This window comes from Dendronephthya gigantea, unplaced genomic scaffold, assembly GCF_004324835.1.
Source record: "Dendronephthya gigantea isolate DGI-Jeju-01 unplaced genomic scaffold, DenGig_1.0 000024F, whole genome shotgun sequence".
In the NCBI taxonomy this organism is placed as follows: Eukaryota; Metazoa; Cnidaria; class Anthozoa; order Malacalcyonacea; family Nephtheidae; genus Dendronephthya; species Dendronephthya gigantea.
Genome location: NW_021163034.1, coordinates 1558631 through 1699512, shown reverse-complemented (window position 1 = coordinate 1699512; position 140882 = coordinate 1558631). Strand labels below are relative to the sequence as shown.

Genomic DNA, 140882 nt, shown 5'->3' with positions numbered 1-140882 from the left:
TGACAGGTAAATACTTCTTTGGCGAATTATTTACAAAAATACCGGCGCTTGCTAATCGTTTATTCAAGCCATGTCGAGTTAAAGGAGTGTTTTTGCTTGGGCTAAAACGAAGGCTGTCTTTACGAGGATAATGGGATTTCCCATCACCATGTTAACAACATAATATATTACTAAATTTTGAACTAGAATGAACTAGATCGAGTACACAAACTATGCGCACACTCGTTTAGTTTTGATCGAGCACACAGAACATGCGCGCAGTCGTTTAGCTTCCGATCGAGTACGCTTAGAAAGCGTACATTTACTAATATTTGATACAGTATGCATAATAAAACGTACTATTATTACACGTAAGGTCTCTATGCCTAACAGTCCTAACATCCTCATCTGATGTCAAGCACAATGGTCAATGAAGCAGGAAGTCGCGAATGAGCCGCTAAAGTTAGCACGAAGAGGCAGGAACTTGAATGAGCCCCTGAACGCCAAAAAGATGGTCGCAAATATTTACAATTTATACGATTTATTATATATTCTGGCGCCTAGATTTCCTAAAATATATCATGCTCTGTCTCGATGTGTAACTTAATACTCGTCTGCTGCGTTTCTAAATATATATATATATATATATATATATATATATATATATATATATATATATATATATATATATATATATATATATATATATATATATATATACAAGAGTACATATTATCGAAATAAGCGAACTTTGAGGCCAATTTCTGTAAAGGGCCGAACCCTTAAGTTTGATATCGCTAAGATAAGAAACGATATAGAGTAACTTGAGTATATCTGTATGATATAAATCTTAAAATATTCCGTATTAAAAATGTGTACTTACCCTTACATAATAACAACACCAATGTTAAAGCAATATGGTCACGCATGTCGAAATTCGTTTTAAGGAAGCTGTCAACAGTTAGCTTACAATCCCAGTAACCCTGAAGTAAAACGTTACTCAGTCCTGAAACAAAGCCCTCTTCGACTTCGTTGCTATTTTAGAATTTAGACTCTTCTGATTTCTGATCAGTTGCGCATGCGTCAATTTAGCTGCAATTTCCGCTCCGTGTGCGATAATTCCTACCCATCGTGGGATGTTCCTTTTTTGCGGTCAGTGCCGACATCTGGCTAAAATAAAAGGGAGGTAATTGGGGATCAATGAAATGTTTCAGGAAGAGGAAAGGTATGCCCCTCTCCTCCCCCCTGTATTGCCGATGCATAATTAAATAAATACAACAAAAGATATATAATTAATGAAAAAATTATACTCCTCTAAACCAATCGGTATCCAGTAATTTTATTATCCTAGCAATAAAAAACGTAACTGTACTTTTTTCGATCTATTGATGTCCAGTGATTTCAATATCCTAGTAATGAATCCATTTATAAGTACAAATAAATCCATCGTTATATTTTGAAAAGTACAAAAATCCTGGGTGCGACATTGATTGATTGATTGATTGATTGATTAAATCTTTAATTGTTATTATTATTGACATTGGAAAAAGTATGAACACCGAGCGAACACCGATTGAACACCGAGTAATTTGAATGCTCCTGTTAATTATTTAGGTAAATTTACATTTCTTTTATTGTGACTTTATACATAGTCAGATGCCTCGATTCGGCTTATTCGCTTTAAATCAAATCTCTCTTCTTTCATATTTGACCTCGGGCTTTCGAGAAAACAATGTACTCAATTACAATCTGCAATATCTTAAGCACTTTTGGATCAATACCAGCATTCGTCCAAATACAGACAATACTATTATGAATAGTAGGGTTGCCAACGGTACAACAACCAGGATATTTTCGATCGTATTGAAAACGTGGAGCAAACGAACATTGTCTGATAGCGATGAAAAATCTTCGCCATAATAAAGGCTTTTGATTAAAGTAAAACCACAAAGAACGGTCAAAACAGAAAGTGAAAATGATTCCATGGCATTGACACTGGGACGAGTGAAAGGTTTAATGTACATGTGAGATGCGAGAATAGCGACACAGAGTGTCAAAGTTAGCATCATTTTGAGTCGATTATCGTGAACGAATGTGAGCACAATTATAAGAACCAGCCTTCTGAATATCAAGTAACCTTCCCATGGAACAATAGAGTCAGGAAAGCATAGGAATGCTTTGCGATTTCTGAATGGACCAAGAAGAACCCGAAGAATGGCTTCGTTGTTATGGATCTTACAACCACTCTCGCATGTGGGCCTGTCATCGCGTATTTCCTCCTGGCAACAGCTGCGTCTGTGTTGACGTTGACGATGAACTTGATCTGGTAACTGCTCGATCGGACGACCTTCAGAAGAACTCTCAACGCAATAATCTTCACTAGCCTCTCTAGAACTTTCACTGGATTCCCTGGTGTCATTGCCAGCTCGCTTCTGCCAGCGATACTCCCTGAGTACCAAATAGATCCAGAAACAACAAAATGGCAACGGAAATATGCATGCGACGCAGAAGTGTGAAACGGAAATACCGATGATACTACGTAAGCAAGAAGAATATATTGAAATGTTTGGTAGCATTTTACATTCCCATCAAGAAACAGAACCTGGTTGTTTCCAACTTGTACGCAATGAAGAAGGGAGAGGCAGAGCTGTGTGGACGAGGTGTACATCAATAATGATATGTAGGTAAAAGCTGAAGCAATACGCGCCTTGAACGTCCATGATTGCCTTCCTTCTTCATTTGCTGCTATGTTCGCCATCTCGTTGTATCCAGAGATTTTGAAGAATTTTTGAAGATACAGAACAAGAACTGAGATGATGTTGTATTGTCAACAATCCTAACAGGAATTAACCAACAGAGTGCAGTATCGCAGCTTTCTGAACGGGTTAAAGACTTTGAAACGGGCAATTCAAAAGCGTCGTGTCGACCAAAACCATGTTCAAAATTCGTGCGATGACATCTACCAGATTTCCCATTATGTGGTTTCGTTTCTGCGATCCTACGGTACCTTGAAACAATCGTACCACTTGGTGGTAATAGAATACAACTTTTATCAGTCCACCGCGTCGATTCCTTTCATTCGTTGGGGTTCTAGCAGGAATTCGCCGCGAGGTGAAAATCTTTAAGCTGCTAAAAAGAATTTTCGACATAATCCTTTCGATCTCCTCGTGGTAAAGGAAGAAGATAAGGTAGAGGATCAATATAGCTAGTGCACTTGGGACGAATAAAGATACTGAGCATTTTGCGTTGGAAATACATGACGAGCTGAACAAACCATCGGACATTCCGCTGGCGCAATGACCGCAGAGCGTTCCAGTTCGGTTACCATAGCAACTATCATAGCTGACGCAATCCTTGGAATCGCAACAATATCCCGGCGGGCATTGCGCGAACTTAATTGAGGTGTTAGCTTTGAATCCCCAGAAATTTGGCCTCGCTTTGACGACAGCATCAAGACAGCTTCCCCTGCGCGGACAAGGCTTGCATTTAACGTTGTCGATTGCAGTAATCGTGAGTTGTGCTCTTTTCATTGCATACGTTTTCTGCGGACACTTCTCGCATTTTATGTAGATGTATGTACAATACAATTTGTTCCAATAATTTTTGCAGATTTTTTGCGATTGTAGTACATATCCTTGTGGGCATAGGACTTTGAAATTATTATGAAAAGCAACTACCTTTTTTCTAATTTCGTATGTTAGCGTACGTAGAAAAACGGTTTGGTCATTGTTCAAAGTGGCCATGTCAAATACGTTTGTGCCTGTGAAAGAGACCGATGTTCGTCCACTCGCGTAGAACTGGGATGCAAATGAACTGATTTGGTGGTTATTAAAATGACAGTAAGAGAAGATGACGACTGCGTCTTTAGAAACGGCAACGACTCCGGTAAACGGTTTTACCCCCCCCCTTTGTTGTCATGGAAAAGACATGGCGTCACTCGGAACCTTCCTTTCCTAAAAAATATCGCCGATAAAGGATTAAATGTGTTTAAATCGTTGAAATTTTGTGTGAAGGTAATGTTGCGCAGAAAGGCGGTTGGACTTTCTCTCGACTTACTGTTATTGAAGAAGGTACCGATCACTAAAGCACAACAATTATTCTTAAATACACTGCTTAGTATTTCTGCGATAAAGGGAGCGCGTGGGTTCGAGGTTACCGTGATTTCGACCGGTGACAAATTGTTCTCTACTTTAATATTCCTTAGCGATATATACGTTCTACTGCGTTCGTTTGGATTATGATCACTCATTAGTAACGGCGCAAAATCATACTTGTCTGTCTTTCCGTGGTGATTTAAAAAAGTTGAACTCCATATTGAAACGTTTATTATAACCGCATAGGGTCTTATACAAAATAGATTGGTTGGAATTGTAGTGCATTGGCCGTCAAAAACGCTTTGACGCACGAGCACTTCAAACGCTTGCGTGCGTTTCCGTTGCCCGTTGTAAATGGTTTGAAGCAAAATCGGATTTCTTTTAAAGACACTGCTAGTGATGTGCGCTGTGAGGCTAGAACATCGCAGAGAAACTGCGAAATCTGTTTTTTCGTGAAATACTGAATTGTTTATTTTAACATTGCAATTTGTAGAACTTTTACTGTGTATGCCTATTACGTTGTCTGTGAAGGTGGTATTTTCTATGATTACCTCAAATGCGGTGGCCTCGTCGCATTCCACAGCGTTATACGCAGAGTGTAAAACTAAATTGTAAAAGCCCACGTTAACTCCAGCTCTCTTTATAGCAAAAAGGGTACCACTCTTCTTATATCTAATTATCGGTGTTTCGTTTACCCCGTGAAAAGTAATCGAGCTTTTCAACTGGATGGAGCATGCCTTTGAATCAGTAGCATTTTTGCATTCCATATATGCATGGCCGTCCCTCCGCGTATCAATATAGATATCATCTCTTGATTAGAGATTCCACTGCACGTCGCACAGTGCGACATGCTGTAGTCCAGTTGCAGCAATCATTGAGATCAGTAGCAATAGTGTGCTGACTGACAAACCACGATTTCGAGAGAACGCAAACATTTGCTAGATAAATAGAACGTTGTGTGAGTGACAATTAAAGTGTTATACGCCGTACACTGCTTGTGGCGATTCACTTTTAGTGAACAAAACTTGTTCGTCCTCTCTAAACTAATAGTTTTTTGTTAACAGAGGTCAATCAGGCCATTCCATTCTGCCGTCATGATAGTTTAAAGAATGAGTCTCGACCGTTTGTCTTTGGTTTTATTTGAATTCGCACGGCCGAAATGCGATGTGTAACTAGGCCCTATTTTCTTAATTGTAATTACTCGGGCTACTTGTTGTAGACGAATCTGGGTTTCGCGGTTTCTTTCTTCTGTCGCAGGCTTAGTCTTCCGCGCGGACAGCGTATTTACAGTGTATCAATATAGCTTAGTCTCAGTGCAGTTTCGATCGCTTTCTTTTGAAATATTTGCAGTTAGTTAACTTACGATCTATTTCGCAACTTGTGAAGTGTTCGCATGTTTGACAGCGGTCAAGTTGAACTAATTGTCCAGTTTAACATGACATGTAATTATTTTTTTGACAAACTATTTTCTACAAGTGATAATATTTAACCCACTGTAAATTGCGAAGTTAATCAAAATCAATGTTTACATTTCGTTAAGAGTAAGGGCTTCGCGTAGCCCGGCCGTGGTGTAAACAAACGCGTTGTTGTCCGCACGATGCCAAAAGAATTTAAAAACGCTTAAAATGTTTTTAATTGTTAGATATATAAAGTGAAAAGAACAGTGGAAAATGTCGTATAAAACCAATACCCCATACAATAGGGAATATAAAATGATACGTGAAGATCCGGCTCCCTCACATGAAAATTTCCAAAGTAAGACTCGACCTCAATAACACTCATTTGATGCTAAAATATAGCAATATAAGTTGAGCATAACCCACAAGGCCTGAAACAAGTCTCGTTAATAATAATATGGAAACGATTTGATACGGTACGCACCGTTTGCATATACTTTTCATTTATCCGTCCATCCACGCGTTTTCAAACGTCGTCAAGAGAGTTCAGTCTTCCTCCGGGTAGGATTTCAAGTTTTGAAAAACTTCCTCAAAATTAATGACGTCACGTCACTCACATCTGTCACATTAATCGTGCAGCTTGGCATACTGTAATATTGTTTTTGTTCGTACATGTGATTAATTTGAGTGTTCAACTTTTAGTCTCTTTCACAAATCTTATTGAAAGTAAACCTTTCCTTACGGGTGGTACCCGGTTAGCCGCACAGTTTTTGCCACTCTGCCGTTTTCAGTTGGCGAAAACACCGGATACGTTTGAACGGAGACTGTAACCGTAAAATTATTTTTCATCAAATTCTTCCGGTATAGTGTGGATGAGGCTTATATCTCCTAAAATATATCATCCCCTGTCTCGATAAGTGACTTAATACTCGTGTGCTTCGTTTCTGCATACTTATATGAACAAGAGTCTATATCAAAATAAGCGAATTTTGAGGGCAATTTCTATAATCGGCCGAAGACTTTTGGCGTCGCTAAAATAAGAAACTATGTTAAAGTAATTTGAGTATATCTGTATGATATAAATCTTAAAATATTCAGCATTAAAAATGTGTACTAACCGTTACATAATAACAACACCAATGTTAAAGCAATACGGTCACGCATGTCAAAAGTTGGCTTACAATTCGAGTAACCTAAAGCAAAACGTTATTTTCCTGAAACAAAGCGCTCTTCGACGACTTCGTTTCTATTTTAGAGTTTAGACTCGTCTGACTTGGAGCACAGTTGAGAGATCAGTTGCGCATGCGCCAATTTAGCTGCAATTTCCGCCCCGTGTGCGATGAGTCCTGCCCGCTGTAGGATACATTCTTTTTTGCGGTCAGTGGCGGTACCAGGCTAAAATAAAAGGGAGCTAATTGGGGATCAATGAAATGTATCACGGGGGGGAAGTATGCTCTCTTTCCCCCTGTACTGCTGATGCATAATTAATTAATCAATTAATAATGGTAATTGAACGCGAAGAAGGAGTATGATTTGTAATCACAAGTTTGATTTCACACTTAAATTGCACGACACAAAGTGCAATTTCCACATTATTATTGTAATTCCTATCACATTGAATATAATCCTCTATCACATTGAAGATATACTCCAATTAACCCGGTTATCGAGCTCCGAAACGCATTGACATTGTTCTTTTATGAGTGGTTCTCTAATCAAGTAAACATTTACAATGAACATTAATATAAATTAACGACACCAAATAGTTATAAATACACTACACACTACAAATACTTATTATTTACACACTTACCAGATTGTTCGATCTAATCCTCACAAATTTCAATATTTACATGATTTAACGCACTAAATCCTATACTGTTGCTACTGATCCCGTTACTTTCTCTTTCGCCTTACTCATTGCCAGTCCCTTACCCGTTTCACCGGAAATGAAATGTAAATCAACTTATTAAATTTCAAATGTACTATAAACATATGGTAGCTACAATTACATTCATTTTGAAATCATACAAAAAATTAAACAAATTCAAAACCATTTATTGGCTGAAAGAACCGTAAACCTACTAATTCCCAAATCGCACTATTTTTGCAAGAAACACCATTGATTTCAAAATGAATATAAATCATTAGTTAATTGAATAAATACAAAAGATATATCATTGATGAAAAAATTGTACTCTTCTAAACAAATCGGCAACCAGTAATTTTATCATCTTAATAATCAAAAAAGGTAAATCGTTATAAAATTATTTTCAAACGTACAAAAATCCTGTGTGCGACATTAGAAAAAGTATGAACACTGATTGAACACCGAGTAATTTGAATGCTCCTGTTAATTATTCAGCTAAATTTATATTTCTTTTATTGTAACTTTATACATAATCAGATGTCGCAATTCGGCTTATTGGCTTTAAATCAAATCTCTCTTCTTTCATATTTGACCTCGAGCTTTCGAGAAAACAATGTACTCAATTACAATCTGCAATATCTTAAGCACTTTTGGATCAATACCAGCATTCGTCCAAATACAGACAATACTATTATGAGTAGTAGGGTTGCCAACGGAACAACAACCAGGATATTTTCGATCGTATTGAAGACGTCGAGCAAACGAACATTATCTGATAGCGATGAAAAATCTTCGCCATAATAAAGGCTTTTGATTAAAGTAAAACCACAAAGAACGGTCAAAACACAAAGTGAAAATGATTCCAAGGCATTGACACTGGGACGAGTGAAAGGTTTAATGTAAATGTGAGATGCGAGAATAGCGACACAGATTGTCAAAGTTAGCATCATTTTGACTCGATTATCGTGCACGAATGTGAGCACAATTATAAGAACCAGCCTTCTGAATATCAAGTAACCTTCCCATGGGAGAACAGAGTCAGGGAAACATAGGAATGCTTTGTGATTTCTGAATGGACCAAGAAGAACCCGAAGAATGGCTTCGTTGTTTTGGATCTTACAACCACTCTCGCTGCATGTGGGCCTGTCCTCGCGTATTTGCCCCTGGCAACCGTTGTTTGTGCGTTGACGTTGACAATGACCTTGATCTGGTAACTGCTGGATTGGACGATCTTCAGAAGAACTCTCAACGCAATAATCTTCACTAGCTTCTCTAAAACTTTCGCTGGATTCCCTGGTGTCATTGCCAGCTCGCTTCTGCCAGCGATACTCCCTGAGTACTAAATAGATCCAGAAACAACAAAATGGCAACGGGAATATGCATGCGACGCAGAATTGTGAAACGGAAATGCGATTTATTTTCAAAAGATACGCACCAAGGACAGGAACGAGACAAAACGGAAACACCGATGATACTACGTAGGCAAGAAGAATATATTGAAATGTTTGGTAGCATTTTACATTCCCATCAAGAAACAGAACCTGATTGTTTCCAACTGGTACGCAATGAAGAAGAGAAAGGCAGAGCTGGGTGGAAGAGGTGTACATTAATAATGATATGTAGGTAAAAGCTGAAGCAATACGCGCCTTGAACGTTGATGACTGCCTGGCTTCTTCATTTGCTGCTATGTTCGTCATCTCGTTGTATCCAGAGATTTTGAAGAATTTTTGAAGATACAGAACAAGAACTGAGATGATGTAAAGTATTGCCAACAATCCTAACAGGAAATAGCCAACAGAGTGCAGTATCGCAGCTTTCTGAACGGGTTGAAGACTTTGAAACGGACAATTCAAAAGCGTCGTGTCGACCAAAACCATATTCAAAATTCGTGCGATGAAATCTTTCAGATTTTCGATTACGTGGTTTCGTTTCTGTGATCCTACGGTGCCTTGAAGCAATCGTACCACTTGGTAGTAATAGAATACCACTTTGATCATTCCACCGCGTCGATTCCTTTCATTCGTTGGGGTTCTAGCAGGAATTCGCCGCGAGTTAAAAATCTTCAAGCTGCCAAAAAAAATTCTCGAAATGATCCTTTCGATCTCCTCGTGGTAAAGGAAAAAGATAAGGTAAAGAACCAATATGGCTAGTGCACTTGGGATGAATAAAGATACTGAGCATTTTGCATTGGAAATACATGACGAGCTGAACAAACCATCGGACATTCCGCTGGCGCAACGACCGCAGAGCGTTCCAGTTCGGTTACCATGGCAACTATCATAGCTGACGCAATCCTTGGAATCGCAGCAATATCCCGGCGGGCATTGCGCAAACTTAATCGAGGTGTTAGCTTTGTATCCCCAGAAATTTGGCCTCGCTTTGACGACGCCATTAAGACAGCTTCCCCCGCGAGGACAAGGCTTACAGGTGATGTTGTTGCTTGTATTAAACACGAATGCTGATTTGCTAATCGTATAGGTCTTTGGTGGACATTTCTCACAGGTTAAGTAAGCGTATGAACAATATATGCTGCGTATGTTATACTTGCAGGTCTTTTGAGAATGCAGCACATACCCTTGAGGACATAAAAGTTTAAATTCTCTTCTTAGAACAACTCCGGTGCTTCCATCAGATGGTATACGTAGAAAAACTACCTGTGCTGTATTCATTGCGGTGATGTTAAATATATTAATACCGTTGAAAGCCACCGAAGATCCCCCTTTTGCGAAAAACTGTGCTGCGGACGTTACAACTTGGCGGTTCTCAAAATAACAATCGTAAAAGTCGACCGTTGCTTCCGCAGAAACCGTTACGACTGCGGAAAACGGACTTTTGCTCGCCCTGTTGTCATGGAAATAGCTTGACGTCACTTGGTACCTTCCTTTGCCAAAAAATATTGCCGGCACAGAGTTGAATCTACCTAAACCATTGAAGTTTTGCGTGAATGTATTATTATTAAGAATGGTAGCTGGTTCTTTACTCCAGATTCTTTTTTCGAGGTTGAAGGATTCGAGGACTAAAGCTGCAGAATTGTTTCTAAATATACTGTTGGCTATTTCTACCTCAAAAGGAGCGTGCACGTTAGATATGACCTTGAGACTAATCGCTGGCAGTTTATTAAGGTTATTCTCCACTCTGACATTCCGTAACGATATATACGTCCCATTGCGTTGATTTTGATTATGGTCGCTAATTAACAATGATGAAAACGAATACAACCTTGTCATTCCGAAATGGTTCAAAAACGCCGAATTCCATATGGAAACATTTAATAAAACCGCGTATGGTATTATTGAAAACAGTTCTGTGAAAACTGTAGCGTACTCACCGTCGAAAACGCTTTGATGAACAAGAACTTCGACTGTCTGCGAGTGTTTGTGATGCTCATTGTATATAGTTTGAAGCTTAATTGGATTCCTTTTGAATACGCTGTCACTGATATGCGCTGTGAGGTTAGTACATCGCAGCAAAATTGCCCAATTCGATTTTCCTCGAAACATCGAATTGTGAACCCTAACTCCGCAGTTTGTCGAGCTTCCGCTGTGTACGCCTATAGAATAATCTGCGATAGTAGTGTTCTCTATAACTAAATCAAATGCGATTGCCTCGCCGCATTCTACGACGGTATTCGTGGATTGTAAAACTAAATTGTAAAAACCCACGTTAACTCCAGCCAAACTCTTGTTCTTTAGCGCAAAAAGGGTACAACTCCTCTTGCATCTAATAATCGGTGTTCCGTTTACCCCGTGAAAGAAAATCGACCGCTTCAACTGGATGGAGCATGCCTCTGGATCAGTAACATTTTCACATTCCATATAAGGTCGCCCTTGCGTGTGTTCGATATAGATTTCGTCTCCCTCATTACTGATTTCCACTGCGTGTCGCACGCTACGACATGCCGTAGTCCAGGAGAGGCAATCATTGAGATCAGTGGCAGTACTACGTTGACTTACAAATACAGGTTTCGAGAGCACGTACTCGTTTGCTAAATAGACAGAGCGGTGTAATAGTGTATGAGTTTTTAATACATTGCTTAATTGATCTCACTTAAGCTCAAGTTCTGTCGCGTTTGACTGTTCGTTTTTTAAACGAGAGAGATCAGAACTTGCGAAATATTTGCATCTTTACTTTGGAATTAAGAGCGGTTAGGTTGAACTAATTGGCAGGATTGTATCGAGAAGTCAAATTTCAAAAGAAACATGCATGCCATCCTTTTGCCAAATATTTGTCTGCAAGTGAAAATTGACCTAAAATTTAAAGTGCCCATGTCATAAAATTGGAATTTATATAATTAAAATCGCTGTGAAACATAAATTACGAAAAGAGTAATAACATTTGAAATTGAGTTTGTGTTCGCTGAGAAATAAAACGCTAAAGTTTAAAAAATTTTAAATTTTAACGGCAAAAGTTTTTCAAGTCTGCGAAGGTGGGAAACTGGTAACTAGTACGTCACAATAGGAACTCGCATTTTGCGCCTTTAGATAAATTATAATAGTATGTATTCCATTCGTATGTATTGACTATTCGAGTAAAGAGTAATAAGGACTAGGGGGTTAGGATTAGGGCTTTGGTTGTAAATAATAACGGTGGGTTAATCGCAATCCATACTCGCTATTTGTCTACATATTTTAATTGTTTTGTCTATGTGTTATTCATAATTGATGCTCAAGAAAATTTCTACATTAAGAACCATAGATGCTAGACTTAATCAGTCCCTAAATTTGATACATTTTGCAAATTCCGTGATGCGAACAAACGCTTTGGTCACATTTTGAACTGCTATATTTTCTCAATATGCTATATGTCTCCATATTGTCTCGATATATGTAAACTGACAGTGGTTTACTGTTTCTAAATAAATGTCGAAATATTTGTCTGCAAGAGAAAAGCGACCATAAATTCAAACAAATTCAAATCAATGTTTGTATCTCGAGTAAAAAGTAATAATGAGTGACCAGGGGCCGGTTGTATGAAAGCCGGATAGCGCTATCCATTGGATAGTGGTTTTTTCAATCGCTTTAAAATCGCCCGTTGTTTGCTATAACTTTGATTAAATCATAGTATTCCTAAATCGAGTATCCTCTTTAATAATCGCTGGTTCCAAAAATGAAATTTTATCGCTTTTCGAGCATTTTTAGAATGGTTGAAAAAATCACTATCCGGTGGATAGCGCTATCCGGCTTTCATACAACCGGCCCCAGGGCTTTGGTAGTTTGGGTTATTTTATAGTAACGGTGGGTTTATCGTAATCCTATAACTATAGTCCATACTCGCTATTTGTCTGAATATTTCTAAATTACAAACAATTGTCGGGCACAGAAATTGTAAAAACTTTCAGCACGCTGAAACAATGCTTCATGTAATCAGTCCCTAGATTTAATAAATTTTGCTAAGTCCGTGATGTTTGCCATATTTTGTCATGTCTGCTATATTTTCTCAATATGCTGTATGTCTCAGGGCTTGTTTACATGGAGCGAGTCATCCCGGCTAGGCGAGGTGAAAACTGCATAATTATAATGAAAGACAAATCAGGTTAAGCCTTTGATGTGACGCGCTTTTAACCTCGCCTACCCGAGATATTCTCGCTCCATGTAAACAGGCCCTCAATATTTAAACCGACACTGGTTGTTAACTGTGTTCCCAAATAAATATTTAAACTAGACTTTAGGACCAGAACTGGAGTTAAGGGATACCTAATCAGTCGATCTCGCAGTCGAGACATCGCTATGAGCAGAAGCGATATAGGGAATGATATAAATCTTAAAATATTTATGCATAATAAAGGTCGTACTTACCCTGACATAACAATAACACCACCGCTAAAGCAATACGGTCCAGCATGTCGAAATTAATGAACTTAAACTAAGGAGGCTTCTGACAGTTACCCGCGTATTTCAAGTATCACCGAAGCAAAGCGTTATTTCAAAGCATCCTGTAGTATCCTCTCTACTCGGATTTCACTGAGAAACTAGTTGCGCATGCGCTAATTTAGTCACAATTTCCGCTAGGATATGCGCCAGCGATAAAGAGTCTTGCTCGCTTGCCCAGAACTTGAATACGCGGAAAACATGGGAACGAGGATGATATACTACCAGATGATCTTAAAACTAAAACTTTAACTGGGACTTGTTATCAATTTCTCAAAATCAATCTCTGTGTCGAAAAAACTTATTCGAAACAAATTTATGTCAGAGCGTAGGCGGCCCAAAATCGCGCGAGAATTTTTCGGTAATTTGTCAATATGATATAGCAATGTACAATTACATTACATTATTTTGACAAATTACCGAAAAATGCTTATGGTTTCATAAAGAATAATAAAAAAATCGACTAAATACTTCAGTAAGGATTTCTTTTTCAACAACCCTTGATACCCTTCTGCGCGATGATTAACTAAGAAATTTTCTTTAATTTTTCATTTTTCTCAAATTTTCGTTTAATAAACTATTTGAAGTTCGCATACCATAACAACCTCCCTGTACAACGACAACAATTTTCTGCTGAAAACTAATGATAATATTTAGAAGAATATTGAAAATTTGATGTTACAAGTGTCACCACTTCATTAGCGACACGTCGAAGCCATAAAAATACTGATTTTAACTCTACTTATTTATGTACACATGCAATAATGTCTACGCCTGTATTCTAAGAGTAAACTCAAACTCACAGTGATAACACAACTTCTATGTCACACTCAATCATTGTGTGTGTGTACGTGTGAGTGAGCTTTTTACTGAAATATATAGGTGTTGATCATAGATGGGCACTGCATAATCTGGATGTTCTTTTCTATCTATTCAGCCATCTCTTTATTCCGCTTTCTTGTAAGTTTATACACACTCAAGGGTCTCGCCTTCGGCTGAAAGCCAACACTTTCTAGGATCACGCTTCTCTTCTCTGTATACTTGTCCTCGGACTATCGGGAAAACGATGTAATTAATTACTTTCTGCAATATCTTAAGCACTTTCGAAACAGTACCAATAACCTTCCCAACACAGACAATACTACTATGAGTAGTAGGATCGCCAACGGAGCAACCACCAGGATATTTTCGATCGTATTGAAGAGGTTGAGTAAAGCGACATTGTCTGAAAGCGATGAGAAATCCTCGCCATAATAAAGGCTTTTGATTAAAGTGAAACCACAAAAAACGGTCAAAACAGAAAGTGAAAGTGATTCAATGGCATTGACACTTGGAAGAGTGAAAGGTTTAATGTACATGTGAGATGCAAGAATAGCGACACAGAGTGTCAAAGTTAGCATCATTTTGAGTCGATTATCGTGCACGAATGTGAGCACAATTATAAGAACCAGCCTTCTGAATATCAAGTAACCTTCCCATGGAAGAACAGAGTCAGGGAAGCATAGGAATGCTTTGTGATTTCTGAATGGACCAAGAAGAACCCGAAGAATAGCTTCGTTGTTTTGGATCTTACAACCACTCTCGCATGTTGGCCTGTCCTCGCGTATTTGTCCCTGGCAACCGTTGTGTGTGTGTTGACGTTGACAATGAACTTGTTCTGGTAACTGCTGGATCGGACGATCTTCAGAAGAACTTTCAACGCAATAATCTTCACTAGCCTCTCTAAAATTTTCGCTTGGTTCCCTAGTGTCATTGCCAGCTCGTTTCTGCCAGCGATACTCTTTGAGTACCAAATAAATCCAAAAACAACAAAATGGCAACGGAAATATGCATGCGACGCAAAACTGGGCAACCGAAATACGATTCATTTTCAAAAGATACGCACCAAGGACAGGAACGAGACAAAACGGAAACACCGATGATACTACGTAGGCAAGAAGAATATATTGAAATGTTTGGTAGCATTTTACATTCCCATCAAGAAACAGAACCTGGTTGTTTCCAACTGGAACGCAATGAAGAAGGGAAAGGCAGAGCTGGGTGGAAGAGGCGTACATCAATAATGATATGTAGGTAAAAGCTGAAGCAATACGCGCCTTGAACGTCCATGAGTGTCTGGCTTCTTCACTTGCTGCTATGTTCCTCATCTCGTTGTATCCAGAGTTTAAGAATTTTCGAAGTCTCTGAACAAGAACAGTGATGATGTAAAGTATTGCCAACAATCCCAACAGAAAATAACCAACAGAGTGCAGTATCGCTGCCTTCTGAACGGGTTCAAGACTTTGAAACGGACAATTCAATAGCGCTGTGTCGACTAAAACCATGTTCAAAATTCGTGCGATGAAATCCTCCAGATTTCCGAATATACGATTTCGTTTCTGTGATCCTACGGTGCCTTGAATCAATCGTACCACTTGGTAGTAATAGAATACAACTTTGATCAGTCCGCCGCGTCTATTCCTTTCATTCGTTGGGGTTCTAGCAGGAATTCGCGGCGAGGTGAAAATCTTTAAGCTGCCAAAGAGATTTTTCGCGATAATCCTTTCAATCTCCACGTGATAAAGGAAGAAGATAAGGTAAAGAACCAATATGGCTAGTACACTTGGGATGAATAAAGAGACTGAGCATTTTGCATTGGAAATACATGACGAGCTGAACAAACCATCGGACATTCCGCTGGCGCAATGACCGCAGAGCGTTCCAGTTCGGTTACCATGGCAACTATCATAGCTGACGCAATCCTTGGAATCGCAGCAATATCCCGGCGGGCATTGCGCGAACTTGATCGAGGCGTTAGCTTTGTATCCCCAAAAATTTGGACTTGCTTTCACGACACCATCAAGACAGCTTCCCCCTCGAGGACAAGGCTTACAGGTGATATTGTTGTTAGCACTGATCGTGAATTGACCTCTTGTGATGGCATATGTCTTCGGCGGACACTTCTCGCAGGTTATATAAACATATGCACAATAAATCTTGCGTCCAGAATTGTTGCAGACCTTTTGAGAATGCAGTACGTATCCTTGTGGACATAGGATTTTGAAATTACCTTTTAAGACAATTCCTACTGCTCTCTGAAATGGTATACGTACAAAAATTGCTTGCCCTGTGTTCAAAGCAGTTATGTTGAATGTATTTTTACCCGTGAAAGAAACCGAAGATCCTCCTCTCGCATAAAACTGAGCTGCCGCCGAAATTATTTGACGGTTTTCAAAATAACAATCTAAGAATACCGCGTTTGAAAACTGGGAAACGGTGACGACTGCGGAGAACGGGTTTTTACCTGCCATGTTGTCATAGAAACGGCATGACGAAACTTGGTACTTTCCCGGCAGGAAAGAAATCGACGTGGCAAGTTTTATTGGGTCTATACCATGGTAATTTTGCATAAACGTATTGTTGTACAGAAAGACCGGAATTTTAGATAACGACCTATTTCGGTTGTACGGCACGGTTTGGACAACCAAAGCGCCAGAATTATTTCTGAATATACTGTTCATGATCTCGACCTTAAATGAAGCGTGTGGGCTGGATGAGACCACAACTTTAGCCGGTGAGAAATTGTTCTCCACGTTGACATCCCTTAACGCTATGTACGTTATCTCACGTTTGTCTGCATTACAGTCACTTATTAACAGCGAGTTTTTATCCTTCAATCCTCGATGATTCAAAAACGACGAACTCCAAATGGAAACGATTAATGAAACCGCGTAAGGACTTACAAAAAATAGCTCGCCCTCAAGTGTTCTGTATTGCCCGTCGAAAATGCTTTGACGAACAAGCACTTCGACTGTTTGTGAGCGTTTGTGATGTTCGTTGTAAGTAGTTCGAAGCAAAATTGGACTTCTCTTAAATACGCTGTTAGCTATGTGCGCTGTGAGGTTAGTGCATCGTAGCCAAATTGCCCAATTTGTTTCTCCCTGGAAAACTGAATTGTTTATTTTAACCCCGCAGTTTGTAGAACTTTTACTGTGCACGCTCATCAAGTTATCTGTGAAGGTGGTATTTTCTATGATTACCTCAAATGCGGTTGCCTCGTCGCATTCCACAGCGGTATTCGCAGAATGTAAAACTAAATTGTAAAAGCCCACGTTAACTCCAGCCAAACTCGTATTCTTTATTGCAAAAAGTGTATAACTTTTCTTGCAACTGATTATCGGTGTTCCGTTTACCCCGTGAAAAGAAATCGACCTCTTCAACTGGATGGAGCTTGCCTTTGCCTCGGTGGTATTTTCGCATTCCATATAAGGTCGTCTTAGCACGTGATTAATATAGATTTCATCTCCGTCATCCGAGATCTCCACTGCATGTCGCACGGAACGACATGACATAGTCCAGTTGCGGCAATCATTGAGATCAGTGGCAGTACCACTTTGACTTACAAACAAAAGTTTGGAGAGCACGTACTCGTTTGCTAAATAAATAGAACAACGTATGAGTGTCTTTACAATGGTGTTTACATGGATTCTTTCTGCTTGTTCTAAAAAAAGCAATTTTACTCAGCTCTCGGAAGGCGGGAAATGGCCCAAGCGTTCGGAACAGTCTTCTTAGTGTTTATTCCTGTATGGAAATGCATTAATAATAATAATTACCGACTAGAATTATAAATTGTAAGTGAAATGCTGCAAGTGAATACACGCAGTGCCTTTATCTTCCCCCAATCATTTCTTGGGCAGTCTTCAGGATTGTAATGGCAATATTGCGTGTCAAAAAACTTGATTGATCTTGGATGAAAGGCAACAATTAGGCATGGATGGACGTGTGCTTTTGAGCTCCTTGTTTTTGGCATGTATTTTCTTGCCTTCTGGACCTGATGTTGTTGGATTCGACCACTCGTTGTCTCGCGATGTTTCTGTATCGACAGATATGGTGTTTGGATGGAAGGACTGTGATATAAAGCTGGAATTTTTGAACTTGCTGGTCGACTTTTGCAAGCCGGTGCTTGATCATGCAAAGCGGAGTATTGCGCCATCGGTCAATTTTACTATGTTTGCCGGTTTGGGAACTGTCGTTTTTAACGGCAATTTGGTTGGTTGTGATAACTCATTGGAATATGTTTCTAATAAGCGATATTCTGGAAGAAAGCAACAAATACAGCGAATCTATGTCTTTTCCTTTGGTTTTACAACGGTGGTCAGCCAACCTAATCGTGCTCAGATTTGCATACTGTTAATTCGTAAACATTTGCATTTGCTCTATGGACTTAAGAAACGGAAGCTATCTAAATCTAAAGCCATGTACTATCCAAACTCTACTGCGACAAGAAGATTGTTATTACTATCTGGTGATGTTGAACAGAACCCTGGATGGGAAGGTCAATCTGAAACACAACAATTCGATCAACAATCAATAATGGTACACAAACGAAATCAGTCTGCCACTAACTTAAGCTCGAATTTAAGCATTCCTGTGCGTATTACCGAAAGAATGAATTTATATCGGCAATTGAATGTATCTCGTAGCCCAAACAATTGCATAAGCGTTGATATTAACAACAGTCTGCTGTCATCCAACAATTTTAAAAGCCTTAACTTTTGTCTTATAAATACTCGATCCCTTAATAACAAATCCGCTGAGTTTATAGATTTCATATGTGATCGTCAACCTGATATTGTCGCCTTAACTGAAACCTGGTTCCACGAACATGAAACTGCTGCTAGATCTCTTTGCACGCCTACAGGTTACAACCTTTTTGATCACCCACGACTCGGCCGACATGGTGGTGGTACTGGAGTACTGTTTAGGAATAATCTGACTGTCAACCGAGTATCTGCTGCAGAACGTCGATCGTTTGAATACTCTGAGTGGCATATAAAAGCAGGGACCAGACGTATTCGTTTAATCGTTGTTTACAGAATACCATACTCTGATATTCATCCCATATCTACCACAACATTTTTTGATGAGTTTTCCAAATTTCTTGAATCTGTGGTCCTCTGTACTGACTTACTTCTGATTACCGGTGACTTTAATATCCATGTTGATGTGACTGATGATGCTGATGCTGTTAAACTTCAGGAACTACTCGAGAGTACTGGTCTACAGCAACATGTCAATGTCCCAACTCATATCCATGGACATACTTTAGATCTTATCATAACAAGACTTTCCGAAAATATCATTGCTTCTCCACCTCGAAATGATCATTTGTTTTCGGATCACATGCCTGTTCATTGTAATCTTCTAGTCAACAAGCCTGACCTTAAGAGAATCAATATATCCTACAGGAAAATTAAATCCATCAATGTTGATGCCTTCCGTAACGATCTCTCTAATTCAGATCTCTGTAAAAACATGCTTTCGATGGAGCTCAATGATCTTGTTGACAGTTACAATGATACATTGTCCTCAACATTGGATCGACATGCACCTGTGAAATGCAAAACAGTTATAAAAAGACCGACCGTTCCCTGGTTTACCGAGGAAGTCAAGTTAGCGAAAAGAGCACGAAGGCGAGCAGAAAGGAAATGGCGGCGGACTAAACTGCATAGTGATTTCCTTCTATATAAATCAAAGAAAAATCAAGCTACATTTATAATGAAGCGTGCACGTAAAGAATACTACACTACCTTTATACATGAGAATAGCAGTGATCATCGTAAACTGTTCAAGTCTGCCAAATTTCTTTTTAATCAAGAAACTGATTTGCACTTTCCAGAATACAGTGATAGCACGGCTCTTGCAAATGACATAGGTGACTTCTTCGTCAAGAAAATCGAGTGCATTAGACAGGAACTTGATAGTGCAATTTATGACAATTTTACAACTCACCACTCTGATATTATCACCAACGAAATCATGCCTGATGTTCAACTGGACTCGTTCAAGGCATTAACTGAGGATAATGTTAGCCAGATTATCTCAAACTCGAGCAAAAAATCATGCTCCTTGGACCCCATGCCCACTTATCTTGTGGTCCATTGTTTGGATGTTCTTCTGCCGGTAATTACAAGACTGATAAACTTGTCTCTACAATCTGGATGTTTTCCTGAAAAGTGGAAACTGGCTAATGTCTGCCCGAGCTTAAAGAAGTTAAACACTGAGGTTATATTTGATAATCTTCGCCCGATCAGCAACCTCTCATTTGTGTCCAAACTCACGGAACGAGCTGCCTTCAATCAAACCCATGATCATCTTACCGCTCACCAACTTTATCCCAAAGCTCAATCCTCCTACCGCCAATATCATAGTACCGAAACTGCTCTTCTACGTGTAAAAAATGACATCCTGATGAATATGAATAAACAACATGTAACTCTTTTGGTGCTACTTGATCTGAGTGCAGCATTCGATACTGTTGACCATACCATCCTATTGGATCGACTCTACTCTAGTTTTGGAATTACAGGTCGTGTACTAGATTGGTTTAAATCATATCTTGAGAAAAGATCTCAACGTATTTGTATCAACGGTTGTGAATCTAGATCATTTGAAATGAGGTATGGTGTTCCGCAAGGGTCTTGTCTTGGTCCTTGTTTGTTTGTCATCTACGCAAGCAAACTGTTCACCATCATTGAAAACCATCTACCTGATGCCCATGCATTTGCAGATGACTCGCAATTATACATTTCATTTAAACCTGGATCCATGGTTGAAGAGTCTGCTGCCATTAAGGCAATGCAAGATTGCATTATGGACATCAGGAAATGGATGCTGGCAGATAAACTGAAACTGAACGATGACAAAACAGAGTTTATCATCATTGGAACAAAGCAACAGTTGGCAAAAGTTAGTGTAGATTCACTGCGCATTGGGAATGAGATGATCAAATCATCTTGTGTGGTAAAGAATCTTGGTTCCTGGTTCGATACGCAGCTGAAAATGGATGTGCACATCAATAAATCCTGCAGAGCAGCATTTTTCCATCTATGTAATATTAGACGTATCAGGAAGTTTCTCAGTTTTGATACGACACAAATTCTTGTTAACGCTTTCATTACGAGTCGATTGGACTACTGTAACAGCCTCCTGTATGGTCTGCCCGCCAACCAGATATGCAAGCTTCAACGAGTACAGAACTCCGCAGCAAGACTGATCTGTGATATTAATCGGTTTGATCACATCACCCCTGTGCTGTATAAATTACATTGGCTTCCTGTTAGATACAGAATTAACTTTAAAATATTACTCATCACTTATAAGGCCATTAACGGATTTGCTCCTGAATACATCTCTGAACTCATTAAATTGAAGGTTGCAACCAGATATAATTTACGATCATCAACTGCATTGTTGCTTGATATACCGAGAACAAAAACATTAAAGACGCTGGGAGACCGATCGTTTGAAGTAGCAGCACCTACGTTGTGGAACAGCCTCCCGGCTGAAATTCGTAATGCATGTAATATTTCTACGTTTAAGAAAATGCTTAAAACGCATTTTTTTATAAAAGCATTTTCCTCCATGTTATGACCAGAACAACTTTTATCTAGTTCTGATCTAGATTTATTGTATGACGTTTTGTAAATTAGTGTATATTTAAATTTTACCAGCAAATTTTTACGATACTATGTAATGCGCGAGTGAGCATCTATCTATGTAACACGCGCAATAGAAATTTTTTAAATTAAATTAAATTAAATTTATATTATGCCATAAACGTATAAAATATTATATCGAGGTTATGCTGATGAGAATTATTTCCCTTTCGACTAAACGTGATCTTGGCTGACGCAAGCAACGTACACATAAGTGTGCGAATATGAAGCATTACGCATTCGCGCAGGATGAAACCGCAGTACTATAGTACGTTTACTCAAAAAACTACCCTGACAAACAAAAATCGCTGAAATGGAGATGTACGTCAAGAATGTAGGCTTTAGAGGGGATTCCCACAGTCCCACTGATATGTCGCGTAATTGAATTTTCCTGTTCTGTAACTTCCGTTAGGCTGTTGGCTGTTCGCAGTTCGTTTTAAAACCGAGAGCGATCGGAATTTGCAAATTATATGTGCACGTTAACTATTCAATCGTGACTTGTGAGCGGTCAGGTTCAACTAATTCGCATGTTAGGTGTTGTGTAGTCAAAACTCAAAACAAACATGCATGGAATTTTTTGGCAAAATATTTGTCTGCAAGAGAAAAGCGACCGGAAGTTCAAACAAATTCAAATCAATGTTTATATCTGGAGTAAAAAGTAATAATGAGTGACCAGGGCTTTGGTAGTTTGGGTTATTTTATAGTAACGGTGGATTCATCGTAATCCTATAACTATAGTCCATACTCGCTACTTGTCTGAATATTTTATTGTTTTGTCTCTGTGTTATTTGATACTCACAAAATTTCTAAATTACAAACAATATTCGGGCACAGAAATTGTAACTGACTTTCAGCACGCTGAAACAATGCTTCATGTAATCAGTCCTTAAATTTAATAAATTTTACTGAGTTCGTGATGTTTGCCAACCTTGTACTCAGCCTTTGGTCTCATTTTGAACTGCTATATTTTCTCAATATGCTAGGCGAGGTGAAAACTGCATAATTATAATGAAAGACTAATCAGGTTAAGCCTTTGATGTGATGCGCTTTTAACCTCGCCTAGCCGAGATAACTCGCTCCATGTAAACAGGCCCTCAATATTTAAACCGACACTGGTTGTTAACTGTGTTCCTAAATAGATATTTGAACTAGAGTTTAGGACCAGAACTAGAGTTAAGGAATACCTAATCAGTCGATCTCGCAGTCGAGACATGCTATGAGCAGAAGCGATACAGGGAATGATATAAATCTTAAAATATTTAGGCACAACAAAGGTCGTACTTACCCTGACATAACAATAACACCACCGCTAAAGCAATACGGTCCAGCATGTCGAAATTAATGAACTTAAATTAAGGAGGCTTCTGACAGTTTATACCCGCGCATTTCAAGTATCACTGAAGCAAAGCGTTATTTCAAAGCATCCTGTAGTATCCTGTCTACTCGGATTTCACTGAGAAATTAGTTGCGCATGCGCTAATTTAGTCACAATTTCCGCTAGGATATGCGCCAGCGATAAAGAGTCTTGCTTGCTTGCCCGAAACTTGAATACGCGGAAAACATGGGAACGAGGATGGTATACTACCAGATGATCTTAAAACTAAAACTTTAACTGGGACTAGTTATCAATTTCTCAAAATCGATCTCTCTGTCGAAACAACTTATTCGAAACAAATTTATGTCAGAGCGTAGGCGGCCCAAAATTGCGCGAGAATTTTTCGGTAATATGTCAATATGATATAGTAATGTACAATTACATTACATTATTTTGACAAATTATCGAAAATGCTTATGGTTTCATAAAGAATAATAAAAAAATCGACTAAATACTTCAGAAAGGATTTCTTTTTCAACAATCCTTGTTACCCTTCTGCGCGATGATTAACTAAAAAATTTTCTTCAATTATTCAATTTTCTCAAATTTTCGTTTAATAAACTATTTGAAGTTCGCATACCATAACAACTTCCCTGTACAACGACAACAATTTTCTGCTGAAAACTAATGATAATATTTAGAAGAATATTGAAAATTTGATGTTACAAGTGTCACCACTTCATTAGCGACACGTCGAAGCCATGAAAATACTGATTTTAAATCTACTTATTTATGTACACATGCAATAATGTCTACGCCTGTATTCTAAGAGTAACCTCAAACTCACAGTGATAACAAACTTCTATGTCACACTCAATCAGTGTATGCGTGTACGTGTGAGTAAGCTTTTTGAATATACAGCCGTTGATCATAAATGTGCACTACATAATTTGGATAATCTTTTCCATCTATTCAGCCATCTCTTTATTCCGCTTTCTTGTAAGTTTACACACACTCAGGGGTCTCGCCTTCGGCTGTAAGCCAACACTTTCTAGCATCAAGCCTCTCTCCTCTGTATACTTGTCCTCGAACTATCGAGAAAACGATGTAATTAATTACTTTCTGCAATATCTTAAGCACTTTCGAATCAGTAACATTAACCTTCCCAACACAGACAATACTACTATGAGTAGTAGGATCGCCAACGGAGCAACAACCAGGATATTTTCGATCGTATTGAAGACGTTGAGTAAAGCGACATCGTCTGAAAGCGATGAGAAATCCTCGCCATAATAAAGGCTTTTTATTAAAGTGATACCACAAAAAACGGTCAAAACAGAAAGTGAAAGTGATTCAATGGCATTGACACTTGGACGAGTGAAAGGTTTAATGTATATGTGAGATGCAAGAATAGCGACACAGAGTGTCAAAGTTAGCATCATTTTGACTCGATTATCGTGAACGAATGTGAGCACAATTATAAGAACCAGCCTTCTGAATATCAAGTAACCTTCCCATGGGAGAACAGAGTCAGGGAAGCATAGGAATGCTTTGTGATTTCTGAATGGACCAAGAAGAACCCGAAGAATGGCTTCGTTGTTTTGGATCTTACAACCACTCTCGCTGCATGTGGGCCTGTCCTCGCGTATTTGTCCCTGGCAACCGTTGTTTGTGTGTTGACGTTGACAATGACCTTGATCTGGTAACTGCGGGATCGGACGATCTTCACAAGAACTTTCAACGCAATAATCTTCACTAGCCTCTCCAGAATTTTCGCTGGGTTCCCTAGTGTCATTGCCAGCTCGTTTCTGCCAGCGATACTCTTTGAGTACCAAATAAATCCAAACACAACAAAATGGCAACGGGAATATGCATGCGACGCAAAACTGGGCAACCGAAATACGATTCATTTTCAAAAGATACGCACCAAGGACAGAAACGAGACAAAACGGAAACACCGATGATACTACGTAAGCAAGAAGAATATATTGAAATGTTTGGTAGCATTTTACATTCCCATCAAGAAACAGTACCTGACTGTCTCCAACTGGTACGCAATGAAGAAGAGAAAGGCAGAGCTGGGTGGAAGAAGCGTACATCAATAATGATATGTAGGTAAAAGCTGAAGCAATACGCGCCTTGAACGTCCACGACTGCCTTGCTTCTTCATTTACTGCTATGTTCGTCATCTCGTTGTATCCAGAGATTTTGAAGAATTTTTGAAGTCTCTGAACAAGAACAATGATGATGTAAAGTATTCCCAACAATCCTAACAGAAAATAACCAACAGAGTGCAGTATCGCAGTTTTCTGAACGGGTTGAAGACTTTGAAACGGACAATTCAATAGCGTCGCGTCGACCAAAATCATGTTCAAAAGTCGTGCGATGAAATCTTCCAGTTTTCCGATTATATGATTTCGTTTCTGTGATCCTACGGTGCCTTGAAGCAATCGTACCACTTGGTAGTAATAGAACACCACCTTGATCAGTCCACCGCGTCGATTCCTTTCATTCGTTGGGGTTCTAGCAGGAATTCGCCGCGAGGTGAAAATCTTCAAGCTGCTAAAAAGAATTTTCGAGATAATCCTTTCAATCTCCTCGTGGTAAAGGAAGAAGATAAGGTAGAGGATCAATATGGCTAGTGCACTTGGGATGAATAAAGATACTGAGCATTTTGCATTGGAAATACATGACGAGCTGAACAAACCATCGGACATTCCGCTGGCGCAACCACCGCAGAGCGTCCCAGTTCGGTTACCATGGCAACTATCATAGCTGACGCAATCCTTAGAATTGCAGCAATATCCCGGCGGGCATTGCGCGAACTTGATCGAGGTGTTAGCTTTGTATCCCCAGAAATTTGGCCTCGCTTTGACGACACCATCAAGACAGCTTCCCCCGGAAGGACAAGATTTACATTGGATGTTGTTGCTTGTATTAAACACAAATGCTGATTTGTCAATCGTATAGGTCTTTGGTGGACATTTCTCACAGGTTAAGTAAGCGTATGAACAATATATGCTGCGTATGTTGTACTTGCAGGTCTTTTGAGAATGCAGCACATACCCTTGAGGGCATAAAAGTTTAAATTTTCTTCTTAGAACAACCCCGGTGCTTCCCTGAGATGGTATACGTAGAAAAACTACCTGTCCTGTATTCATTGCAGTGATATTGAAAATATTAATACCGTTGAAAGCCACCGAAGATCCCCCTTTTGCGAAAAACTGTGCTGCGGTCGTTACAACTTGGCGGTTCTCAAAATAACAATCATTAAAGTCGACCGTTGCTTCCGCAGAAACCGTTACGACTGCGTAAAACGGACTTTTGCTCGCCCTGTTGTCATGGAAATAGCTTGACGTCACTCGGTACCTTCCTCCGCCGAAATATATTGCCGGCACAGAGTTGAATCTGCCTAAACCATTGAAGTTTTGCGTGAATGTATTATTATTAAGAATGGTAGATGGTTCTTTTCTCCAGGTTCTTTTTTCAACGTTGAAAGATTTGAGGACTAAAGCTGCAGAATTGTTTCTAAATATACTGTTGACTATTTCCACTTCAAAAGGAGCGTGTACGTTAAATATGACCCAGAGACCAACCGCTGGCCGTTTATTAAGATTATTTTCCACTCTGACATTCCGTAACGATATATACGTCCCATTGCGTTCATTTGGATTTTGGTCGCTAATTAACAATGATGAAAACGAATACAACCTTGTCATTCCGAAATGGTTCAAAAACGCCGAATTCCATATGGAAATATTTAATAAAACCGCGTTTGGTATTATTGAAAACAGATCCGCAAAAACTGTAGCGTACTCACCGTCGAAAACGCTTTGATGAACAAGAACTTCGACTGTCTGCGAGTGTTTGTGATGCTCATTGTAAATAGTTTGAAGCTTAATTGGATTCTTTTTGAATACGCTGTCACTGATATGCGCTGTGAGGTTAGTACATCGCAGCAAAATTGCCTCGTCTGCCCTTCCAAGAAATGTCGAATTGTAAATCTTAATGTCGCAGTTTGTACAGTTGCCACTGTATACGCCGATTCGGTGATCTGTAAAGGTAGTATTTTCTATGATTATCTCAAATGCGATGGCCTCGTCGCATTCAATAACGACATTCGCGGATTTTAAAACTAAATTGTAAAAGCCCACGTTAACTCCAGCCAAACTCTTGTTCTTTAGCGCAAAAAGGGTACAACTCCTCTTGCATCTAATAATCGGTGTTCCGTTTACCCCGTGAAAGAAAATCGACCTCTTCAACTGGATGGAGCATGCCTCTGGATCAGTAACATTTTCACATTCCATATAAGGTCGTCCTTGCGCGTGTTCGATATAGATTTCGTCTCCCTCATTAGTGATTTCCACTGCGTGCCGCACGCTACGACATGCCGTAGTCCAGGAGAGGCAATCATTGAGATCAGTGGCAGTACTACGTTGACTTACAAATACAGGTTTCGAAAGCACGTACTCGTTTGCTAAATAGATAGAGCGGTGTAACAGTGTATGAGTTTTTGATACATTGCTCAATTGATATCGCTTAAGCTCGAGTTCTGTCGCATTAGGCTGTTCGTTTTTTAAACGAAAGAGACCAGAACTTGCGAAATATTTGCGTATTTACTTTGGAATTAAGAGCGCTTAGGTTAAACTAATTGTCAGGATTGTATTGAGAAGTCAAAATTCAAAAAAAAATGCATGCAATCTTTTGCGATATTTGCCTGCAAGTGAAAATTGACCTAAAATTTAAGCAAAAAAATTAAATGAATGTTTGTATTTCGAGTGAAAAGTAATAACGACTAAATAATAACGGTGGGTGGATCGCAATTCGCTATTTTTCTACATATTATAATTGTTTTGTCTATGTGTTATTTATGATTGACAGCCTACTCAAAACAATTTCTACATAAAGAACCATAGATGCTACACTTAATCAATCCTTAAATTTGATACATTTCATGATGTGAAAATACGCTTTCGTCACATTTTAAACTGCTATATTTTCTCAATATGTTATTGTCTCAAAATACAAACTGACACTGGTTTACTGTGTTTCTAAGTAAATATTTAAACTTATACAAGGGTTAAAGACCGGATAAACGTATACAATTTTATAGCGTGGTTATGCTGATGAGAATTCTCTATCTTTCGACTAAACGTGATTTTCGCTGACAAGCAACGTACACATAAGTGCGAATATGAAGCATTACGCATTCGCACAGGATGAAACCGCAGTACTATGGTACGTTTGCTCAAAAAACCACCCTGACAAAACAAAAATCGCTGATATCGAGATGTACGTCAAGAATGTAGGCTCTGGAGGATTGCCACTGATATGCCGCGTAATCGAATTTTCCTCTTCCTGCGTAATCGAAATTTCCTGTTTCCTGCAACTTCCGTTAAGCTGTTGATTGTTCGTTTCGAATTCGAATGCGATCGGAATTTGCGAACAATGCTTCATGACCCTAAATTTAGTAAATTTTGCTAAGTTCGTGATGTTTGCCAACCTCGTACTCAGCCTTTGGTCTCATTTTGAACTGCTATATTTTCTCAATATGCTAAACGTACCTTTTGAAATCGCATGTCGCAAGCTTGAACGCAAATGGTAGTATATCATTCCCGACTGTGGAATGGTAGTATATCATTCCCGACTGCGAGATCGACAAATTATAGATATTTCTCAACTCTAGTTCTGGTCTAAACTCTAGTTCAAATATTTATTTAGGAACACAGTTAACCAGTGTCGGTTTAAATATTGAGACATACAGCGTTTCAAAACGTACGTTTTGTCTCGCCCCCTGTCATGTTTGGATAATGAAATTGACATGTTTTGATAATGAAATTGACATGTTTTTTAAGTTCATACGGCATTTTTGATTCGCCAAGTTCATTTGGACTTCAAAAACATGTCAATTTCATTACCCAAACATGACTGAGGGCGTGACAAAACGTACATTTTGAAACGCTAACGTACATTTTGAAAAGTCAAACGTACGTTTTGGAACTTCAAACGTACGTTTTAAAATCGCACGTCGCATGCTTGAACGCAAATTGTAATAAATCTTAAAATATTTAGGCATAACAAAGGTCGTACTTACCCTGACATAACAATAACACCACCGTTAAAGCAATATGGTCCAGCATGTCGCGAAATTATTCAACTTAAATTAAGGAGGCTTCCGACAGTTACCCGGGCATTTCAAGTATCATGGCAAAGCGTCATTTCCCTGAGACAAAGTGCTCTTCGTTTCGACTCTAGATTCTGTCTACTCGGATTTCACTGGAAAATTAGTTGCGCATGCGCTAATGTAGTCACAATTTCCGCTAGAATATGCGCCATAAAGAGTCTTGCTCGCTTGCCCGGAACTTGAATACGTGGAAAACCTGGGAACGAGGATGGTACACTACCAGATGATCTTCCTCCCGATGGATCGCGGGCTCTGGTTTCGAGATTGGATGATCTTAAAACTGAAAATTTAACTGGGACTTGTTATAAATTTCTCAAAATCAATCTCTCTGTCGAAACAACTTGACTTTTTGGTTCTAATTTATGTCGTCAGAGCATAGGCGGCCCAAAATTGCGCGAGAAATTTTTCGGTATTTGTCAATATGATATAGCAATGTACAATTACATTACATTAATTTGACAAATTACCGAAAAATTTCTCGCGCAATTTTGGGCCGCCTATGGTCAGAGCTATAGTTCTTTTAAGGTTATGGTAAACATAATAACAAAATTTCGACAGCGGTTTCATTAAGAATAATAAAAAAATCGATTAAATACTGCAGAAAGGATTTCTATTTCAACAACCCTTGATACCCTTCTGCGCGATGATTAACTAAAAATCATTTTTTTCTTAAATTTTTCATTTTTCTCAAATTTTCGTCTAATAAACTATTTGAAGTTCGCATACCACAACAATTTCTCAATACAACGACAACAATTTTCTGCTGAAAACTAATGATATTATTTAGAGGAATATTGAAAATTAGATGTTACAAATGTCACCACTTCACATTAGCGACACGTCGAAGCTATAAAAATACTGATTTTAAATCTACTTATTTATGCGCACAATAATGTTTACGCCTGTATTCTAAGAGTAAACTCACAGTGATAGCAAAACTTCTATGTCACACTCAATCATTGTTTGTGTACGTTTGAGTGCATCAAATTTTTGAATATACAGGTGTTGATCATAAATGTGCACTGCATAATTTGGATGTTCTTTTCCATCTATTCAGCCATCTCTTTATTCTGCTTTCTTGTAAGTTTATACACACTTAGGGTCTCGCCTTCGGCTGTAACCCAACACTTAATTTCTAAGATAACGCCTCTTTCCTCTGTATACTTGTCCTCGGACTGTCGAGAAAACGATGTAATTAATTACTTCCTGCAATATCTAGAGCACTTTCGAATCAGTACCATTAACCTTCCCAACACAGATAATACTACTATGAGTAGTAGGATCGCCAACGGAGCAACAACAAGGATATTTTCTATCGTATTGAAGACGTTGAGTAAAGCGACATCGTCTGAAAGCGATGCGAAATCCTCGCCATAATAAAGGCTTTTGATTAAAGTGAAACCACAAAGAACAGTCAAAACAGAAAGTGAAAGTGATTCAATGGCATTGACACTTGGACGAGTGAAAGGTTTAATGTACGTGTGAGATGCGAGAATAATGACACAGAGTGTCAAAGTTAGCATCATTTTGAGTCGATTATCGTGCACGAATGTGAGCACAATTATAAGAACCAGCCTTCTGAATATCAAGTAACCTTCCCAAGGAAGAATAGAGTCAGGGAAGCATAGGAATGCTTTGTGATGTCTGAATGGACCAAGAAGAATTCGAAGAATGACTTCGTTGTTTTGGATCCTACAACCACTATCGCATGTCGGCCTGTCCTCGCGTATTTCCCCCTGGCAACAGCTGTGTCTGTGTTCACGTTGACAATGAACTGGGTCTAGTAACTGTTGGTTGGTTGGCTGATCTTCAGAAGGATTTTCAACGCAATAATCTTCACAAGCCTCTCCAAAATTTTTGCTGGATTCTCTATTGTCATTGCCAGCTCGCTTCTGCCAGCGATACTCCCTGAGTACCAAATAGATCCAAAAACAACAAAATGACAACGGGAATATGCATGCGATGCAGAATTGTGAAACAGAAATGCGATTTATTTTCAAAAGATACGCCCCAAGGACAGGCACGAGACAAAACGGAAACACCGATGATATTACGTAGGCAAGAAGAATATATTGAAATGTTTGGTAACATTTTACATTCCCATCAAGAAACAGCACCTGGTTGTTTCCAACTGGTACGCAATGAAGAAGGGAGAGGCAGAGCTGGGTGGAAGAGGCGTACATCAATAATGATATGTAGGTAAAAGCTGAAGCAATGCGCGCCTTGAACGTCCATGACTGCCTGGCTTCTTCATTTGCTACTATGTTCGTCATCTCGTTGTATCCAGAGTTTTTTAAAAATTTTTGAAGATACAGAACAAGCACAGTGATAATGTAAAGTATTGCCAACAATCCTAACAGGAAATAACCAACAGAGTGCAGTATCGCAGTTTTCTGAACGGGTTGAAGACTTTGAAATGGACAATTCAATAGCGCCGTGTCGACCAAAATCATGTTCAAAAGTCGTGCGATGAAATCTTCCAGTTTTCCAAGTATATGATTTCGTTTCTGCGATCCTACGGTGCCTTGAAGCAATCGTACCACTTGGTAGTAATAGAAAACCACTTTTATCAGTCCACCGCGTCGATTTCTTTCATTCGTTGGGGTTCTAGCAGGAATTCGCCGCGAGGTGAAAATCTTCAAGCTGCTAAAAAGAATTTTCGAGATAATCCTTTCGATCTCCTCGTGGTAAAGGAAGAAGATAAGGTAGAGGATCAATATGGCTAGTGCACTAGGGATGAATAAAGAAACTGAGCATTTCGCATTAAAAATACAGGACGAACTGAACAAACCATCGGACATTCCGCTGGCGCAATGACCGCAGAGCGTTCCAGTTCGGTTACCATGGCAACTATCATAGCTGACGCAATCCTTGGAAATGCAGCAATATCCCGGCGGGCATTGCGCGAACTTGATCGAGGTGTTAGCTTTGTATCCCCAGAAATTTGGCCTCGCTTTGACGACGCCATCAAGACAGCTTCCCCCGCGAGGACAAGGCTTACAGGTGATGTTGTTGTTTTTACTGATCATGAATTGCGCTCTTTTGATTGCATAGGTTTTTTGCGGACACTTCTCGCAGCTTATGTAAACGTATGTACAATGTATTTTGCCTCCATACCTTTTGCAGATCTTTTGAGATTCCAGAACATACCCTTGTGGGCATAGGACTTTGACTGAATTACCATGAAAGGCAACTACCTTATCTTTGAATCTATGCAAAGGCGTACGTAGAAAAACGGTTTGGTCAGTGTTCAAAGCGGTCATGTTGAATACATTCAAGCCCATGAAGGAAACCCAAGTTCGTCCACTTGCGTAGAACTGCGACGCAAATGAATCGATTTGACGGTTTTGAAAATGGCAGTCAGTGAAGATGACAGTTGTGTCTTCTGAAACGGTGACGACACCAGTAAACGGCCTTTTACTCTGCCTGTTATCATGGAAACGACATGACGTCATTCGTAACTTTCCTCCCTTAAATTTTACCGCCGATGAAGAATACGATGAATCAATAAAATGGTTGAAATTTTGTGTAAAGGTAACGTTGCGTAGAGAAGCAGTTGTGCGCCCTTTCTTTTTAGATCTGGTGCTTTGAGAGTTTGTAGTCATTATTAAAGCGCAAGAATTATTTTTAAATACGCTGTCTAGAATTTCTACTATAAGGGGAGAGTGTTTGTTAAGTCTCACCACGATTGTAACAGGTGACAAATTGTTCTTCACTTTGATATTCGTTAATGATATGTACGTTATAATATTGCGCTTGTTTGCATTAAAATCACCTATTAATAACGGCTTATAATTTCGATCCCTCGTGGCCTTTCCGTGGTGATTTAAAAACGTGGAGCTCCATATAGAAATATTTATTCTCACCGCATAGGGACTTATGTAAAATAGATCATTTGGGATTGCAGTGTATAGGCCGTCAAAAATGCTTCGACGAACAAGCACTTCGAACGTGTGCGCGTGTTTGCGAGGGTCGTTGTATTTAGTTCGGAGAATAATTGGATTTCTTTCAAATACGCTGTCACTGATATGCGCTGTGATGTTAGTACATCGCAGCAAAATTGCCTCGTCTGCCCTTCCAAGAAATGTCGAATTGTAAATCTTAATGTCGCAGTTTGTAGAGCTGCTACTGTATACGCCGAATAAGTGATCTGTGAAGGTAGTATTGTCTATGATTATCTCAAATGCGATGGCCTCGTCACATTCAACAACGACATTCGCGGATTTTAAAACTAAATTGTAAAAGCCCACGTTAACTTCCGCCAAACTGTTCTTTATCGCAAAAAGTGTACAATTCCTCTTGCATCTAATTATTGGTCTTCCATTTATTCCATGAAAAGAAATCGACCTTTTCAACTGGATGGAGCTTGCCCACAGTTCAGTAGTATTTTTGCATTCCATATAAGGTTGTCCTTGCACGTTTTCAATATAAATGTCATCTTCGTCCTTCGAGATCTCCACTGCGTGCCGCACAGAGCGACATGCCGTAGTCCAGTTGCGACAGTCATTGAGATCAGTGGCAGTACTGCGTTGACTTACAAACAAGGATTTCGAGAGCACGTATTGGTTTGCTAAATAAATAGAATATTGTGTGAGTGTGAATATTATGTTAAGTGCACATGGTTTAGTACTCTCCAACGAACAAATTTGTCAATACCTTTTAGTGATATTTAGTTTCCTAGAAATACATGCATGCAGCAACCCCTCGCCATTTTAAACGAAGCAAAATATTTCGTGCGCTACCCAGACCTAACTTTCTACGCTAATATTATGAAATAACTCGTGCAAATTTTTCGGAAACAAAAACAGTTGTAAAGGTGAACAGAAATCATCTAATTTGAAAATATTTTTCCCAGGGTTATCAAAACAAGCACACAAAGTGCATTAAACTTATGGGTTTGATTACGAATGGGCGGGGATGGCTCAGTTAAGAACAGAACTAAGAGAATTTCTTGTTTTAAACGTATACGAGCAAACTCAACCTCCGTCTAAAGTCGTGTTTATTGGAAAATTAAGCACATGACACAAGGGTACGCACCCTGGAAACGTACTTTCAAATCCCAGAAGCGTAATTAGTTGCACAGTCTTTGAAATTCTAAAGTGCATAAAAATTATGGTATTTGCAGTTTTTTTGATACACCCTGTATAATTGATGAATATATATATAAAACTTTTTTCGTCGTGATCTCTTAGCAAACTAAAATTCTCATTCCCCCTCTCGTTCACGATAACTCAAAAGGTAATAAAGCTAACTTGATGGGTCGGGTGAACCTAAAAGTGTTCAGTCTAAATAATAGCGATTGTTTATTTTAGATAGCTCGTAGAAGTTTTATATTCACGTTTCCCGTATATAAAATTTAATGCTTGAACGGTTGTGGATGTATGCCGAACTTCAAACATGAAGTTTTATACGCCGAACGTGAAACACATACGGCAAAGCTGAACTTTGCTGCTTTGCTGTAATTGCTTTCTTACATTGCTGCTGTACATCGCGAGTTTCATGTAGAACGTTTGTAATTTAGCGTTAGCGAAATTGCTGCACACTTTAAGATAGTCTCGCTATGCTAATATTTTGGTGTTTATTATCTGCGAAAACAATGGAGTTTACAAAGAAATGGATATACAAAGCCAAAATTTGCATTTCGAATCCAAATACACGTTAGTTAGCCTGACTTCCACGCTGAATGCTGTGCTAATTTTGATAGTGATAATGAGATAATATGATCTGGTGACTACAAATCATTGTTTATTCGCAGGCTATTTATACACTTTGTACTTCCTTGTTTATAGTTTTGACTAGGGAGCGGTCAAGTAAAGCTAATTTAGTAATTAAGGGACTGGTCATAATTTAGCAGGGGGGGTGGGGAGGTGTAATTCAATATTTTAAGGAATGATATTTTGCAACCCTGTCTTGCCTTATCCACAAAAAATCATGCCCCCTCCCCTTGTTCGAGACGGTAAAAATGCCCCCCCCCCCATCCGTCAACGTTTTGATAAACACTGCTTCAAAATGAGAAACTACTGTAATCTGCACCGTCAATTCAAAATAGTAATTACACCTTCAAAAATTTTTCTGACAACGTTTATATAAAGTAATAAAATTAATTTATATACGTCCACTTATATATATTCCAAGGGTGGGTAGACTACAAGTTTTGTGTAGTTCGCTACAACTACTGCTATTTTAAAATAATGTAGTCACCTACAACTACTGCTATTGTCAAAAATATGTAGTTTGGTTCTTTTGACTACGTGTACAGCTATATCGCTAGAAAAATGTAGCGAAGTATTCGCTACTTCGCTACAACAAAATTCCTGGTATCCGTGTTTGTAATTTATATTGATTTCACATGTTTTAAACATATGAAATGTTAAGCATAATATGCTCATATATTCTGATACTATGGATTAATGGCGGATGAGCCAAAGAATTCTAGAAGAAAATGTGGGTCCAAACGAGATTTGACATGGTATATTAAATGACTAGTTTGTATTATAGTGTATGAACTATAGAGTATATAGTCGAGGGATATTAAAAAATCGAAAAGTGGCGAATAGCGATTGTTGTTGAAAAAGTAATCAACTACTTCGCTACTTTTAATATAGAAAATATAGTTCGCGACAACTTCAAACTACCAGTTTTAAAAAGTAGTCTATACAGTTACTCGCAAATTGTAGTTCGCTACAGTTGCAAACTCCAACAACTCCGATACTACCCACCCTTGACATATTCATATGTTAAAATTTGGTTTTAAACAAATATGTTAGTTATTTCTAGTGAAAGACCCTGCTATTTAAAATATAAATATTTTAACACAGTGACTTATATAACTTTTCATTTTAAATTCTATAACTAATTTTGTTTAATGTTCTAAGCAAAGCTTATGCAGTGCAACTCAAAGTCTAAGCATGTATAAAAGAAATAATTACAACCAGAAATAAGCAACCCCCCCCCCTTATAACTGTCTAACATTTTATGAACCCCCCTTTTTTTCTGGCTAAAAAATATGTGACCCCCCCACTATTTCCACCTCCCCACCCCCCCTGCTAAATTATGACCAGTCCCTAACTCAAAAAGGAACGGCACTACTATACTCACATATTTGTGTACATATTTCCGTTGTTTTATCATTGTGTTTATTCATACTCAAAGAAAATCTAGATTGAAATTCTCTAAAATTGTAATAATTTTCAGCGCGGTCAACCAGGCCGAATGAAACACAGGTGTTAAAAGTTCTGCTCGAATAGTCGGTAATATAAACAAAAACTTTGTTCACATTTTAACTGCTCCATTCTTATAACATGGGCCACAGTATCGATATGTAATCAGCAAACACAATACCAGTTATAGCTGCGTTTCTAAATTAATATGTAAACTAGAGTTCATGTCCAAAAAACATCGAAACACGCGCAAAATCTGAGCAATCACTATTATACCGACCGGCCCCCTATTGACAATGCTATTAGCAGGAGCGATCCTAAAATATTTAGAATTATAAATATGTGCTTACCCTGACATAATACCAATACCACTGTTACAGCAATATGATTCTGCATGTCGAAATTGATGACCTAAAGGAGGCTCTCCACTGTCAAAGTTCGCCGGATTGGTTCGACCTTAGATTCTTTTGACTCGGAGTGCAGCAGCAGTTGCGCATGCTCTAATTCTGCGAAAATTCCCGTTTGATCAGGCCGAATAGCAAGAGCAATTAATCGGCGGGGATGAATATTCTCATAAATTTATTCGCCTTATGCCCGACTGACTTATCATGAAAGCGGTTTTTAGCGTTGTGTAAACATGAAACATCAAACAAAACTCGATTCTACTCAAAACTACTTCCCGCCTGGTTTGAAGATTTCAAACTTAGATTTCTTACATAATATGATAAATAGGTTTCATTATAATCAATAGTGGCACAATATCGTGCGGCATTTTTTCATAGCGATAAGAATACATCGGCCTGCTTTGCATGAATTATACGGCGTTGTGGAGAATATTCCCTTGAATATACACGACACTAATGTTTCAAAAGAATGTAAATTTTGATTACGTCAAGCACGTGCAGCGAGATGGGTCTTCGCGATGAGTGGAAAAGGAACCTACGTCTTCAATACTTGCTGGGGATTTTGCACGCAATTGTCTTCTTTTTTTGAATGATGGGAACCACTTTAATAGATCATTATAGACTCGAATATTTATATACATTATAACTAGTCACAAAGCGCTCAAACCACCATTCACAAGATGTTTTCGTTTAGGTTCATGATGATCTGAACGTAAAATCAAGTTCCCGAAACACCCGTGCGCCTGGCGTTGTGGAGCTGGAGTTCATTGAGGGTTGTGCTGGTACTGAGATGGATAAAGTATCCGAATACAAAAATACCACCCCATCGCTCGCCGAGTCCTCGGTATCTCACATCGTCAGTTTGTTAGCCGACGAACAATGCTACAATGGACAGGTGTTGATGGACGTTGATAGCAAGGATCTCGTATGTACCTCTGGGTACAATGAGGCCCAATCAGAAGAGGTACAGGATGACGTAAAAGCTGGTGCCACTTGCGTTACCCTGCAAGTTATCGATAATGCAAAGAAGACATATCGTGGGCAACAGAAGTCCGCAAATGCAAAGACAATATTTCGATCTTCAGAAAGAAGAGGTAGGTCGTTTATGTGTTTAAAACCCCCCAAGCTCGCCAAACAAGATGTGGCAAAGCGATTTATGATAGGATACAGTCCGCGAGCGATATCACATTTCACACTTTTCTTCCAGGTGCAGTCTTCAGCTCAATACCAACGAAAGAGTACGTTTGTCTTTAATGCATCCTTTATCCTCGTTAAAAACACAACGATGACTTATTGATAAAACTCTTTGAAATTTTAGAACTGTGAATCCAAATAAAGGTTTACAGGAGGCTATAGAAGAAAGGTTTGTCATGATGAATTATTAATGTCAATCATCATCGCGAAAATATTGACGCGCGTAAAACAATTGTCGTGTTATAGTACGGAAATTCACAAACTTTCCAAGGTTATACTTTCCGGACTTCATGCCTACTTCTCTCTCTGCTTCTTCTTCCCCCTGAAATCAATGTTTTATCAAATTATAATTAGTTAACTCCGTATCTCAATGTAACGGACAAATTCTCGTATAATTCCGCTTCTAAACGGACACTGTTTTTCTTATGTTGGCATGCAGGTTAAAAGCTTGTTTAAAGAACTCGGCAGCGTCATTGAGGTAAGCAATATTTTACAAACTATACGAAATAGCATGTATTTACATTTTTATAAGAAGAAAAAATCCGTCGCACAATCGAGCTTATGGTTATTACAACAAGATGCAGGGAAACTTCACCTCTCGCTCTTTAGATAAACAAAAGATTCTGCAAAAAAACAGACCCTAGTCACCCTACGTCCTACGTGTTAAAAAAATTCAGTTTTCTGACTTCTCTTGCACAGCCCAGTTTACTTTCGCAATAATTTGCTTCCTATATGTACCAGTCGAAGATGATATTTCGTAATGTATATAAAGCAGTTGTATAAAAATATTGCCCAGAGAAGCACACAAATTTTGTACATATTTGTACTTATAAGTAACAATTGTATCCCGAAATGTTTATCTGTATAACTATTTGAAATATAACTAAGTCGATGTTTGCACAACCTTTTACAACCAAACGAAGCTATGCACGGTTTTCTGCGTTTTTGCGAGTTCATTTTTCGTGTATGTGCTGTTCAGAAGCTTGCATAGCTATAAATTTGTCTCATTGGTACGGAAGATAAGTTGTCTGTCTTCCCAAGTATGAAAAAGTGCTAACAAATATTTTGTTATTTCAATAATAGGGAGCGACCACATACTGCCAGCAATAAGGTTAGTCCACTTACGTTTTATACATGGGCCATATTTAGCAGCCTTTGTTTTAATACTGTAACTCTATAATGTCATTAAATCCACAGTTGGCAAGAAAACCAATCCAGTCGGATATCGATAGTGACATGCTTCGCTCCGATCAACTGCCGCCCAGGCCTAAAACTGTTCCATCGTCGCACGTTGGTCGTGGACATACGCTGGCCAAGAAAGACAATCAAAGTCAAGTTGCCACACGAGACACTCTTTTTGCTACCCTAAGATCTTTAAGAACTGCAAGGTAAGTAAATAACAGTTTAACCCATGGACGCCGGAGAAGGGGGCGCAGGGGGGAGCATTCGCCTCCCTGGCACCTTGATTTCCACTTGTTTTTATTACTTTTCACCGTAAAAGTGTCTCTCAAATGACGTTTTCGCCCCCCTAACAACGTAATCCTTCGCAAGCTATATTGATACTGTCTAACATGTCTGTAGGAAAAACAATACTAGGACGAAGGTAGACTCCTGGATAAAGCAGAATGAGCCGTCCTTCGAAATCTCGGGCAGGAAAATTCAGGTGGACGGTAGGTCAGATACGGGCCAAGATAGTGAACGAAGAAAACCCTCTGAAACCAATCAATTACATGGAACTATAATTGTCCCAAGCCGTGTTCCCGGAAGTCGTTCAGGCTCGAGTGTCTCTGCGAACACAAAGGATACTTCTTCCATAAATCTGGTCGTAGGAAAAGCCTGTTTTAAAACTGAAGACAAGGAAGGAAAAGAACAAGTCGATGAGGTGACCATGGTTAATGACACAAAGGAATTGCCTAAGTCTAATTCGGAGATGACAGACTTAGTTACAGAATGGTAAATATTAAGTCAACTTTTTATTCACTATTTTTTATTACCATGCAAGTTCGAGTATTCCATGTACCGGTATATTTGACCATCTCTAAATTTTTGTTACGAATATTCCGTATTCCCTTTTCCGATATATTCGATCATGGTCGAGTATACCATACTCCGGTGCATTCGCCCATGGTCAAGTATACCATTTTCCAGGATATTCGACCATGGTCGAGTATACCATTTTCAGGTATATTCGACCATGGTCGAATATACCATTTTCCGGTGTATTTGAGCATGGTCTAGTATGCCATTTTGGGAAAAATGGTATACTCGACCATGGTCGAACATATCAGAAAATGGTGTACTTGACCATGGTCGAGTATTCCGATATATTCGACCATGGCCGAGTATAGCATACACCTGTATATTCGACCTTCTCTATTTTTTTATTACCATCGCCAAATATACCATATTAACACCTGAAATTAACAGCACATATTCCAGTGAACTCAACTACACTCTCATATTCAGTTTCTTCTCATATATTTCTTGCAACTGTTGAGATTTCTTCTCGTCTATGCATTATCCTCCGGAACGAACCTCTCTCTCTTAGTCAGAAGCATGTATTTTCTCATTTAGGCTGTCGAAGCTTGAAATAGATCCTGGAGATGCAGAGGACAAGCGTGGCAAATTCGAATCTTTCCAGAAAGATGTCGACACACACAAAGAAAGTCCAGTTGGGTCTTCGACTTCCACGCAACTTCGCAAGAAATCAAGTCTGGTTTGCAAGGTTCCGGATTGCCACGCCAAACGTGAAGTTAGATTCTCAAAAGCTAGAGAAACTCACAAAAGGTCAACAAGGGGATCCACACGGGTGCGGGAATTGAGCGAGGAGAGTTTGGAAGCTAAATGGAACGCCGTGGAAAAACTCATCTGCGCTGGGCAGAAAATGAATGCCTGGTCCAGAGAACAGGTAGTCAGAATATGTAAAATTAAAAAAGTGGTTTATTCATGAAAATGGTAGACGCAAAACATAACATACATAGGATGCATTCATTTTCCTCGAAGACCAGAACTCAAAGAAGACAAATAAATGGCGTGATTAGGATCTAATTTAGTTCTGTGGTTTGCTTCTTTAGAAATAGGATGATTAATTCATATTTACTTTTATTTGATCTTTGAAATAACGACAGGGGTTAGTAATGAATTGCTTGCAAACAAGTTTTCCTTCGGCAAAGTGAGAGAGCCTGCTATTCTCAAGATAAGTAATGGAATGTGATTAGGACAATGCAACGTGACCATTTTTTAAATCCTTTTTAGGTAATCCAAAGTAGTCCTGTGCTTCAGGCGGGGAGTCAAAAAGTACAAACAGGAGTATGTGGTAAAGTGTCGTCAGAGTATGTGCCTTCGGTCACGATCTCAGCAAAACAGTCTAAACTGGCGCATTTTGTCGTGCCAAATCCGAGCATGGATACTCTGAAGTCTGGGGAAGAATCTGATGGTACAGGAATTCGAGAACGAAAGTTCGCGAGGAAATATCAAAGTTTCAGTGCAGGCGGTAAGAAAAACGATTGGAATACTATCTAAACTATTTCCACACTTCGCTTTTCAAGGGATTATTGGAAAATAATACATACTATGTAAAGTTTCCAGCATGTTTGCCGCTCATAACAAACATTAAACAATATAACCTTGCTTTGGTTATGATGTCAAATATTTTGAAATGGATAACCACGCTGTTTTAATGGTCAAATGCTTGTCCTATGTAAAGTTTCCAGCTTGTTTGGCGCTCATATACCAGCATTAAACGATATAACCATGCTTTGGTTATGATGTCAAATATTTTGACATGGATAACCACGCCGTTTTATTGGTCAAATGCTTGTCCTATGTAAAGTTTCCAGCATGTTTGGTCACTCATATACAAACATTAAACAATGTAAACATGCTTTGGTTATGATGTCAAATATTTTGATATGGATAACCACGCTGTTTTAATGGTCAAATACTTGTCCTATGTAAAGTTTCCAGCATGTTTGGCGCTCATATACAAATATTAAACGATTTAACCATGCTTTGGTTATGATGTCAAATATTTTGACATGGATAACCACGCTGTTTTAATGGTCAAATGGTTGTCCTATGTAAAGTTTCCAGCATGTTTGGCGCTCATATACAAACATTAAACAATATAACCATGTTTTAGTTATGATGTCAAATATTTTGATATGGATAACCACGCCGTTTTATTGGTCAAATGCTTGTCCTAAGTAAAGTTTCCAGCATGTTTGGTCACTCATATACAAACATTAAACAATATAACCATGCTTTGGTTATGATGTCAAATATTTTGAAATGGATAACCACGCTGTTTTATTGGTCAAATGCTTGTCCTATGTGAAGTTTCCAGCATGTTTGGTGCTCATATATAAACATTAAACAATATAACCATGCTTTGGTTATGATGTCAAATATTTTGAAATGGATAACCGCGCTGTTTTATTGGTCAAATGCTTGTCCTATGTGAAGTTTCGAGCATGTTTGGTGCTCATATACAAACATTAAACAATATAACCATGCTTTGGTTATGATGTCAAATATTTTGAAATGGATATAACCACGCTGTTTTAATGGTCAAATGCTTGTCCTATGTAAAATTTCCAGCATGTTTGGCGCTCATATACAAACATTAAACAATATAACCATGCTTTGGTTATGATGTCAAATATTTTGACATGGATAACCACGCTGTTTTAATGGTCAAATGCTTGTCCAATGTAAAGCCGGTTTCCAGCATGTTTGGCGCTTGTATTGCTTGTAAATTTTAGCTTGTAAATTTGAGCTAACTAAAAAATATTCAAAATTAAAGACTAATTATGGAAAAATTATTGGTGGAGCTAAAGCCCAGCGAGCCGCCCTGATCCGCGGTCCCTTGTCTATAGCGCTCACTGTTCACCTTCTCTTATAATTATCTGAAGTATTTTCCTCATATATGTTTCGATATTGCGCCAGGGGCCGAGAGAGTGCCAAAAAAGACTGGGAAAGATCAATACTGGAATCAAACGACATCATCGAAATTGGAAAAGGATGTAAGATATCATATACTATTAACATTTGCATAAAAGTATAATTATAGATCTGGGGCTAGTTGTATGAAAGCCGGATAGCGTTATCCACCGGATAGTGATTTTTTCAACTGTTCTAAAAATGCTTGAAAAGCGATAAAATTTCATCTTTGGAACCAACAATTATTAAAGAGGATCCTGGAATTAAAGCGATTGAAAAAAGCACGATCCCGTTGATAGCGCTATCCAGCTTTCATGCAACCGGCCCTAGATTATCGCCAAATGACCGAAGAGGGCGGAGGGGAGATGGGGAGGTCTTTCTAATATAACCCATCACTTTTATCCAGCTTTGCCACAGTGTCCGCTAAATAACATTGATTTGAATAAATATTGAATAAAAAAAGGCTTCTTGTATTTATTTTATTCCATTTTTTTCTCTTACCAGAAATTAATCATGGGTAGCAAGGAATGGATGGACGCACATTTGACTGCTGTTTTAGACAAAGCGAAGATGACAAGAGAGCTTTGCCAAATGGGATAACTCAGTTATATAGTATATTATGCACTTTTTGCATGCCACATTTTGTATGTTCTTCTAAATTTATATCAATATCATTCAACTAAGATTTGGATCGGCTATTATCATTATACGGCTGATTTTACGGGTACCTTACTTCGTTTCAATTGTGATCAACAACGTATAAATATTTCATTCCAGTAGTCGTAATGCAAAAAAAACACAAGAGAAATGTGAGGCATTTCGCCCAGAATGAAAAATACTCTAACTTGATTGTCTGCTTGTCAGTTCCAGTGAACTCAAAGAAGACTGGAACGTTCACTCTCTGGCTTTCGCTAATTAATGAGTGGAGCCAATAGGGGGGGATTATGATGTCAAATTTTTTGACATGGATAACCACGCTGTTTTAGTGGTTAAATGCTTGTCCTATGTAAAGTTGCAAGCATGTTTCGGGCTCATATACAAACATTAAACAATATAACCATGTTTTGGTTGTGATGTCAAATATTTTGACATAGATAACATCAATTTTGAAAGTGAATAAACAACTTAGTAATTGTTGGCATTAGTATGGACACTATTGATAATTTGATATCGGAAACTGAAAGAAAACATACATGTTGTTTGTGGAATTTTTCTTCAATTTATGGAAATTCAAGCCTTACTTGATGGAAATTTCAAATTTAAAAGTGGAAGCACTCGATTACGAGCATTTCCAATATGGCCGACGAAAATGATATTTCAAATTTTGATGCTCAAAAAGTTTGTATCGGTTTCAAGGTACGTTTCTCTCAGTGGTACTTAAAAGAAAATAACTATGAGATTATTTTGTGTATTGAAGAAAATATAGAAGGTTTTAAAAACTTCTTTCTCGGACTTTTTAGGAGCTAATCAAAGATATAAAAGATGGAAATATTTCCGCATTGTCCGCTCATTTTGCCAGCACAGTCGGCAGGTATTGACTCATCATATGCACTTTGATGATCACTAGGTATTTGTGGCACCAAAGAACTAGACTAAGTCCATAATCTTATAGTTTACCATACAGTCAATCATGATCACAATTCTCGTTATATTGTAACCTGTCATCCTAACGTTAACCCTGACTGTGATTCCTGTGAATTGTGCAAATCGTGCACCGTAGATTTAATTAAAAAAAAATATGGTAAATGTAAGTAGTGGTAATAAACATTGAAATTGTGTGCTTGATATCTTGGTAGTGGTAATTAAGTATACTTTCTGCACTACATCCCAATCGCAGATGGCAGATCTGACACCATGCAATCATAAAGTCACCAGACTGTATTGTTCCATTCTCTTAGTGAAGCAGAGAAACGCTCATCCGCTGACCAGGCATTTCGAGAAATTCTCATGGAAAAGCTGGTCAGTATATAAAAATACAGGAGCTAATACCAGTTTTTTTTTCTTGGTGTGGATGTTTGTCATATGTCATCTCAACCACACTTCCCCTACCAACCTTGAGCACTGTTAAAATCTTAATATTTAAATATTATTTTCTTTAATTAGACTGTTGACAAAGATTCAACTGTATGTGATGGTTTGGTCCACAATGCAATTCAGTGTTCAAGGAAAGGTATTCATGTATATACAAACTAATGCATTTGCAGCAAATTCAGTTGCCTTACCCTGGGCAGAGTTCTTGTGTTGGGAAAGGCAAAATTATAAAATGTTAACAACACTCATTTAACAACACTCTTTATCTCTAGGCATCACCTCTGTACCTCTCCCAATAACTTTGTTGTCAGACATGTTTGACTGTATAACACTTGATGTTTGTGAGCAATTGTTTCATATTGTTGAGAAACATGTTGTAACCTGGACATCTGTAAGTACCTGCAGTAGACAGAGTGGTTAATTTTTTCCATATGCACTATTCTTCCAGTAACGTATCACAGGGGCTAAATGGTATACTCAACAGCCAGATTACCAGCACTTTCCTGGTAGAAGTAATGGGCAGGTTTTGCACCAAAATGTTAATCACGGTGTAGTTTATTAGCAAAACTTGGTGGACAGTTTTTGACACTTTCATGTTCAACACTTTCTTGTTTCAGGAACCATTTTTCCTAGCAGGGAAGAACCTGCTTCTCAGGATGTGTAATGGTATGTGCTGTGTTAATAAAACTTGAATGATTGCACATTTGGATTTATACCAGTTTTGGGTCATTTTTTATAACTCTTAAAGAATCCTTTACTCTCTTATAATATTCTTTTGTACACATAAATTAAAACTAATGAAACAATTTTTATATATTCTCATACAGCAGACACCTGTTCTTTAAAAACTTATTAAGGAAGTTACATTTTCTAAAAAATGCAAATTTTAAGCAAAAAAGATTTTCGGAACTTACTAGAACACTGACTGCTCATTAGTAAACTGTGGTGACTAATCCTTTTCAGTACTAAAGGGATATAGAACTAGAGCTGGGGTGAAAGACGATTCTACACTGTTAAGGGTTTAAGAGGAAAAAATACTAGGAAAGAATACTAGGAAAGAATACTTATTCCTATTAATCCACTTACCTAAATTGTTGTTTGAACCATTTTTCTTTACCTTTACATGATACACAGAAATTAGAAAGTTACCAATATCTTGACAATAATGTCATTCTTTGTTCAGATTTATTACGTCGCTTATCAACATCCCAGAATACTGTATTCTGTGGGAGAATACAGTTGATTCTTACAAGACTTTTTCCACTCTCAGAAAAATCAGGTTCAATATTACATGTACCTCATTTTGAAAGACATTTGCAATGAAAAATAGTTTGTCTCATCTATTTTTTTTCTACCCAGGTTTAAACCTGATGAGTCAATTCAATTTGGAAAATGTGACGGCATTTGATTACAAGGGAACTCCAAGTAAGGTAAGTGAACTCCAAGATGCTGGATTGTTATTCCCCAATGTGCTAATGCAGTCAACATCTCAATTACCAAAGCTGAAAGTACTGCCTGGAAAGTTGGTTGCAATCCTGTTAAAGGATCTTACTCGTATTTTTCTTCGCTTTTCATTCTCCAATTCGTGGTATTCTAATTCTTAGTTCTCATGACAAAACTATGAACAATTGATTAATAATATCTTTTCAGGACAAAAGTAGTTCAAAAAAGGAAGTTAATGACAGGTAAGATTTATTCAAGTCATTGATTCAAGTCTCCTGGTTACAGGATACCAGCAGCTTTTGCCTTTAGAAAATGTCAAATTGTGTAAGAAGTTTAACAACTCAGTTCACATTGAACCAAAAAGCCCTTGGTTTAAGTGTACAATCCCCCACCTTTCATCTTCCCCTCCCCACCTTCTACCCCCACCTTTCACTCCCCCAATTTTTCACCCTCTTCTCAGCCTTCCACCCTCTCATCTTCCACCCCCTCATCTTTCACTCCCTAACCTTCCACTGCCCCCCTCCACCTTCATCTTTCACTCCCCCCACCTTCATCTTCCACACACCCCCCACCTTCATCTTTTACCCCCAGCCTTCCACTGCCCCCACCTTTCAACCTCCTACCCCACAATTTCAAGGTTAAAGTACATCTTATTTTCTGCAGTGAGGTAGTTGATTACGTGCTCTACACGAAATTTTGGTCGTTGCAAGATTTCTTTCGAAGTCCCACGCAGTGTTATCATGAACTAAACTGGAAGAAATTTGTTGATGTAAGAAAAATATTTTGAAACACCATATATTTTTTTTCAAAAACTGTATATACTATAGATACAATACCTCAACAGCTTTGCAAAACACAACAGAAACATTTGTGAAATTGCTATTCGTGATGTTTTCAACAAGCAAAACAGTTTATTACTAGAAACATTTCATGTCCCCCAAGTGTGATTTATCTTGGTTTGCCCAGTTCTTTGCACTTAATGGCATGAGAACAAGTGTCCGTTTTCTCTTAGAATGCGTCTGCAGTTCTTGCAGCGTTCAGCAGTCATAAACTGGAGCACGTTTCGAAGAAACGGAAACACAACGAGAGCAAAGATGTTGCGATGAGGTGAGAATGACTACGACATTTGAGCAAGATAACAAACATTTCAAACTCAATTTTTTGACAACTATAAGGCCATCACAGCTGATGGGACGAAAACTTACCTTACCTTCAAAACTTTAAACGTAAACACAAAGCGCGCAAGAGACGATGAATTATATAGTCCTGTAACTCGAGAACTCGATGGCTATGTTATACCTGTCAATCCTAATTTTCTTTTACTGTACTGTTTTTTAAAGCGACGCTTCAGATCAGCAGACGTATTTCGCCAAGTTTCTGACGAGCGAGAAGGTGAGTCGATTACATTTTTTGGAATCCTTCACTCAAGCGTCGTCCATTTCGTTTGCTATATACTCGCCATTTCGTTTACTACTCGCCAAGTCTTAATTCTTGCAAACGGCGGGAACAGAAATACTTTAGCTTTCCATGATTGGATAGCGAAATGTTTTGCCTGAAAAAAAATTGCTGTCAAAATGTTGTGCTAATCTTTACCAATACCCGATGAAAAAAAAACAACTGAATGCTCTCAAGGCATGCTACTAGGTTACAACCACATTTTGATGGATTGAACATTAACCGACAAATATAATTTCCTCATTGTTCACAAAATAAAATCGTTTTCTTTCAGTTACTAAATTTGCAGTTAAATGATTCAAACTTTCGCCGAACAGTAAGTATTTGTACCGATATCTTTTCACCCTTATCATATGTAGTAATTAAAAGAAATGATACTTGATGTAAGCGTAGTGTAAGAGATGTCTTCTTTTTTTTCCCGTTAGATTCTGGTTCAACTACTGATATTATTTCAATATCTCACTGGAGAGGTAAAGTTTAAAAGGTATGTATAGTGTATTTTATGAAACCGAGCTTTAACCTCGCCAAGTACTTCTTTGGCTTTTCCATGATACCAATATAATGCATATATTTATTGATCTTATAAACTTTAGAGTGCAGTTAGCATTTTTTTTCAACGTTTCAACTTGTAGTCGGTAGCCAAATATTTTGAATGAATTGCTCATCTTAAAATACATGTAGGAATATAATATTCATAATAAGAACGCGTGCGTGTTTTCTTTGTAGTGCTAGTCAAAAATTGAAAGAGAAGCAAAGTTCGTTCGTGAAAGATACAACTTCAAAAGTGTACGAGGTAACTGCTTAATTGCGCTCTGCATATAGTATATTCAGGCGATGGAGTGCTTGTTGGTAACCTGCTAGGAATTGCTACGGTAGTCATCTCTTTTTCTCTACAATATCATACAATGTCTATAGCATTTCACATTTAAACCACATTCCAAAACCTCCTTCCAACCAGCAACACTTTAAGTCTTTAACTTAACTATGCTGGGCCCGTATCATCTCTAACTTGCTTTCTCCATTTGCGCATCTCATCTTCTGTTTCAATGTCACGTTTTTAGTTGCTCAGAGAAACACCGCCTGATGGGGATAAGTTCGCGAAATATGTCGAGGTATCATTTCCTGGGGCCGGTTGTTCGAAAGGCGTTTAGCTTAAACGGTGGATAAGTCAAAAATAGAAAACCATATTATCAATTTATTGAACAACTGAGCTGAAATATTTCGATGTAAATATTTTAATGGTCAATGGAAGTACATATTAAGTGCATAAGATGCGGGTTCAGTCATTCACAAGATGTATATGAGAGTATTTTTAGACTTTGGGTTATCCACCGTTTAAGCTAAACGCCTTTCGAACAACCGGCCCCAGCAGATAATTTCAGCATATATAAAACAAAAGTTATTCCGAATAGATTCATTGTATCTGTTAAAAAATTTTTGATTCACAAATTACGCAGCAAGTCAACTCGGGAGAGCAGGAACCCGTATTGCATATATGCCGGCAGAGAAATATCGAACTCCTGTATTTTGTGCAAACCTCGTTAATCACAAAGCGATTTCTCTCAATTAAGGGTGCATTGAACAGAGAAGAGAATTGGATATCATGGAAGAACGCCAGCTGTCCAAGTTTTGTGAAAGAAAAGTAAAGTTTGATCATTTCCCTCCAACATCTTTAACAACTTTCTCCTACATGCATTGCCTTTTGCATGTTATTCTCTACGTTTTGCTCACTGAAACAACCCATTTTTTCTTTCTTTTTTAGGGAGGAAGCGACGACGGACTCCACCAAGATGTAAGAATGATTTGGGTCATGATATTCCTTCTAGTACATATTCTCTGAAACGAAGTTTTTTTGTAAATTAATCTCTGGTCATTTCGCAGACCACGAAAACGTAAGGCAAAAGAGCGAATCGCCAACATCACCTCAGGATCTAAGATAGACATGGGAAGGTAAAAAAAATAGACACCATCTTATCTCTATGTGTGGTAAACACTGAACTATATAATGTAACTGGAATAATATATGTCAGAATGTAAAGAGAAACTATGAGGAGCTCGTTTGATTTTAAGATGTCATTTTGTTGTACGTTTTCAGCAATGAACTAACGCGTCTTTGGAATCTCTGCCCTGACAACATGGCGGCCTGCAGGTCGGAAAAAAGGTAGATATAAAGATAAAGTCACACTTTAAGAGAGTAGAACTTGGAAGTAATTTTAGTTAATTCTTTCCGAACGTGGATGTTTTCTAAAAGAATCAGGGTAAACGTGTTTCTGAGAATCTACTTGGCTAATCACTAGAAAAATGACGGTTTATTTGACGAATTTTGACGCCTGAAAATCAAATGTCAATATTTTACAGAAACGTTCTTCCCGACTTGAAAGAATTTTTCGAGGAAGCAATCGATCAAGCTGATCCCGAAAGCCAGATCGAAGAACAGTACAAGTAAAGCAAATTTGAATTTAATATCTTCATTTATCCATTGTTTCTTGTGAAAGAAAAGCCTAAATTATGACGTAACATCCTTCCATATGCTTTACACTGGATTGAAAAGAATGATATTCATCAACTTTCAAAATCGGCTTGTCGTAAAATCAATTGTAAAAACTGTTAAAATAACAATTGTGTGATCTCTATTTTTTCAGACTTGTTAATGATCCGAAATTTGGTTGGAGAGGTACGAACTAATGTTCTCGTATTCACATAAATTTCTTGCTAACTTGATACCTGTTGCATCCAGGGGGGGGGGCGATTCACGGGGAGCATGGGGGGTTGTGTTACGTTGTATTATTGTGCTAATGTTAGTTCCTGATTTTTCGCAGCTCTGCGACTACTGTCGAGGAGAAGTCAACATTTCTTTCAATCCAGCACGAATCCCTTCAAAACGTTACCGCAATATTTAGACTTAGCCATACAACAGCTGGGGCAAGAACTTATGGTAGTGTGTGAAATAATCATTGTTTCTTTTTAAACGAGTTTTAGTGATTCCTTGACGTTGTACGTTGTTGTTGTTTTTTTTGCAGCCTCCTATTAAAATAGAAGAATCGACGATTGTTGAAAATGGTGAGTGTAGAAATATCGTGTTTACCTAATCTTTTCGGCCTAATTGAATGACCAGTGCCAGGCCCTTTTTATTGTTTTGTCTTTATAATCGCGCCGACAAAAAAGGGACTGGCACTGACCATCAATGCAGCCAAATAACCCTTAGTTATCGTTCCAGTCTATATGTAAAGTTCATTGCTAAATTGCACATAAAGCCAAGAAATTCTCATTTCCCATTCTTAGAAATTCTGAATTTCAAGAAAACCTCCCAAGTCCATGTTTTTGATGGGGGGGGGGGTGATTAGGTACATGGGAATGCCCTGGTGACGTCACCGTGTTGTAGGACTAATAATCTATTGGTCATTGAGTGAGCTCAGTCTCGTGTGTTTATGGCATTTGCAACCATAATATTTCAGGTACTTCCACGGAAGACAAGATACAAGACACGAAACCAACACCGCAGGTCGTTATCAAACAGGAGAAGGTGGAAGACTAACACTCGCGGTAACTAACAAAAAAAACGGTAAACTAAACAAAAAACCGAAGTGATTAGTTGAAATATATCATATGATAGCTAATACTCGAATTCGTGTTAATATAACAACGAGTCGAACTTTTGCTATCGAATTTCCTCAAATTTTTCAGCAAAGGTTAAAACATAATAAATAATGCAAAAGAATAAAGCAGCGTAACATATTTCCGTACAATACTATATTACCCGACGTTCGACCGTCGACTTTCAAGGGATTCATGTTTACAAAACGAAGCAATGCTAATGCGTAATATTGTCTTGACTATAAAAAAGCGCAGTTAGGAGCACTCATTTAGAATTCCTCAAACATTGTTCACCGACTCCAGGTAGGTATACCACGCCTTTGAAATGCTTTGTTACTATAGATCACAAATTTAATCTATATTACAAATATCTATATATATCTTTGAAATGCTTTGTTAATATAGATCACAAATTGAATCTATATTACAAATATGTATATATATATATATATATATATATATATATATATATATATATATATATATATATATATATATATATTTTATAAACAAAAATGTTCTCGGTGTTTGCCATATGTACCCTTGATGGGCATATAATTCGAACCTAAGAATGTAACTTTGTCTCTTTCCCTCACCAGCTCACTCTTTAGGAGTGCCTAGGCCTTGGGACCCTAGGTGGCGGTTTAAAAGGAGAAAGGAACACACAGGCAACCAAAGTTATACATTTATCCAAAGCATTTTAATAAGCTTCAATGTGAGAGATCGATTTGCTGTATTATCAGTGCGAATGTAGATTCTTAACAAATCAAATGTCCAAGTGCCACACAACTCATTTCACTGTCATCATGAATATTCTAACCATGCAGGAAATATGTATAGTTAAAATGTAGGTATATAGTCTGTGCCAAGTACTTTTGGTTGTTAACCTACAGCTACAAACTCTGTAGGATTACAATAAGGTGAACACAATTTTGTTCCAAAATGAATTTGGAGTTGTAACACTGGTAATATTATAAACAAAAATGTTCTCCATGTTAACCATACTTACCCTTGTCAGGCAAATTGAAACCTAAGAATGTAACTTTGCCCCTTTCCCTCACCAGCTCACTCTTTTAAGTGCCTAGGCCTTTGGGACCCTTAACCCTAGGTGGATGCTCACAATTAAGGGTATTAAAGTATGGTAAATATGGAGAACATTTTCATTTATATTATTACCAGTGTTAGAAATCCAAATTTATCTTCATATACTTTTAAATATGTTTTATCATATTCCCTGTACACTGGTACAGTATAAAATAGTTGAAAAACTCAAACAACTAAAAACCTTATAAAAATAATATTCTTGTGGTGTACCTACAAGCTAAATTACTCATAAAAATAGTTTATGAAGTCCAACAGCCGATGTTTTGTAAACACTTGAGTACGTGTCAATACGGTTTACGGAAGTACTCTTTCACAAAAATTTCCATCTCTTGCCCTAGCATCGTTCTGGCGTCTCTGGTTGCGCTCGTTTGCAACTCGATTGAGATGAAGAATACGCAATCGACGAACTTCCGTAGATCTTGGGAAGTACAAATACATTACCACATTCACACAGGCACCAATAACAAAGAGAAAAGCACACGAAACAATCAAACATTCCAGTACGGATGTCGAGTAATACAAAAACACACTTACGACAGCGATACAAACGGAGAGCAAAAGCAAGCGTAGCCTTATAGGGAGAATACTTCGTAATGGCCAACCAATAGACGTTTTCACGGTCCATGTGACGAGTCGCCATACCCAAGAGATTGCCATGCTAACAATCATAACAGCGGCAATTAAGAGAACAAGGATCACGACATAGATTGTAAGCTGAATCAATAGCTCTATGTCCATGGTTTTGCCAGTCAAAAGTTTGTGAACAGCATTGATGAGTGCTGGAAACAAAGCGAATAGAAAAAAAAATTCTGCCAAGCTTAAGATAACACGCTCAAGACGGGAAATGAAATCGTTCCCTGTGCAGCGCAGGCGAAGGGAGTACGCGACAAAAAAACAGAATAAAAAAAGAAGTACAATCCCGACATCAAATGCGATTTGCGTCTTTTCTACAACTATATTCATATTGTCCATTAATCGAGCCGCTCTAGGAACTAATACCTCGTTAAATGACTTCTGAGTTTTGTCGACTTGTTCCTGAATGTCAGCAAGAAACCTGTATAGAATGTTCATAGCCACTGAAACATGTCTGTTAAAATCTTGTCTCAGTCCTATTGTTTCCTTTTCAACCACGGCTACTCCTCTTTCGATTGAATTCTGCATTTTTCTAAACATACATGATGATACGAGTGAACAGGTGCAAACCAAGACCAATACAACCGATGAACGGGTAATACCGTCGCGTGTCTTCATTAGTATGTCTTCAAGTATCAGGACAACGAGGAACTAAAAAATAAAGCAAAAAGAGCGATATTCCCACACAGACGAGCAGGTTTTCTTGACAAGTTTATTTGCCTGTGGGTACTGCAAATCGTATGCAGCAAGGAACAACAAATATACAACTACAACATTCCTTTTTTTCGAACTTCGAAGTAATTTACGAGCCCACATTATAATGTACGTCCAGAATTTCTTTATACTTCACGGTACTCTTTAATATAGTAGGAAGCGATCCAGTGAAGCGATCCTACTTTTTCTCGGCATGGTAGAAAATGCGGGTAACGGACTACGGATTACGGACACAATCTTTAAAAAAATGCGAAGATGTTGCCTTCTCAATAAAACATTTTGGTATTTTTAACATATTTTTTCAGACTTTAGGTAAATAAATTATTTTAGCAAAATTTCAGCATAGGTCACCAGACAATTTGATAACATGGCGCTTTTTTGTAAAAGTTAACGACGTTAGCAATAAGTAGGATCCTCGTTACGCGCAGTGACTATGTCACGCAGCTAGGAATTTTTATGGTTTTTGTGCGCTTTTATAGGCTTGCTTTCTTGGCAGTGCAAACTGTTGCGCAAATTATTGATTTGGAGCGGTTTATTTGGGACCTCCTCGAGATAACACATGATCCTTTTATGTATCAAACCACCTTTTAAACGATTTCAATTTGCACAAAATCTTTATTCATTACTCTATGAAAGGCTATACAGCAACATTCAAACATGCAGTCGCCCATAAATATTTGCATGTAAACGTGAACGAGAAAAAACGCAACACAATGTTCATTTATATAAAATAAAAAACGGCGAAAAGCACATTCAACAAATTCCATATATAGTTTTGCTATAATCCCATATCCCAGCTAGCACAATCACGTTGTATTAGCGTTCGTCGAACGTTTGGATAACGTTATTTATTAACGTTGGGTAAACATTTTTTTGTGAACTCGTAGGAACATGGTATCAACGTTAGGATTAACGTTACAGCGCGACGTTAATACAACGTCCGTACAACGTTCAACTCAATGTTCATATAACCTAATGTCCAACGTTAATGCAAGGTTCAGCCAACGTTTGGCCCTAACGTTCGGCCAACGTTAAGATAACGTTGGATATCAAGGTTGAGACAACGTGAATTATTTCGGGGTATTTGAAAATTCCTGCAACTTTGTTTGCGAGATTGCGTCGAATACAGATATCTTATAGTCATCAGCCGTCTCGTCAATTTGCTGGCAATGTTTTAATCAATGTCAATGACATAAATCTATATGTATTCACAGGCTGGCGAACAATGCCTCCGAAATCGCAATTAAATTTACACATCACAATATATACGTTTCACGATGTATAGATAAACACGAAGAAGCTTTATCCATATTGCGCGTTCTCCTAAGTGCTACCGCGGCCAAAGGTGTGAAATAACGAAAATCCAACGTCTGCATACATGCATAGCAGAAAAACTTTCATAACTTATTTTCACCTCCAAACTTCAATAAGTCGAGAGAATATAGACCATGCTTTTACGTTACATAAATCAAAATGTTGATTCTACACTAGATTTTTTGCTAGTGTATTAGAAACTTTTGGTTCTACCGTTCTTTAAATTTGCTGTCTCATAAGTGAGAACGCCCAACTAGGGTTGGGTCGTCACCATTGCATTCACCCGTTCGCTTTGACGCGGTAGCCTGCGTCGTCGATGCGGTGAAATACGAAAACACGTTGACACAAATTCCAATAATGAAGAGAAAAAAGAATACCATGATTGCGCAATCTACGAGTGATGTCGAGTGGTAACAATACACGCTTATAACGATGATGCAAAACGAGGATAAGCCTAACCGCAATCTTATTGAGAGATTTTCCTGCAGCGGCCATTCAAAACTAGTTGCGATGAGCTTCTTCACGATCAGCGCTGTGCATGGCAGCACCCAGGAAATTAGAAACTCCGCAACTATTATAACGACCATGGTTAAGGCGACAATACTTGCAGCGCCAACTGCAAGTTTTTTCGACGCTTCGTTGTCCATATCTTTGCCCGTGACGTGTTTGTATAAAATGCTAGCTGATACTTGAAGCCCGTAAGACAGCGATGTTAATTCGATCGTTCCTAGAATAAAGCATTCACAAAGGGAGATTATATCTTTTCCGGTGCGCAAACGCGCAATATAGAAGGCCAGCATAATAAGAATCAAAGTCCTGATGTCTAAAGCAACATTCGACTTCCTTATTGCTGTGTTAACCATGTCAACTGTCTCATTTACTTTAGCCACTCTCTGCAAAAACTGACTTTGTATATCTTTCACCGTGTTCATCATTGCTTCAATATGCGCGTTTGCATGCTCTCTCATTTCTTTCACTTGTTGTTCCATCGACTTTATTCCTTTTCCTGTGTTCTCGGACATCAGATTCAAAGTGTTACCTATGCTCGTCCCCATTGTTCGAAAATGGCTTGTCGATGCTTCTGTGAACTGCCTAATTTGGTGTCCCATTTGCTCAATTACCGGATTCGGCACGTGATGTGGATGTGGATGACCATGACGTCTCCGGCGACCTTTACAACAACCACATGTGTATACCAACAGAAGAAGACAAGTAAGTTCATATGTCCTCATTTTCATATAAAAAAAAAATGACGCAGAACGCACCTAAAAATTTAAGCAAAGTAATTCAATGTGCATTGTTCGGATGATTGATGCACGGAATCACGTACGGAGTTAAGCACGTGACCATGCATGGAATAAGTACACACGTAAAAATCTCGCAAATTGTTGACAAGTTGTTGATGCAAGCAGACTTGCTTTAAGTCATGCGCGGAGTGACGCATGCATGCGATAGGTACCGTAGGGTACGGAATAAGTACGCAGCGCGGCATGGAATGACCCATTGACTCGCTTTTAGGACATCGATTGATATAGAATCATGTGGGTGGATACTCAGTCATAAGTCAACTGATTTGCAAGCCCGACTTGATACATTTAAAAAATACCGACTGCTTTGTTTGCGATTGTTTTGGTCATAATAAGCGTCGCAAAGTCTCATTTATTAAAGTCAACATTGAGGCGGGGGGGGGAGAAGTTCTTATTTTCACAAATCCTTGAAAAAATATACAACTCGACAGTTTTAGCTTATAATTAATTAGCTTGCGTTTCCAAAACTTTTGGCGATGATTGTAGCTAAAGTCTATTGTTATTTGTTCGTCAAACAATCAAAACTACGAACGACGTGCGATCAATGCGTTCAAAATTTGGTGATGTATTACCCAGGCGCTATTGTGGAACTTAATTCTACCATTGGTAAAACTTCCTCCAAAGAATAAGACTATATAGTGTCCGATTGACTCTTGCTTTGGATAATGTTAATTTATTTTTGCTAAAACTGATCAATTTAAAACATATATACTGCATGATAAGTCACTGTTGATTAACCATCAAATCTTGCGATATTGTGAACTGTTGAATGCCTGCTACAATTTTCAGACTGTATTCCAGGCTGTGGTTGGTCAGCATGGCCTAGCAGAAACTATAGCAACTTTAAAAGTATCGATTGAATTAGAATTTAGTTTAAGATCCTTATTAAGAAGGATTCTCTTTATCTCTTATGCCTATGGTTCGTGCGGTTAATCTCATGACAAAATGAAACAATGACGTTTCAGTATCCTTTAATTAAGGCGCTTTTATAACTTTTGCAACTTGCAAGGCATCTAAAGTTGTCAAATACGAACTTTTCTTACGATCTGCTAACGTTTTCTTAGCAATTCGAATACTTTTTACAAATTAACACCCTCAAAATTATAACTGCATTGCAAGTTGCAAGGAAAATTGCACCGCCTTTGGAACAAAGCTCCTGGCTTGAAATCATACACCGAATCAAATTAAAAGAATTCAAACACGTACCTGACAAGGCTGGTTTTTGCCGAACAAAGCTGTTCAGCAGAGATAATTTCTGCCAAAATTGGCCTGAATTTTTTTTTTACTTGATTTTGGCTTTTCAAACACCGAAGATTGATCATGCATCCAGTGACAGTGAACTGCAGCTGCGAGTGTAAGAATGCCAGAGATGTTTTTGAAAAATTTGCATTTATCACAATGTGGCTTTGCCGAAACCTTCTGAGACTAAAGTCCGTTTTTATTGTCCATATAGTCCTATATTTTCCCATTTACCTCAATCTTCGATGAAGTTTATACTCTTCATTCTATTAATGCCCTGCTCTTTTCTTGATAATTTCGTAGGAAGACACCGTGCTAAGAGCATTATCATTAAGACTAGCTAAACAAATTTGAAAGGCCATTCTTTCTAAACGGCGTGAGTGAAACCAACAGCCAGGATCATTCGACTGGAGATCGACTGAAATATAATTTATTTTTAGTAAAATGTTGAAGCATTGCCAAACCATGATCGCGGTGAAGATTTTAGAAAGGAAAATGTCCATTTTCCTAACTTTAAAGTCGTTTTGGTACAGTGTGTGTGTCAAAAAAACATTTTGTGTGAAGGCTTTCAATTTGCAACCATTGAACTTCAATTGAAATATATTCTGGCATGCATAAACTATGAAATGGAATGTTCCAATTTTTATGGCACAAACTGTGCAGGGAATACAATAAAAAACAACTATCTCAACATACAAGGTCATATAGCAAGACAAACTATGCATATAGAAATGCTAATCCATCAAAACCATTGAGGCATCCACTGAATTCGAGCAATTAATGAGCATTTAGCTTGAAAAAAATATCAGAGCCGAACGATTATGCAAGAATAAGGCAAATTTAAACTCAATATTTTCATTTATCCATTGTTTCTAGTGAAAGAAAAGCCTAAATTATTGATCGTTTCTTTCGAAACGAGTTTTAGTGATTCCTTGACGTTGTATACAACGCTTTTTTTGCATCCTCTTATTAAAATAGAAGAATCGACGATTGTTGAAAATGGTGAGTGTATTCCGTACAATACTATTTTACCCGACGTTCGAGAATTAATGATTTATGTTTACAAAAACGAAACAATGCCAATGCATAAAATTGTCTTGACTGTAAAAAGGCGCAGTTGGGAGCGGAGGTATGTAAGCATTGGCAATCCGGCATTTGCATGTCGGCATTTGCGTGTTAGCGGTTAAAGTTTTAGCAAAGAAGACTATATACCAACGTGTTAGATTTCTTCAAACAGTGTTTACCCACTGCAGGTACGTATACCCTTTGAAGTGCTTTGTTAATTTAGATCACAATATCATTATTCAACATGAGGCGATTTGGTTGAAATATAAATACGATTGAAATTTGTCGATAAATATATGTGTTTTGAAGGTTGTTTAAAAGTATAGTTGAGACGCTCAACTTCAAACGAGATTGACATCGTCCATGCATGCATGCCACTACAACTTAAAGCCATGCATCACATAACCTATAGTTGTACACTATAGAACGCATATATATATATATATATCCCTATTTCATATATTATATTATCGCATTCATTTAGTGTAAGAGTAAGATTGAAGGTAAAAGATTTGAAATCAAGTACCCTTTTATCAAAAGAATAAAACAAGACAAGATATACTTATCTAGGAAAAAATTTATCGACTGTGGGCACAGATTAACCCTCAGATGTCTCACTTTTGACTCAGCGACTAGTCACAGCGCATCGCTTGCCGCGCTTATAGCGCCCGGCGCACACCAGCGAAAGTTACACTCAAACTCGTCACTCGTAGCAAATTAGCTGCGACAAAATTTCTCGTGTGCGGGGAAGAGTTGCGGTATTTTTGTCATTCGTGACACATTTACCTGATATCAAACATGTTTGATATTTTTTTGCCACAAGTATCAAAATTTCTTAGGGTGCGGTCAACGAGCGACAAATCGCTTTGAAAGCAAGCAGAGGGATTGTTTGTGTCAAGACACGCATGCGTGTTTTACTTGCTTTCAGAACAACTTGTCGTTCGTCGACCGCACACTAGGAAATTTTGTTACTCGTGGCAGGTAAATGTGTCATAAATGACAAAAATACAACAATTATTCCCCGCACACGAGAATTTTTGTTGCAGCTATATAATTTGCCACGAATGACAAGTTTGCATGTAACTTTTGCGTGTGTGAGCCGGGCTTTAGAGTAGAGTGACTTAGTAGCTTGACTAGCTTCAGCCTCGTCCTTTGCGCGTGTTTTTATTTTAATATAATTACAAGGCAATTATGCATATTTTGAATTGAAATAGAGTATTTCCTTAAAAATATAGTGGTGAAACCTCCGTGCTATAGGCAGATGTACACAATGAAATACTTGAATCCAGAGTTCTTGAAACGATAAAATATCAGTATTCAGTAAACTGTATGTACTGCAAATCAACAGGACCGGTCTGGCCGTTTATACCGTATAATGGAAAGCTCCCTTAGTTACAGGCATTCACTCCCTACCCGAAATAATATTTCAAGTTTTAAGATGGCGCGTTCAAACGAATATTTCTACACGAAATATCATTTGTAAAGAGATTCACACACTTTTTGACGTATTTAAGTGGAACATGTTTAAAAACATGCCTTCGGACGGGGATTCCTCACAGGAAGCGATGCCCAGTGACAAATCGCTTACGCTTTTTAGTCTGAAGTGAGACATCTGCATGGGTATATTGGTTTCATTGTATTAGTCTATATGCTTTATACTAGAGATAGCGACGTGTTTAACAACACGGGTGTCAGGCGAACATTATTTAACGATGAATTCCTACCGTGATTTAAAAGCTATAGAACAGCATTCCAACACAGACTAATATACCCATTATTCTGTGATTTTGATACCTATATTATTGGGGTACATTCTGTGATTTCACGCTCGCGATTTTAAGCAAGAACGGCTGACGTTATCTAAAACGGCTCAATTTACTTCCAGTCGGCGTTCGTGAATAAAAAACGCCGTTATCTTAAGCTCATGCACTACTGTCGAACTTTTGCCATTTGGTTTTAACACTTTGGGCAATCGAAGAATATCGCTCTTCCTTTTTTTGCAGTTCCTCGTTTTCCTGTTATACCAAAATGAAGACACGCGGTGGTTTCACCTGCCTATTAGTTCTATTGGTGATGGTTTGCACGTGTTCACTCGTATCGTCATTTCTACCAAAAACGAAAAAAAAAACGTCATTAGAAAGAGGAGTAACCGTGAATGAAAGTGAAGTAATAGGACCGAGACAAGATTTAAACATACAAATTTCAATGGCTTCGAACATTCTACACGAGTTTCTTACTGCCATTCACGAACAAGTCAACAAAACTCAGAAGTCACTTGACGAGATTTTACTTCCTAGCACAGCTAGAATAATGGACAATGTGAATATAGTTTTAGAAAGGACGCATATCACATTTGATGTCAAAATTGTTCTTCTGTTTTTATCTTGTTTTTATGTCGCCCACTCCCTCCGTCAGCAATGCGCAGGGAACGATTTCATCTCCCGTCTTGAGCGTGTTATCTTAAGCTTGGCAGAATTGGTTTTTCTAATCGCCTTGTTTCCAGCGTTCTTCAATACTGTTCATAAACTTTTGACTGGCAAAACCATGGACATAAAGCTATTGATTCAGCTTACAATCTATGTCGTGATCCTTGTTCTCTTTATTGCCGCTGTTATGATTGTTAGCATGGCAATCCCTTTGGTATGGCGACTCGTCACATGGACCGTAAAAACGTCTATTGGTTGGCCATTACGAAGTATTCTCCCTATAAAGCTACGCTTGCTTTTGCTCTCCGTTTGTATCGCTGTCGTAAGTGTGTTTTTGTATTACTCGACATCCGTACTGAAATGTTTGATTGTTTCGTGTGCTTTTCTCTTTGTTATTGGTGCCTGTGTGAATGTGGTAATGTATTTGTTCTTCCCAAGACCTGCGAATTCTGAGACCAATTAACATAATAACATTGGCTGTTGGATTTTTTAAACTGTCTTATAAAGCTTTCAGTTGTTTGAGTTTTTGAACTTTGAATAATTTTATTGGCTATTTTATACTGTTCCAGTGTACAGGGAATATGATAAAATGTAAATATATATACACTCGTTATTTATATATATATATTGCATATGTTGTGTAATATGATTGAAATCCCATGCAAATGTAATCATATGCAATTCTAATTAAACTTCAAGTATCTATCTATCTATCTATCTGCGGCCAACGTTTTTGCAAATGGGTATATATATATATATATATATATATATATATATATATATATTTATATATATATATATATATTATATAATATACTGTCGTTGTCAAAAAGGTTGTCCTGAGCAAGTATATGTATATATCGATCACGTGACATTATTATGCATCAACACGCGTGGGATTGTACAAGCGTGTTAATTGCGTGTTTCGAGTATAGCAAGGTGAACTATTAGAAAATGCCAAGAGCATATTCGGATGATTTAAGGTGGAGAATGGTTTATCAACGACTGTTCTACGAAAGAATCATCGACGAAATTGCAGCACAGCTATTTGTTTGCTCAAAAACCGTCTATCGTACTCTCAGCACCTTTTGGAACACGGGTGATGTGAAGCCTTGCCGTATGGGTCGCCCAACAGCGAGCGTATCTTTATTCCCACACGAAGAATATATTATCTTTGACTGTTTACTGCGAACGCCGCAAATACAGTTGAATGAGATAGCAAGCTATATCATTAATGCTACTGGCTCTGCATTTGGCCCGGAGACACTGTGCCGAGCTCTCTATAGGCTTGGAATAACACGCAAAAAGGTACGAACATTATGACATTATTTAAGTTGGAATATATACTTAATACCGCATGCTGGAAATCATATAACTATATTAATGCACAAGCCATTCCACCTTTTTCCAATTTATTACAAGATTCTAGTTGTTCTTTATCAACTCTTCAAGCCAGATTTTCTTTTTCAGATACAGAGAATTGCCCTTCAGCGAAGAAACGATATTGGGCTACAATTCATGGCCGAAATCAGCCTTTTTGACCCAAACCTGCTCATTTTCCTCGATGAAACAGGCATTGTATGTACTAAATAATACCTTACTGTAACTGGATTGCACAAACTAGTAGATCTTTTATTTATTTGGTTCTACGTTTTAAGGATAAATGAATTGCTCGGCAATATGGATATACAGGGTGAGTCAGAAAAAAGTCCCCTCTATTGAAATCAAGCCTTTGTTAGAATCTGATTGCCTTAATATTATGATAAACCCAATTGAAAGCAAGACGCTTTATTTGAATATGCCTCAACCTTATAACTATGCTATTTACACACTACTGCGTTGATCATGCATTCAAATCAACAAAGGCTTCATTTCAATAGGGGGGACTTTTTTTTTACTCACCCTGTAGTGCTCGTGGGATACCGCCTGTTGTGAGCGACTATAGCTATGCACGGTGGTGTCCCTCGCTATTCCATTATTTCGGCAATATCGTGTGATGGACTTCTTGCGAACTGTTTGTTAAAGAATCCTGAAGAAAGATTTGAAACACGCTCCTTTATCCATTTTCTTGATGAACAGCTTTTACCAGCTATGAATCGATTTGATGGGGAAAACCCGCGATCCGTTCTCGTTATGGTTGAGATTTGAATATAATTAATGCAAATTCGCTGTTCTAACATATGTCTCAAGGGATGACTGAATTTGTGATCATGTTTTGATCTATTAATATCTGTTTAAACAAAACTTGTTGATGCACAAAGATGCAACTGCTAAAACTAGTAATATATGCATATTTGTTAACAGATAACCACCCAACACATCATGTACAAGAAGTTGTAGAACGAGTGTACGACAGTCCTGATTTGAATCCTATTGAAGAGGTTTACATATAGCTTGCTATCTCATTCAACTATATTTGCGTCGTTCGCAGTAAACAGTCCATGATAATATATTCTTCGTGTGGGAATAAAGATACGCTCGCTGTTGGGCGACCCATACGGCAAGGCTTCACATCACCCGTATTCCAAAAGGTGCTGAGAGTACGATAGACGGTTTTTGAACAAACAAATAGCTGTGCTGCAATTTCGTCGATGATTCTTTCGTAGAACAGTCGTTGATAAATCATTCTCCACCTTAAATCATCCGAATATGGTCTTGGCATTTTTTAATCGTTCACCTTGCTAGTTGCTATACTCGAACTCGCAATTAACACGCTTGTACAATCCCACGCGTGTTGATGCATAATAATGTCACGTGATCGATATATACATATACTTGCTCAGGAGTCAGGACAACCTTTTTGACAACGACAGTATATATATGTAAATAAAAGAGATCAATTTTATCAAATCGTTTTGTTGTTGTACATATGCCAGCCATAAGTTCCCGGATAATTTGAATTTCAAAGGTGTCGGGTTTTTTTACTCACCCTGTAGTAAAAAACTTGCATAAATAATAAGAAAACCTTAATACTATTGTTGTACAAAACCTTTCAAGTTGGTAATTAAGGTACCTATTATCAACATAAGTTTAAGACATGAGTGACCAGCCCCATGACAATCGATAGAGTGATTAACTATCCATCCCGTTCGTTTCTTATGCTTAATAATATGTGACTTGTAATAATGTATCGATGCGGTGAAATACGGAAACATGTTGACACAAACTCCAATAACGAAGAGAAGAAAGAATACCATGTTTCTTTGCGATTGTTTTGGTCATAATAAGCGTCGCAAAGTCTCATTTATTAAAGTCAACATTGAGGCGGGGGGGGGGAGAAGTTCTTATTTTCACAAATCCTTGAAAAAATATACAACTCGACAGTTTTAGCTTATAATTAATTAGCTTGCGTTTCCAAAACTTTTGGCGATGATTGTAGTAGCTAAAGTCTATTGTTATTTGTTGGTCAAACAATCAAAACTACGAACGACGTGCGATCAATGCGTTCAAAATTTGGTGATGTATTACCCAGGCGCTATTGTGGAACTTAATTCAACCATCGGTAAAACTTCCTCCAAAGAATAAGACTATATAGTGTCCGATTGACTCTTGCTTTGAATAATGTTAATTTATTTTTGCTATAACTGATCAATTTAAAACATATATACTGCATGATAAGTCACTGTTGATTAACCATCAAATCTTGCGACATTGTGAACTGCATTCCAGGCTGTGGTTGGTCAGCATGGCCTAGCAGAAACTATAGCAACTTTAAAAGTATCGATTGAATTAGAATTTAGTTTAAGATCCTTATTAAGAAGGATTCTCTTATGCCGAATCAAATTAAAAGAATTCAAACTATTTTCTCGTACAAAGCTGTTCAGCAGAGATAATTTCTGCCAAAATTGGCCTGAATTTTTTTACTTGATTTTGGGTTTTCAAACACCGAAGATTGATCATGCATCCAGTGACAGTGAACTGCAGCTGCGAGTGTAAGAATGCCAGAGATGTTTTTGAAAAATTTGCATTTATCACAATGTGGCTTTGCCGAAACCTTCTGAGACTAAAGTCCGTTTTTATTGTCCATATAGTCCTATATTTTCCCCATTTACCTAAGTTTATACGCTTCGTTCTATTATTGCCCATGCAGGCTAATTATTGCCCTGCTCTTTTCTTGATAATTTCGTAAGAAGACACCGTGCTAAGAGCATTATCATTAAGACTAGCTAAACAAATTTGAAAGGCCATTCTTTGTAAACGGCGTGAGTGAAACCAACAGCCAGGATCATTCGACTGGAGATCGACTGAAATATAATTTATTCTTAGTAAAATGTTGAAGGATTTTCAAACCATGATTGCGGTGAAGATTTTAGAAAGGAAAACGTCCATTTTCCTAACTTTAAAGTCGTTTTGGTACAGTGTGTGTGTCAAAAAAACATTTTGTGTGAAGGCTTTCAATTTGCAACCATTGAACTTCAATTGAAATATATTCTGGCATGCATAAACTATGAAATGGAATGTTCCAATTTTTATGACACAAACTGTGCAGGGAATACAATAAAAACAGCGGTAGACTCAGAGATCTCAACATACAAGGTCATATAGCAAGACAAACTATGCATATAGAAATGCTAATCCATCAAAGCCATTGAGGCATCCACTGAATTCGAGCAATGAGCATTTAGCTTGAAAAAATATCAGAGCCAAGTGATTTTACTGTACGGATTCATTAGTTTTTTTATTGAAGGTATGTGGCAATGATTGCACTAAAAATATTCTGGCTAATTTATTCTAATAATGTTACTTTGCATGATTGATCGATTGCCACTTGGTTTTGCTTTGCTGTATTTAATGGCAATCAGACTGTTTTGTATGTTGTGTAACATGTATTTGCGTAGGTAATTCCCGCAACTCATTCACAAGTTCTTTTGTGTTTTGATTTCTTTGAGTTTGCCTGTCACGATCAACATAATATTATATTAGTGAATATAAATTTTTCAGAAGATAAATATTAAAGCCCGACATAGTCATAGACTCACAGTCATAGTGCTTTTAGTAAAGCCATGTTATAATTATTAATAATAATAATAAAAATAATAACGTCTCTGGCAACAGTATTGGTGAACTGATGTAATAGACTTTAGTAATAAATATCTTAAACCCAAAATTCTGTGGGTTTTTTGTTAAGCAATCTAAATGTGCATACGGAACATCCACTTTTCAGAATGCAAATACAATAATACATATATAAGCCTATAGTCCATATATTACACTTTGCGGTTATAGTCAGAGTATAAAATTGTCGTTTAACGAATGAGAACGAATGCCTATACGAAAAGAAAATCAAGCCACAAAAACCTTAGTCTTAGAACACCGAAATCTAGGGTCGAGTGATACCTGAGATCCTGACGAAGAGCAACGCATAGCGTGGGTCTGGGTATGACAATAAAAAACGCCCGGTAATATATAATAGCTATAATATTTCCCAATGCAATGCACAACTGCTATAAACAGTATAGGTTCTTGTAGGCAGCATTTTTGAAATTTCTAGATTCAGTTAAACTCAAAGTATTTTTACAAATATTACCAGGGTTCAGTAACAGAATAATGAAGAAGGATACTTTTATCCAGTTGCTTTTGCTGATCTGTTCTTGTACACATGTTATGCCATGCGTCAAACGAGTTAGAGTTCCCAGATTCCATCAAATTCAGGGCGCTGTTGCAGACAGCACAAGAAACGCAGTTAAAGAAATTGGTCAACAAATGACGCGATTTACGGACGATTCGAGAAAGCAAATGGAAGAGATGGGTGAAAACGTGGGTAAATTTTTAAAGGTGATGTCTGACAACACGGAAAAAGGAGTCAGAATAGTTGAAGAACAAGTAAAAGGAATGAGAGGAGACTTGAACCGGCATCTTGGATCAATAGTAAGTAACGTGTCGAATTTTCTAGACCAATTACACGTGCGAGTGGAAAAAGTGGAGACGGCAATCACCACAGAGATTCTTCCAAGGGGAGCTAAGATATTGGACAGCGTGGACGATTGCGTGAAAAGGATAGTTACGGGAATGGATATTGTAGTATTAATCGGTGTGCTGTGCGGCTTTTTCTTGTCTCATTATCTCCGATTGAGCATAACTCAAAGCGATATCGTTTCTGTGGTTGAATACTGCAGTATGGGCGTTCTGGAATTGGCTTTTCTGACATATGCGCTCGTACGATTTGCCAATATTCTTCACAATGACGCGACGGGCAAAGACATGGAACAAGATACGTTTAATAAAATCCTCGTTGCAGCTGTATCCTTAATCGTCTCGATCATCGTCGCTGTAACGGTCCAAAAGTTACTCGTTTGCTACGTGATTCCATGCATAGCATGGGCCATGAAGGAAGTCTCTACAACCTACTCCGGCTTGGTGTCACAGAGAAATAACTCCGCCTGGTTTCTCGTGGCCTTGTCCTCCATTTGTACCATTATCTTAAGTGTGTTTTGGTATCACTCGAAGTCGACAATAGATACCTTAATTGTATCGTGTATTTTTATCTTTGCCGTAGGTCTTTTTTTTTGGGTGGTCATGTACTTTACCAACAGATAAGTATAGCCAACAGGGGCAGGTTGTATGAAAGTCGGATAGCGCTATCTACGGGAATCGGGATAGCGTCTTTTTCAATCGCTTTAAAATCATTGTTTGCTATGATTTTGATTAAATCTTAGTGTTCCAGTAAATCGAGGATTCTCTTTAATAATTGTTGGTCCCGAAGATGAAATTTTATCGCTTTTCGAGCATTTTTAGAACGGTTGAAAAAAATCACTATCCGGTGGATAACGCTATCCAGCTTTCATACAACCGGCCAACAAATACGTACGTAGTAAGTGTACGTAGAAAAATCATTATTCAATAAAAGAAAATCTGAAACTCAACACTGTGTGGACCTTATTTTTTGTTATTTGGCTGGATTTCCACTCGCAGAAAAATGATATGTTTTATGAATTCATTGTTATAAATGCCTAGCAACGGCTGATGTTGTGGTACGAAATTTCAGGAAAATCTTTTTTCTCGGGATAAATTTTAGCTTATCCATTGGATAGCTATCTACTTCACTTCCTATATGCTTCGTACAACGCGTTTTTATTCAATGAATAACAACTATCCGCAGTTTTATCATATGGATCGGACTTATCCGTTGGATAATTTATTCCAGTACTGATTTATTGGTCATTGAAAGAGGAATGGTCAAAAAATCATACGAAAGATGATGTAATTTGAATCAGTTCACTGATTTTAGGAATATTGCATGGTAGCTACAAATTAATGGTTACATACACATGGTACACAATTGGGGCCATTTATATACGAGGGAAAATAAGTCGCGACTTAAATAAGACGCGAGCTGTCCGTTTATACGAGCCTGGCAAGCCTGTCAGTTCATACAACAAGGTCGCGTCTTATTTAAGTCGCGACTAATTTTCTTCGTTTTAATAACCCTATTATAACAGCGGAGGTAAATAAGACACAAGACAATATGTTTTATAGTTTTTTTTATTTATTCATTACATATACAGTGATAGCTAATACTCGAATTCGTATTCAAAATACGACGGGTCGAACTGGTGCAATCTGACGTAGCCGTCTTCACCTCCGCTACTGTAACTGTTGAAAGAAAGATAAAGTTAGTTTCGGTGGTTGGGTGCACGGGTGCATCTCATGGGGCAGAGTGGGACCAAGCGGGGTAGAACCGTTGAACGATGTTATTACTGAAAAAACGGGGAGCCGGACACAGCATTGATGAAAATTGCTTCTAACCTTTTGCCATCGGGGTGAAATGCCACGCTGTTTATCGGCCCAAAATGACCTTTGACGCGTCCAATTTCTTCTTCAAACACCATGTGAAAAAATCGAGCATCAAATTTCCCTATCCTCGTCGACGTCGTCGTCACGTCCATCGCCTCTTGACCACCACCCAGGACCACCTTTTGTTAAAAAACAATCCCAGTGAAGTTTTGAGATCAGTGACTGAGACATTCCCATAATTCCCTGGTAATTCCCCTGTCTGTCTAAACACTGATCTCAATAGAGTTGCAAAGAGTTCAACCTTCCTCCGGTGGGATTTCAAGTTTTGAAAACCTTCCTCAAAATGACGTTACGCGTCACTGAGTCAAGTGGCAACCAGCATAAAAAAATTTGGTTTTTTGGTACATGCATGTGATCAGAGTGTTTAACTTTGAACCTTCCTCACAAACCTGATTCAAAGCAAACCTTCCTCCGGGTGGGACCCGCGTACCCGCAGCTTTTTTGCAACTTATCGCTATTCTTGGGCTACCTAGCCGTGAAGTCGTAATACTTCTAATCTGTCATCTTGCTTTTTGTTTTCAAACTAAGCAACTGAAATTATTTACTTCCCGCGATAAAAATACGATGTTTTTGGATACAATTTTTCTGCAAAATTAACCAAGATAAGAGCAAAACCACCTCTGTAGAAGGCAGTTCCTCTACAGGTCTGGGGCATGATGTGCAATAAAATTTCCACTTACGTGATGTTTTAACGAGGAGAGAGACGCTGAATTAACCGGCCTTTCCGTTTTGTATGTTTTCAAGTGTTCCAGGCTATCTGAATCAAAAAGCTGCAAAAAAAAACAAGTTGATAGCTTCATGTTGTACTTTTCATTGCTACAGAAAGTGTTTGCCATTGTGAGGCAGGATAAAGAGACAATCATGAAGGACCACCTTTGCTGTGTTGTCTTTAGATGCTGTCACGAACATGGTTGTATCATGGTATGGTTGAATATCATTCACTGCTTTAGTATGACCTTCAACATTTAGCAGACGTTGGCCGCTCTTTAAAGGAATCAAAGATAAGTATAAATTTAGGAATTAGGGTGTAATACAGGGTGTCCCAGTAAAACCGGAACCTCAATTAATTCATTATGTATTCACTAAAATTATTCACACTGACATGGTTATTTTTTCACACTAGTTTCAAACTTAACAAAGCTATGCCTCAAGCTATGAATTCAAAACATGTGGACTCTCAGAGGCATATCTTTGATAAGTTTTAAACTAGTGTAAAAAATAATGGTGATGTGGGTTCCAATTTTACTGGGACACCCTGTAGAATGATTGACAGGAACTTAGAAAAATAGTTCCACTACCTTTGAATCCCATTGGCAGACTGTCCCATTCTCATGTCCAGCGATTATATAGTAATCTAAGGGACCCCATATTGCTGAGGTTACTTTAGGACCATCCACTGGTATACTGAGGTATGAACTGTTATGACCTGGAACATCAGGAAAAATCCATTTTACTGCAGGAAGTGCAAACATTGATACAGCACACAGAAAGTGATATGATGTATTTATGATACAGTAAAATGCTCAAAAAGATAAAAAGCTAGCCATATTTATGTGACTGTTGCAATAACAATGCTATATGCATATTGTATGAGCTGTGTATTCAAATCCCTTACCCATTTGTGCTGAATCCCTGATATCGCAAAAGAATATTTCACAAGCATGGCCCATCTGCTTGTCTGTAGAAAACATTATCCTGTTGCCACAGTACGAGAATGCACATGTCCGCACAGCAGACCTTGTGTCATATTTGCCCAGCTGTGTCCCCGTTTCTGTATCCCACATTCTTAAACTGTTATCTGCTGACCCGGTTATAACTTTGCTTGTTGTCCCTGATGAAGCAGTTAAGGATAACTGGGGAAAAGGGGGGGGGGGTCTGATTCCTAGCTGTTATGGTCTTAGAAGAGCAAACAGAATTTTTTATAGAATGCTCTATCAAACTGATAAAGAATGAATTTGATCAGACATCTTCTTCCCCAATTCAACATTTTCCTGACCTTTGTTTGAGAGGGAAACAAATATAGTGTATAACATTATTTTGAGTTTTGAGTTTTTTGTACACCATTTATATTTTATTGCCACACAGCTTTCGGTTTTTCAAATGTACAAATAAAGCCTAAGATAACAGCTTTGAATGATAATTTGCCAGTTAATATATGTGGTAGACCTTAAAACTAAAATGTAGTTAAATAGTCAAATTACTTTAAAATTTTACTTGAAAATCTATATGCCCAAAATATGATTTCAAGACCTGTATCAAAGTTGCTTTTATTTATAGAGACATAAAAGGATACAGTCCACATCAATGCACCATACAGCACCACCATGACCCTTATATGTGCCTAATCTTTCACCATTTATTGAATACCACACTGAGGGGGAGTTATCTTTTGCTGACGAGAATAACAAGTCACCATCTCGATTATATTTTATGTGTGTTACGGACCGTTCATGGCCATGGAGAGCTATGGGCCTCTAAAATGAGGATGTTTATTTGATCACATATACATGAATTTGAATTCAGATAAAGATTTTGATATTTAAAATACAGGTTTTTTATATAAAATAAGAGTAACGATATAATCATCAATTTGTATCCAGTCACCATATGTTTATTACTTTCAAGCTTTCAGGTGGTTGACCTCCAGGGCTGATTATCAGTAAAAATATAGCTGGTGCACATACTAACTGATAATAACAAAACTATATGTCATGTTCAGTGTAATTATCTAACCAAATTGACCATGTAGGTGTAGCTCAGTTGGTAGAGCAATAGACTGGTAAACTAAAGGTTGCAGGTTCAATTCCCTCGGTAGTCAGGCATTTTTTCTCATTTGGTTCTTTCAAAGTACACCATACAAATTAATCAACTTGAGTTTATAATACTATAATAACCACATTTAACAACTAATTGTCCCTGTAGATATGTCCTATTTTGATGCTTTTCTTATTCGCAATTGGCACCAGTGATCAGTTGAATGGGTTAAAAAGGAAGCAGGTCAGAGCAACAAGGCAAACTTTAAAAGGGTACACTCGTTTTACCCACAGCAACCACACAGAGAGCAGGCCTAAACCTGAAGTACATAAATACTGAACGTATGAAAATGCTATTAATGCTATATGGTAGTAAAGAGCACAGCGCTGTCCCCTACATAACACACGCCTCTGACCAGTCAATTGAAAAATATCCTCAGATAAAATGGCAAATAATATTGTATAAATTGTATTTATGTATTAAAGCATTGCAAGGAGAAAAACCAATATGAAATACATTTAACTCGTAAACGAGACCACAGATGATATCAACACATACCATATTTTATCTGTAAAAATCAAAATTATCCACAAAATGTTATAAGTTTTGTCAAATTTTAGAGACCATTAGAGACACGTTTTGTTCGCCAGTCACTTGTTTCCATCCGCCAAAATGACATGACGTCATTTTCGTTTGGCCATAGACGGCCCAAGAGCAAATGGTTTTAATTTGAAGTGAAAATTGAAAAGCTATCGTTACTTTTAAACATGTGTCATTTTACTCATTTATATATTGCCAATATACAAAAATCCTATTGCATTCAGCGGGCGACATGCGCGTCTGACAATGTTCAAGCAATGTAGGTATTCTATAAGATATATCGGACGTAAATCAAAGTTTCAACATGAGAACACCCCCGATGAAGACCCTCGAGTGGAGTGTCGAAAAGTTGGGTCGTGAATGTAACCTCTGCCCTCTGGGTGGGTGATAACCACCTTCTAGATTTGCTATTTTTCATAAAAGCAACTGGACCCTGGGTACGAGGTTGCTGGTCAGTGGGTTTTTCCATACCGCCGCAGCATTAATGGGAATTTTGGAATGGAAATTTCCCAAAAGTGCATACTAAATTTAGTAAAATTACCAAGTTTGGCTGCAAGATATTGTAAAGTACGGAAAATTTAGCCCATTGGCTACTTTGCATGACTATATTTTCCGTAACACTTGACAGTTTGCAGCCAAACTTGGCAATTTTATCAATTTCGGTATGCTCGTTTTGGCTGTGGTGATTTATTTTCTTCTTATTACCTAGATCGTAAGCTGGTAGCTGGTCTATTATGCAAAATTCCATTTTAATTAACATCGCCAAGACGCCGCCTGAATCACGCCAATAACATCACCTGAAATCCGATCGCCTAAGAACTTGGTGTGCATGGCATTACACGTGCAAAAAATGGCCGAAGAAAACGGCATCGAAGCTTTAGACACATCATTCAAATCCAATTCATCGGACGAGAATTTGAACAGGTAAAATCTTTGTGAAATGTGATCTACGATGTGATCTAGTTAATCGCAATGCAATTCCGCTCAAATTGGCGCAACTTTAGTATGAACAAGCGCTGCTATAGAATCAACTTCATTCATTCGCGTTTTTGAGATGTGATGTGCAATTCTATTCTTCCATATATTATAGATTAGCCCCAGGTTCGCCTAAATGTAAAAGCCTTGGCAAGGGGCGAAGGGATAAGGTTTGGAGACATGGGAATAGGACAATTTATACTGCAGGTATATTGTGTTATTTTTTATGCATATTGTGTTATATTTATTTTATATAAACAGTGTTTTATTTGACGAAATTTTTAAAAATTCCAATTGACTGTTAAGGCACCGAAGTTTTGTATATGGTATTTGGATCAACGGGTAGTTGGGGGGTGAAAAGTCGTGTTCTGAATACTGATAGTGTGATAGTTTCGCATATGACCTTATTTTCTGAGCAAGATAACTACTGGCAAGAAGTAAATAAACATAAAATAACAATTAAGAAATTCTTTGCCCTTGAAGACTATCTTCGAGTGTTTTGCTAAATGATGGAATGCGGATTAAGTCAAATGTTTTAAACGAGAATATAAATGTTTTTTCAAATTATATCTTATTCAAACATAGGTGTTATTCTATGTTATACAGTGTGTGTATACATCCTGCATATAAAATATGGCCTTTATTTAAATTAGTCGAAAGCCATTGTATTAATTCATTTAGTTTTTTAGATCAAAATAGTCACCAAGCAACTCCATACCAGGGCACTGTCTATACCTAGATTTTTATAACACCTGCATACTGTCAATGAAAAAATATGAAACCCAAGTTCTCAGTCATTATGTAGTGGAGCTTTGGTGTTTTTGAGCTTGGTCATATAAAACTTTTAACTACATTTTAAGTTAAATCTAGAATACGTAATCCAGCCGATTGGCAACCACAAATCCTGTCACTAATTCCAATTAAATATTTACTGTTTCTACTGGATGGACTCCATACAAAGGTTCCTAAATTCATTGGGAATTAAGGAATGACATCCTATTTTCCTACTGTTTTTAGGTCGTCCGCCATGGTACAATTCACAAGGACAGCTAAAAGAAGCATTTGTGATTGGTAAGCCTCCCTTTAGATTGGGCATTGTAGCTTTTTCACCAGTCACAGTTTTTAACTGACATACAAATTCATAAGCATCCGTCTAATATATAATCATAAACTGGAACTAGTATATTGGCAGCTTATGTGAAGTGCTTGCTAAGTGCTAACTTATATACCGCTATGCAATTAATCTTTGAAGGTATTTGTGGTGGAAGTGCGAGTGGAAAAACTACTGTTGCGAAGAAAATTATTGAAGACCTTGGTGTACCATGGGTTTGCTTACTTTCAATGGATTCTTTTTATAAGGTAGTGGATGAAATTTATACACAGGACCAGTATGATGCACTAATGCACTCACTTGAAGTTTAATGTGACAGTGTCATGTACCATTGTAATTGGGCACTTAGATATGCAATGATCATATGTAGTAACCTTTGAAGAACTTTTGTTAACAGGTACTCACAGATGAGCAGCATGAACAAGCCGTGCAAAATAAATATAACTTTGATGAACCAGGTATGAGTACTGATCTATTACAATACAATCGATATAACAACTTTTTCTATGACCTATCAATAATTAAGCCAGAATTAATGAACTTCTGAAGACCTAGAACAGAGAGAAATATAAAACATTTGTATCCTGGTACATCTAGATTCTTTTGATTTTGATGTTGCCATTGAAACGTTAAAGAAATTAAAGGAAGGAAAAAGTGTTGAGGTGTGTTCTTGTATGAAGAGATTTTTGTTATAATGAATGGATCATAGACATTTGGTTAGAGATTTTTTGGGCTGTTGAGGCTAATGCATATCCTAGGTAGTTATTATCTTCTGGTGTCTCTTTTTCAGGTTCCAGTATATGATTTTAAAACTCACCAGAGGTTAAAAGATGTACAGGTAACCTGATCATTATAATTATCATGAATTAAGGTTTTACTGTGAACATTCACACCACATACATAATATTTGTGCTACTGTGCAAAAAATTTAGTTTAACGAATACCATTTGTAGCAGGATGCTCTTTTTGTAGTATACAACTCCGGAAAAATGATTTATGGTTTCTAATGTTCATTCAACTGCAATTTGGCAGAATCCTAGCTTTTACACAAACATAATTTCAAAAAATTTTCGATTGTGTATCAGCTAGCAGTATACTAAAATTGATTTTACTGTTGTCCCCTCCATTCAAGGATATTTTACTTGCTTTTATCAGAACACAATGTATGGTGCAAATGTTATCATATTTGAGGGAATCATGGCATTTTGTAATGACGAATTATGCAAGGTTTGAAATTTGAATTATTATAGAATATAAGATATTTCACAATTACAAGGAGATATCGATTTTAATTTTTATGTTGAGAACCTCAAACAGTTAAGATATCTTTTTGGGACTAGAAGATAAATTCATTAATTTCGTCTAAATAATTTACTTCAAAATTTCAATGTTAAAGCATAGGACTCTCAATAAATACTTTTTAAACTAATAAAACTTAGTCCAGTTGAGCTTTGAGTTCAGTGATGACAACATCAATTTTCCCGCCATTTTTCACAATGTCACGTGACATGCGAGAAATTGCGAAAAATATGCGACGTTATTCCAGAATTGTATTCCAGATGTAGTTCATGGCATATGAGTTCTTCGAGTGTTTTAGTTTTTGAATAAAAAACTTCATAAAAATAAAACTACGCGTTCAGATCATCGCTGAATCTACTAGATTTGTTTCAATGCTAAACTCGCAACTTAAAACAATTATCTTTTCCAGTTAATGGACACAAAAATCTTTGTTGATACAGATGCTGATGTTAGGCTAGCTCGAAGGTAATATAATTGCCTGCAACATGCATTTTATTAAGTATTGCCTGGGAAAGGTTTTAAGATTTGCGTATAAACAAGTGGTAGCTTATATTATAAAATAACATGCATGTAACGCGTGTTCTGATTGGTCGAAGCACGTGTTTGGATCAGGCCATCCAAACACGGAACTTTAAAGAATTTAGATTTAAATTCAGGCCTTGTCGTTGTTTTTTTATGAAACAATTCGCGCGCTTTTCTTAAGTCTCGCAACATTCCCGCGTGTTTGGATCAGGCCATCCATAGAAATGTTGCTTGAGTTAAGAAAAGTTCGCAAAGTCACTCGCTTTCGGCACTCGGGTTTCGCGCGCTTTTCTTAACTTTCGCAACATTCCCGCGTATTTGGATCAGTCCATTCAAACACGGAAAACCTAAAGCAATTGTTTAATACTCTACTGTACAATGGAAAACAAAATCGAAAATAAAAACTTTTAACGCCCCGTAACGCTAACCCTAACCCTAGCATTATATGTTTAGTCAACCGACTTCATTTGTACCGTACACGAAAGACTCCTGCATGGAACCCCTGCATTTTCCATTCAAATTTTGCAATATTTCAAAACGAAACGTTCCCGGTTCCAGTTTTACTAAATTTATAGTAAAACTTACTATAATTTTTACTATATATGTAACCTTACTGTACAACACAATGCTGGTAAATTTTCCCAGCTAAGAATCTTATTTATTGGTCTATTTTATGTTTTTTTTACAGGCTAAAACGTGATATTTCGGAACGTGGTCGTGAACTCAATGGTGTTCTAAAACAGTATAATACTTTCGTTAAACCTGTGAGTGTTGTTATAATAGTGTGGAATAAAGTCTTCATGGTTTTCATGTAGTCGTAATTGTCGTGAATACGTCAATGTGGCTGATGTAATAGATATCAGCTTATATATAGTATATACTATAGCCAGGCGCACACAACGCGATTTTTAATTGTCTTACCATTTTAGTCGGCAAACTGCAATCGGAATATATCAAAACAATTTGATATTTGCCGATTAATATTTGGCGGGAAAAATCGTACGACAAAAATCGCGTCGTGTGCGCCTGGCTTAACTTGCATGCATAATAATAAGTTGTGGATGCATGGATTTCCGTCACTTCGTAAGTAGCTAAATGTCACTGATGTAAATATTTTTTTATTCACAGTCATTCGAAAAATACATCGCGCCGAGTATGATCTGTGCTGATATTGTGGTACCACGAGGTAATTGTGCTCGCTGTGTCTTGGCTGTGTCTTGCCCATGCACAACTTGCATAATGTTTGAATCAGACCCTGGTTTCGCTATACCGGATTCGCATGGTCGTGATATCAAAATTAGCCATGATTGCTTGCAAACCTATGATAGCATGTTTCCTTTAACATGATCTGCATGCTAAATGAAAAGTTCTGGGGACAGAGATACCCTAAAACAACTTAAACTGATGTCGTGATCATGACCATGTGAATCCGCTGTAGTGTAATTAAACAGGGTATTGATTGAGTGCACTTTATTTTCACCCGTCTAAACAAACATTTCTGTCTTTCACGCAGGTGGTGAGAACGTAGTTGCAATAAATATGATCGTTCGACATGTGAAGCAACAGTTACTCGAGGTTCGTCTTCAGATTTTTATTGCCAATTCTCTATTAACTTTATGCATCGATAATGAATTTCCGTTAAGATTAATGCTGTCTTTCAGTCTGTGGATTTGATAAATTTATTATTACCAAAGTTAATCTTAATCCTAAACCTAATCCAGGCCATAATCTTAACACTAACCGCATGCAATGCACACCCATGTTTACATTTCGTTTCTCACTGTTTTATCACGTCTCAAGTTGTGCAGGTTCTTCATCGGAGTAACTTAACATAAAAGCGAATGTTTGTCCTTTCTATAATACTCCGGTATGCTCGCATACTCTAAACGCATTAGCAATTCAACCTGTAGAATTACACCAATATTTTGTGCGAATACTCTGGAGATCAGGCCAGCAAACATTTCTAAACATGCAGGATATACTTTATTAGTTTGAAAAAAGGACAGGTCTTAATAATTTCAACGCATGTGAGGCAATTTTAGATGTCTATAGCGTCGATGTCTGTTTAATTAAATAAAATTAAGCATTTTTCTCTCTTCTTGTTTTTCACTACAGAGAGGATTTTCTCTAAGGTAAGCAGCTTTGACAAAATTGTTTCTAAATTTCTCGTATGCAAATATGCATGTGTATTTTGAAAGCTCGCTCAGAGTACGAGATCAGCTCGTATTTTGACTTGATTATATATCACTGGAATGAGTGTTAGATTTGGGGCATTACATGCACCTTAGGTCTTTGTGTCACAGCCTTTTAAAGGTTTTTTATATTGGTACAAAAATAATACGAAAATTGATACGACATGTTTTGGTCAATATTCTGAGTCTAGGAATTTTTCATACCAATCTGAAATTATGGCTTTATGTTATCACAATGAGCCTTCAATGTGGCTGAACGTTTACCTCGCATGCTCAACTCATCATAAATGCTTCGACTCGATTTACCAGAAAAGAGCCTGTTTTCAACCATTGTTTATGCCATGGAACATTTTCCTGTCACGAGCGAAAAGAAAACCGCCTAAACGCTTCATTTTCCAACATATTTTTCAGTGTTTAGTGTTTTGAGTGGTTATCAAGAAATACACCATTGTTCCTTCTTAATACTTACGCTATTTTGCCAGGGCTCAGCTAATCTCGGCTCACCAAGGACAGCGGCTACCGGATAGTTTAAACGTGGTTGAAGCGACGCCCCAGGTCAGGGGCGTACAGACAATAATCAGGTATCAAATATAGGCTGGTATAATTTTAGAAACGATTAAAATTTTACTATTATTTGTCCTTAGGAAGTACTTAGGAAGCTTTCCTTTCAGCGCCCAAAATGGTCAAACCGGCCGTATTTTAATTTGAAATAGAATATTTAGTTAAATTAAGCAGTGAAACTGTCAACCTCGGGTTTTCGGCCCCCTGTGACGTGAAACTGCATTTTTCGCGCTAGAATGCTAACGATATACTTGAATACGGTTTTAAACATCCTAAAATACAAGTGCTATGTTGTACCGCACCAGTTTGGCCATTTTTATCGTGTAAAGGAAAGCACCCTTATAGCCACGTTTGAACCTCTGTTGTAGAGACAAGGAAACGAAAAGGGATGACTTCGTATTTTTCTCCAAGAGGTTGATGAGGATTGTTATTGAGTACGCGCTCTCCTTTCTACCGTTCGAGGTAATATTTCCAAATCTTTGTCCGCTGATCTCAAATCAAAGACTGGATGATGCATCACTGGGTAGTGGGCACTTTAATTCAATTCCACACGTGCGTCTAATATCACTGTTGATATTTCAGGAGTATGAGCTTACAACGAAGTATCGTGGAAAGAGATTTGCAGGAGAAAGGGTAAGAGAAGTGTTGTATTTAATATATCACAACCTTTTATCAGATAAGTTTCAGAGGAGATGCCCCTCTCCCTGTTTCCCTTACACTCCCCATGTCCCCCATGAATTACTCCGCCCTCTCCTCCAGTGAAGATCTCTAAGCAAACCTCGCTCCATTTAGAACACATCAGTAATTGTCCTCAAAATTCTACCAAAAATACACCCCACTCCAACTCCCCAGATCTTTAAATTACCACTTTTAGCTCCCTTCTGTTCATTTGAACCCCTCCCCCCACCTCCCCAAGAACGATTTATTAAAAAAGCGCTGTTATATCCTCATACCGGGAGTGTAAAATAGATCACGACGAAGCCTTCTTTGTTAGATGATGGCGAAGATGGGTACAAATCATTACTTCCAGAAAGAGCAAATTGAAATTAGTGAAATTGTAAAATTGTCGACCTCATAATGCGGGTAGTGTTGCCTGCCAGCTAATGGCCGGGTTGGGTCTTCGGAATTACCGATTTCTTACGATCTCATACGATTGTTTCGTTAGATTTGTGGCGTGTCTATTTTGCGAGCCGGCGAGACGATGGAGCCAGCGTTGGAGTCCGTTTGTAAAGATGTTCGTATTGGAAAGATTCTAATTCAAACGAATGAATATACAGACGAACCAGAGGTAGGAGAGTTTCCTATTGCACTTTTCTGTCAAGATATATATCTACCAAAGATCTCCATGTGATCTCGTACTCATATTTTAGCCAATCAACGGTCAGAAAGGTTTCGTTAGCTTTTGTTATTCTTTATGAAACTACTCAAAATGTTGTTATTATATTTATTTGTATAGCTCTAACATAAATTATAGCGAACTATAGCTCTAACATAAATTATCGCGAACTATAGCTCTAACATAAATTATAGCGAACTATAGCTCTAACATAAATTATAGCGAACTACAGCTCTAACATAAATTATAGCGAACTATAGCTTTAACATAAATTATCGCGAACTACAGCTCTAACATAAATTATAGCGAACTATAGCTCTAACATAATTATAGTGAACTACAGCTCTAACATAAATTATAGCGAACTATAGCTCTAACATAAATTATAGCGAACTATAGCTCTAACATAAATTATAGCGAACTATAGCTCTAACATAAATTATAGCGAACTATAGCTCTAACATAAATTATAGCGAACTATAGCTCTAACATAAATTATCGCGAACTATAGCTCTAACATAAATTATAGCGAACTATAGCTCTAACATAAATTATAGCGAACTACAGCTCTAACATAAATTATAGCGAACTATAGCTTTAACATAAATTATCGCGAACTACAGCTCTAACATAAATTATAGCGAACTATAGCTCTAACATAAATTATAGTGAACTACAGCTCTAACATAAATTATAGCGAACTATAGCTCTAACATAAATTATAGCGAACTATAGCTCTAACATAAATTATAGCGAACTATAGCTCTAACATAAATTATAGCGAACTATAGCTCTAACATAAATTATAGTGAACTACAGCTCTAACATAAATTATAGCGAACTATAGCTCTAACATAAATTATAGCGAACTATAGCTCTAACATAAATTATAGCGAACTATAGCTCTAACATAAATTATAGCGAACTATAGCTCTAACATAAATTATAGTGAACTACAGCTTGTTGATAGTACTACTATCTAATCTACATAAATTATAGCGAACTGCAGCTCTAACATAAATTTAAAACCGAAATGAAGTATATTTTAAGAAATATTAAGTTGTTTCAACCAAGAAATGGATTTTTATTTGACAGCTAGTCCTAGTCTTTTCCCGCCACTTGGGATCACTCGGTTACTAGACGGGAATCTTAGTATTACAGAGAACATATGGCGCTTCCCAACACCCCTTAAAGAACCTTCTTGGTTTATGGTTTTTATTATGTATGGTCTTTATTTTTACTCTGACCTTTATGTTTTCAGCTGCACTTTCTACGACTGCCACGTGACATACAAAATGACCACGTGATCTTATTGGACGCTACGCTGGCGAGTGGCGCTGCAGGTAATATTTTTGAAATGAGAATTCGACGTTCTTCCTCTTTCGTCGCGCTTTTTTTCCGTCATGTGTGATTTCAGTCGTACGTAGCCTTCATTCTGCTCGTCCCAAAAACCTCTTGGCTGCGCCTGCTTAAATCTGATAGATTGAAATCAAAGCAAAAGCGTATTAATTACATAAGGCACTTGCAGCGGGCAAACATGCAGTAAATTCTTGTGTTTTATTTGCCATTAAATAACGACGCACGTGGACTAAGGCACTAAGCCATTGTACGGTTTTATACGGCCTATACGGACATTGTACGGAATTATACGGACTGGATCAGTCGTTTTTTAAATATATCAACTTATACTGTATCTTTTCTAGCTTTGATGGCAATTCGAGTTCTTTTGGTAAGAAATAAATTTGCTCATTAAATCTGCATTTTTTTTCAGTGGCAAGTATTGAAGTACGGATAAAGAGATTTTTCTCCTAGGCGCAATTTTTTGATCGATCGAAATTCGCTTTATTTTATTTTCATCCTCGCAATTGAATAAAAGATCATGCAAAGATCTTGAACGAATTCTGATGAATTCTAACTTGTTGAAAACCGCCTTTGAACAACTAAGAAAATAATATTGATTTCAGGATCACGATGTAAAAGAAGAAAATATATTATTTGTGTCGCTGATTGCTGCGGAAACAGGTACGGGTTTCATTTCCTCTCCCTTATCTTGAATGCTCTTAAGCCCCTGTTGCTCTCAAGATAATTGAAAAATAAATCGACCCCTTCAAATTAATGTGATTAGGTTTTGTTTTGCGGTAATTGGCAATTACGTTATATGGCTATAAGGTATCGGAATTTTAAGCTTCTTGTAATATCTAGACGACATTCACGAAAACGCGCAGACCCGAACTACTATAGGCTTGTTTCTCATACTGTATATGTCGCCGACGCTCAGCGATGGCCATTGCCGGTGATCAATGATGAACGAAGTGCTTTGAAAAAATTTTCTCGTCAAAGAAGATACCATGATACCATGGATAGTAAAATCACGTAAAGTCTTTTAACTATCCATGGTGATACTATATCTACCTTAATACCTTACGGTAATACCTTAGAGCTGAAAAAGCTCTGAAAAGCTGCTTGGAAATCCCAGTTGTTGATGAACTCCTTGCGCCATAGGAAATCAAGGTGGAAATCGTCTTCTCAACACACACACACTCCCCCCCCCCCCCCCGCCCTTATCTCTGGAAAAAGTTGTCGTCCGCCTACCCCTTCTCAATGATCGCTCCGAGTAGAAATTTTCATTCATGTCCAGCGCGTTTTAAATGAAAGTTCGTTACTTTCAGGTGTTCGTTCTGTCGCGTACGCTTTTCCTAAAGTAAGGATTGTAACTGGTGCCGTTGATCCGGAATTAAATGAATCGTTTCATATTCTTCCCGGTGTTGGTAAGTGTTGTTTAATTAACGTGAATAACTTGTTTAGATCTAGCATTACGTTAAGTCTGCAAGTCTAAGGGCGACTTTCCACTAGGCGGAGCCTTTCGCGCGCGGAGCGGAATTTCTCTTTGTTTTTCTCACATTAGTTCTGCATGAAATTACATAGGTAGAATTATTCATTTTCTCAAAAGTGTTTTGTTTTTCCTGTCAGAAAATACTAAAATATTACAAGTTAACACGCGCGGTCTCCTAGGTGCTAGGTGGTGGTGAACCTCATGGTCGTAGTAGAACCGAGCTAAGCTTTTCCCTTGCCTTTAGGTAACTTTGGTGACCGTTATTTTGGCACAGACTCGACGCCGCCTGTCTGAAAGGAATTCTGCAGTCTTAGTTGTATGTTAAAGAGAGTGACTAAGAGATCGTTTCCGTCAGATTTTCTTCCATCCTGATAAACGCTGACGAACCGCGTTTTCATATTGGCATCCCAATATGAGCGGAGAATTCCTTTATTTAGTAGCCACCTACCATATTTACAAACCATAGATTTGCATCAGGTATACCTACTAAATATCTATGCACCACAAGGAGAGCCTATAGGCTATAGATTCCTTATAAGTACGCACCTACTGACCTACGAACCTAAGAACAGCCCAATCATTCCACTATACGTAGCTATACCTACTACATGAAAATCCCATGTGTATAGATTCCCGTGAAGTAGCTACCTACTTACCATACAAAACAAGATTAACATTCAGTGAATGGTACCTACCTACCGCGTGAATAACCGATAGATTTCCATTAGCTACCGACAAACACAGTCCATAGATTACCATATAAAGTAGGTACCTACCATATGTATTCCTTATGAGTCCTTAAACAGATTTTCCTCAAGTGCCACTTTCTATACGAAACAGTCTATGTACATTTCAATTTAGTACCTACTGACTCAAGAAAAAGCCATAGATTTTATTAGCTTTTTATTACCTACTCACTACACGAACCGACAGCCCTTAAATCCGACATATATTTACCGTACAAAACCGCCTATGAAGATTTTCATTCAGCACCTATACCTACCGCAAGAACAACCCCATCAATTCTCAAAACCGACCTATATATTAACAGACCGTAGATTACCGTCAATTCCTATACCTACCATTTCAACAGACAGTAAGGGGTTGTTCACACGAGCCCAGTTACCGAAATTTAACGAAGCGTAAACTGGATTTTGAAGTATTAAAAAAGTCTTTTTGAACAGTCACATACTATTGTGAGTATTGAGACATGTCAGGCAAACTTGTAAATAGTTTGTAAAATACATAGATATGTCGTAGACATACTCTTTACGATCACTGAAAAGATGGCGGACACTCATTTTATAGATCGGTATTTTACTGAAATTTATGCAGTCGGAAATTCAAGGTCACATAAAGGAAGGTCACATAACTGGACTATTTTCTTTGTTCTGTTGAAATTTATCTCACTTCATTTGGTGTTTCAAAAAGTTTGCTCTTTCACAAAATGGATTTCCGCTATCTTCTCGTCGTCGTGGATCCCATTACGTGTCGTAATTCGTATCATTATTCGTATCTGTAAAATCGTAATCAATCTGTCTTGGACATCCATAAGAACGAACCTGGATTGCGCATTTTAATTTATATTTGGCTCTCGACGCCATCTTGGTGCTCTCTATTAAGTATTCTCATCAATTGGCGGATGGGTCACTGATCTATAGTCAGGAAAGTGTATAAGAGCCACCATCTTGGTTAAATATAGGGCTCAGGAAGGTGTACAAAAACTGCGAACTGCGAGAGTCGCCATCTTGGTTGTGTCACTGATCTATATGTAGTCCAGATGTACAAAAATGGTGTACATATATATTTCGTGTTCTCATTGGCTAGATTTGTCGCTATTGGATGCGCCGATCTAGGTTTTCTCATATGGATTGTCTGAGGTTGATTACGTGTGTTTTCATATTTTTGTGACTTGGTCTCTGACAACCTTGGTCCTCTGTAAAAAATCTAATCGGGCGTGACTGTCTCTTAATTCTAGTGAAGTCGCTTACATGAAGTATTCTCATTTCGCTGTGCAAAGAGGGCAGGGTATATGTCAATGATAAGCGGTATATGTATAAGCGGTATATGTCAATGATATATGGTGTCATTTCCGAAACGTATCTAGCAAGTTACGCATTGTTGATCTAGAATCGTGTTCAGAAAGCGAATATTTTTGTCGCCAATGCGCGATGCAGATAATCAAACTTAAACTTAGATCATCGCTAAAGAATACTGCCTTTAATTTTTTTAAAGAACAATGCATACATTCTGCGGTGACATGTTTATGAAATATGTCTGGCAATTTTCGGTGTCCTCGGCCCTAGGCTAGGACGTTTTTAGAGGAACATATAGACCGTTGGAATAAACAAAGCGAGCTTTTGGGCTCCTCGCACAAGAATTTACAGACACAACTAAAAGTAACAGATTGCATTTGCAGCTGCCTATGAGTTGATATCATTTTTACATCAAGCGCAATCACAAAATTTAATGATACAGATTCTACCATTTTTCACTGTGACACAAGGGCCCGTTCCCAAAGAAAAAAAATATTGTTCACTACTGCAGCAAACAGGGGCCTATACAGGCTATACTGGTCTATACCCAAGGCAATAGATGAATAATTATTTCACAGATGTTCTTAAAAACAAGAATGTAAATTATCGTAATTGAATTTGTAAGCCTAAAAATGGCCGTAATATCAGGTCAAAATTAATTACTTTAATAACGTCTTTAATGAGTTCGCAATTTACTTGGATTCTTGTTAATGTCATTTTGAAGAGGTTCCAAAACTTTCTCGAAAGATTCTCTGCGACATCAAAACCCTTACAATCGTCCTTCATATAAAATGTGCAATTTATAATATTATCTACAATTTCTGGTCAATATTTTGTGGCGGTAGAAGAAAAACCAACTGTATTTTACAGATTGCTTCCTGCAATATTTTACAGTCATTTTGACAAACTAAGGAATGGACAATTTGCAGTCGACTAATTTCTTATGATCTAAAGGAGAAACTGAAAATAGACAACTGCATATATATAAACACCAAAAAACACTCTGCCTTTATGAATTTGCCTTTAACTTAATTCAAGCCGGTTTAACCAAGCAAGCTAGGACAGAAGCTTGTCCTAATCGCTTTTCATGCATGGCGTGCACTAGTTATCAATACGTATACAGCATCATGTATAGCAACCTATAGGACAGCATTTTTAAAGGGAATGCGATATATAGATGCCAGTATACAGTAGCTTGTTATTGCATCGCTTCAAAACTGACAGACCATGTATTTTTGGCTTTTATAATATTTTATATAAAAACTATTAAAAAAATCGCTATCCAGTGAATATACCGCTATATCCAACCATGGTAAACAACATTGGCCGGCCCCTAATTATTAATATAAAGTTGCATCCGTTGTGAAACTGTGCATGGGTGGGGACCACTTTGAGAAGTACGACTACTACGTTGAACTGCTTTCGATAAAGTCTAAAAACTGCTGTCTATATATAGTTGGTGAGAAAAGCTATAGAGCAATAATGAAGAATTACATTATATACATCAGATGAATTTACACAGTTATGTAGTGAGCCGGGAAACTGAACGATATTTTCTCAAACAACTATAAACAACTATATTAACTTTGTCAGAAATATCACATGAACAACAACTATATTTAAAAAAAAACAAGTGAACCCACGTACCGCAATTATTTTTATAGCTTTTGTCGTGCCCTGCAATTCTTGTCCCCATTTATTATTTATCTTCATTTCTAAGTGTTTTCGCAAAATTTAAATAAGACCGCTACTTATAGATGGATAGATCATAATTCATGTACCCATTCCAATGTGCGCTAGTCTCGTACACAGAGGGCAAAAAATGAATGCGACAGGCCAATCCAGCTTGATCAAAACTTGTTATATTTTAAACGAAAAAATAGTACTCCGATTTTCTACATCTTGGAATTCATCGCTAAGCTGGACTGTTCTCTTCCTTGCTGTGTTTCTTTTTACCATATTTCTGAATGCGATCGCTGTCGCCACGATTTATAACTCTCGCAAGCTTAAAGAAAAGGTGGCCTACTTCACGATCAGCATCCAAATCATCGTTGACCTTGCAAACGCAGCCATCCTAATCCCGTTGACGTTGTCGATCGTTTATTTCGCTGCTAGGCTGTCGTGCGTTTACATTTATGCGTTTAAAAGTATTCGATTCCTCCTACTCTTGTACTCCATGACGACAATGTGCGCGATGTGTTTGGAAAGGTACATGGGCGTCATCCATCCATTGGTTCATCGTGCAAAAATCACGAAAGCAAAACTGTTAAAATACACCGCTTTTGTTTGCTGTTTTCAGACGCTTTTGTACAGTACCAATTTCATTAACAGTAAAGTAGGGAGGCCACTCTTTGTCGCAAATACCATTCTGTTCCTTGCGTTTCTCATATTTACATACACCAGCATTTTTCGTGTCCGCAGCAGGAGAACGGTCGGAAATCTCGGGGCCCATGTCGCTGGCGTAGCATGGCAGGAAAACAGAAACACGAAAACACGATTAATCAAAGAGTTGAAAATGGCCAAGTCTTGTTTCCTCGTTGTCTTAACCAGCCTGGTGTGCTTCATGCCCGCCGTTCTGCTGATAGGCCATAGCGTCTTAGAACTCAAGACCTGCCCTCTAGTGGTCACACTTCGGAGGTGGTCCTACGCTTTGGTGATTTTAAACTCAACCGTGAACTGCCTTATTTTCTTTTGGGGCAATAGAGAACTGAGAAGCGAAGGACGTACATACCTTAGGAACCTCTTAAACACTCGAAATCCAACGTAAAGGCGACGAAAAAGCAACGCTTGTCACTAATATTATGTTTATATATATATATATATGTTTCATTTGAAAGTAAAAATACAGTAGAATTACTGTAACTGTCGTTTGACAACAGAAAACTGAATGACGTTCTGGCAGTTGTAAAAGATTCCGCTGTAAATTATAAATATACGTAATAGTATAATATAAATGTCAATTTATGAAAATAATTCCACTTCAGGACCTTCAGGCATAAAATTTGTATCAAAATTTGCATGCATGTGTTAAAATAGAACTATTGATAGAGCTATGCTATATACATAGTGATAACAGTGATTAAGTAATCGTAATAAAAGTGGATTGTGAAAATTATCCCTTTCTTGTCTTGATTCATAATTTCTAACAAAATTCACTAGCTTTGGTAAAATCCGATTTGGATTGAGATATGATATGTTCGTAGAATTATCTATCGACCATGCAATATGCATTATTCTGTAATATCTTTCCGTGCATGAATTTGTAAATGTATAGAATTGCAATTGGCAAACGTCGTTATACTTTTTACACAAGTTTTATTGATTTTACACAAGTTTTATTGAGTTTCAAGTCTTTCGTTTAATTCTTGCCAGTGCATGAAGCTTCTTTCCAAACGCATCGGGACAGGTGCATGGCCGCGAGTCGCAGACGGTTAACAAATTCGTAATTAATGGATTGTGAAATTATTTAATGATATTAAGCACTTGCAATCCGTGTTCCAGGATGCACACACAGGTTTTAGTAAGAGTCAAATATCAAAACGAAATTCAAATCGAATTCAAATCGCCCGAATTTTTGAATTATACAATGTGCCCGAATTTTAACTTTTAACCAGCTTTGTAACAATAAACTTGGCAAAGCGCCGGATGTGCTTAGAAGAAAGTGAAACAAAAATGGCCAAATACAATACAAATAGCTATGTGATATATATTACAAAATTTAGTTTTGAAATTTTTAGCTATGTAACTCTTTTTTAGTTTGCTCGAATTTTCGGCTAAACTTTAACCGAATGTCTTGATTCTCGCAATTTGGGGGGGGGGTGAGAAAGTGCCCCCCTGTACCGTACGCCTATGACAAAATATTTATGAGAAACATGTTCAACTTCATAAACGAGCGATTAAAAAATGGCTTTTGAGCAACCTGCCCCTGAGCCTAAAATAGCTTTTCCGGACATCTAGAGCAAATGAGCGATCAGATTTCAAAATATTTTTACGCTCGCCGCCGGCCTACTATATATTGTTCTACGCCCCTGCATATACTTGACATTCAAACAATGTCCTCACTCAGACACTCTTCAGTTAAGTAATCTCCGTCGACGTCTACGTAAAAAAATAATCTCCGTCTAATACGTGTTTCGTTGTTGACCGAGTTGGAATAGTATGATCTTTTTTAGCATTATTCCATTTTACGACCTAAATTGTATATCACATGCAGTTTGTAAGTATGAAAAATGTATTACGCAGAACACATTTTATATTTTATTAGAAGACGGATTTCCGTCTGCGACGCAAAACTCGATGCAGTCGGGTAACTCGTCTTGATACTTGTGCTCTCTTCTTGCATGGACGACATTTTGTATCCCAATATACACCACGAAGCTTAATTACCAGTCTTTTATTTTTATTTTGGACGAGTTTTCTGTCAAAGACAAGAAATTCCTCCATTTTCTCCGTCGTTTGAACGGAAAAGTTGGACGGAGAAATTAAGACGAAGAGCCAATTTCACTGCGAAGAACCTATATGGTTTACCGAATTTATATCAAGACGAGTTACCCGCGTCTGCGTCGAGTTTTGCGTCCCAGACGAAAATCCGTCTTCTAATATAAATTCAGCTATTTAATTATCTTTTCGAAGATCAGCTTAAATATTTTTGACGAAACATATAGCATCACTCGTTTGCTAGATAAACCTCTTTGAACACAATGAAAACTTTGATTTATGTTCATTTTCATGTAGCTTCTCGCTGTGTTGGACGTTTAGGAACCGAACTCAGTGATATATGATGCAACCACACTGTGATGTAACTTTCCGGCAATACATATCGGATCTTTCAAACGATTTTATAAAAAGCTGCAGATGTCTCTCTCCTCCAGCGCACTTCTAATGCATGTGAAGTTCTCACCTGGTCCTGCTCTCATTTGTGTTGTTTTTTTTCACACAGATTGTTTAGCTACAAAGAGAATTAAAGTTCCCTGTCGCATGATATATGTGATGCATGGAAACGTCCGGGAAAATACACTGGCGGTCAAAATTCTTATTCCAAACACTATTTCAATAATGTAATGCAACCTGCCACACTTCCAAGATATAGTCAAACAATAGTTTCAGGAAAAGGGAGTGACGGAAATGAATTGGCCTGCACAGTCAAAATATCTTAACCCTATTGAAAATCTGTGGGACAATGTCAAGGGGATAGTGCAAGAAAGGAATTCATTCATAAAGCGTCCATGATTTATGCGTTGCTGTGAAGACTGTCCATAGGATGAATTTCTTTTGACCGTGAACTTGATTACCACCTTAACAGAAAGTATGCCACGCCGGTGTGAGGCCGTCATCAATTATAAGGCCAAAGGAGGGTCAACAAAATATTAATATTTCATTTAGCTTAGCATGTAATCTAGTCTATATTTACTCGTATATATTGTTAGAGGGGCAGTTACGTTCATTTGAGAGCATTTTAACTTGTTTTGAGCGCAGCAGTTCTTTTTGACCGCCAGTGTAACAATTAACAATGACTCACTATATTTTCTGCTGGCAGAAATGAAGAATGGAAACCGGCTGAATATTGTTTATATATACATGATAATGAATAATATATTATTATGTTATTTATGTAGATCATTATGTATATTATTACAGCATTTGCATGTCATTGAAATAAACAAGAAGTCCATTAACGTTTTACACAATTCAAATAAGTACAGACAAATGTCAATGGCACGAATGTAAAGCCGGGTCCGTTTACACGATCCGTGATTTTGTTGGATTCAATTCACTTCTGATGGATGCTTTATAGTCTGTTGTCTTGTAGTGTATATGAGCAGCAAATCCACTGAAACCAATGCACTCACTGCAATGCACTACTATTTCATCATCAACCAACTATATTCCATACGTCAGAAGTGAATTGGACTCAACAACAAAATTGGATCGTGTGAATGGACCTTAACATCAATAAGGCAAATAAGTGCATTCAATAGAAAATTCTTTATGCCGTCCGTATAGGGAAAATGAACAGACGAGTGTGAAATAAATTTCAAAATAATTTAGCGATTAACATTTTTGAAAGGAGACTAACAAGAGAACAAAAGACTGGACAAAGTGTCATTATTTATGATAAGCATGCATGTTTGATTCGCGTCGTGTTGCCACATCGATATCCGGCGCGTTGCCGCATCGCGTCAACATTATCGCTGCATGTTTTTCCATTTCATATTTTTTACTCCCTTTTTTGAACCTTCTCTTACACTGGCCAGAGAAATCCGTGTAATCCCATAAACTGGGCCCTAGGATACCTTAGGATGGGTGCTCCCAGGCGTATGTGTTACATAATATTTTCATATTATGTAACATATACTAGTGTAGTCCCCCGCTTAACTCGAACTCGCTTAACTCGAACTCCTCGCTAATTCGAACAAATTTTGTTTTCCCTTGGTCAAATATATACGGTTAACTCGAACTTTGGTTTCGAATCATAGATGAGCGAACTTTATAATGTGAGAAGATAGCATTTTGACAACTGAAAACTATCGAAATAACAACAAGTTAATCAGTGTATATATAATGGTATATAAATGCTTATAAATTTTAAAAGATTTTGTGTAGTGCCACGTTCGTTATTGATCTAGCTTTTTTGGTTCCTTTTGTATTCTTTCGATCTTTTTAATTTTAAAACGTCGTCCACTCTCGGTGACCATTCATATTGGGAGGCCTAATATCCCTTGAAGAATGATTCGATTGGATTTTATATCTTATTGCATTATTATACTTATACTAGGTTACCTAACGGCAGTAGTGCTGCCTATACTCTTATAGAAATAGCATGCGCAAAATGCTTGCTTGTTAAAAATTCATACCACGCAAATTATAGTCAAATGTTATACGACACTTCAAATTACAATAGATCAAAGGTCAAATTCCAAATGCGCGAGGTATTTGTGAAACTAAAACCCTGAGGCTTTAGCCTCTTAAATAAAACAATCAAAGAACTAACTTAAAAGTTAAATACTTATACATGCTTTAGTTACGCCACAGGTTTACCTGGTTTACCCCAATGATAAAAGTAAAAGAAAATAGGTTTCAAACCTTTTAAAAAAATCGAAATGACAAAGCTATAATTAATAAAACAAGTGACAGTCAAATGTTATACGACACCTTAAAATCACAATAGATTAAAGTTCAAATTCCAAACGCGCAAGTATTTGTAAAAGACCAAAAGCACAAGACTCCAATTGCCAAGTAACGGTATGGTTCACCACGTCGTTTTTGGTGTCCGTTTATACAACAGTGATGCGTCATGCGAGCACAATCTCACGGCTAACTCAGTGTCTGCCTTCCAAAAACACTTTGAATTTGAAACACTGACCGTATAAAGCATGGAGTCGTTTTATAGTATACCGACCGCATTGCATTGTGGTAGGAGATCTTTTACCACAATGCAGTGCGCTATTTCGTAAATTTGCTTCCCCTACTACACAAATTAGGGACTGCTGCCTTGCTCGGTCGCTCAGGCGACCTCGCTGCGGCAGCAATAATAAACGTAATCTGACACCAACTCCGGTTAACTCGAACCCCCGGTAACTCGAACAATTTTTCTTTGCCCTTGGGACTTCGAGTTAGCGAGGGACTACTGTATATATTTAGCATTAAATGTATATATAGTATAACAACTGCCTAAAAGAGACAAGAACACTTCTCGAAGTTTGACGTTTCGACCTAAGGGTCTCTCCTGACTCTTACCGTCCTGACGAAGGCCTTCAGGTCGAAATGTCGAGAAGTGTTCTTGTGTAATGTAGGCAGTTGTTATACCACATTTGATGACTTCGTATATTGTGTAATACGAGGTGCGATATGTTATTTCAAAGATCTAAATGGTGGAATTTTAAAAGACGATTGACTAAATTTGATTTAATTCAAATATATTACTGATGCCAATTTAAGTTTACAAATCATAGTTGACTGTTTTATGAAAACTTTCCAGTTTTTATGCAAGAAACAAACTGAGAGTGTTTGCCGCAAAGAATGGTCTCTCTACTTTACCTTTAATGAAATCTATACTGTACAAAAGGGTCTGAAAACAGCAAAGAAAAACGACGTATTTCAAATTTTGAACGGTGAATCAAGGGATGCAGGGCGCCCGCCATATACCTCCCGAAACACATTATCATTGCGAACAAAGTCGTCATGGAATATATGCAAGAGTCAAGAGGAACCTGATCTTTCTTGACGCGCAAATGTAAGAATTAGCTGTTCTCCGATGAAGTCTGACTGGTGGTGAAATGAACAATGGATAACGCTATAACGGAATGAGCATCAAGGGTCTGCGATAGATTAATTCATTAAATCAAGATTATGATTGTGCATGGCCACTGTATCTGTTAACCTACACGAGTTCCAAATTGTGACCATTGTAACTCCATTCAGAAATATGGTAAGAAGGGAAGGACTACAGTGAGGTAAAGTTCAGAAAATTCAAGGTTGGCAAACTGATAAAACACATTTTGATTAAGAAATGTTTGCCTGCCGCATTAATTTTCCTCTCTGTGTTTGCGGTACTGTGCAAGAACCAGTTTTGTACATATAACGAGCCCTACCTATGGCCCTACTTTATAACTATCATGCACTTCAGATGTAACTATCAGTCGCTGTATATAAAAAGCACCTGCCGAATTTAAATTAACCAAACTTTGAGGGCTCGTATGCGCTATAATGAAACACCACTGATAGTCTAGTACACACGATGTAAAAAGGTACGTCATAACTTTTATGTGAAAAATTAGACTAATTTTTATAAGAAGTACTAGTATTAATTTATGTGAAACAGGGAAAGTGTCGTTCTCACTTCGCTCCAGTGTCTGACTATGACGCTGAATGACTTAAAAAGTGGGCTTAGTGGTGTGCCTACCTCCTGCATGTGAACTGCAAAGCTGCTAGATTTCACAAATATGCTTGGTTTACAAAAATCACATTCATATGGTTTTTCTTAGCCTCCTTCGCAGGCATTTCTACTGTATAAAGAAATATTCATATTTGGTGCATATTTGGCTTGGGCTAGCTGTCAGCTGTGTCAGCTTCTATTTCTCTCCAGTGTGGGTTTTCATATTGCAAGCAGAAGCAACCGTTAATTTGCGAAAATTTCGTGAGCTAATCAGTGAACTCATTCTTTGATCGGATCAGGTTTAGCTGTTTTAAAATCTAACTTGGTGATTAGTGGTGATTTTAATCTATATTTAATCGCGCAGTTACTATCACTGACTACAATGATTACTAGAATACATAGTTCAATCGGGTATACATCGGACGTACATCGGCTTGTCGGGCGTCGTTCGAAGCGAATTTAGCCAATCGGAATACCGTTCATTGTGTTCTTCGTGATTATTCGTGACCATTGACTGTTCAGAATTGATCTTTATTCTCTCGATCTTTCAGTGCCCAATGTGAGAGAGAGAGCGCATTGATTATAGCGTATTTTTATATTTTTTTTACAAAATTCATGGAGTTGGGCAAGTATATCGACGCTCTAGTGGCAGAGAAGAACAGTTTAGACCCGTCGTATCACGTACACGCCGTTCGTTTGTTAGAAGAAGGTAAGCAGAGGTCATATTTTGGCGTAAAATTTCAAACAAATTTGGGTATTTATACGCTTTGTTCAATAGCGTGCGGCCTGTTCAGCTATTGTGAACGTTTCTGTTTCTTTTTTGTCGGTAACTAAACTGTATTCAGTGCATTTTAAAAGCTAAATATATTGGTTGTCATAGTCTAAATATTTGAACATGTGTAAGTCAATATTTTGGTAATAAGCGAAGAGGAGACATCGAGTATTTTTCATATATATAACTCAGCTATTTTACAATATTGAGCACAATATAAAAAAACATTAGTTAGGGGGTTTATTCAACCAATAGCAAACCTGCCAAGAATCTATTTGAAAGATCATCCACTGCTCTTAACAACATTCCTTGATGTGATATACTGATATTTGGCATTATTTGCCAAAGGCCCCATCAGTAAAACTAGAAAGAGTATTATTGCAAAACGTCTGCCACAAGTCAAGATAGGCAACAGTTATGTTTCATAATCATAATAGAGTTCTAAGGGCCTATTTTCACTATGCTATTAGTCTTACATTTTACCTGTAATTCCTACCCTGGGTAACCCTGGTGTATGTAGTTAAATGGACCCACTGGGTTAAGGCAGTTGAAATGAACACTCGTAATGGAAGCAGGAAGATGGTAGAGTTGGATTTAACTTGATGCATACACCAGGGATAGAAACTGGAGGCATATGTCCACAACATTTAGAGTAATATAGAGGCCCTTTTCTGCCGTTTTTTCTTTTCAATTTCCAGGTAAACTGTAAACACAGTGTCAGGCAACTCACTTAGGCAAGCTTGTCCAGAAAATGTACCTAGCCCACCTAGGCAAATCCCAGTTTAACCAGCTATATCCTGCCTAAGTTGCCAGCCCAATTGGTAATAAAATTATGTGGTGACATTAGATATTGGTAGACACAGCCAGTGGTAATGTCTAACTATTGGCATTGCCAAATTTTCTTACCAGAAATTGAGAGGGTTGAGTCGGGTCAGAAGGAGACTAGTAAAGATGCTATGGATAATTACAACAACAACACTCCTGAAGGCAAGGCAGGCATTGAGCCTCGGGAAAGGAAACAGAATTACATGCGACAGTATGAACGTGAAGTCGAACCTTGTATTAAACTGTCAGAAAAAGTTATGATACCAATCAAAAAATATCCCAAGGTAGGCAAGCATCATATCTGGTTTCCTTACTATATAGTAAAGCAATTCTGTTGAAAAGGTTAACGCAATGATATATAATTGTCTGAAGTTCAACAGTTTAAATGCTAATTAAATTAGCACGTGATTGAGGGTACTCAATCATTTTGAAAACCCACAGTTTGACCTTTCACTTTGGGAAGTGCATAACTGTCCAGAGGAGGTGTAATTCATATTCCTAGGGATTTGCAAAACAATTGCATGATACGTACGCAATTACCTCCCACACCTCCCAAGTAATGAACCTGTGTAAGTACTATTGCGTGTGTTTGTTGGCTAATTGCATTGCAATATTTTAGTTTAATTTTGTTGGACGGCTTTTGGGACCAAAGGGACACACATTTAAACGCCTTCAAAATTTAACCGGATGTAAAATGTCAATTTTGGGCAGAGGATCAATGAGAGATAGAGAAAAGGTAATAGAAAATAGATTTCTGCATTTGTAGTGATAGAAAAATAACCGACAAGTTTCCTTTGCAACCACGGTGTTTTGGAATTCAATGTCTTTTGTCATGTGTGATATACCTAAATCCCAACGTTGTAATTTGAAGGAACAAGAACTTTTAGAATCCGATGATGCAAAGCATGGGCATTTAAAAGAAGACTTGCATGTCTTAATTGAAGTGGAAGCACCTAAGGCGGAAGCACATGGCCGTCTTGCAGCTGGTATAGCTGAAGTTCAGAAATTCCTCATTCCAGTAAGTGCCCATTAAATTTCAAATTAGTCTACTTATATAAGGCATTAGCTATATGCTTTAAGTTTGAATAGCACTAACGAAATGTTTGATCACATTGCATTAGGATCCGAATGATCCAATCCGTCAAGAACAAATGCGTGAGTTGGCGTATCTAAATGGCTTGGACGAGGGTCCTACTGCAGTTGCTGCTCCTGTTGCCACGGTGATTGCAAGTCCTGTTGTGAGAGGTCGCGGCCGTGGTCGTAGTGTTGCCGTAAGGGGTACACATGTTGTGAGGTCTTCGGTTACCCATGCCCTACCACGATCTGCAGTTGTGGCAACTGTCAGTACACCACGACATGCAAGTACTGCACCAGAAACCTATGTAAGTTACTAACATAAATTTGCTCTAACATGCTTGAGTGTATATTGAGTGTATTAATCAAGAGGAGGTACAAAAAACAACCCATGCATGCTAACCCTTTTGTACCTATTTTACACAGATAGGTAACTAGTACTCACCCACATTACAAGTGGATTGTTATTAAGTGAAGTCAACAACTTGAATCTTAGCATACCCTGTGTTGTGTAGGCTTATGAAACACATGATGCTGGTTATGAATATGAACAAGCTTATCCTGAAGGGTAATATGTCTATGCACTGTATATTTGTTTTGATATATTTTATATATATTAAATGTTTTTGCTGTTTACTCTCTCTTTAAAAGAATGTGCTAATTTCTCTCACTTTATTCAGAGAGTTGGTTTACTACACAGACTATGCTGCTCCTGAAACAAGCTACTCGTGTGAGTAATGCCAGTGTCATTTATTGTTCTCTATGTTTTTATACACTTGCATCTTTCTTGAGCATGTTTTCTTTACATATTTTTGAATCCATAGCAAATTCAGGCACCGTGCGATTAAAGGCACCAATAAGATCAATGAAGTCTTCAGCCCGCGAGTCTACCTATCCTTACTAAAACACATCAGTGGCATTTTTGTATTCAAGTAGAGGTAGGGTTCATGGCTCTTTAAACATATTCTTTAGACACATTCATGTCTGCCTAATTGCAAAGCAACCAAGCTTCAGTTTATATATGGATTAATGGATACCTTTGTTGAAATGTTATTGTCCAAATACAGCATTTCATAGTATCATAACAGTAAATGTCAACCAACTACCACCTAGATATGCATGGTTTTAAATGATAATTTGAAAAAATGAATCCCTCCCCCCTTCCTTTCCTCTGTACCATTTGCAGTACAGGACTCCGGCAATTAAAATATCAGAATGTTTTGCAATCTGCAAATCTACAAGTGATTTCAGAAACTGCATTTCTAACGTAATACTATGTATGTGGATTCATGGTCACATTTATTGATCCATTCAGACTAAATAATATTGAAATGTATATGTTGTCTTCTAAATTAGACAAAAAATTAATACTGTAGTTTTATATTAATTGTATTATAACTTTGTTTTAAAAAGATTTAACAACAAGCAAAGACAAGCTAACGTGAATTAAAGGACATTAAATTTCTCGCTGTAAATATTTTCTTTCCACTTTAACCCTCTATCTAAATGTTAACAATGTGTGTTAAATTTTAACATCAGTGTTACAAGGAAAATTTGCTATGATTTATATTGTGTCTTCAAGGCACATGTGCATGCCATTTAAAAGCATGGTCCATGTATGTTATTAATATTAAATCAAATTTAAAAGATAATGAAAAATAAAAATATACTTAGTACAAATGTGATGAATTAAATATAACTTCTTAAAGGTATGACGATAAAAACTATTACATCTTTATACTGAAATTCCCAGTTGAATATATGTATAAAATATCTCAATATTATTATTCTGTATTTTCTTTAAATTGTGTTTTAATTAATTCCTCTTTCTTCTCCTTATTTTTTCATTACAATATTAAAATTTAATGCTTTTCACTTTAACATGTTATTCAACTGAAAATTTCTGTATATTTGAAGTAGTAATATTAATACCATTGTAAATCAGCCCCCTATTGTGGGCAACTTTTTAAATAGTTAAATGAAAATGCTAATAAAGAAATAGAACCAGATAAACTTTAAAAATGGATGCTGTTTGAGAGTATCATTACTAGTTAAAAAAATTAAAAAACTACACCTCTGATAAAGTAAATATGTGATTGTTGTCATCTTCTGTGATAACATTTTCAATTTGTCTTTTTTAACTATAAATTGTGTGTTAAATTCTACGATACTGAGATATTAAATAAGGTAAGATATATAATATTTCTTTAAACATTAAATTTCTACAGTGTTTAATAGTCATATAAGTGTATGGTAATTTTGTCCCTGTTTTCTAAACATGTTCTACATGTATATTCTCTAAAAGTTAAATGGTTGTTGTGCAGTTACAAAAAATGGCTAACAATATCAAAATTAATGTGAAGGTACAAATTAGTATTAATTTCAGAGTAGCTATCAGTTCATGCAGTAAGTATGTGTATTTTTATTTTTAAAGCCTTCTTCGTCAACTGTAACTATGAGTGTCCCTGGATGAATCGTGATATAAACTTAAATGTTCTTAGAAGTAGAGTATTTTTATACTAAATGTATTTTGTGCGTGAAATTCAGGATTTAACCCAGAGCAAATGTAACCAAAGTAGATTTGTTAATTGTTAATTTGTTGATTTTGTTAATTACTGACTAATTAGTTGATAGATTTACAGATACCTATTTTTGTAAGAGCGTCAGTTTCTCTTTAAATATTTGTATTGATTTGATATACCAGTAACAAATTACTTTTTTAACTGTTACATGTTAAATATTCTCATAATAAAAATGTCTTTTGATATAAACAAATAAACTGCTGTTGTCCCTGTCTAAATCTCAGAGAAGACAATAAAAAAGGATGCCACAAATTTTTTTTTGGCTCGCTTGAGATATCCAAACAACCCGGTAACCTATTTCTAAGTACTAATATGTAACTGATAACAAGTTCTCTCTATACGTGCGTTAATTGAAATAACAAGCAGTTAAAATTCGACTAAATTTTTTTAATTTCTAATTGACCTTATATACCCTCAACCCTCTTTTATCATATCCGAGTGATATTTTGCAGGGCGTAATTCTAGACGGCCATTCCCCATACTACGATTTATAACCATGCACGTAGAAATCATAACATTTGACATGTGTGGTTTAATCCTTGATTTTTCATAATTGGGTGACGGAAATGATCTCTATATAATCGAAAAAGTAAACTCAGTTAGCGGTAATAAGATTTATTGCATGGTATTAACTTTATAACTTTTATATGTGAGATTTTTTAACTCGTAAGAATACTTTGGATACTAACCTCGACTTTGATTAACCATAATATGGCGGCCATGCTGCATGTATTGTTTAAATTCTGGATTTTTAAACTCGTACAAGTTTTTACCAAACATGTAAGTATTTTTAAAAGTTTCAATGTTAATCTATTTTACGTAGTCCTAAATTAGTTTAGTCAAATCAGTGCATAACAAATAATTTGTGTATATATCAGGCTCTGATACTTTGTAGAGAAGAGTTTTGTCAGCGACATTTGAATCTTTGCCATGTTTAAGCCTAAAACTGATTAATAAATTGAAGATATTTAATTTGGTAAGTAATCATCTAAATATTGACGACTGTGCATTTAATTTCAACTGATAAATTTTCTATGTTAGTATTATTTGTTTCGGAAATATTAAACCATTACACATTTGTGTTAAAACTACATGAAAAACGATGTCTAAATGTCAGATTTCCTTCATTGCGACGACTTTTATCTCGCAGCAAATTTTTCAATCTATTTTCTGTAAAAGTGTTATAAAAGACGGGTGAATTATTCAAGAAGGTTAAAAATCAAATGTCTTAAAATGGTTTCCTGTCAATTGATTCCCTTAAAGTGAAAACTGTAGATGTTGTGCTGGATTTGACTTTAAACGTAACATGGGTAGATTCTTGTGTGTAACAATTTATAAATACTTTCGATTCTTTTCCAGTATAAAGTGCTTAATACCTTATATTTTGAAACTATTTGCTAGTGATTTCTTTTGACTTCACTATATACTGTAAAACGCTTTCTTTAGCTGGTTGGATAACGTTCGCAGTCGTCGCACTCGCAAAGAGGAAACGCTATTGACGGGTCCCATGCAGGTATGTGTATATTAAGTTCTCGTGCAAGAAACATCTTATACTTATAGTTCTTTTGTTTTCGAGATTTCCTATTTTAGTAGCAAATTAGGTAGCGAAGTCGCAAATTAGGTAGCGAAGTGGCAAATTAGAAGCATGTTTGTGAAGATAAAACTATAAAACGTCGTCTAATTACTGGCAACGTAACAATTACAATAATTTATTCCAAATTCATCATGTTAAAAAGAAACAATCCGCTATTTAGCTTTCTCGTCACCTCGCCATAAAAGTCCGTAACAACGCCCGGATTTTTCGCGTTCCGCAAGGTCGGTGCACGACCACCCCCTTGCGTTTGCTAATTGCTACTTTATTGCCTAGCAACAGCGAGGAACTTGAGTAAATATTCAATACGTGCATGTGTATGCTGTGTCAATGCCGCATGAAATATCATTTTAATAAGAAGGAAATGCTTTATATTGTATGACAAATGAAACTTCCAAAAGGCTTGCCAAATGATGTAGTTCTTCGAACTTGGATGGCACAAGGCAAAGGCAACGAGCCCGAATTGAACACTGGAAGTTTTGTATCGCCAATTTTGAAAGAAAGCGCTAATGGTGTGCATCCACACGTCGTCACTCTTAGTTTGAGGCCGTTCAGGACGACGAATTTATCCGTGGATTCGTTTATGGCCTCGCATAGTCCGAGACGAAGTAGCTCTAACAAGCAAAAGTTTATGCTTAGTAAGTCTATAAAGAACGCAGCGTGTTTATATTTTAATGTTTGTTCAAATACTATTTTATAATCAGGATATGAATCTAATCAAAATTCACTAAGCTATCTGTTTATGCTAAAAATTGAGCGGAAAAGGGAAAATTCGAACAAATATAAAGAAATGCAAAAGGTTACTTGTTATTCGTGAAAATTTGGCTGGTGATTTCAGGTTTTACATGAAGATTTTCCAACCACAAAATCCTTGATGTACAATAAATATTATCAATGTATATAATTATGTTTGACGGGCTTTAAACAAAAATGTAATTTGAACAGATGCGTTTTGCAGGTAGTTCCACTATCAGTAATCAGCATGCAACTTAATGAGACTTCTTGCCTAATTAAATTATTATTATTTTAGAACCACTATCTCTAGATCAGAGGAATTGTTCTTCCAACGTACATACGACATTTGGAAAAGATGCACTGGAGCTTGGGTAGGTGATATTTTTTGGGTAACCAAGGTTATCTCAAGGTTGACACATACTTTCTATATCAATTATTTATTTCAAAGCAAAGAGAAAATTAATTGGAAATATCATTTTTTTGGATTGCATTTTAATAACCAGTGCTACATCTTTAATAAGCCTTGCAGACATACATTGTTAATAAGCCTTGCAGAGATACCTGCTTAGTTTGCTAAAAAAAAATTTGTGTAAACATTGTGTTTTACTATAAAACACATGCCTAGAAAATATCATTAACTAAGCTGTTAGATATTGCTATCACTACCCTGTAACTGCAATTATTTTTTTAGTAGCATAGCATCGTCATTGAAAGATCATGAAAGAATACCACATGGAAAGTCGGACATTAGAGCAGATAGACCACAATCCAACTACAGCTGTCAAAACAGAGTTAATAAACCATTAGCAAGTGTTGTGAACTGCATTGATTATGATCCAAACTATTCATCTAAACTCTATACGGTACCTGACGGTACTAATTTATACACCTCGCGTAATAATTCCTTTCGACCGCCGCCAAGGATATCTCATTTGACAGGACAAAAAATTACATTTGGCAACACATATGGCTTTAACTATCATACCGGGTATATAAACTTATTGCAAACACAGACAGATCTGGTCGCCACCGGAACACCTGTCTCAACAATCGGACCTAAACAGAATCAAGCTACCAAACCATCACCAAGGTATTATGTGTAAAAATATAAGATATAGTTTCTTTTGTTTCTGCCTGAGAAACACAGTAGGTTTTTGCTGTAAATTTGGGAATGCTCTTAATAGGAATGTATTTTGTTTTCTGAACAACTTGTTTTACTCCATAGATGGCAGACTGTTAAAAGTGCATTAAATGAAAAAGGTGAATATATAAAGCTGATTGTGTTTTTGTGCATGTATGTTAAGAATGCTCCTTGGCAATAGACTGAATGATTTTACACATTAGACTTATGATACATCATTACTTGCATTTATTTGGCTTTGCTCTGTCCCCTTTATCCTCATAAAAGGCTTGCATTCACACGATTATTTTTAACTTAATTTTCATTCAGGTTGTAAATATGTTGACCCTATGCTTGGTTGCAATTCTGGCTTTCAAGCAAGAATGTCAGAAATCACTCAACATGAACTTGACACAGTGAAATGGGAGAAAGGAAAAAAAGGAAAGAAAAAAACAGGCTAAAAGAAAAATGGAGTTTCAGAATGTAATTTATTTTTGTAAGTTACAAAATTTACAATTATGCAAATTGTATATATAAATGTTGAAATCATATTTTCCAGCATCCCACCATTTTTTATCAATAAAATTTTAACATGGGATATTTTACAATAGAGTTTTGCAAGTTGCAGATTAACATAGCATATTACTAAAACAAAATAGTACCGCAAGTTCGCAACCCAAATTTGGCTTGGCATTGTCCCCAATTTTTATTTCTTCTAATGCTGAAATATTTTATTTTTTGATGCCATTCCTAAACCCAAATAAAATGAGGACTTACAGAAGAATTTGTATGATTAAAGTTGACTCCTGGAAATCAGATGATCGTTACTTGACCTATATTTGAGTTTTATCACATCAATTCCACACAAAACAAGTGTCTAGATATAAACCTAAAAATTTGGTTTCCTCTCTTCAAAAATGTACAGCTATAAAAACATATTGGAAGTAAACCAGTCAAATCAAATGACATCTAGTATGATCTAGCAAATTATTTAATAAGTTAATATATAATATATATAATCAGTTTGTTACAGAGGAATATAATTACCACATTATAAATGTAAAAATATATTTACATTTTACAACATATTATATACAGCAATTAGGCATCTTTTGTTGGAATGTGTCTTAAATTAAGAGTTGCCTGCCTGTTGGTATTCTTCAAATGGTAAAACAGTTTGCCGAGTAATACAATCTAGAAACAAGAATATATTTAGAGTGAAATACATATCATTCCGAATTGTCAACCACATGTTTCATAAACATCCAATGCATTTAAATATGTGAACGTAAAAACCCCACCTAGTAACCATTTCTCAGTGACTTGTACACCATCTGTTTTAGCCGAGATTTTACCAATGCACACTGATGCCCTTCTAGCACTACCAGTTATCTGTGTGAAAAAAAATATTGTATGGTGACATATTATATAGTGGGATGGTGTTCCTTTTATAAGTTGTTTAACATATTTCCAGGAAAATAGCTTATTGTCAACAACTTACAAGTAAACTCTGATGGCTTATAAAGTTGATAATTTTTTAGGAGTGCTTTTTTGATCAAAGAGAGTTTTGAGTTTTTAAACAAGCTAACCTGCAGCACTTGTGTTCCTATAATTCACCTGAAATTCAGGCAGGTGGGAATGAGGCTAATATTAAATACACAGCATGCTAGCACTCACCACTCCACCAGATAGCTGGATAAGCTTGGTTATGTCATTTAGTGGGGGACTTGTGCATGGTGAGATGAAGATTGGGCCGATGTCTGCCAGAAGTCTACAGTGGTATGTTGATCGTGACAAAACCCTTTCCTTCCTTAGCAACTGTGTAAATATAAGTGTGAGCTTTTAGGTGGACACAACAAAGCATGATTAGGGTGTGTGTCTGTTATTAGAAGGGTGAGGCCTGTACCCTGTGGTACTTACTTTTGCAGCAGGAAACTTCTCTGCTAACTCATAGGGTTCCTCGTTGAGCCAAAATCCTTTCTCCAGTGATTTCATGACCCATTCCACAGACAAGAGCCAACAGCCAGAGAGAATTGCTTTGAGAACATTCAATGTTCTGCGTTTTCCTCCTGAGACAACATGCGTTGTGTTTGCACCCACCTCCCCCTGAATCTCGTATTCACCCAGTTGGTGCACAACAGCTATGATTGTTTCCCGTATACTGAATGAACCGAAACAAAAGAGAACTTATTAGGTATATTTTTCAGCCACAACACGAGGTGCAGAAAGAACGTAAACTCTTACCTTTTTTCAATACCAGTTATCGCCAAGAATTTAGTAGTCTAAAAAATTAAGTAAATTAATAATTGTATGTGTACTGGCAATGCTTGGTTATAATGTGAGAAAGTAAAGATCTTTTACCCGTTTTCTTTTTTTGGTACTTTTAATTCTTTCTCCCAATTCTTCATCTGAATGTATAGAAATTGTAAATTTCATTTATTTTTTAGTAGTCCAAACTGTGTGTTTTGATTGTGTTTTTTTTTTGCTACACCACATACGCAACTGACCTGCCACCTCTTGTAATATCTGTTTTATTTGCCTTTTTTTCATAGTTGATTTGAATCTTTTCATGTGTGGCAAATTTGCCATAGCTTTTTGTCTTTCTGCTGATTCACGCTCTAAGTAATTGGAATATATGGAATCATGCAATGGAAGTTCTATATAATCTTGAAATGTTATCTGGTCCTTTTAGAGTTATTAGCATGTATAAAAATGGAAATAGTAGGCATGAACTATACATGTCTGTGTTTGCGTAGGTGGAGAAGGGGGAAATCAGCAAACCCTCTCTCCTGTTATTCTTCAGGAGTCAGTTAATTGGGCAGATAGCTTGAGTTTGCAAATTTGGATAAATAAAATAATGATAGAATAATGTATGTTTCAGGTAAGGATAAAATACTAGCCCAATTCAAAAACTTAGACTTCTGCCATATCAGATTCAACATGCAAAATGAATGCACAATCACCCATTGCATCCATTCTCAATCGAAGTGATTGAACAAGTGATAGAGGTTCTTCCTCTTTGTCAGTATTCTCATCATTGGACATCATGCTCTCAACAAAACTGTTGCTAAATTCTGAGAGCAAAGGTGAAGCCTAAAGAAAAAACAAATTTGGGTGTAATAGAGAAAGGTATGCTCATAGGCAACATTGGTTGATAGTTTTTCTTTACTCTGTTGATTATAAGCAGAAACTTAACTATGTTTTATTGCACAGTTTTAGCAATCTAAATTGAATGAATTAGATGTATACTTGAAGGCTGAAGGCACAGAAACAACCGTACTTTCCACGCAGACTGCACTATTGAACGATTATATAGAGGTGATAGAGCAGTTGTACAATGTAATAAGAAATAAAAAAATGCTCCTTTGGACAGAGAAGACAATATGTACTTTATCGTGGATGGATATACTGTATATTTAACAAAGGTATGCTCGCTTGTATGTCTGATTCACTATTCATTCTTTTCAATGTGAAGCAAATATATATAACGAACTATTTTCATGACCAAAAAACAGGACTCAGGCTAGCCTGGCTAGGCATTTGGCCAAACAGGGATTATCTATAAAAACATGTACACTTACCAAAATACTGCTTTCATTTCTTACAGAACTAGAGAGCCTCCTTTTCTTCGCACTCATTACAAAGGTAATGCTAAAATTCTTTATTATCCCGGGCGTAATACATAAAAACTGTCAAAATATAAAACCGAGAAGATTTTTGTATTTTTTGAATCATCCCGCCCAAACTCGCCCGATTTCGCCCACCTGCGCCGGTGACCAATGAAGGCCAGCGAACAAACGTTTTACTTCATGTTGCCGAAACTGTACCAGAAGCGTCGCTTGCACAGCAGATGTACACGTATATACAATCAATAGCCTCGATTTAGTGTGAAATGTTAACTCGCATTTCGTGCTTTGTAGGTTTGAAAATTAATTTGTCAAAAACAATGCCTCAAAAACATAGGAAAATAATCTCGAATCATTCCCTGACATGCTATTAAAACTTAAAATTAATTCACATGGTTTTAAGGAATACAATTGGAACACATTTTTTAAAAAGTGTTTACACACATAACATGTTTTACACTATGTCACAGCTTATCTACGAATGTAAATTTTCTTCCTTTCAGCTTAGCTTCTGTACTTGTACAGCAGACGCCCAACTTGCAATAAGCTAAGTAAAGAGACAATCAGCAAAGGTGAATGTTTTCTTTTCAGAAGTTCAGAATTAGCCTAGAAATTCTCACAACTGCTTCATATTTGCCAACTGCAATTACCTGAGTATGAGTACTAAGCCAGCTGGCATTAACTTAAATCTTCCTGACTTGAAAGTTCGCACTCCCATGACCAATCCAAGAACGCCTGACGCACCTGTTCAAATGAAGTATATACATCACATTCTGTTGAATCACCATTGGTAAGTCCTATTAAATGTTATAGCAAATAAGCAGCATATATCTCAAATATCACAACTTTTTAAATTTCAACTTACATAGTCCTACCATCACATTTCTCGGATTTGCAGAAGTCTGCATCGCCCCATATCCAGCAAGACCTCCAAATAGCAGTCCCATTGCTAATGACATTACACTACCTAAATATATGTCAGAGAGAATATACTAATTGCTAATGACCACATGCAAAAAGCTAAACACTTAAGATATGTTAGTGAAACATCTTGTTCGTACAGTCCTATAGAATGGACCAAAATTGAGGGCCTCGCTCACTGACATACCATCGATGTAACAAATTCAATATTTGATGAAGTAATTCATTGTACTGGAGTACACTACTTCATTTTGTTACATGAAACATTACAGTACATGGTCATTCTTGAATTGGGTAGTGCACTATTGACCATTGCACTAGTACAGTACCAACTGCAGTACTGTAGTACACTAACCCTATACAATTATACATTGCCTATCACCTGCTTTAACATAGCCAAAAACCCCACCAAAGGCAACAACAGCAGCATAACCGTACGAAATATAATCCGTTGCTGCACGCATAGACATTGTGTTGTGAGTACTGAGTAGCGCAAATTATTTATCCAAGTTATAAAGTAGCAATTTCAAACAATGGTGTTTGTTATTTCCGGGGGGGGGAGTATATTACTTTTTAAACATGGCCGCCCAAATTTCGATATATTTTAAACTTTTTGATTTAAACATTAAAGTTTGATTAACTATGGCTTGCCTGGGGTAAACGAAAAGGAAAAGAAATACAATGGTTTTACTTAAACTTCGTACTTTATATTAGCTTGCAGCAGGTAAGATCGATCGATAAAAAAAATTGTAAAGAACTTCCAGTTTTATATGGACATTCCGGGATTTATTCCGGGATTCTGGAATTTATGTACATGGTATTTCGTTGGTAATTAACCATGAGTTCATAAACTATTTTAGAACGTGTGTTTGCACAATGGTACTCTCTGACATGCAAAAACAACGAATTATGGTTGAATTCGTACATATCTGATTAGCATAATTTTTTTCATGTGCCAGTCACATCTGTTTTTGTAAAAAGTCCCTTGTGAAAAGTCCGATCTGCTTCAAAATTCCTATTTACCTATATTCCAATCTTGTAGAGTATTTATGATGAGTTCAAAGGATAATTTCAACAGCAAGTCAAAAAAATATCTAAGTGCTATGAAAGATGTCCAGAAGAATGGAATGAGTTTGAGAGCAGCTGCAAAAAAATGGGGCATCCCTAAATCATCTCTTTATGAGCGAATTTGTGGCAGGGTGGAATATGATCGACGTTCTGGTCCCCCACCTATTTTAACAAAAAAGGAGGAGAGGTACCTGGCAAAGTACTTGTTAGAGATGGATAAAAATGGCCGCAAACTGACTAAGAATAATGTTTTTGATATTGTGAAAAAAATGCTGGATGAGGCGAAACGCAAGACACAATTCACAGATAATAGGCCAGGTTAGATCATGGTTTTTTTTCAGTTTTGGGGCCTTCAATCAATGCATGAAAATTATCAATATGTACATAGAGATTTTGCAGAAATGCTTTGTTCAAATATTATGATGATTGACAAGCCTTTGTTCCTGTAGTTTCCCCTTAAAAGTATTTGAAAGCTTTGTGCAACCCCTTCCTTGTTGAGACTAATGTGGGAGGGGGGGATTGTTAAAAGGTGTAGGGTAATGCCACCTTTCCTGTTACACCCTCACTCCCCCATAAGTGAATGAAATATTATGCTATGTCCTAATTGTTGTTATATAACTTTGTGTGCCTAATGCAGGTGAGAAGTGGCTTCGGCTTTTCTTGGCTCGAAATAATGTTAAACTCCCTTGCCAAAAGAAACGTGCAAAGACTTTGTGCAAAGATGGTGCCGTGAGAAAATGGTTTTCTGGCTATGAACAGCTCATTAGAGAACACAGCCTAGCTGACTGCCCTGGCCAAATATGGAGATGTTATGAAACTTGCTTTAATCTGCAAGGAAGTGCTGGCAAGGTTGTAGGCCTGACTGAAACAGTTGATACTGCCTCTAATGAGCAGCTTACATTGTTATCATGCTTTAGTGCATGTGGCCAGCAGTGGATTCCTCCATTTCTTATAATTCCTGGCAAAAGGATACCAAGATCATTCAACCCTTTGGAAGGAGGGGTGACTGGCTGCAATTTTACCATCACAGACAAGGGCAGCATGGATGATTCTGCCTTGTATATATGGTTTGAGGACCATTTCATTCCTAACCTTCCACCAGAGCGACCAATTGTGTTACTGATTGAGTCAGGAACTACTGACATGGATGTCATAGAGGTGGCTGAAAAAAATGAAATCAAGATATATGAGGTATATATTGTTGCCCAAGCAAGATCAAATAAAAGTCTTGTTGTTACAATCAAGAAGTTTGTTGAATTTTAATCCAAGCTGGGTTTGAGTCTGAAATTGATTATTCCATTTATGTACTAAATTCTTATCACCACAGCTTCAAACATTACATTTTAAATATGAAAATTATAAACAGCATATTGTGACAAAATAATATTCCATTTTTACTCTTTTAAGATTCAGTGCTTTTAAAAAGAGCGACTTATTCAAAATTTAGAATATCTTTACTCTAACCCCAGATATATTTCTTTTCTATAGAATACAAACTGCCTTGCTACAGAAGATTCCTTTTCCTGTGCTCTGAAAGAAACTTGGAGCAAGGTACTTTGTTTTTATTGCTCTTTTGAGGTTGGCTGTACAAAAAGATAATTAATGTTCAAGTGAAAATAGTGGCAGAATGGCATATTTTGGGGTTGACTATGATTTAACCGCTCAAAATATATAGTTAGTTGATTAAGAGCTTCATGAAACCAGTCTCTGATAATAACAAGTTTCATTTGACTGCACTGAAGGTCATATTACATGTAACCTGAGAACTTTGTTCAACCTGCCAAAAATATAACACAAACATCTGTTCTCTTTTTGAAGCGCATCATAAAATACAGCAAGACGAATCCAAACACAGACATTACAAAAAAGAACTTCTGTTCAGTTTTCAAATCTGCTTGGGAAGCACTAATGCAACCAGAGACCCTGATCAATGCCTTTCGTATCTCTGGAGTGTTTGATGCATCTCAAATAACCAACGATCACCATGATGACCATTCATCAGCGACACCTTGCTCTCCATCATTGTTGACGATGGACACAACAGGACCCAGCATGGTTGCAACCGTTGAAGTTGAGTCTTCAGAAATAACTGAAACCAATCCCTGTTCTTCAGAGGAACCTAATTAATTTGACTTCAATGTTAGCATTTCATGCATTGGGTGGGTGAAGTGGTGAACACTCTAACATTGCTCAAAATAAAAAGCAAGTCTCGGATAGTCAAGTCATGCCACACATTGGTGATTTAATATGTGGCTATCCCTATCTCGATCTGCCCCCCTCTCCCAAGTAGTTAGGCTAGGCTAGATCCATGTCTATTGACAATAATTGCAATTTAATTGTTTGTTTGCTTGTTCCCTTTTTCATATTTATTGTGTATGAGTCGAGTTCAATTTCAGTTGTTCATATGTCATTACATACATGACATGTTATTATGTTATATCAAAGGAGCTTTTATTTATTAAAGTATAGATGGTTAGCAAAATTACCAGGATTTGGTAATGATTTTGGAGGTGTGACAAGGTTTATAAAATAATGCCTGTGGGGTTACTGAATGGACTTGGAGGGGGGAGGGTGCCAAAAATTATAAATCTATCTTGAAATTTAGCTCTACCTTACTAATTGTAAGTCCTAAGGCCTTGGAGAACCAAGTAAAAGAAAATGACCTGAGAACACAGGTTTTCGTTTGACAAGCCCAATTTTCCATCAAAAAACCGTTTTCAAGCCATTACCTCACTATCCTGTGCCCCGCATTGCCACATTACGCGATTCCGAAACCAACTGCCTCCAAAAGACCCAAAGTATTCGGAAAATGTCGGCAAGTTGTCGCCAGCTTTTCGGAATGTTTTCCGGGGGTGATGACACGTAAGGGACGAAGTTATGGAAATGGCCGATAAAAATGCAATGAAATTTGATTCAGCATGATTTTCATTCTCAGCGAAATAAATGGCGAGGGCAACACAAAATTCCGATCTGGAATTTCACATCAGGAATAGTTACCCATGGTCAAAACTCCCACCTAGCGTCAAACAGGTAAAAATCGTAATTAGAACATTTCGTGCACAATGTACTGATGAGTCTGATGTTATTGATATAGGAGTTTACGATCTTTTGAATTGTGAAAGTAACGTGCTCGGTGCTTTTATTATTATAAAAATATTTTTGACAATGAAAATATCTCATTATCGTAGTCGTGTTTACACCTTCCGACCTTGTACGGATATTGTCATTGTTACTTGATATAAATATTTGTGGTTATTGAAATTAGAAAGTTTAGAATGGTGACCGGGGGTAGCTAGAGCCGAAAGTGCTAGACCCCTGATGATGTTTATTACAATATCCTGGACTGAGCCCATTTTGTAAAATAATTGATAAGGACTGATATTGGTTTATCTGCAGTGACTGATCACTTAAATTAAATGTCTTTGTTAAGTTTGATAAATGATGACTCTTTGTGTGTTTTGGCTTAATTCAGAGACTGAAAACTTTAATGTTGAAACATGTGAATGTAGTCTTGACAGAACTTCGCAATCAACTTGTACGCTATAGTTTTTAGAAAATCCTTGTAACCCATATGCCTTTTTCCTGAGGTCCACAATGGTATTTGAAATAAAATCAGGTTCAAGTTAATTTGCTTAAACTTCATTGTAGAACAGCAAGTTAAAATCATGTTAATGTAACTTGTTTGGACTTTATTTGTCTTCTAAGTATTAAAGTTAAAGTCCAGTCCATTCTGCACATTATTTCTGCTCATAACAATGTGAAATTGAATACATTTTTTTGCTATAATTCTTGCCCTTCTTTCGAACAAGGCGAAATGAAGGTAAATGAAGATAGCAATCTTTCAAGAAAATATAGCTAAATATCTAGAAAGCAAAATGCTACTGTACGTAATATTGAGAGTCTATTCCTTAAACTATCAACCAGGTAACTTAAGGCAATTTATTTTTTTGCTTTCTAATGTAGTCTTTAGGTAACAATCAGAGAGAATGGGAAAGAAACGTGTTTGAATTTAGTGTTAAGAACCAGCTTCGGCATCGAGGGAATTTGGGTGAGTTTAAAGATGATTTAATTAGAGGAGTGCAGATTGGAGATACACATGAAAATTGGATACTAATTGATGTTCCATTTTTAGTTCGACAAATTAGAAAAGATGAGAAGAAATATTATGAAGACTTGTTGGCATACAGCAGAGAGCATCTAATGGTATGCATGTCCTGCCTTTTTCTTACTTTAGCACTTGGGTGCATTAAGTGTCAACCATAGTTCTCTCAAAATCCTAGGAGACTTCATGATCAGTGTATAAACTATTGGTTATTGTTTTAAAGGTTTTCTCTTTGTAACTTCTTGATGCATGGTTTTGTTGTAGCTGTATCCATACCACCTGGCAGATGTGATTGTCAAAGGACTGAGGATAACTCCCTTCGGTTATTACATTGAGATGATGAAGGATGTCATGTCAAAGGAAAAGAGTTACGATTCCTTGCCAAATTTTGCTGCAGCTGACTGTAAGTGTAAAACAGTTGAAATTATAACAATGCCACCCTTGAAGTGATGTGATTTTGCGTGAAAAAATATCCTCAGATTCAAAACTTCTTTTTTGATATTTTCCTCACTTTATCATCATGATAATATCATGTTTGCCAACACAATATCCCATCACTTAAAATGTGAAATAATGCCTTGCTGATTTAAATTAGCTGTCAGTGTAGGTATGCAAATAGGCCTATTCCAATACTGGTATCAGTGGTAAATGATTTTTTGCAAACTGGATTTATATATTTATGTTCCAATTTATCCAGGCCTTCGTCTTCTTGGTATTGGAAGAAATCAGTACATAGACTTAATGAACCAATGTAGATCTTCTAGAGTGAGTATTACCTAAACTGTATTCAGGGGGGTAGCTGTACCGCTTAATCGCATTAAAAAAATATCAGTTGGGCATATGTGAATATACATTCCCCTCTACTAGCTAGGGCTTTTAGGGGCTTTGCCTGTATTCCATTATAATTGTTGGACTTTTTCCACCCTAAATTTATGTTCTGCAGCCGAGTAAAAAGTATGTCCTCTCAAATACAATGTTCATATATCTTATCATCCGGAAATTTTTGTAGAAATTCTTTCGTAAGCGCCCTGTGCGTGATCTTTTGCCAATGAAGCCGGTCTCATTAAAATTTCTGGATCCTTGGTGGACTGTTCATGTTGGTTTTGTTACAGAAGATGACATCAAGGTAGGTAACTAAATTATATACCAGTCAGAAATAGTCGAAATTGCAGCAACTTTTAATCTAAGCAAGACTGAACAACTTTGTGTGGTACCTCAAAATCATCTCCTGCTTCATTGAATCATCTCCTAGCCTGTGTGCAGCCTGACTTTTTCCCCCTTTGCCCCGAAAAGTCAGGCTGCATGCAGGCTAGGTTCCCCAGATTCAATGACAGGGAGTTGATTTTTGAGGTACCACACAAAGTTGTTCAGTCATGAGTCAGATGTGAACAGCCCCTAATTCAGTAGCTCAATTTTAAAACCATAATGCCAATGTTAATTTTTGCCAAAATGGGTAAGCTGTTGTGTGTTTCAACAGTCTAACATGTTTGTTTTGCTTCTAGGCCTGTTCCCAAGATGAACATGATGCTATCGATGTGATCATTGATTTAGACAAGAAACACATGTGTGCTGGGCAAATGGACAAAAATATTGTTCAAAGTAGGTTCAATTTGGCATAAATATACAGGAATGTTTTTTCTCCTTGTTATGTCCACTTGCATTAACTGACTGTTTTCTTTAGGTCTATACACAAAAGGATTGGTTTATCTAGATGTTCCTATTAACGACAGCGATTGTATCGTAGGTTGGTATAACAATATATATTATTTGGCCCCATTTGCACTACATTCAGTACATTAATGGAAAACGGAGTGACTCTGCGAAAATGTCGCAAGAATTTGGTCCTTAATCAGATATTGGAGAATCTGTCGCTGTTGTAGAAATGTGTTTTGTAAATAGGCATGTACATAAATTAATCCAAGTAGGATATATATTTATTTGATAAGAGCGTTGTATTTTAACAAATGCATGCATGTGTGTGTGTGAACATACTGAACTTGAAACGATTCTGCTAGTTTCTTAAGTAATACAATAGATTTCTGGCAGGTTCGAGGAATCTATCTTTTTATTTGAACGAAGTATTATAAATTGATCGCGTTAACGTGTTTTAATTTCACATGAGTTCATATAAAGGTCTCAAATATGTACGAATATATATATAGTATATAAAGGCTTGTGTTCACTATGTCTATCGGATATAAGAATGATAAGAATTGTGTATATATGATTAATGTTTTGGTCATAACAAGATATGAATCGTTTATGATGTGTTAAGTTCACTTCAAATAACTCTATAAAGCGTAGGAAAGATTAAATATCCTGGTGTTGGGTTTTGATAAATACATCTGTTATTAGTATGGCACAGTGAGAATGAGCACCAGTACCCATGTCATCCATGCTGGGACTTTCTATTGGTACCTTCACCACGGATATGTAAAATTAGGAACGGGTGCCAAATTGAGTGTGGTGTAAAACTAAACAAGATTAGTTTGTGATGTTGTATGTTAAGTTTCTTATACTTTCTGACACCTCTGTTTCAAGCCCCGGCAGACAGCAGCCGTTCACCAAGCAAAATATTCGTTTATTTGAATTACATTCACCTGTAAAATATAACCAAGGAGCAGCGTGGCAGCGTCTTCAAACAACTTAGCATCAAATGTGGTATAACAACTGCCTAAATAGACAAAACACTTCTCGACGTTTCGACCTGAGGGCCAGAGGCAGTTGTTATACCACATTTGACGCTAACCTATAAAATATATTTCATTTTCGCTTCAATACACACGAGGTGAAAACTATACATTTTAGATTTACACATTTTTATTTTTTATAGTTCCACCTTTGGAGAATTTCGTTATGAATCGTGTCCTTGGTGACTATTTCGAAACACTGCTATATAAGATATTCGTTTCCATCGACGAACATACAAACGTCGCAGAGGTATGGGACGAGAACCTCTAAATAACTGATATAATAGCCCTTTTAATTACCCATTTCAAGTCACGTGGTCTGAAATGGTTAAGTTTTATAGGCTATTACATGGTCACAACATCTGAAATGGGTTAATTTGCATGTAAGCGGAAAAGGTCTATTGTGACCACTGGAATAGGCCTTTCTTATAATGACGTCAAACGCAGAAAGTCTGATGTTACACCAAATTTGATTTGCTCCCCAAAACTATCAAGCCAATCAAACTTCGTGTAACATCAGACTTTCCGCGTTTGACGTCACTAGGAAAAAGGTCTATTGTGAAGCTTGAAGTTCACGCACTGATATATTTTTAAAAACTGGAGCATGAAGTTTGAAGTTAGCGCATTGATATAGCTGTGAACACTGGAGCGTGAAGCTTGAGTTCGTGCACTGATCTAGTTGAGAATACTGAACCTGATTATGCAGGCATATCGTTATTAAAGTTCATCGGGAGAAATAAAATATTGACCAAACTCTTTTTTGTTAAAATTTAGCTCGCTAATGTTCTTCAAATTGATCTCCAACTTGTTAAAGTAAGTTCTGAGGAGAGTTCTTCCTGGTAATCATGTATACAATTGTAAATAAGAGATTCCCTTAAAAAATCTACGCACATTAAAGTGACTAAACATTTTGGATATAAATCTCTTTGAGTAAGGCTTTGGGACGTTTTCTTTTCAATCCTACTTGCGAGTCAAATATTACTATACTCATTTTGTTTCGTGAAAATGGCAAGTTATTAGTCTAGGTACGTAACATGACTGTCCAAACCACAACATTTGTGGCAAAGCCTTACGACTCACTGGCTTCATGTTATACCCTTAACACTCGCATTAACGCTGATATTTTTTGGCCAACGGTTTAAGCCCTGGTTTAAGCTGGTCATCAATTCGGATTTTTTCTTGTCATTGCAGAATGCCGTATCCGTGTATTGTCGTCTTGGGTTTGCGTTCAGAAAGGATTATGAAACGGAGGAAAAGGAACTTCATCCATCTTGGGAAAATATAAATCCAGTTTCTCCACGAAGGTGCGGATCTTTCAATCAACATACAATTTAGCTCCGTTTAGGCGTTTACACTATTTTACAAATATTTGAGTGCTGTGTAAATGAGGCTTTTGCTACGAAAGCATCTTACTTACAACTTCGCATCAGATGTTGTATAACAATTAGGATCGGTGTTATTAGGGAGCCTTAGCATGTAGTGAGGACGAGTACGACCACGAGTGCAAGACTCGTCACTATCTTGTGTTCTTTGCTTCAGCCAAAACTCGTCGTCGTTGAGCTTTTGAGTACGAGTTTGCTGATTAATTTTGTATTCAAAAGAGCCCAACAAGTACGAGTTACGTCAGATGGCGTAGGCAAAAGGACCGAGTTTGGCGCGAATATCTTGTACTCGTAGTCACTGCTAAAACTCCCTAATTATGCCTCTCCTGACGAAGGCCCTTGGGTCGAAATGTTGAAAAGTGTTAGAAGACGTTACCACACTTCTCCCTGGTTTTATTAGCACGTATTTTACCGTGAACACTTACAAATCAAAAGTATATTCTTGTCAACATTTGCGCGAGAAATTTTCATGATTCTATGTAATCTTTAGGTCAAACAGTCGCGAGAATTTACTGGTTGATATAAACGGCACAGGAACATCGTCCGAAACATCATCTGTGAGTAACGGCATGGATGGTGAGACCTCTCCTGGGCAATCCATTTCACCTACCCTAGGTTGGTTTGGTCACTGATGTATATATAATATATTTTATAACTGGAATCATGTTTTCAACTGAACCAAAGTCAAGTGTGATAAACTGAATTGAGGTCGTCTCAAATCAACCAAAGCCTGAAATATACTTGTCATGTATTTTTTCCTAGATATGATAAATGGTCCTGGAAAGAGGATAGCATTTTTATTTGACTCTGCTTTAACGGCGTTTCTCATGATGGGAAACCTTTCTCCGGTAAGTTTTCATAATTTCATCAAAAATCTTCACACAAATTGTCCATCTTTTGCGTTTCTATCGACCTTGTTTGCCGCCAAGATTTTGGTATCTCATTTAAGGGTTGTTTAAACGAGACCGGTTACTCGAGATTCAACGAAACATGAGATGATTTTGTCTTAATGAAAATCTTTATAAAACCAAGCAACGGCAAGGTATTGTAGGAATGACTACGCCACTGCCAGGATCGTGTTATTATACTAATTTCAATACCTCAAAGTCATTTCACGTTTCGTCGAATCTCGGCTGAGCAGGATGATGGAACAGGCCGTTTGCCGATCTGACCGTAAGGGAACGGCCATTATGCTGGACCGTGAAAAAAGTGATGAGAAACGTCGATTGTTTTCTTTAGGGTCTGAAGAACCATGCTGTGACCATGTTTGAAGTTGGGAAACTAAGCGATGAATCTCTAGACAGTCTGATGTTAGAACTTGAAAAGGTAAGATCATTTTCCTTCTAAGAATTCAGACAATTTTTTTGTGAGAGAGTGTGGTGAGAACTTTCCCGAATTCGATTTAACCTAACCCCTGACAAACCTCCTTTCTCCTTGTTGGGGGAGGAGGCACCACATGTACGCCAGTTGGGGGGGGGCACTCCATGTACGCCAGTTCGGGGGCCACCCCGTGTACGCCAGTTGGGGAGGCCACCTCGTTTACGCCAGTTGGGGGGGGGGGCACCCCGTGTACGCCAGTAGATATTCCCCTTATCAAACTACCGAAATTTACTCTTTTCCAGGTGGGTCGTGAAGCCGAGGACGAAGCCGAAGGCGAAGCAGAGAGATATTTTCACCACGCTATCACACTACGCAATACATTAATCTTCTTACGACATAATAGAGAATTATTCAAGAATGATGAGACATTGCCGCCGATGGGACTTGGTATGTTGTTGACACTTGATTGTTCCTCACAATTTACACACATCTCAAAATAGAGGCCAGTCACGAATTACTAAATGTTTCTATGACCGGTCAAATTTATAAGTGTTTATTGCGTGATATTCGTCATTTGTCATTACGTCATTGTTTTTATGACCTCTGCTGTGTGACCTGTTTCACTTATGGTTTGGCAATAGACCTTTTTCATGATGACGTCAAACGCGGAAAGTCTGATGTTACGCGAAGTTTCATTGGCTCGATAGTTTTGTGGAGCCAATTATATTTTATGTAACATCAGACTTTCCACGTTTGACGTCATTATAAGAAAGGTCTATTGCAGAGATGAAAATTCATTTGAAAATAAATTTAATAATTCATATCAGTTAAAAGTCAAAAAAGTGCCACTGCTAAAGCTCCCTTTTGAGTAAACTGGGCGATTTTTTACGGCGTTTTTTTCTCCTGGTGTATGCTATTGAGTAAATTCATCAGAATAGGTTACTTTGCTTTGTTAACTAATACAACTGTGTATATAAATCCGTTTTGGTGACCTGGAACAATCCAGTGCCATGAGCGAAAATGATTTTTGAGATGACGTGACCGTAAAGCACGAGACACACGTTGTCTCGAAGAAAAATCTCCAAAATCGAACTTTAACATGTCAAAAATCTTTATGCGTTGAGTCTTACCCTTCAATTCGTATGTTAGCAGGAAAGAGGAGTTACTTGCATTCTAACAGTACATTTTGTATGTCGTAATGGTTGACGATATCTAGTAATCAGTACAAATTACTTTTGCTATTTCAACGAGAGTGTTCTTACTGTATTCTTCATCCACGACAGATATGCTGCGGTGTGAAAGTTTAAACAGTTTGGACGCAGCAGCTTGCAGTCGGGTTCTTCAGAAGAATTACAGGTAATTTTTTAACATCTCGTGAATTCAATGATTTTTATTTATATTTCGAGGAAACTTATTCGTCAAAGTGCAAAGATCTGTGCTTATAAATACTAAATATAAATACTACTGCGAAAAGGTAGAATCGCTTCCTACTTTTTATCTGTTATCCGAGAATATATTCGCCTTGTGGAAAACGGGCTTAATATGTTGTTGATAAATAATGTAGAATTTCATAAGAGATAAGTAATGAAATATTTCACAAAGAACTTTTAAAGTTTGGTCAACTACACAATATTTAAGCTTGCTAACTATTCAGTGTAGGTAATAAAACGTTACTACTACCATGCCAAACATTTCGGGCAAAAACCACTACTATAGTCTATACTGCCACAAAAAACACTCGACACAAAACACTCGTAACAAAGAGTTTTAATGTATTTTTAGTGTTCTGCTATCCATGGCTCCGTTGAGCAGTGAAATACGACCAATTGTTAGCTGTGATCCACCTCATATTGGACCGGCAATACCAGAGGTATACTTACCCCTTTCCTGCATGCTCGCGGCAATTCCATCAAAACTCAAGGGAACCTGGTTTATACACCGGGGGGGGGGGGGTTTCCGGCCGTCATTTTGAGCCAGGTCGTTCCATTGTTTGGTTGTAGGTCAATTCAGTTTGGTTCAAATTATTTCTATATGAAACTACCGGTTCCGGACCTCCATCGATGTTAATTGTAAAAGGATCACGGCTAAGAAGACTTCCCAAAATATTCGAGGTAAGGTTCTTAGTGGCATCTTTGCCGTCTGACTGAAAACAAGACAGATTTATGGCAAATATACACCAATGGGCCAACCAGACCTACATATAACTACAATTAGAGAGTAATAGCGCATAAGACTCAAGTGTATATATGAACACCATGGTCAAGCTAATTGTTCAGTTTACCCGGTTGGTGACTCAGAGTAGCATCATCACAATATTCATTAATTCAACAATAGAGAGCTTTAGCAGTGATTAGGAGTACGATTACGAGTGCAAGATTCGTCATTTTCGCGCCAAACTCGGTGCTGTTGCTTACGCCATCTAATTAAAAACCTCACACATATTATGTATATTTCATGCAGGGGTTTGATAGACTGTTGATAGCGACGTGGGGTCATGATCCTACAGCAGTTCCTGTCTCAAACGTGCTCGTAGCTCTCAATGATGCTCTTACACATTCCGCTGTTCTCATACAGGTAACTGGAGCGATATTATATAGATAATCTTACTTCGGTGCCATACCTCTCGCGGTCCAGAGCAAGAATTTCGATATAATTGTGGAATCATCGTTGGTCATGGATTGTCGGCGGGTTCTGTTGGGTAAATTTTCGTTCCTTTCTTTTCTTCAGGGTTATGGTATGCATCGTGAAGGGAAAATACATCGAATATCATTTCCCTTTCAAACAAATGACGAAAACAATGAAAGTAAGAAGTCGCATATCATAATTCATTATTGCATTTGTTCAAAATACTAAATACCTATCTACCATTCAACTTTTTACATTGCGATGCAGTTCCCATGTTTTTTTATTAAGTTCTGTATTGTGGTTTATGTGACAGTTATATAATAGAAGTCGTCCCTCATCCCTTTCCAACCCCCCCCCTCCTCCTACCTCCGTCTAAAAGAACCTACAAAGTGTGATAAAGCAACAATAGGTGCAGTGTCTTCGTGTTTTTTAATAAATCTTTGAGAAACTTTTGCACTTTTAGGCGACCTTCCGGGGCACGATCTCATCGACCATCCAGCTGTTCAGGCCCTGTCACGTTCTATAGACATGCAAAACACGTGCGGGTACATCACTTTGCTAAATCCGCACCTTACATCACGTACCGAGACAGACGTCGAGGACAACGCAAGCATGTTTAAATTCGTTGGCGATTCTCGTTCCGAGGACCTGATGCAACTCAACGGCCAGGATAATGAAACCGGGCTTGTCTCGGGGACTGAGGAGAGCGAGCATTGCGATGAGACGCAGGTGGTAAAGAACGGTGACCGTGTAAAGAATTTCGAAGACTGGTGCCTACTCGATATGCATTTTGGGCTGCCGTTATTTGATGCAAAGTTAAATCAAGAAATTAGTTTAAAAGTATGTGAAACGATATAGCGATAGTTATTCCAGTGTAATATCAGATCAGTGTGTAGTATCAATTCTGTCTCGCTTTTAAACGATGTTCTAATATACATTTAGATATCTAAAGAGAAATTATTTCATAAAGACAAGTGAGTATTCATATGCGCTAAAAACACTTAATTATATGTTCTAATTCGCTGCAGATCACGCTATTTCCAGGGGTAATAGGGGTTTGTGCATATAGAAATATTTTCATGCCATCAATACATATTGCATGTCTACAATAATTAAAGGTCGGTCCATAAGTGAAAGTATAACTGCGATTAACAACATTTCTATTTTCCGACAGTTTACAGAAGTTAGTTAACTCAAGTCGACGGCTTTCCCTCCGTTTGCTGGATTTTATCTCAAACAATCAGGTTTGTACGTTTCGAGGACAATGACGTACTTACATATTTCTGCTTATAAATAAAAAAAATTAAAGAACAGGGGCGGGTTGTTCGAAAGGCGTTTAGCTTAAACGGTGGATAAGTTCAAAATGGAAAACAAAATTATCCATTTATTGAACAACTGAGCTTAAATATTTCGATGTAAATATTTAATTTTCAATGAAAGTAGATATACTTGTGAATAAGATGCAGGTAAAATCATTCACAAGATATATGAGAGTATTTTCAAAATTTGGCTTATCCACCGTTTAAGCTAAACGCCTTTCGAACAACCGGCCCCAGGGGAACTAAACCTTATAGCATCAAATGTGGTATAACAACTGCCTAAATAGACAAAAGTGTCTATTTAGGCAGTTGTTATACCACATTTGATGCTAAGTTGTTTGAAGACGCTGCCACGCTGCTCCTTGGTTATATTGGAACTAAACCTCAGCCTTTTTCACTTTCATACGGCAGTTGTATGCGCGCGGTCAACTCTAAGCCTTAATTCTTTTCAGGACATGGCTCTGGTGCAAGACTCATTCGATACAACGTCCAACAACAGTGAATTTTCCTGTCCATATCCAACCCGAAATCTAACATTTTACCTGGGCAAATTAACCAGGACAAATAGCAGATGATACAGGATAAATATTTTACGCTAAATTAAATATATAGTAACTGTGTACATACATATGCTGTCCAACAAAGGTGAAAAACGTCTTTGGCCAATCAGCGCTTTTGTTGACATTTTTATTATTAACCAATCAGACTCTCTGATTTTACGCTACCTCCGGTGGCACACAAGAAATTTACTAACAGTATAGTATGTTGAATAAAGCCTTCGGGGGGACAGGATTTTGAACTTTTTAGATTAAATACAACGGAATATGAAAAAATATTCATTTATCTAAAATTCTGTCGGCCAGATTTTTGCTTTAAGGTCTAGTATTAATGCTATCGACATTTAAACAACGACGTACGCAAAAATCCGGCCGACAGCGAAAATCTGGCCGACAGATTTTTAGATAAATGAATATTTTTTCATATTCCGTTGTATTTAATCTAAAAAGTTCAAAATCCTGTCCCCCCGAAGGCTTTATTCAACATACTATACTGTTAGTAAATTTCTTGTGTGCCACCGGAGGTAGCGTAAAAACAAAGAGTCTGATTGGTTAATAATAAAAATGTCAACAAAAGCGCTGATTGGCCAAAGACGTTTTTCACCTTTGTTATGCTGTCCAGTTTCCACTCAAGCCTGTCCCAAAATGCAAACATAAGCATTGGCCTAAAAAAGAGGCGTTTTATTTAGACCAATCAGCAAGTTTGTTTTTAATTTTTCAGTTACCCAATCAGAATGCATAAATTTTTACTACTTCCGGTAAAAAGGTACATTATTTACCATTTTACATGAAGTATTAAAAATTTAGGCATTCTGATTGGCTTTGCGTAAAAAATATAAACAAATATGCCGATTCGTTACTTTTAAATATATCAGTGGGTACTGATGTCAAAACTCAAAAGGTTGCTACTGCAGGCGCAAAAATGCATTTCTTGCTAAGAGTTACCTAATTTCTCCACGGACAGTTTTTTGAAGTTGATGAAAAAATGTCAAATAAATGGCGATTTATACCATATAAAAGTTGTAAAGAATAATCTTTTTTGAAAAGCCGTTTAGTCGATCAATATAATGGGTACCCCCTTACTATTTTGGCCAAAAGTAAAACTGACGATTTTTCAAAATTTTCTAAAACTTCGTTAACATGCTGAAAATGACTTTAAATGTTTTCTAAGACTAGTATCTCTTTGATTTTTAGCATATTTGGGTTCCAAGCTGGGGGTTCGAATGCTACTATAACCGTTTTTCATTATGAACTTCATGAAAAGGATAAAGTAAATTAAATAACCATAGCCGTTCAGCACAAAATCTTTTAGTCTAGTAGCGAAAACAAGCGTATCCCAAGTTGTAAATCGATTGTTCGAATCCTACCATAACCGTTTCAAATTATGAACTTTATGAAAAGGATAAAGTAAATTGAATAACCATAGCCGTTCAGCAGAAGTTCTTGGAGTCAGGTGGCGGAGACAATGGTCTTCCAAGTGGCAAATTGGTGGCTCGAAACCTACCATAACCGTTTTTCATTATGAACTTCGTGAAAAGGAGAAAGTAAATTAAATGACCACAATCGTTCGGCACAAGATCTTGTACTCTCGTGGTCAAGATGTTGGTCTCATGTCTCGAAAGTCGAAGGTTCGAATCTCGTTTTAGATGGAAATTTTCGTTATTAATATTACATGGTAAGGTTATGACTTATGGAGAATAATTTGGTGTAGGCTTCCAACAATCACCCGTTAGCTTTGTGGTAAAGTCGTTGACTATCAAGTACAAGATCGAGGTATCAAGAACAGGATGGTACGTTTCTCATGGCGGTAAAAAAGAAAAGAGGTAGGTATGTTGCTCGGGGGAGGTTTATACTCCGTTAATCTTTGGAAATTAAAATTAATCTTTAGGGAAATCAGGGGATAGGTAGAATAAATAAGGGTATATGTGTACAAACAGACTGGGTATAGGTGCGAAAACAGTATATAAAACGTTCAAGTATTTTTGTACTCATTTAAACCTCTTTACCCCTATTTATCCTCCTATTTACTCCTATCTATCCCTACTTTTTCCTATCCTCAGATATCCCTAACTATCCCCTGATACACTTGAACACTTGAATGTTTGACGAAAGTTTGCTTTGAAAGTCAGGGAAGACGGGGGAAAGGCAACCCCCCTCAAGGCTAGTTTCCACTCAGGAAAAATCTCCTTTGGATCGTACAGGATAGGAAAGTTTCCTTTGTGTAAACCGCGCCGCCTGAGAACTCACCGATAAAGAAAATTTTCCTGTCCGTTCCGATCCGAAGCAGAATTTTCCTGAGTGGAAACTAGCCTTCAGTCCACTCCTCGCCCAAGGCGAGGGCATATTCGCCCTCTCGCTCTACTCCTCTAACACTCACAAATTCTCATTTTATTACCTTGTTCTTTTTCGGTTTATCCAGGGCTTGAACCATCGACTGTATACTTGGCAGATCATCGTCTTCACCATGCACTACACCATCAGTTCTTGTGGTAAAAGCCTACAGTTTTTATTTTACTTAATCCTTTTTGGAAGTTTTATATTACTTAATACCTTTTTAGTAGGATCTCAATTGAAATAACGATTTAAATGAGTTCACTTTAATGTTCATGATTTATTTTTCAACAAGCATTACATCTGAAATCACAAATGAAGCAAATATCCAGTTAAACAGACATTGACTATTTATTTCAAAACTTTTATCGTATTCGGCTCGTCGAATATAAAATACGCTAAATTAAATCTAATACTTGAACCTTTGGACTAAAGAGACCAACGGCTTAACAACTACTTGACGACCACATCGTTTGTCGATAAGCTATTGTTTTTTGTTTGAATTAATCCTTTCTTCGAAGAACTTTTAAATGAAATAATTATGGATCGTTGCCGTAATATTCTTGAGCTGCTGTTTGTTTGTTACCGCGGTTAACAGAAATTGCGCTTTATAATTGAATTTCATTTTTCTTAGCGTATTTTATATTCGACGATGACGACGAACCGGCAAGACCAGCAAGAATTTCGACTCTTGATACAACAAAGTCTTGAAATAGATATTCAATGTCTGTTTAACTGAATATTTGCTTCAATTGCGATTTCAGATGAGAGCGTACGACTGAGGTGCATGCTTGTTGCCTCGCTGACTATACGCGTTATGCACATTGAAATACATTGTTAATTCTTGTACTTTACTGTGACTAACTTACTGGGAAAGAAGTGCTTTAAGGCACTGCATATCTGTATGTGATATTTTAACGTCATGTCAAGGTACAAGTTACGAATAAGATACAGTTGTTTGCATTTTAGACGCGAAAATAAATCATAAACATCAAAGTGAACTCATTTAAATTAGTATTTCATTTGAGATCCTGCCAACAAGGTATTAAGGTGATTTTCTCGAAACTTTTTAATTTTGTTTCAGTTTTTCTATTTCAAACTTTTTTCAATTTACAGTCTTTAGCAAAGGCCGAGGAGTCTTTTAACTGTTTTAAAGCTTCTAAATCACACCAAAATTTTTCAGGCTAATTTTTTTGCATTCCCTGGAGTTGAAACGTTTGTCTTCAGATTGAGAGACGTCTTTTTCAAAATATTGAAAAGTCTCAATATTCGGCAAAATTAACGTTTTGGACAGTCTTACTATTTTGGTCAAAATCGAAGACTATTTCAATGTTCCAAAACCCAACCAAATATGATAAAAAACTCAAGCACATTAGTTTTCGGAAGCCATTTTTGACATATTAACACAGTTTAGGAAATATTGAAAAGTCGTCAATTTTGCAAAAAAATGGTAAGAGGTAAGCCTTACCATTTTGGTCAATTTTGACGATTTTTCAATGTTCCTAGAACCAACCAAATATGTCTAGAATGAAAGATATTAGTCTTAGGAAGCCATTTTTAGCATTTTAAGACAGTTTTTGAACAATTCAAAAAGTCGTCAAAATTGACCAAAATGGTAAGGGGTAAGCCTTACCATTTTGGTCAATTTTGACCACTTTTTGAACTGTTCAAAAACTGTTTAAAATGCTAAAAATGGCTTCCTAAGACTATTATCTTACATTTTAGAGCGTATTTGGTTAGTTTTTGGAACATTGAAATAGTCGTCAAAATTCACCAAAATGGTAAGTCTTACCCCTTACCATTATGGTCAATTTTGACGACATTTTGAACTGTTCAAAAACTGTCTTAAAATGCAAAAAATGGCTTCTTAAGACTATTATCATTTTATAGCGTATTTGGTTGGTTTTTGGAACATTGAAAAATTGGTCAAAATTGACTAAAAAGGTAAGGCTTACCCCTTAACATTTTGGTCAATTTTGACGACTTTTTGAACTGTTCAAAAATTGTTTTAAAATGCTAAAAATTGCTTCCTAAGACTATTATCTTTCATTTTACAGTGGATTTGGTTGGTTTTTGGAACATTGAAAAAATCGTCAAATTTGATTAAAAAGATAACGCTTACTTACCCCTTACCATTTTGGTCAATTTTGACGACTTTTTGAACTGTTCAAAAACTGTCTGAAAATGCTAAAAATGGCTTCCTAAGACTATTATCTTTCATTTTAGAGCGCATTTGGTTGGTTTTTGGAACAATTAAAAATTGGTCAAAATTGACTAAGAAGGTAAGGCTTACCCCTTAACATTTTGGTCAATTTTGATGACTTTTTGAACTGTTCAAAAAGTGTCTTGAAATGCTAAAAATGGCTTCCTAAGACTATTATCTTTCATTTTAGAGCGGATTTGGTTGGTTTTTGGAACAATGAGAAAATCGTCAAAATTGACTAAAAAGGTAAGGCTTACCCCTTACCATTTTGGTCAATTTTGACGACTTTTTGAACTGTTCAAAAACGGTCTGAAAATGCTAAAAATGGCTTCCTAAGACTAATATCTTTCATTTTAGAGCATTTTGAGACATTTTTTGAAAAGTTGAAAAAGTCGTCAAAATTGACCAAAATGGTAAGGCTTACCCCTTACCATTTTGGTCAATTTTGACGACTTTTTGAACTTTTCAAAAACTGTCTTAAAATGTTAAAAATGGCTTCCTGAGGCTAATATCTTTCATTTTAGAGTATTTTGAGATAGTTTTTGAAAAGTTGAAAAAGTCGTCAAAATTGACAAAAATGGTAAGGCTTACCCCTTACCATTTTGGTCCATTTTGACGACTTTTTCAACTTTTCAAAAACTGTCTTAAAATGCTAAAAATGGCTTCTTAAGACTATTATCTTTCATTTTAGAGCGGATTTGGTTGGTCTTTGGAACAATGAAAAATTGATCAAAAATTAACTAAAAAGGTAAGGCTTACTTCTTAACATTTTGGTCAATTTTGACGACTTTTTGAGTTGTTCAAAAACTGTCTTAAAATGCTAAAAATGGCTTCCTAAGACTATTATCTTTCATTTTAGAGCGGATTTGGTTGGTTATTGGAACATTAAAAAAATCGCCAAAATTGACTAAAAAGGTAAGGCTTACCCCTTACCATTTTGGTCAATTTTGACGACTTTTTGAACTGTTCAAAAACTGTCTTAAAATGCTAAAAATGACTTCCTGACATTATTATCTTTCATTTTAGAGCGGATTTGGTTGGTTTTTGGAACAATGAAAAATTGGTCAAAATTGACTAAAAAGGTAAGGCTTACCCCTTAACAATTTGGTCAATTTTGACGACTTTTTGAACTGTTCAAAAAGTGTCTTAAAATGCTAAAAATGGCTTCCTAAGACTATTATCTTTTATTTTAGAGCGTATGTGGTTGGTTTTTGGAACAATGAAAAAGAGGTCAAAATTGACTAAAAAGGTAAGGCTTACCCCTTAACATTTTGGTCAATTTTTACGACTTTTTGAACTGTTCAAAAACTGTCTGAAAATGCTAGATGGCTTCTTAAGACTATTATCTTTCATTTTAGAGCGGATTTGGTTGGTTTTTGGAACAATGAAAAATTGGTCAAAATTGACTAAAAAGGTAAGGCTTACCCCTTAACATTTTGGTCAATTTTTACGACTTTTTGAATTGTTCAAAAACTGTTTTAAAATGCTAAAAATGGCTTCTTATCTTCTATTATCTTTCATTTTAGAGCGGATTTGGTTGGTCTTTGGAACAATGAAAAATTGGTCAAAAATTAACTAAAAAGGTAAGGCTTACTTCTTAACATTTTTGTCAATTTTGACGACTTTTTGAATTGTTCAAAAACTGTCTTAAAATGCTAAAAATGGCTTCCTAAGACTACTATCTTTCATTTTAGAGCGGATTTTGTTGGTTTTTGGAACATTGAAAAAATCGCCAAAATTGACTAAAAAGGTAAGGCTTACCCCTTACCATTTTGGTCAATTTTGACGACTTTTTGAACTGTTCAAAAAACTGTCTGAAAATGCTAAAAATGGCTTCCTAAGACTATTATCTTTCATTTTAGAGCGGATTTAGTTGGTTTTATGAAGAATGAAAAATTGGTCAAAATTGACTAAAAAGGTAAGGCTTACCCCTTAACATTTTGGTCAATTTTGAAGACTTTGTGAACTGTTCAAAAACTGTCTTAAAATGGCTTCTTAAGACTATTATCTTTCATTTTAGAGCATATTTTGTTGGTTTTTGGACCAATAAAAAATTAGTCAAAATTGACTAAAAAGGTAAGGCTTATCCCTTAACATTTTGGTCAATTTTAACGACTTTTTGAACTGTTCAATAATTGTCTTAAAATGCTAAAAATGGCTTCCTAAGACTATTATCTTTCATTTTAGAGGGTATTTGGTTGCTTTTTGGAACAATGTAAAATTGGTCAAAATTGACTAAAAAGGTAAGGCTTACCCCTTAACATTTTGGTCAATTTTGACGACTTTTTGAACTGCTCAAAAACTGTCTGAAAATGCTAAAAATGGCTTCCTAAGACTATATCTTTCATTTTAGATCATATTTGGTTTGTTTTTGGAACATTGAAAAAGTCGTCAAAATTGACAAAATGGTAAGACTTACCATTAAGGGGTACCTTACCATTTTTGTGAAAATTGACCACTTTTCAAAATTTTCTAAAACTGTGTTAACTTGCAAAAAATAGCTTCGTAAGATTAACCTCATTGGGACTTTGAAAAAGTCGTCAGTTTTGCCTTCAAGTATTAAAATGCATTATTTTATGGTTAGTATCAACACACTATGCGGTGGCCTAGTGGTTCAGGCTAACGCCTTACCAGGTTGTGAGCGTAGGTTCGAATCCGGCAAGGGAGAATTGCAATTTTTCCCACCTGAATTGCTATTTAATTCAAAGTTCTGCGGATAGGATTAAGTCAAATAAAGAACAAGAGCTTTTGATAAATGATGCTGTGGCCTAGTGGTTAAGGCTGCGGCCTACCAGGTTGTAAGCGTAGGTTCGAATCCTGTATGGGAAAGGTGGGATTTTTCCCTCCGAAATTATTCTTTAATTTAAACTTCATCGAAAAAGATTAGGTCAAATAAAGAACAATAGCTTTCGACAAATGATGCGGTGGTCTAGTGGTTAAGACCTTCGTCTCTCAACCCGAAGACAAATGTTTCAAGCCCTGGCAACGAAAAAAAAAATAGCCTAAAAATTTCGGTGTGATCTGGAAGCTTTAAAACAGTTAAAAGACTCCTCGGCCTTTAGTAAAGACTGTAAATTGGCAAAAATTTGAACTAAAAAAAAGTTTAAAAATTTCTCGGGTGCAAAAGTACTTGAAAATCGAAAAAAAGCATAAGAAAAAAAGTTTTAAAAACATGTGTCTTCTAAAAAACCTGAAGAAAGTCAGAGGAAAAATTTAAAAATTTCCCGCTTTTAAAATACTCATGTTTACTTACCATAATTTTCTTTCACGAAAATTTGACAGGGTGATTTTCTCGAGACTGAAAAAATTTAATTTTTTTCACTTTTTTGAAATTCTCTTAGATTTTTTTCTCGACGCGAAAGTATTTTGTCTTGGGCTACCTGTGTCAAGCGAGACACAGGTAGCCCAAGACAGACACAGGTAGCCCAAGACTGAAAGATTTAAAAAAAAAATTAATTTTTTTCACTTTTTTGAAATTCTCTTTGATTTTTTTTCGACGGGAAAGTATTTTGTCTTGGGCTACCTGTGTCTGTCTTGGGCTACCTGTGTCTCGCTTGACACAGGTAGCCCAAGACAAAATACTTTCGCGTCGAGAAAAAAATCTAAGAGAATTTCAAAAAAGTGAAAAAAATTAAATTTTTTCAGTCTCGAGAAAATCACCCTGTCAAATTTTCGTGAAAAAAAATTATGGTAAGTAAACATGAGTATTTTAAAAGCGGGAAATTTTTAAATTTTTCTTCTGACTTTCTTCAGGTTTTTTAGAAGACACATGTTTTTAAAACTTTTTTTCTTATGCTTTTTTTCGATTTTCAAGTACTTTTGCACCCGAGAAATTTTTAAACTTTTTTTTAGTTCAAATTTTTGCCAATTTACAGTCTTTACTAAAGGCCGAGGAGTCTTTTAACTGTTTTAAAGCTTCCAGATCACACCGAAATTTTTAGGCTATTTTTTTTTTGTTGCCAGGGCTTGAAACATTTGTCTTCGGGTTGAGAGACGAAGGTCTTAACCACTAGACCACCGCATCATTTGTCGAAAGCTATTGTTCTTTATTTGACCTAATCTTTTTCGATGAAGTTTAAATTAAAGAATAATTTCGGAGGGAAAAATCCCACCTTTCCCATACAGGATTCGAACCTACGCTTACAACCTGGTAGGCCGCAGCCTTAACCACTAGGCCACAGCATCATTTATCAAAAGCTCTTGTTCTTTATTTGACTTAATCCTATCCGCAGAACTTTGAATTAAATAGCAATTCAGGTGGGAAAAATTGCAATTCTCCCTTGCCGGATTCGAACCTACGCTCACAACCTGGTAAGGCGTTAGCCTGAACCACTAGGCCACCGCATAGTGTGTTGATACTAACCATAAAATAATGCATTTTAATACTTGAAGGCAAAACTGACGACTTTTCAAAGTCCCAATGAGGTTAATCTTACGAAGCTATTTTTTGCAAGTTAACACAGTTTTAGAAAATTTTGAAAAGTGGTCAATTTTCACAAAAATGGTAAGGTACCCCTTAATGGTAAGTCTTACCATTTTGTCAATTTTGACGACTTTTTCAATGTTCCAAAAACAAACCAAATATGATCTAAAATGAAAGATATTAGTCTTAGGAAGCCATTTTTAGCATTTTCAGACAGTTTTTGAGCAGTTCAAAAAGTCGTCAAAATTGACCAAAATGTTAAGGGGTAAGCCTTACCTTTTTAGTCAATTTTGACCAATTTTACATTGTTCCAAAAAGCAACCAAATACCCTCTAAAATGAAAGATAATAGTCTTAGGAAGCCATTTTTAGCATTTTAAGACAATTATTGAACAGTTCAAAAAGTCGTTAAAATTGACCAAAATGTTAAGGGATAAGCCTTACCTTTTTAGTCAATTTTGACTAATTTTTTATTGGTCCAAAAACCAACAAAATATGCTCTAAAATGAAAGATAATAGTCTTAAGAAGCCATTTTAAGACAGTTTTTGAACAGTTCACAAAGTCTTCAAAATTGACCAAAATGTTAAGTGGTAAGCCTTACCTTTTTAGTCAATTTTGACCAATTTTTCATTCTTCATAAAACCAACTAAATCCGCTCTAAAATGAAAGATAATAGTCTTAGGAAGCCTTTTGTAACATTTTCAGACAGTTTTTGAATAGTTCAAAAAGTCGTCAAAATTGACCAAAATGATAAGGGGTGAGCATTACCTTTTTAGTGAAATTTGACGATTTTTTCAATGTTCCAAAAAGCAACAAAATACGCTCTAAAATGAAAGATAATAGTCTTAAGAAGCCATTTTTAGCATTTTAAGACAGTTTTTGAACAGTTCAAAAAGTGGTCAAAAATGACCAAAATGTTAAGGGGTAAGCGTTACCTTTTAGTCAATTTTGACGATTTTTTCAATGTTCCAAAAACCAACCAAATCCGCTCTAAAATAAAAGATAATAGTCTTAAGAAGCCATTTTAAGACAGTTTTTGAACAGTTCAAAAAGTCGTCAAAATTGACCAAAAATGTTAAGGGGTAAGTCTTGCTTTTTTAGTCAATTTTGACTAATTTTTCCTTGTTCCAAAAACCAACGAAATCCGCTCTAAAATGAAAGATAATAGTCTTAGGAAGCCATTTTTAGCATTTTAAGACAGTTTTTGAACAATTCAAAAAGTCGTCAAAATTGACCAAAATGTTAAGGGATAAGCCTTACCTTTTTAGTCAATTTTGACCAATTTTTCATTGTTCCATAAACCAACCAAATTCGCTCTAAAATGAAAGATAATTGTCTGAGGAAGCCATTTTTAGCATTTTAGACAGTTTTTGAACAGTTCGAAAAGTGGTCAAAATTGACCAAATTGTTAAGGGGTAAGCCTTACCTTTTTAGTCAATTTTGACGATTTTTTCAATGTTCCAAAAACCAACCAAATCCGCTCTAAAATAAAAGATAATAGTCTTAAGAAGCCATTTTAAGACAGTTTTTGAACAGTTCAAAAAGATGTCAAAATTGACCAAAATGTTAAGGGGTAAGCATTATCTTTTTAGTCAATTTTGACCAATTTTTCATTGTTCCAAAAACCAAATAAATTCGCTCTAAAATGAAAGATAATAGTCTAAGGAAGCCATTTTTAGCATTTTAAGACAGTTTTTGAACAATTCAAAAAGTCGTCAAAATTGACCAAAAGGGGTAAGGCTTACCTTTTTAGTCAATTTTGACCAATTTTTCATGGTTCCAAAAACCAACCAAATCCGCTCTAAAATGAAAGATAATAGTCTTAAGAAGCCATTTTTAACATTTTAAGAGAGTTTTTGAACAATTCAAAAAGTCGTCAAAATTGACCAAAATGTTAAGGGGTAACCCTTACCTTTTTAGTCATTTTTGACCAATTTTTCATTGTTCCAAAAACCAACCAAATCCGCTCTAAAATGAAAGATAATAGTCGTGAAAATTGAATATCTTTTTATCTTATCAATTGAATATCTGTTTCAAGACTTTGTTGTATCAAGAATCGAAATTCTAGCTGGTCTTGCCGGTTCGTCGAATATAAAATACGCTAAGAAAAATGAAGTTCAATTCAAGAGCGCGAGTCCATTGAGCAAAGGAGCAGCATTACCTCGCCATAAGCTAGTTACATTTGTCCCAGGTGAAGCTAATGGTTACGGTGCGATTGTTTTTTTTTACTGAAGCTAAGTAAGATTTCACAGGTCATAAATTAAAATTTGAGGAAAATGGTAATTCAGATTCATCAGTACAATGTTTCAACATTTGCCACTTATTTCACCGCCGAAATTGTACTCGAAATCTCCAACATAACGCAACAGATATGAAATAACTCTTCTTCTCTTAAGCTGCGTTTACACGGTACCATCCGCTTGTCACAACATCTTCGTTTTCATTATGAAGCCACGATTAGTGAATGCTTGTTAACTTCGAATGGCATATTTATTCAGAGCTCGGAAATTAAAAACTGCACTGTCTTCCATTAACTTCATAATTTCGGCCAAAATGGTGCCCATCACGGCTCGTCTTGAAATACTTGGAACATTTAAGCCCATCTTCCGACACTAGCTTCCACGCAACTTGCCACTTTTTTCGCACACTTTTCCGACAATTCCACGTAGTATACTGAACAAATAATAATATTTATAGGTTGAATAGTATTTTTTATTTTAGCGCTAAAAAAATTGCAGTACTCTTTTGCCATAATTAACACTCGGTGTATGACGGTCATTCAGTTATATTATATACCCAGTATTTAAACTGAATATATGCTGCTTGTTTATATATTTGCTTCTTAGTTGAGCAATATTTCTGAGGTCCTGGTAGTTGCAGAAAGAGTACTGGAAACTACCGTGGTCCGTGGATTATATAAATATAATCTAAAAATATGTTTAAAAGCCTTACAATCTTGGTCAAAATTGAAGGCTTTTTCAATGTTCCAAAAACCAATCAAATGTGCTAAAAACCAAAGGAATTAGCCTCAGGAAACAGTTAACGTCATTTTCAGCATGTTAACACAGTTTTAGAAAATTTTGAAAATTTTGAAATTTTGAAAGGGGGTCCCCTTTTTATGGCCAAAATTGAAGAATAATTCAATATTCCAAAAACAAAAAAAAACATCCCCAAACAAAATTAAGGGGTACCCCTTACCCTTTTGGCCAAAATTTTTTTTTTGACGACTTTTTAAAATTTTCTAAAAAGCATTAACATGCTGAAAATGGCTTTAAATATTCATTAAGACTAATCACTTTAGTTTTTGAACATATTTGTTTTGTTTTTATAGAACATTGAGAAATTCGTCATTTTCGGCCAAAATTATAAAGGGATATTTGGCCAAAATTGACGATTTTTAAAAAAAAATTCAAAAATGTCTTGAAAATTGCTTAAAATATTTACTGATCGAGACTAATCTCTTTGGTTTTTGAGCATATTTGTTTTTTTTTAATTTGAAAATTTCGTAAATTTGTTAAATGTACCTAATTCAGGGTTGCCAGATTTCTGAAAAAGCGCCAAACATTGTTGCAGTCGACCCTTTGGCCTTTGATTGGGCTTGGTTTGAAACAAACTCGGAAACTAATTTTTTCAATGTGTGATTCACAGCTATGCTTTTCTATCTTATCTGAGTCTTTCTTTTCCCTCATGATGAAAACATTTTTCCCAAGCAGGCTTCGGAACCATCAACATGCCAGTTGCGAGACCATTACCATCCACCTCCCATTTGCGAGACCACCAGTTCCTCAGGCAAGGAAGGATCTCCGGCCATTGATTGTGGTTCTTCTGTTACCCTCTTCAACCTCAATACCTTTATAAATTCAGTTCCGCAGATTAGCAATCGCGCAGGCGCCTGCATCGTTGCAAACTTCGGGAGTTTATCGGCCGAGATTTTATTATTAATTATAATAATAAAATCTCGGCCGATAAACTCCCGAAGTTTGCAACGATGCAGGCGCCTGCGCGATTGCTAATCTGCGGAACTGACGAACATGATGCATGGGGGCCGCATATAGAGTTACATGTGACATAGCACAAATTTCGTATCGTATAACACACTCGACCGTTTAAAACAATTCAAACCTTCGACTGTTTAAACATACGAATTTATATGCTGCGATTTAAAGCAATACACCCTCTCGAAATCACGATGCTGTCCTCAGCAATGATCTTAGTTTTATTCAGCATATTGCTGCCAGCGCTTACGGGTGAGTATTCCTCGAATTTTTTAATAGATTGCGCGAATGACATGCAGTGATTCAAAACCATGCAAACGCGATTTCCTCAGCCTCATGCCTTTGTTATTTTTGTGTCAAAATAACTCAAATTTATTTCCCTTATTTCTTTGAAGCCCCGACGACAAAGCCAGATGTGCCCGTGGCTACGGTAGGTATTGTATTTTATTGAGTTTTGAAATCGCTCATCGTACAGACTACAACAGGACAAAGTTCGGTTGTAATTTAACTTATTAGTCGCCAAGTTAAGGCCTTTCTGCTATAAAACATTGTAGTATTTCACATCTTTCGTTTAACATGGTAATAAGGTATTGCATACGTATATGTCATTGATAAATATTAGTCGCTATTTGCAACAATATCTGAATTCATCAGCAATGTGACTTGCGATTCAATTAGGATAACATTTGTAAACATTTTGAATTGATATTTGTTTTGTAGCACTTACAGATCTTAGCCTCTTGCTTTTACTTTCATCTTATCTTTGCGATTTAAACGTAAATGAATGGCAAGTATCAGGAAAGCGAAAAAAAGCATGAATGCAATTTACACCGAAGCGAGATGTTCGCGACAAATGCTGACAAACATCGATTCGATGCCTCTGACATTTGAAAGCAATTCTCTTAGTCGCCACGGACGGAACTCTGGAAGGCGTTGCTTGTGGGAGTAGGCGTCAAATCACAAATAATATTCAGGGGGATTTAGCTCTATCAGAATTCTTTCTGGAAATTCCGTAATGTGGTTGCTAATCTTACTTACGCGGTAGTAAATATATGATTAATTCTAAATAAAACTGATCCTGGAGACTATATAAAACAAGTATAATCTATAGCAATGTAACAGGGCCTTACATGGGTGCTTGGGTGGTACAATAGAGCTCTCGATAAAAAACCTTTCACTTAGAACTCGCGACATTGTCTGCCTGTTCTCATTTTTCTCAAGTTTGTAAAACAAATTGATTGTTAAACAGACACACTAGTGATATTTTATGACAATCATCATAGACACCTGTAGGCTGTAGCGTATCAAGGTGATTGTTACTTCTTACCACTCGGATGAAACCTGAAAGAAATCTTGTAATTCAACACGGGTTCATCCCACCTGCAGAGGTGACATTTAATGTCGGCCTCACAATCCGATCACATGCCTAAAAAATAAACATTTTCAAATTGCTACACCACAAATGCATATTGCGATCATATATAGAGAACTTAGAACGCTACCGCGTGCAAAATTATGAACTTACAAACTTGTTTTATTTGCAAAAGATACAAGATGCATTAGCTATTAGATCTATTAGATATTATCTTTTTTTCACACTGATTATGCATGATTGAGATTCCTCACCATCAGTGGAAAAGCACTGCTTAATTTTTTTTTATATATACCTTATGTGGCATTTGTTCTTTCTTGAACACGTTTCATAGAATACTCTGACCCCGGCAGTTCGGTAATTTTCAGTTTGAAAAATGTTCCAATTAGGACGTTTCCATGCAAATCCTTTCTGAGGTGGATGAATAGTGCTCATAATTTAACATCAGGACACCACTGAAGTCGTAGACGATATTACAGGAAACATGAAAAGTTATCAATCAAAATCCAATATGGCTTCTTTTTCTTAACACAATTAAACTAACTTTTCACAGTTTCCATGCATATTACATTTTCTGAAATCATATTTTCGCATAGCAGTTACAAGAACCCTGTATATTTGTTTTGAAAGCATGTTTAACTTCATACAGGAAAAAGAGAATGAAAACAAGGAATTTATTTTTCGTGTTGCGAAGACAGTAGCAAGCAAACTATCAAGAGACGATCCACCGTCAAAAATTGAGAGTCTCGTGAATGCAACGGCCACACATCTAGCGAAAAAGATGAACGCAAGTCTAGAGCATGTCGACGAGTTTAAAACAAATCTTTTAGCGGCAGTGGTTACGGTAAGTAAAGCATATACTGTGGAGGAATGAGTTATATATTATAATATAAACTATGCATTTGTCTCTAAGAAAATCCTCCAGGGGCCGGTTGTTCAAAAGGCGTTTAGCTTAAACCGTGGATAAGCCAAATTTCAAAAATACTCTCATACATCTTGTGAATACCTGCACCTTATGGATTGAATATGTATTATCATTGAGAAATAAACTATTTGCATCGAAATATTTCAGCTCATGTAGTTCAATAAATAGATAATTTTGTTTTCCATTTTGAACTTATCCACCGTTTAAGCTAAACGCCTTTCGAACAACCGGCCCCAAGTTATAATCAAAAGCAATATCGTCCTTCTTTACTCAGTTTTCAATTACTCCGTCTTAACTTTCCCAGGGCTATCTTTTATCTTTATCGAGTTTCCTCCTTCTTTGCAGATTATTAACAACCGCGAAGTGAAATATGAGCAACAAGCGGACAGATCTTTGCATCCTGGACCCAAAAATGTTGACCAAAGCAAAGTCGTGCAAGCTTTGGAAGAGCTACTAGAGGCACCGTTAATAAGTGGTTTTATTTCCCCAGAACAAGTGAGTTTCAAAATATATGCGATTTTCTTCTTTTGATAGATGTGAACGAGTAATAAGTTATGAATGCTCTAACGTGTAAGAGCTCCTATTTGAACATCCGTAACTAATTCACTCGTTCGTATCTATCAAAAAAGATAATCGCACATGAAATGGCAGCAAGTGTAAACGGGCCTTGTTACATGATGCAATTTTTCTTGCAACTTGCAATGCAATTCTGCTTTTGAGAGATGTATATTTGGGAACAACGAAATTTTTGTGTTTATTACACTTCATGCACTTTTCTTCTGCAAGACTCTTCACTAATTTACATCTCTTAGAAGTAGAATTGCATACAAGTTGCAAGAAAAATTGCACCGTGTAACATGGCCTTAATACTGTCATGATTTTTTGATCAAAGGGAATATCTTTTTATTCGATTTATAGGAGAAACATATGATCAGAAGTGGCATCGAGGCATTGTCTGAAGACTTTGGGATTTCTAAGCAGACAACAGAGGACATAATTGCAACTATGATAGAGCATGTTCAGCAAGATGTCAAGAGTTTTTCCAAGTCAACGAACAAAAACAACGCGGGCGAACCAATGTCGGACAAGGACAAGATCTTGGGACTGGAAAAAATGGTGGAGGACAAAGTTACCAAAGACAATTTGAATCTCGATGAGGTTAGTAGCATCATGAGTATAAAAACCAAGCGTTACCAACACATTTTGTATATACCACATTTCTATCGTAGATGAAATATCTCGTCAAAGGCTTGGCTGCCGCCGTCGGGTCGCGAAACAAGCTATCCAATGAGAAGACGAAACAACTCGAAGAGAGACTACAGGATGGAGTCTACAAGTTCTTCGCAAAGAGCAAGATTCCAGGTAAGTTTGGCGACATACCATGTGTTAATTTATGAATATTCAATGCTACCAAGTGTAAGCTAGCGTTCACCAAGCACAAACCCACTCAACTATCCGCCCACTCAACCACTAACCCACTTCATCACCACCCACTTATCTACTCAACCACCAGCGCACTCAACCGCCAAATCACTTAATCACCCACTCACTAATTCACCACCTCCCACTCAACCACCCACCCATTCACCCACTCAACCACCCTTCGACTCAACCATCACCAGTATTCCCCTCCCATGGAAATAATCATTCACTTATTTCTACTTCTTTTTTAATATCGCAACAGAAGAAAAGCCATTGGATGCATTAATAAACAATAAGGTGAATGCTATATATTGTGAATCGAATCCTCGTTCTGTTCATGGTAAATATCACCCCCCCCCCATCTTCTATCCATTCTAATAGAATTGCAATGTTAACGCTCTTACAAGCATACAAACCTATCTTAGGAGCGCTCCCCTGCGATTTCGAAAAAGATAATATAACTATAGCGTTCCACCAAAAATTAGAGTTCACCAATCTCAGAAGAGTTGCATAGTTCATAGAACGGAATTTGAGTATTATTGTAAAGAAAAATGTTTTCAACCGCATTGGCCTTGCATTAACAATTTATCATCTGCCAGGATGTTCCTGAAGGTTTTCGCAAAGCTCAAGAAAGCGATAAAAGCGATAAAAGGTACCTGTTCAAGATATTCCTAGATTTTTTCTCTTTTTGTTATGACATCAGACAGATTCAGACAATTTGAAGACGGGAAAAGTCAGAGTTTATAAATCTACTGTCTTTCAAGTGTATTGTGAATTTTGTGAACAAATCTTGAATTAGTCAACGAAATAGTATGGCTTTTACAACCAGTTTAAGGTGGCTCACTACAATTTTTTAAAATATTGAAAACTTGTGGTTTTGATTTAAAATTTTAGCACGAGATTTCTTGGTAAGGAAAAGAAATTTCCCAGATATATTAACCAACATTCTAACAGTCAGAAATTGCCCATAAGCATGACGTCATTACCGTTGTTATGGTAACAATGGCGATTCAATATGGCCGACATTTTACCTATTCACGCATTTTACTCGAAAACAAGTTCGGTTACCCCAATTTCTTATTTTATAAAAAGTTTTCTTACAAAAAAATGGGAAATTTGAGCAAGTTTAAAAAAATTCTATAGATCAAAAAAATTTCTATAACGAAAAATCACGTTTTTTAATTTTTAATAATTTTGGCTCTATAGAATTTTTTTAAACTTGCTCAAATTTCCCATTTTTTTGTAAGAAAACTTTTTATAAAATAAAAAATTGGGGTAACCGAACTTGTTTTCGAGTAAAATGCGTGAATAGGTAAAATGTCGGCCATATTGAATCGCCATTGTTACCATACCAACGGTGATGACGTCATGCTTATGGGCAATTTCTAAATGTTAGAATGTTGGTTAATATATCTGGGAAATTTCTTTTCTTACCAAGAAATCTCGTGCTAAAATTTTAAATCAAAACCACAAGTTTTCAATATTCTTAAAACTGTAGGGAGCCACCTTAAGCAGAAACAATTTCACTTCTTCAGAACGTTTGAAATCGAAAAGAAAGAGAAAAAGGATGACGACTTATATGCATTATTGAATGATCTTGAGGTAAGAAAAATACTGGACCTATTCATGCATGATTATCATCAAGATAATGATCAATAATTGTTTTCGCCAAAAGATCGCCACCTACATCGATAATTCATTGTTGATGAACGTCTTAAAATAATTGTATTACATTAAATGTTTTTTCTTGAAAACATACAATCATAGACAAATTTGCTGGGACAAGCATGAAAGAAATTATCAGAAA

At 37.0% G+C, this 140882-nt stretch overlaps 16 protein-coding genes across 22 annotated transcripts in view; 10 read left to right on the top strand and 6 right to left on the bottom strand.

Annotated features, from left to right (window-relative positions):
- Positions 1 to 8349: 8349 nt before the first annotated feature.
- LOC114522791 lies at positions 8350 to 13181 on the bottom strand. The gene is made up of 3 exons (XM_028543538.1): positions 13136 to 13181; positions 8542 to 10260; positions 8350 to 8408 (listed from the first exon to the last, which is right to left on the bottom strand). Exons 1-3 carry the CDS (start codon positions 13179 to 13181, stop codon positions 8350 to 8352), a joined length of 1824 nt encoding a protein of 607 aa, XP_028399339.1.
- Positions 13182 to 13820: 639 nt separating this feature from the next.
- LOC114522838 lies at positions 13821 to 17784 on the bottom strand. Its single transcript, XM_028543594.1, has one exon. It carries the CDS (start codon positions 17536 to 17538, stop codon positions 14284 to 14286), a length of 3255 nt encoding a protein of 1084 aa, XP_028399395.1. The 5' UTR covers positions 17539 to 17784; the 3' UTR covers positions 13821 to 14283.
- Positions 17785 to 18559: 775 nt separating this feature from the next.
- On the top strand, positions 18560 to 19875 carry LOC114522790. Its single transcript, XM_028543537.1, has 2 exons — positions 18560 to 19659; positions 19866 to 19875. Exons 1-2 carry the CDS (start codon positions 18560 to 18562, stop codon positions 19873 to 19875), a joined length of 1110 nt encoding a protein of 369 aa, XP_028399338.1.
- A 10077-nt stretch (positions 19876 to 29952) lies between these two features.
- Positions 29953 to 32255, bottom strand: LOC114522788. The gene has a single exon (XM_028543536.1). It carries the CDS (start codon positions 32210 to 32212, stop codon positions 30383 to 30385), a length of 1830 nt encoding a protein of 609 aa, XP_028399337.1. The 5' UTR covers positions 32213 to 32255; the 3' UTR covers positions 29953 to 30382.
- Positions 32256 to 37537: 5282 nt separating this feature from the next.
- LOC114522787 lies at positions 37538 to 39333 on the top strand. Its single transcript, XM_028543535.1, has 6 exons — positions 37538 to 37841; positions 37955 to 37985; positions 38066 to 38110; positions 38381 to 38419; positions 39025 to 39052; positions 39139 to 39333. The coding sequence occupies exons 1-6, from the start codon at positions 37538 to 37540 to the stop codon at positions 39331 to 39333; spliced, it is 642 nt and encodes a 213-aa protein (XP_028399336.1).
- Positions 39334 to 40639: 1306 nt separating this feature from the next.
- Positions 40640 to 43482, top strand: LOC114522786. The gene is made up of 4 exons (XM_028543534.1): positions 40640 to 40849; positions 41197 to 41434; positions 42889 to 42965; positions 43387 to 43482. Exons 1-4 carry the CDS (start codon positions 40826 to 40828, stop codon positions 43480 to 43482), a joined length of 435 nt encoding a protein of 144 aa, XP_028399335.1. The 5' UTR covers positions 40640 to 40825.
- Positions 43483 to 44162: 680 nt separating this feature from the next.
- On the top strand, positions 44163 to 51506 carry LOC114522865 (THO complex subunit 1-like). The gene is made up of 25 exons (XM_028543635.1): positions 44163 to 44238; positions 44343 to 44413; positions 44781 to 44841; positions 44986 to 45052; positions 45186 to 45304; positions 45531 to 45579; positions 46097 to 46192; positions 46273 to 46343; positions 46564 to 46598; positions 47020 to 47125; positions 47369 to 47463; positions 47697 to 47748; positions 48086 to 48127; positions 48237 to 48295; positions 48538 to 48604; positions 48873 to 48923; positions 49383 to 49453; positions 49574 to 49603; positions 49693 to 49761; positions 49907 to 49972; positions 50170 to 50253; positions 50454 to 50485; positions 50631 to 50746; positions 50832 to 50871; positions 51267 to 51506. Exons 1-25 carry the CDS (start codon positions 44179 to 44181, stop codon positions 51344 to 51346), a joined length of 1689 nt encoding a protein of 562 aa, XP_028399436.1. The 5' UTR covers positions 44163 to 44178; the 3' UTR covers positions 51347 to 51506.
- Positions 51507 to 68698: 17192 nt separating this feature from the next.
- LOC114522854 (eukaryotic translation initiation factor 3 subunit I-like) lies at positions 68699 to 72413 on the bottom strand. The gene is made up of 8 exons (XM_028543620.1): positions 72314 to 72413; positions 71295 to 71475; positions 70617 to 70832; positions 70300 to 70427; positions 69875 to 69985; positions 69682 to 69771; positions 68954 to 69120; positions 68699 to 68800 (listed from the first exon to the last, which is right to left on the bottom strand). The coding sequence occupies exons 1-8, from the start codon at positions 72314 to 72316 to the stop codon at positions 68719 to 68721; spliced, it is 978 nt and encodes a 325-aa protein (XP_028399421.1). The 5' UTR covers positions 72317 to 72413; the 3' UTR covers positions 68699 to 68718.
- Positions 72414 to 73177: 764 nt separating this feature from the next.
- Positions 73178 to 85884, top strand: LOC114522880 (uridine-cytidine kinase-like 1). The gene is made up of 22 exons (XM_028543654.1): positions 73178 to 73279; positions 73446 to 73537; positions 74348 to 74401; positions 74583 to 74689; positions 74839 to 74899; positions 75039 to 75103; positions 75232 to 75279; positions 75597 to 75668; positions 76150 to 76205; positions 76951 to 77026; positions 77391 to 77448; positions 77776 to 77837; positions 78378 to 78394; positions 78937 to 79035; positions 79384 to 79477; positions 79598 to 79648; positions 80181 to 80303; positions 81613 to 81694; positions 82055 to 82080; positions 82316 to 82373; positions 83021 to 83119; positions 83429 to 85884. Exons 1-22 carry the CDS (start codon positions 73185 to 73187, stop codon positions 83476 to 83478), a joined length of 1545 nt encoding a protein of 514 aa, XP_028399455.1. The 5' UTR covers positions 73178 to 73184; the 3' UTR covers positions 83479 to 85884.
- Positions 85885 to 94542: 8658 nt separating this feature from the next.
- Positions 94543 to 101372, top strand: LOC114522846 (KH domain-containing, RNA-binding, signal transduction-associated protein 2-like). Of its 4 annotated transcripts, XR_003686950.1 has the most exons (10): positions 94543 to 94804; positions 95777 to 95976; positions 96312 to 96428; positions 96564 to 96710; positions 96814 to 97074; positions 97282 to 97334; positions 97447 to 97496; positions 97591 to 97704; positions 100795 to 100861; positions 101341 to 101372. XR_003686950.1 is itself a non-coding variant. In XM_028543610.1 (9 exons), exons 1-8 carry the CDS (start codon positions 94711 to 94713, stop codon positions 97668 to 97670), a joined length of 1002 nt encoding a protein of 333 aa, XP_028399411.1. In that variant the 5' UTR covers positions 94543 to 94710; the 3' UTR covers positions 97671 to 97704; positions 98180 to 98543. The 4 variants fall into 4 exon arrangements, 3 of the variants coding, with proteins under 3 accessions (XP_028399411.1, XP_028399410.1, XP_028399409.1); XM_028543610.1 differs by lacking the exons at positions 100795 to 100861; positions 101341 to 101372 and adding an exon at positions 98180 to 98543; XM_028543608.1 differs by lacking the exons at positions 100795 to 100861; positions 101341 to 101372 and adding an exon at positions 99201 to 99954 and having other exon boundaries at positions 94544 to 94804.
- Positions 100869 to 103770, top strand: LOC114522848. 2 transcript variants are annotated; one of them, XM_028543613.1, is made up of 5 exons: positions 100869 to 101577; positions 101970 to 102045; positions 102369 to 102764; positions 102900 to 102934; positions 103125 to 103770. In XM_028543613.1, the coding sequence occupies exons 1-5, from the start codon at positions 101325 to 101327 to the stop codon at positions 103253 to 103255; spliced, it is 891 nt and encodes a 296-aa protein (XP_028399414.1). In that variant the 5' UTR covers positions 100869 to 101324; the 3' UTR covers positions 103256 to 103770. The 2 variants fall into 2 exon arrangements, with proteins under 2 accessions (XP_028399414.1, XP_028399413.1); XM_028543612.1 differs by having other exon boundaries at positions 102366 to 102764.
- A 54-nt stretch (positions 103771 to 103824) lies between these two features.
- LOC114522847 (microcephalin-like) lies at positions 103825 to 106528 on the bottom strand. The gene is made up of 9 exons (XM_028543611.1): positions 106376 to 106528; positions 105758 to 105887; positions 105302 to 105412; positions 105156 to 105202; positions 105039 to 105076; positions 104715 to 104955; positions 104472 to 104612; positions 104096 to 104186; positions 103825 to 103988 (listed from the first exon to the last, which is right to left on the bottom strand). The coding sequence occupies exons 1-9, from the start codon at positions 106430 to 106432 to the stop codon at positions 103927 to 103929; spliced, it is 918 nt and encodes a 305-aa protein (XP_028399412.1). The 5' UTR covers positions 106433 to 106528; the 3' UTR covers positions 103825 to 103926.
- A 264-nt stretch (positions 106529 to 106792) lies between these two features.
- On the bottom strand, positions 106793 to 107880 carry LOC114522927 (transmembrane protein 14C-like). The gene is made up of 4 exons (XM_028543712.1): positions 107724 to 107880; positions 107286 to 107387; positions 107071 to 107164; positions 106793 to 106967 (listed from the first exon to the last, which is right to left on the bottom strand). Exons 1-4 carry the CDS (start codon positions 107809 to 107811, stop codon positions 106925 to 106927), a joined length of 327 nt encoding a protein of 108 aa, XP_028399513.1. The 5' UTR covers positions 107812 to 107880; the 3' UTR covers positions 106793 to 106924.
- Positions 107881 to 107918: 38 nt separating this feature from the next.
- Positions 107919 to 110852, top strand: LOC114522874. Its single transcript, XM_028543647.1, has 5 exons — positions 107919 to 108065; positions 108384 to 108727; positions 109047 to 109600; positions 109898 to 109960; positions 110228 to 110852. The coding sequence occupies exons 2-5, from the start codon at positions 108391 to 108393 to the stop codon at positions 110534 to 110536; spliced, it is 1263 nt and encodes a 420-aa protein (XP_028399448.1). The 5' UTR covers positions 107919 to 108065; positions 108384 to 108390; the 3' UTR covers positions 110537 to 110852.
- Positions 110853 to 111278: 426 nt separating this feature from the next.
- On the top strand, positions 111279 to 123147 carry LOC114522915 (protein FAM91A1-like). 2 transcript variants are annotated; one of them, XR_003686958.1, is made up of 25 exons: positions 111279 to 111439; positions 112373 to 112457; positions 112542 to 112612; positions 112776 to 112914; positions 113209 to 113276; positions 113521 to 113637; positions 114014 to 114110; positions 114193 to 114255; positions 115345 to 115451; positions 115976 to 116014; positions 116393 to 116505; positions 117074 to 117198; positions 117346 to 117431; positions 117823 to 117909; positions 118206 to 118350; positions 119187 to 119259; positions 119686 to 119773; positions 119904 to 120014; positions 120364 to 120477; positions 120631 to 120706; positions 120992 to 121368; positions 121471 to 121502; positions 121703 to 121772; positions 122300 to 122475; positions 123015 to 123147. XR_003686958.1 is itself a non-coding variant. In XM_028543698.1 (24 exons), exons 1-24 carry the CDS (start codon positions 111353 to 111355, stop codon positions 122420 to 122422), a joined length of 2493 nt encoding a protein of 830 aa, XP_028399499.1. In that variant the 5' UTR covers positions 111279 to 111352; the 3' UTR covers positions 122423 to 122571. The 2 variants fall into 2 exon arrangements, 1 of the variants encoding a protein (XP_028399499.1); XM_028543698.1 differs by lacking the exon at positions 123015 to 123147 and having other exon boundaries at positions 122300 to 122571.
- Positions 123148 to 135456: 12309 nt separating this feature from the next.
- Positions 135457 to 140882, top strand: part of LOC114522933 (DNA ligase 1-like) — an 8395-nt gene continuing 2969 nt past the window's right edge. Inside the window, exons 1-9 of one of the 2 annotated variants that reach the window (XM_028543717.1) lie at positions 135457 to 135608; positions 135752 to 135786; positions 137378 to 137572; positions 137999 to 138148; positions 138572 to 138811; positions 138883 to 139015; positions 139338 to 139372; positions 139675 to 139716; positions 140609 to 140677. In XM_028543717.1, coding sequence (XP_028399518.1) covers positions 135512 to 135608; positions 135752 to 135786; positions 137378 to 137572; positions 137999 to 138148; positions 138572 to 138811; positions 138883 to 139015; positions 139338 to 139372; positions 139675 to 139716; positions 140609 to 140677 — 996 coding nt within the window. In that variant the 5' untranslated portion in view covers positions 135457 to 135511. Of the gene's footprint in view, positions 135609 to 135751; positions 135787 to 137377; positions 137573 to 137998; positions 138149 to 138571; positions 138812 to 138882; positions 139016 to 139337; positions 139373 to 139674; positions 139728 to 140608; positions 140678 to 140882 lie in introns of both variants that reach the window. The other variant, XM_028543716.1, reaches the window with a different exon arrangement.

Excerpts from the sequence above, each read along its gene's own strand:
- LOC114522786 (XM_028543534.1), top strand. The coding sequence starts at position 40,826 with ATGAATGCCTGGTCCAGAGAACAG. Across the intron at positions 41,435-42,888 it reads TCAAAGTTTCAGTGCAGGCG|GGGCCGAGAGAGTGCCAAAA; the intron begins GTAAGAAAAACG and ends ATATTGCGCCAG. Across the intron at positions 42,966-43,386 it reads CATCGAAATTGGAAAAGGAT|AAATTAATCATGGGTAGCAA; the intron begins GTAAGATATCAT and ends TTCTCTTACCAG.
- LOC114522880 (XM_028543654.1), top strand. The coding sequence starts at position 73,185 with ATGGCATTACACGTGCAAAAAATGGCCGAAGAAAACGGCATCGAAGCT. Across the intron at positions 75,104-75,231 it reads AGGAAGGAAAAAGTGTTGAG|GTTCCAGTATATGATTTTAA; the intron begins GTGTGTTCTTGT and ends TCTCTTTTTCAG. Across the intron at positions 75,669-76,149 it reads GTAATGACGAATTATGCAAG|TTAATGGACACAAAAATCTT; the intron begins GTTTGAAATTTG and ends TATCTTTTCCAG.
- LOC114522788 (XM_028543536.1), bottom strand. The coding sequence starts at position 32,212 with ATGATCAGTAAAAACAACAACATCACCTGTAAGCCTTGTCCTCGCGGG.
- LOC114522915 (XM_028543698.1), top strand. The coding sequence starts at position 111,353 with ATGGCGAGGGCAACACAAAATTCCGATCTGGAATTTCACATCAGGAAT. Across the intron at positions 112,458-112,541 it reads TCGGCATCGAGGGAATTTGG|TTCGACAAATTAGAAAAGAT; the intron begins GTGAGTTTAAAG and ends TTCCATTTTTAG. Across the intron at positions 112,915-113,208 it reads AAATTTTGCTGCAGCTGACT|GCCTTCGTCTTCTTGGTATT; the intron begins GTAAGTGTAAAA and ends CAATTTATCCAG.
- LOC114522791 (XM_028543538.1), bottom strand. The coding sequence starts at position 13,181 with ATGCTGGACCGTATTGCTTTAGCGGTGGTGTTATTGTTATGTCAGG. Across the intron at positions 10,261-13,135 it reads GGTGTTATTGTTATGTCAGG|GTAGATTCAACTCTGTGCCG; the intron begins GTAAGTACGACC and ends TCAATGGTTTAG. Across the intron at positions 8,409-8,541 it reads CCAGCAGTTACCAGATCAAG|AAATCACAAAGCATTCCTAT; the intron begins GTCATTGTCAAC and ends TGGTCCATTCAG.
- LOC114522790 (XM_028543537.1), top strand. The coding sequence starts at position 18,560 with ATGGTACACAAACGAAATCAGTCTGCCACTAACTTAAGCTCGAATTTA.
- LOC114522927 (XM_028543712.1), bottom strand. The coding sequence starts at position 107,811 with ATGTCTATGCGTGCAGCAACGGATTATATTTCGTACGGTTATGCTGCT. Across the intron at positions 107,388-107,723 it reads TTTTGGCTATGTTAAAGCAG|GTAGTGTAATGTCATTAGCA; the intron begins GTGATAGGCAAT and ends ACATATATTTAG. Across the intron at positions 106,968-107,070 it reads GGCTTAGTACTCATACTCAG|CTTATTGCAAGTTGGGCGTC; the intron begins GTAATTGCAGTT and ends CTCTTTACTTAG.
- LOC114522838 (XM_028543594.1), bottom strand. The coding sequence starts at position 17,538 with ATGTCATGTCGTTCCGTGCGACATGCAGTGGAGATCTCGGATGACGGA.
- LOC114522865 (XM_028543635.1), top strand. The coding sequence starts at position 44,179 with ATGGCCGACGAAAATGATATTTCAAATTTTGATGCTCAAAAAGTTTGT. Across the intron at positions 44,414-44,780 it reads TTTGCCAGCACAGTCGGCAG|TGAAGCAGAGAAACGCTCAT; the intron begins GTATTGACTCAT and ends CCATTCTCTTAG. Across the intron at positions 45,305-45,530 it reads ATGTTGTAACCTGGACATCT|GAACCATTTTTCCTAGCAGG; the intron begins GTAAGTACCTGC and ends TTCTTGTTTCAG.
- LOC114522854 (XM_028543620.1), bottom strand. Across the intron at positions 70,428-70,616 it reads CAGGGATTCAGCACAAATGG|GTCATAACAGTTCATACCTC; the intron begins GTAAGGGATTTG and ends CTGATGTTCCAG. Across the intron at positions 69,772-69,874 it reads CTAAAGACAACACAGCAAAG|CTTTTTGATTCAGATAGCCT; the intron begins GTGGTCCTTCAT and ends TTTTTTTTGCAG.
- LOC114522847 (XM_028543611.1), bottom strand. The coding sequence starts at position 106,432 with ATGAGTGCGAAGAAAAGGAGGCTCTCTAGTTCTGTAAGAAATGAAAGC. Across the intron at positions 105,203-105,301 it reads GATATTACAAGAGGTGGCAG|ATGAAGAATTGGGAGAAAGA; the intron begins GTCAGTTGCGTA and ends CTATACATTCAG. Across the intron at positions 104,613-104,714 it reads AGAAGTTTCCTGCTGCAAAA|TTGCTAAGGAAGGAAAGGGT; the intron begins GTAAGTACCACA and ends ATATTTACACAG.
- LOC114522848 (XM_028543612.1), top strand. The coding sequence starts at position 101,325 with ATGAAACTTCCAAAAGGCTTGCCAAATGATGTAGTTCTTCGAACTTGG. Across the intron at positions 101,578-101,969 it reads CAAGCAAAAGTTTATGCTTA|AACCACTATCTCTAGATCAG; the intron begins GTAAGTCTATAA and ends TTATTATTTTAG. Across the intron at positions 102,935-103,124 it reads AAGTGCATTAAATGAAAAAG|GTTGTAAATATGTTGACCCT; the intron begins GTGAATATATAA and ends ATTTTCATTCAG.
- LOC114522846 (XM_028543608.1), top strand. The coding sequence starts at position 94,711 with ATGGAGTTGGGCAAGTATATCGACGCTCTAGTGGCAGAGAAGAACAGT. Across the intron at positions 96,429-96,563 it reads CAATGAGAGATAGAGAAAAG|GAACAAGAACTTTTAGAATC; the intron begins GTAATAGAAAAT and ends TGTAATTTGAAG. Across the intron at positions 97,497-97,590 it reads TCCTGAAACAAGCTACTCGT|CAAATTCAGGCACCGTGCGA; the intron begins GTGAGTAATGCC and ends TTGAATCCATAG.
- LOC114522874 (XM_028543647.1), top strand. The coding sequence starts at position 108,391 with ATGATGAGTTCAAAGGATAATTTCAACAGCAAGTCAAAAAAATATCTA. Across the intron at positions 108,728-109,046 it reads ATTCACAGATAATAGGCCAG|GTGAGAAGTGGCTTCGGCTT; the intron begins GTTAGATCATGG and ends TGCCTAATGCAG. Across the intron at positions 109,601-109,897 it reads ATGAAATCAAGATATATGAG|AATACAAACTGCCTTGCTAC; the intron begins GTATATATTGTT and ends TCTTTTCTATAG.
- LOC114522787 (XM_028543535.1), top strand. The coding sequence starts at position 37,538 with ATGGATAAAGTATCCGAATACAAAAATACCACCCCATCGCTCGCCGAG. Across the intron at positions 38,111-38,380 it reads CAGGAGGCTATAGAAGAAAG|GTTAAAAGCTTGTTTAAAGA; the intron begins GTTTGTCATGAT and ends GTTGGCATGCAG. Across the intron at positions 38,420-39,024 it reads AACTCGGCAGCGTCATTGAG|GGAGCGACCACATACTGCCA; the intron begins GTAAGCAATATT and ends TTTCAATAATAG.